General features: G+C 45.4%; 2 protein-coding genes across 5 annotated transcripts; one reads left to right on the top strand and one right to left on the bottom strand.

The window, feature by feature from the left end:
- The first annotated feature begins 20856 nt into the window (after window positions 1-20856).
- On the top strand, window positions 20857-86440 carry LOC141085543 (carnitine O-palmitoyltransferase 1, liver isoform-like). 4 transcript variants are annotated; one of them, XM_073570984.1, is made up of 19 exons: window positions 20857-21006; window positions 34061-34224; window positions 40358-40497; window positions 40697-40868; window positions 43352-43453; window positions 44169-44306; window positions 44792-44869; window positions 58838-58945; window positions 60499-60586; window positions 63316-63511; window positions 72696-72884; window positions 73143-73248; window positions 76114-76230; window positions 76500-76664; window positions 77154-77288; window positions 78553-78705; window positions 78796-78909; window positions 79203-79295; window positions 80788-86440. In XM_073570984.1, exons 2-19 carry the CDS (start codon window positions 34084-34086, stop codon window positions 80863-80865), a joined length of 2313 nt encoding a protein of 770 aa, XP_073427085.1. In that variant the 5' UTR covers window positions 20857-21006; window positions 34061-34083; the 3' UTR covers window positions 80866-86440. The 4 variants fall into 4 exon arrangements, with proteins under 4 accessions (XP_073427085.1, XP_073427087.1, XP_073427084.1 ...); XM_073570986.1 differs by lacking the exons at window positions 20857-21006; window positions 60499-60586 and adding exons at window positions 29391-29514; window positions 61322-61406; XM_073570983.1 differs by lacking the exon at window positions 20857-21006 and adding an exon at window positions 29391-29514.
- Window positions 86441-87737: 1297 nt separating this feature from the next.
- On the bottom strand, window positions 87738-92005 carry TSKS (testis specific serine kinase substrate). The gene is made up of 3 exons (XM_073570982.1): window positions 90916-92005; window positions 89530-89828; window positions 87738-87979 (listed from the first exon to the last, which is right to left on the bottom strand). Exons 1-3 carry the CDS (start codon window positions 90970-90972, stop codon window positions 87781-87783), a joined length of 555 nt encoding a protein of 184 aa, XP_073427083.1. The 5' UTR covers window positions 90973-92005; the 3' UTR covers window positions 87738-87780.
- Window positions 92006-124917: the final 32912 nt, after the last annotated feature.

The following is a 124917-nucleotide window of genomic DNA, read 5'->3' as shown; positions in this document are numbered from 1 at the left end:
ATTCCTCCTGTAAGGTCTTTTCAATACAAGACTGGCATAATCTCTTAGGGTGGCCATCTGGGAGGGACTGAGAACATAAAGCACACTCTCTATTTTTCGCCTTCTTCGTTCTCTTGGCCTAAAAGGTATGGATCAGAGAAACGTCATCAGCTATAAGCCTGACTAAAAAACACTCACCCATGAATCTCGTCAGCAAATTACCGGCTGCGGGGTTCGCGACTCAGGCTGAGGCGAGGCGTGGGATGGCTTTTTCTTCTTCCACTTTTTTTCTGTGGGCTCATTTTGCCTGGAATGTCCGCTAGACTCTCTTCTGGAGCTGCCACTTCTCCTGGTGCTGCAGCTCCTTCTTGTAGTACCACTCTTTCTGCTGCCCTGTGGGGACTCGCTTGACTGGCTCAACTGGAGCGAAACCGGGTTGTTTGTGGACGACATAGCTGCGCACCGCTGTAGTATTACCGATGTCTTTTATGCAGCTTCCCGGTTCCGCCTTTTTCCTTCTTTTTTTTTTTTTCTTTCGGACATTTTTTTTCTGTCTGCCCCCCATTGCGCATGCGTGGCTCCTGCTCCCGCGATACCGCTCTTACTTCCACCTCTGACCCGGGAAGCTGTTACTGCACTTCCGGGTCGCCTCAGCCTGGGAGCGCCAGCTACCTGCCCGACTTGCCGCTTGATCGCTGCCCCTTAGACCGCCGGACACATCCTGTAACCAGGTATTCCGCTTCTCCCCTTTTAGCGCTGCTGGCTCCTTCACATTCTGCAAGCTCAGGATCTACTGTTTTCCCCGGCCTCACCATATCGGGGGGGTTACCATCACCGGTGCCGCGCTCCTGTAATGCGTCTGTACCCTCCTGAGGGGATGGGGGGGACCCTGCCCCATAATAGTGAGCCTCGGCACTCCTCACCACGGCCTCACCAGCATTACCAGCCAGGGGGGGACCTTCTCTCCAGCCGACGCTGCTTCCAGTCCTGGGGCCCCAGCTGCTCATATCATGCACGCGGGCGGCTACCAAACCAGGTATCCTCTTCTGCGGGTTCCTGCTAGGAACAGGAAACCAAACTGAGGGAGCGAGGGGGACCGCCCCATTTATCTCTCTGTAGGTTTCCTGTTCCTAGGGGCGGATCCCCTCTCTCAGTGGGTGCTGTCGTGGCGAAGAGGAAAATAACTCTTATCATTCTTCCCTGCTTGTGCTGATCACCGGCAGAGCAGGGGAGAACAATAAGAGTGGTCTTCAGCACCCGTCATCTGGGAACAGCGCTAACTGTACCGCTGCTTCTAAGGTGCTGGTGCGTGTGGTACTGATGCGACACATGGTTTCCACATGAATGCCGCAAGTATTACACACATGGACACTGACATCTCCGGTACTGATTTTTCCGGTGCCGGAAAAAATGGACAGGTGAAACCAGGCTAAGGCCGGTTTCACACGTCCTGATATTTCTGGTACCAGAAAAACAGCTACCGGAGATATCAATGTCCGTGTGTGTACTAAGTGTGACACACGTGCAGCAACCGTGTGACACCCGTGTGCCGCATCAGTACCACATGGACGGCCGCCGGGGAAGAAGCGAGCTTTATTCTGCGAGCTATAAATTTTTTATTTTTTCGCTGATGACGCTGTATGGACGGACTCTGTGACCCCACAGGAGCCCAACCAGTCAGGGCTCCGAACCGGTCATCAGCTTTTCTGCAAAGGGGCCACTCCCAGCAAGGATGATAGCTCTTCTTTCCTTCAACTTGCTGGTAGACCCCTTCAGCCTCTTCACTCTGCCCTTTGAGCTGGATACCCTGTTCTTAGACTTTACTCTCACCAACCTCAAATCCCTGCAGCTGTTTTGCAGCGTCCTCATACTCGCAGAGGTGTGCATGTATGCGGGAGACATAGGTGGTAACTGACTCCCCAGCTCCCTTAGTGCCCCAGTCAAGGGGCACCTCTGCCACACCTCTGCTGGATGCCTTCCTACCTCCGGGTGGATGAACCGCCATGGCTGCAGCTTCAGGGGTCTTGCGGCCCCCCGAGGACCTTGTTTTCGGACCCTGGCCTACTCCATCCAGGGCCCAGCCTGATCTTAGAGTGCCTCCTGATGGCTCCTTAAGCCTCCCACCCCCTGCCGGCTTGGACCGGGAGGGTCTCAGCCCTGGGATCCAGTCCAACAACACCTCTCCTTGGCTGGAAAGTGGCAGACAAAATTTCAGATGGAAAAGAAAAAAATCTCCCTACCCAGCAGCAGCTCCACACAGCACTAGCAGCACATGAGCAGACCACACCTCTAGCCAAACTCCTCCCGTGGATGCTGGAATGGACCCTCCTGCTGTGTGCAATGAAGGATGCCACATACAATGCCTGCCTGCTACTGATATCTATATACCCACAGACACTACCTGCCTACCTAGCACTGCAATCTATATACCCCATAATTAGTCCTTAGAAGGACTGTTGATTAATCTGGATTTGAGTATTCTATTATGGTATACCCACACTAACTTATAAACCCAAAATCTGACCCTATCTCGGCAGCAACTCTCCCTACACTGTCTGATTCTGAAAGGGAGCAGGGCGACGGCAGGTCTCATATAGACCTGATGACGCTGTGCGGCCAGCCAATCGCTGTAATACCACAACCAAGATGTCTGTGGCATTACAGTGCATGGCAAACAATCCGTGCATGTTGATTGGTACTCTAAAGAGTCCCAAACGTGCAGGGCGGGGAGCCGAATTCCCGCCGAGCAAACATGGAAATGCTTGGCGCTCACCGAATACCGCGAGTACAGCGATGCTTGGGTGAGTAACGAGCATTACCGCGTATCCGCGCTCATCACTACATACAGTATAACCAAGACGAGAGAAAATTCAGAAGGAACTATGGATAATATGATTTGGTAATATTGATCATAAATAACAAGAGATAGTCAGACATAAGGCATAACCTTAGCAAAAATATACATCACCGCTAGTCACTAAAGCTGTTCTCGCAGCCGGGCTGAACTGCTGTGACCTCAGGATCATGGGAAATGCAGTGATGAGGTCAAGGCAGTTCTAGCTCAGTGTCTTCATAGCAAATCACCGTGAGAAATTCTCACGGTGTTCAGCTGTGAATACACTGATGCTAGCATGAACTGTGGTGATCTCTTTACTTGCATTTTCCCACGGTACAGAAATCATTGCAGTTCAGGCTGTGAGGGAGCGAAGTCTCAGTGACGTCACCGCTAGTCACTGAGCCTGCGCTGGCAGCATCTCCTCATTCACCAGTGTTTTTCAGTTGGGACGGTAACATCTTAGCACCATCCAGGTTGAAAAATGTATATCCCCCAGATATGGATTACGGCGTGGGACACAACGACGGACAGGTAAGGTATATTGTTGCTTTTTTATTTTATTTCTATTACAGGAGAACGAGGACTTTGCATGGATTAGGTGTGGTTGTAAGTATGGTTTAATTAAGAATAATAAAGGAGTCTGTGTCTTTATTTCAATTATAGGATTTTTTAATGTGTGTCTGTGTTTTCTTTACAATTTTACTATGGGGTTAGTAATAGGGGCATATTATTGACGCTTCTACATTACTAACCACGGGGCTTGATGACATCAACCCCCCCAACTATTACCCCATATGGTTCCACTACAGGGCAGTAGGAAGAGCAAGGCTATGTGCCAGAATTGATGCATCTTAGAGATGTGCCTTTTATGGGGCGGTTGAGAGCTGATGTTTTTAGGTGGGGGGGGCCAGGATCCATGGCCCCTTCTTAGGCTATTAACATCAGCCCTCAGCTGTCTGCATAGCCAATGCTGGCTATTAATTACAGTATATGGGGACCCCACGCCATTTTTTTCAAATAAAATAATCTTTTATTAATTAAATACACGTCCTGTATTTTGCACACACACTATACTAATTGTATTTGTCACTGACATGTATATATTTACCTATTCTATATGGATTTACTGTGTGTAATCCATCTCTCCTATCCTGTCTGCTCCTGCTGTGATTTTACAGAAGCCGGCAAAAGAATTACCGGCTATTCTTCTATATATCTCTCTCTGCAATATAAATACATAATGATGTATTCTATGTGTATATATATTTTCTTTTCTAACCTGTCACTGTGATTTTACTGTACACCGCATATTAATTACCTGCTTTTCTTCTATCTATATATCTATCTATGTAATATAAATACATACCGTATATCTACCCCGCTATTATATTTTCCACTGATGAAGCCTATGTAAAAAGGTTGACACGCGTAGGGAAAATTAGAGCTCACTACTACAGGGCCACACTTGTTAGGCTGGGGTCAGACCACCGTATGGCATCCAATGTGAGAGCATCGGATGTGATATGTTAATGACCCTCGGCTCCTGCTCTGCTGCGAGTGGGAGCCGAGTGTCATGCGGCTGTGCTCCGCACCTCTCGCACAGAGAGGATTGGAGCAAAACTGCAGAGGAGGCAGAGAAATTAATTTCTCCATGTCATTCATTGCCGGGGTCGGCGAATATTGCACAGCACTTGGATGATATCCGAGTCATGTGCGCTGGGTCACTCGCACATATAGGCTTATATGGGTGCGAGTGAGCAGAGACTCGGCCGAGTGTCGGTGCAAATCGCAGCATGCTGCCATTTCACTCGGTCGCTGAAAACGGCCGGGGAAAAAGACGTGATGGGAGTTTCCCCATAGATGAATATTGGTCCGAGTGCTATGCGATGTTTTATCACATAGCACTCGTCCGTATTCATCACTGGTGTGACTCCGGCCTCAGGATGGGAGTCCTGCATTTGGGGCACAACAGGGGATATTAGGGACTGAACTACTCCACCAATCACCGTCGTCCTATGCCGCCTTTTGAGGGTGATCTTCGGAGAAATTTGGAAGACCCCCTCAATTTTTTATTACCTGCACTGATTTTGTCGTGAGCACTTTGTAATAGTCTGTGTCACATATATATTCTATTGGTGTTTGAATTATTTTACCTATTATATATTAAAAATTAAGTTTTATGGTATCTCATGCTACAGAGTTATTGATCCTGGGCAATTGGTCCAAAGTGGCCACATTAGCTATATTTTGTGTCTATGGGAAAAATGTGCACAGAAAACTTAGCATATCTGCAAGAAAAATTGACAGGTTGTGAATTTGAAGCACGTACCGCAGGTCAGTATACACTGCATAAAAAAACCCAGCGGGCAGGAGATTTTTATAAATCCCATCCACATTACTGAACTGTAAGAAGCTGTGTTTTTGATGGAACAAAAATATGTAGCGTCAAAAAACGCACCAAAATCTCATTGTGGACACAAAGCCTAAGGCTGGAGTCACACTAGTGTGTCACATCGGATGCGATATGCTAATGACACTTGGTTCCAGCTCTGCTGCGAGTGTGATCTGAGTGTCAGTGCTCTGTGCTCCAATTCTCTCTCATGAGAGAACCACAGCACAGAAGCGAAGGAGACAGAGAAAGTAATTTCTCTGTCTCCTCCATGGCCTGACTCGGTGTATATCGGACTTCACTGGGGTGACATCCAAGTGCAGTGTGAAGTTTCACTATGGGTATGTGCACACGTTGTGGATACTCCGCACAAAAAACGCACCTCTTGGCAGAAAACGCAGGTACGTTTTTGATGCGGTTTTGATGCAGTTTTTCAGTGCGATTTTGGGGTGATATAAGGGGTTAATGTCACCTTGCTATTTGAAGGTGACAATAAGCCCGGTTAATAATGGAGCAGCGTCAGTAAGACGCCTATCCATTATTAATCTTTTGAAAGGTTTAAAAAAAGCACACACAAGAATAAAGTATTTTAATGAAATAAAACACAACCCGGTTTTTATCTTTTTATTTAACTCCCAGATCCAAGCGACGCCCTCGTCTCCTAGAAAAATAATAAACCAACTGTATACTCCCTGTCCGACGCAGTCCAATTAATGAGTGTCCCATGACGATCTCCCCTATAGAACAGTAACATCAGGTGATGTGACCGCTCTATCTGACCTCCCAGAGATGACCTGACAGGAGACAATGCCTCCTGCAGTCCATCACTGAGGTTACCTGAGTTCAGAGTCTCACTTTACAGCACTGCTGCGTGAGAATTAGGGTTCGGGTTAGGGTTAGGGTTACGGGACCTCTTTCCTGGCGGAGGGATACACAGCAGAAGATTACCTCCTCCTGTCATTTCAGTGCTGGAGCCCCTGGAGAGCGGTTGCATCAGCTGATGTGGCAGCTCTCCACGGGAGATTGTCATGGGACCCTCGTTAATAATTGGACTATGGCGGAGAGGTGAGTATAGGTTGGTTTATTTTATTTTTATTACAGGAGATCGATGGCTTTGGGAAATTAGTTGTGTGCGGTGAGTACGTACTCTATGTTATGTGTATGTTCTATATATGTTCTGTATCTTACATGTATGTTGTGTATGTTCTATGTTGTATGTTCTGTATGTTATGTTATATGTTCTGTATGTTATATGTTCTGTATCTTAGACAGTATGTATGTTCTGTATGTTATATGTTCTGCATACTTCCCAACTTTTGAACAAGGGAAAGAGGGACAAAGGCTGGGGCGTGTGCAGTGTGCCACAGCAAATTTTAAACCACGCCCCCCCAACCACACCCATTTTGCAACTAGTCACACCCATGTCCACGCCCCAATCGCACCCATTTAGCTCTGCTAATCACACTGACTGGTACTGAGGGCACAGTGGCTGGCATTACGGGCACAGTGGGCTCTCATTATGGGCACAGTGGCTGGTACTGTTGGCACATTGACTGGTACTTAGGAAAAGAAAGAACAGAGAGAGAAAGAACGAAGGAGGGGAAAGAGAGAACAGAGAAAGAGAAAGAAGGAAGAAAGAAAAACAGAGAAAGAAAGAACAGAGAGAGAAAGAAAGAGGGGACAGAAAAAAAGAACAGAGAGAAAGAAAGAACAGAGAGATAGAGACAGAGAAAGAACAGAGAGAAAGAAAGAACACGTTAATTCTTGCTCTGTCTCCTGCTCGTCACTGCATCCCACGTTTCTGTTAGAACCTTACAACTCTATTGCACAATATAAATTGCAAAAGAAAAATAAACAAATAAATTTTCAGACTGACAATAAGGCCTTATACTAGACTTATACTTCCTGTTCTGTATAGACCTCTATATAGAGCTGATACCACAGGATCTGCCATTTACAATAGACGATGCACAAACACAATAGGTGATGTCACAGTTCACCTTCTCCTCCTGTACAATGTCTGATAACACCTCAACATACAGTATATAATACAGGAACCATCACTCACAATAGGCGATGTCACAGCTCACTTCCTCCTCTCCTGTACAATGACTGATAACACCTCTATATACAGTAGATAACACAGGATCCACCATTCACAATAAGTGATGTCACAGCTCACCTCCACCTCCTTTTGTACAATGATTGATACACAGGAAGTGTGGGCGGCCTGTTGGAAGATTTCAAGATTTGACTTATATACATAAATAAATATATATATTAGCAAATATTTTATAGTTTTATATTTAGTGAGGCAAAATAGGGTGATTTTAACTTTATATTTTTTTGTATTTTTTCATATTTTAAATTTTTTTTTTACTATATGTTAGGGGACGTAAAGCTGCAATTATCCGATCAATTCTGCTCTACATAGCAGTGCATTAGCAATGCAATGTATAGTGGAAATCATGATCTATGAATGGTGGCCACGGGCTGGCTCTCACAGGAGGATCATAATGACAGACCCCCCCCCCCCATGGCAGTCATGACACTCGGCGCCCTGCGATCATGTCCGATGCACCGAAGGGAGCATGGAATGATGCACCCAACTGTTAAATCTCGCTGTCAGAGATTGACATCGGGATTTAACAAGTTAACAGCTGCGGGTTCAGTGCAAAACACATGGGTGTTGTGAATTCTCTTACTTCTGAGTCAGGGCTCTCTCTGGTGGTTACTGTGGGTAGTGGAGCTGGCTGGATTGATAGAGGTCTGCCACCTGATGATGATGATTGGAGATCTGGGGTTGCTGATTGGAGTATTTAAGTCAGCAGGCTTCCTTCAATCTCTGCTGGTGATTAGTTTTCCTGTGCATTCTGAGGTCTGATGTCGCCTGCCCTGATCCTGTATTTTTCAGTTAAGTTGTTCATTTGCTAATCCTTTGCATCTGATCTGGTTTTGCCTCTTTCTGCTTGTTGTGAGGGTTCAGCGTGGTCCCTGCTGAGGGCAGTGCTGGACCCCGTTCCATATGTTACAGCTTGTGTCAGTCTGTTCAGTCCCCTGTTATATTAGTCTATTTTGCTTTGCTGCCAGTTCATACCAGAATGCTGATATAGTGGGGGCAAGGTCATGAGACCTCAGTGTTTTTTGGTACATCAGTCGTGTTGGATTTTTTAGGATTTTTGCATGATTGCAGACAGTGTCTTTCCTTTCCTATCCTATCTAGTCAGTTCGGGCCCCATCAATTGCTCAGTCTATTTTCTGCCTGCGTTTGTGTTTCAACTTGTCTCACTGATAATATATGTTTGGGGGCTATTTGGGGTTCTAATCCAGGGCAGTTTAGATTTCACCTTTCTTGCTTTAGGCCTAGTTAGTTCTCCGGCTGTGTCGATGCATCTAGGGTATTGTAGGTACGCTCCACAGCTACTGTTAGTTGTGTTGTTAGGATTAGGGGACTGCAATGCGCTAAGTGACCAACCTTTCTGGTTTCCTGGTGGCCTAGCCTATTCCTGCCATCCTCCTCGGTGACCTGTTCATAACACATGGGCTTGACGTGCAAGCCCTCATCAAAGGCAGGGACTCGATATGATGTACATGCACGTTATATTTAATGAAGGAGTAAAATAGGAGTTGCTATTTATCTGCCTAGTCTCTCCAGCAATAATCTATTTTGGCTCAGAGAGGTCCTGGACCGCCCCTGCCAGCGATTCTTCTGTGGCAGCATGTTGTGTTGTGTCAGCATCTTCTTGTCTTCTGCTCTGCTCTCTGTAGACAGGGCATCACTGCTGATGTTATGTTTGACAGCCAACTCCCTGCTGCGTTAGGCTGAGCCAGATGTCAATCACCATGACGTCAGATGTCATGAGCAGAACAGGAGAGAAAGAGCTGCTCTGCTAACATGCTGCCAAAGGAAGCAGTAGAATGGCCGCTTGGGCTGGAACAGAATGTTGCGGAGCAGACAGACAATTAGCAACAACCTACCTGTAAATTCTTACCCCAATAGGAAAAAAAAACCTTTAACTAAGGACTGCACATGGATTGCACACATATGGCATCCATGAGCTGTCTATGATTTTCCATGGGTGACTTGGATCCAAGACTTGAGGGTTTTGTTGTGGACTTGGAACAGATTTCACTTTTTCCACAGCAACAGAAAAAATGAAGTCTGCGCCGAATGTGGATTTAAAAAAAGCAACAGAAGCCAATTTCTGCACACAAAAAAAAAAAAAAACCACACGTGGAGGAGATTAAAAAGATCGACCAATAGTGGACAACTCTTTCTTAATAGCTAAATTGCCCATCATAAAGTAATAAAAACATATCCGTCCTTATCTATCGGACAGGCACTGTTGCTGTGTATCCTGGCGGTCATGAAATATTATGCCATACGGTCAATATGGCTTTTTTTTTTAATTTATAACCAATTTTAGCAGTTGAGAAGGGGGTTGTGGTAGTGGATTACCCCATTAAATCTCATCCACTGGTACTTTAAAATGCTGTAGATTTTATCTATGGAAAATCTGAGCCAAGTGGGCGATTGGTGCGCCCAGCTTCAAAAGTTTTTGAAAAGTGCGATGTGAAGGCACCTGTGCAAATATCTGAGGTCTCACCTTCTTTTATAGCCACAATGTCCTCTCTGACCCTGCCCTGCAATAAATGACATGTTTAGCACTAGGAATGAACAGGAAAGCTTTGCTGGCCCTTCTCAAGTTCGTGTGTGTGCAGGCTGCTCTAAACTAGCAATTTTGGTGAAATTGCAATTGGAAATCTCAACAGTCCATAAAGGGATATATATGCACAGATATATAATGCTGACAGTCTCCCTTTAAACTAACAGATCAAACAAAGCATGAACGCTGGGTACACTCTTGGCACACTCTCGGCATGGCCACACCATGTAAAATTTCAGCTATAGCTAATTTTGTACTGTGGAAATTCATTTTTTGTCCTCTCTCTAGAAGCCCAGTGACTATTCTTAGTATAAGTCCCTTGTTCTAGACACTTCGTTGTTTTCTCTACACATTTCAGAGAATTTACCATTTGCATAGAAATAGAGAAAATGCAATTTGTGAATATTTTCAGCTAGAAAAACTACCTTCACGCTGCAAGGGATGTTACTCAGGCTTTCCTTAATTACCTTACATGACCTTGTCATAGATCCAGGGTGTGATGTCTAATCCCTTCTTACAAGGAACATGTAACACAAAGCATACAGCCAAGAAGTTGCAGAAAAAATTAGTAATAAAAAGATCAAGGTAAGGTAAAAAGTCTCAGAAAATTCTAACATTCATAATACTGTATGTGGGACACAAAGTAACAAAAATATCAGATGAGGCAAATAATCCTGGAACATATATATTTTTTTTCTTCTATTCTTCATAGTTGGCGGAAGGAATACAATTTAGATTGTAAGGGAGCAATCAGACGGCCGTATTACTCGCTAGAGGATCGCATCACAATTCTCGGACTGGTCATCAGCTCTCCTGACCGGAGCGTGACAGCATGTAATTCTATGTAGCTGTCACGATCATGTAAAGAAGAGGATCGGGTTGTGGGTAACTCTGTGACGCTGGGTCTGGAACTGCCGAGGCTGCGTCCATTGTTGCAGGGGAGGGGGAAGGAAAGAGGAGACGGAAAGAACCCATGACCTGAAAGGAGGGGACGTGGTAAGCGAGGGGAGACAGCAGGGTTTAGTGTGGGAAAAAGTGGAAAGTTCCTGCCGAAGGAGAGAGAGCAGGGATCGGCTGCGCGCTGTGGAGCAAGTTGAAGCGCAGAGCAGAGGCCCAGGACGGGGGTTAGTGAGTATTCCCGGGTACCGTTGGGCGCACAGAGAGACGGTCACCGGGTAATGCAGCGTGGTGCAGGTGTTCAGGTACCGGTGGGTGTACCGTGAGACGAGTGCCAAGTGAAACATCGTGGTGTGTGCATCCAGTTGTTGGTGGGTGCGCAGAGGAGCACACACTGAGGAGAGACTTGTGCGGTGCTTCACAATTCGGCTCTGCCGTTCAATCGACTAGGGGCTCAGTGGACAAAACTGGAGACCACCCGCTGCCGCCAGAGGCATGACCGTGTGTTAGGCAGGAAATCTTGAAGACACAGTGTCGCCCCCCCTGCCAGCATTACATCATCTATTGGACTACCAGCGACTAAAAGACAGCAGAGTCACGATAAGTTAAAGTTTATAGAGACTGTTGCGTTGAATCACAATTACACTGCTTAACTTGTCTTCCCCCTTCCTGTTATCTCCCTGCGAGGAGTTCATTATTGTTAATTAATCCGCACTCCTGTTAACCCTTGCTCTGCGCCTTTGCGTTACTGCATGCGTTTACTGCGAGTAATATGGCAGTCTGACTGCGCCCTTAGCGCTAGCTATTACCAACCTCCTCTCCCCATACAGTTTCAAAGCCCATTTACATGGTCCAATTATTACCCATAAATGAACAACGATGGACTATATACAAGTTGGCACAAACTAAGCACAGAACATCAATTCGATCTAGGGCAATGTGCTGCTGACAATATTGACATTCATGCCACCATAGATGATCCAATCAGCCAACGAACAAGCAAACAACCTGTTTGGCTAATTGATTCATGTTTATATGGGCTAATTGGCCAGTTCTTCAATTACTAGCCCATGTAAAGAAGCATTTAGCCGAGCTTATACGTACTCATAAGAGACAGGGAGTAGGCCGGTGTCAGACATCTTTTCCACAGGAAAGTTGGGACACCCCTTTAGACGGTTAATTGGTCCTGTCACATCTAATGTGTATGACCACTTTATTTTTAAGTTGTCTCATCTCTAGGGGCATCATATTGAAGTAATGTCACATCTGGTGAAGTGGATCCTCAAAGCTCTTGGTCCAGAAGAAGTTGCAATGCAGCACAGACTGTTAATGCCGGTGAAACAGGGCAGTCCATTTGGACCTATGAAGGCTATAGAGACAGAATGGCAACAGGAGAAGTAGATCAACAGTGGCAGAACAGAGTCGATCAGGTGGTCCAAAGAAGAGATGCAGCAGAATCCAGAGATATAGCAGAATCGAGTAGGTCAAAAAACTCACTTTAGCAATGTAAGATAGTCCAAAATAGTATCAAAGTTGAGCATGTCAGAAGAAACGCTGCAGAAATGTAGCAAAGCCCAGTGAACAAACAGAAGTTGGTTTGTTAGGAAGTAAATTGTGTCACTATAGTAGAGCCCAGCAATGTAGCAGAGCTAGGCATGTCAAGAGGAATTCTATGGTAATGCAGCACATCGGAGTATGGCAAGAAAGATAATGGAGCTGTGGATGTGCAAAATACAATGGCAGATGCCAACCATCTGAATTTTCAGGAGGGGTCTCTCCACACGAGCTGAGCTAAGTGGCCCCTGGAGAGTGACAGCATAGGAGTGCACTGGGTTTCCATGGTGGAGAAGCACAAAGGGCCAGTGGCTGCACAGTGAGGATGGGGCACTCAGCGCTGGATCCAAGAAATGTAAGTGCAAGTGTTATCAGCTTATTGCAATGTTGGTGTCTGCATGATCTTGCGGACCTGAATGCTCCATAGATCTTTACTCTGGCTTACCAACAGGAGGATCCTCACGTGGGAACAAGACCGGCAATGATAACAGACCCCAATCCACATTTTGCTCATTCGTTGTCATTTTTTATACCAATTATTACTGTTAAAAAACTGTTTACAACACAAAACCCATGTCCTCTTTCCCGATGTCAGTTTTAAGTAAATATTTATAATACTTACGAAACAGTTCTGGAGCTTCTTTTCTTAGAGCTTCTTGTTGTGTCCTTCCTTTGTTACTCCTCCTGGAAATGTATGACAACTGGGTGTTACTGTTCCCATTGTCAATGATTTTTATCACTAAATTTTGTGTTTTAAGAGAGAAAGTGTTGCAGAATTGAGAGCTGGAGTCTTTTGCTTAAGTATTAGAGTTGGTTCCTTTTCATCGGAGGCCTAACTTAAATCCCTTGTGTCCTACAGCAAACTCTCCTACCATAGGGACATTGATGAAACTGATGTCCTTTTCTATGGGTAAGGCGCCTTTGAACAACCAGGGCTCAGATGTGACATCTACCTTTGCGCAATAGTGCATTATTTTTTTTCATTGCATGGTATAAGCAATATGTGTCATGTTATTTTCTTGACTTGTTCATCGTCCTCTTCTGTCAACTTATTAAGTTCTGTTCCTGGGAAAGAGTTCTCAGAAATGGGGATGAGTAAGATACTAGTAAATAGAATTTTTGCATTTTACTTTTTTTTTTTGCTAAAGGGGACTTTAAAATACTGCAAAAGAGTAGATATTTTATTTAAATAATTGCAGCAAATATTACTTAAAGACAACCCATAAAATATTTATTCTTTATTTTACAAGCTGACGTAATAATAGTAATGAATTGGCAAAAAACTCATAAGCAAAGCATATACAAAAACTGAGAAAAACTCATGATCATGACACAAGCCTCCTACTAGACATATGACAGACATACGTCTAGGTCTTGTGCCACTTTGCTGTATACTATGGGGATTTATTTGTACTATGGTGTGTGATATTGCAACATCCTGTTGTTGCTGTCTGTTGATATGTTGGGGATCTCTTTACCTCTACTGTGATATGGCAATTAGAACAAAAGGTACATGTGATGATGAGATATATGTGTGTCAGAGAATTTCTGTAATTGGTGGCTTGTATAATAAAATATTGTAAAAATTATCAATACCCCTGGGACTTTGTACCCACCCAGAATATCTGTGGTATTTTGCCTTACCTTTTAGAACCTCTGTTATGAAGTTGTTTAATAAAATCTATTGTTTTAAACTGATACATGGCCGTATGTAAAGTTTCCTTTCTTTGGTATTATATTGAACTTTTCGCTTTATGGCTGACTTTATCTAGGATAAAAATTTGGTGTCTGAAATTGTCTGGCAGAGGTCTGGGAGACACAGCTCAGTTAAGTGGAATGGCAATCAACTGGGATAATGGACAGCTGGAGACAGCTAGCACCTCCCAATCTATGATTGGACAGCTGAGCTGTCAATCAACACCGTCAGCTACACCAGGCTGGATGACTGAACAATCAAGGCACCGAAAGCTTCAGCACTCCCCTGCACCAGATTGGACGCCTGACCTGTCAGTAACTGCATCCCAGACACACTGAGGGGGGGGGGGGGGTCGAGCCGTGACACTAACACCCCATCGAGTAGTCAAAAGGTTAATTTGAATATGAAAAACAAAGTTCAGAAATACTTTTTCTAAAGATCTGTTAATTGGTAGAGAACTTATAAAAGAATATATAAATGCTGGTCATTTGGTGGCATGGGGGACAGGTCGGGTTCTCTAGTCTAACTGAACACTAAGGGGCTTCAATGGAGGCACTAATTCTGTGTACTTACTGCAATACATGTCCCTCTCCTTGCCTTTAAAAGTTTACAGGTGGTCCTGCAACAATGAAGTCATATCACGACCAATCAGCGATCACATGTGATACATGCCAACGGAGGTCAGTCACTGACTGAAGCAGCGCCGTGACTGATGGATGTGATGTGATCACTGCAGAAGTATGGGACCGTGACCCCGATTCTTTTGTTTTTGTTTTTTTTATTTGTGGTGTGTATTGATGTATTTTGCCCCAAATTCTTCTGAAAGGTCGTATGTAGGTAAGTAATTTTGCTCACAATCAAAAACGCTCATTATTTTGTCCTTTTACTGCAATTTTTTTTAGCACAAAAAGTCACACAATCCGATAAACTGTTGCAAGTTAGTTAGTCTTCTACCAAAAACATAACTTGAACCAGGGAGTGGAATGAGATGCACCAAAAAAAGATAATAAATTTTATTTGTATAGCGCCGACATATTCTGCAATATGACATTCATTTCATAAAATTGGTCTAAAAACACCTAGAAAAGTTAAAAAAATGGCGCCAAGTTTTCCCATACTTAGCCACTTCAGAACAACGTTGCGGTCGCTGTTGTTGTTAAGGTGTTTCAGCTGACAGCGTTTTTTACGCTATACTTTCAAAAGTATAGAAAGCGGTGGCTTTCTAGGAAGTTGCCCAAAAAACGAGCATGTCTCTTATAAACAATTCAGGTTTCCGAAGCCTGAAGCAGATAAAAAAAATATCGGTTATCGTTGCTGCGCATTATGTTTGCAGCAATTTTAAAGGCTGATTCATGACAAAATCCATCTGAAAAAGACACCTAGATAACCTATATATGTAGAATAAATTGACATACTGTGGATTTTAAAATAATGCAGCACCAATCAATAGCGTTATACAGCGGGTCTGCAAATGTGATTTTATAAAATCCTATCCCCAGTGATGGTTGTGTAATATGCAGAGGATTTTCGGCCTGCAAAATGACCTGGATTGAAAATCCACTGCACAAACACTCAGATGCCTTTAAGTGGTTAACCCAAAGGCATTCTTAATTGTACATAACCAGTTTGGCTGGAAAGCTAGAACAGAGCATTTTCCTTCTAGTCCTACAACTACTTTCTGGAAAATTCGAGAGAATGTCCAGATACAACTATTCACATCCATCCCCCACCATCCCATATTTTCCACTTTTCTGCCTGACCTGCTAAATGCCTGTGGGGGAGGGAGCAGGGAATGCACCAAAAACCTTAACCTGAGATTCATGACTTAGGGTATGTGCACACGCTGCAGATTCTGCTGCGGATCCGCAGTGGTTTTGGCCCTGCAGATCCGCAGCAGAATTAGCTGCGTTGTACAGTACAATTATATCCAATGAAAAATGAAAACCGCAGTGCAGATGGTGCGGATTTTTCGGCGCGGTTTTTGCTGCGGTTTCCAACCTGTAGAAAGAATTGACATGTCATTCTTTTCTGCGGATTCCGCAGCGGTTTGCCATCTCCTCCATTGTAGAGATGATAAACCGCAGGGCAAAACCACAGGCCAATCCGCAGATAAACCGCAGGTCTTTTGACCTGCGGATTTAGCTGCAGATTTTGCAAAATCCGCGCGGAAAAATCCGCAGACCAATCCGCAGCGTGTGCACACAGCCTTAGTGTGATTGACATTAGGAATTTGAAATTCAAATAGTTTGGTACGCCACGTTTCTCTAATATATATAATATCTTATGTTACAGAGAGGGTTAAATAAAAAGATACAAAAAATATATTTTTCCAGAATTACAATGTTAAAAGGTAAACTATGATGTGGAAAAAACATAGTGACACCTTGTCACGATCCAACAAGGTAGTCGGTAGCGGACACACAACGGGATGGTAAAGGGGAGAGGAAAGCCCTACGGATAGGGAAATGAGGAATGGACACCTCCTGCTCAAACCTGAGCCTGACCCTGCACTCTCCTAACGCCCTAAGTGGGTCCTTCCCTCCCACCACCATCAGAAACCTAGTCTCTCGCTGTCACATCACACTGCCCTGGCTAGTGCAGTGGCCGGCAAGGGCGCTAGCATCACCACTGCAGATTGTTACTGTCCCCTGTGTTGTACTAACACGAGACTGAAGGGGTAATAACACAACTTCGCTTTACAACTTCCTCTGCTGCCAAGCACGGCACAGCAGAAGAAAGGCACCAGGAACACAAACTCACAAAACCAGCAGAAGCACCACTGCAACCAGCAAGCTCCTTACTCCAGGCTTGGTCAACATAGAATTGCTCCATCACCGACAGTCAGCTGATGCATCAGTTGGCCATTTAAAGGATGGTGGGAGTGGTCACCACCCACATCAGCTGACCTAGCAACTCTGCAGTTTCAGCAAGGCATACTGACATTAACCCCCCTCTAGTCTGAAAGGAAAAAAGCAACATTTAAATCATAGTGGAACCAGAGCTGCCACAAATCCAAAAAAGGATCATGACAGTACCCCCCTTTCAATAAGGGGCCTCTGAATCCTCAACACCGGACCTCACCGTAAACAACGTATGGTGAAGACGCCTCGATCCACAAAGATTCACCTCCGCAGTCACCTGATCCTCAGGTTTACAGCAAACGCAGTCCAATGGAGATAGAAATAATGTAGGCTCCGGAGGCGCAACAAATCTCCAGAGCGCCGACCTGTGGAATATGTTGTGTACGTGCATTACTTGCGGTAACTCAAGCTGGAAAGTCCCCGAGAATGGCAGACACCCGATATGGCCTGATCACCCTAGAACTCCAGGTCCCAGTTGCGTACTTCCACCTGATGTTTTTGGTGGACACCAACACGTACTTATTCACACACTGGTCCAGACCTGATTGGAAAACACCTGCGTGGAAATAAACAAAGGATGGTGAACTCTTTGAGGAACCAACAACAGAGGCGCCCCCCTGTGTCAACAAACTCATATCCACACTACATACAGAGGGAACCACCACCCTTCCCTGATCCCTCCTCCCAGGAGGACACCGAGACTCAGAGTTTACCTGTGGTGAGGGTTGAATCCTGCCCCTACTCCCAGGTAGCTCCTTAGCTGCCTCCAAAGAAGAAGGGGTAGGTTTAAGAAGGACTGCACAGACAGTAGCTCTCAGGCAGCAGGCCTTGCAAGACTGGTCTTAACTGACTACTTCCCTGGACGTCAATTTATGACCGGGTTGTGTTTCTTCAGCCAGGGAAGACCTAGGACAATGGGAGTTGGCATACCCTCCAAGACATAGCATGACAGGGACTCCTCATGAAGAGTTCCTATACGCAGGTTAATATCTACATCTTGGGTCACTCTCCCCTGGCTGAGAGGAACAGAGTCAATAGCCTGAACACTAATGGATCTCGCCAGCGTCCTACCCATCAGACCATTGGTCAGAACAAAGTGAGAATCTACCAAACTGACTCCTGCTCCACTATCCACGAGCACCGGTAGTCTCAGTAACCCCAACAACCACCACACTAGCAGGAATGGTACAATGAGATGAAAAGCTGGAAGAAATATACAAACCCTCCCTCCACACGAGCAGGGGGATGCGGCTTTTGAACTGGTTCACATACATTGGCGCGAGCTGGGCAGACATTGAGGTAATGACCCGTATGTTCACAGTAGAAACATGCCCCCATACCACGGCAAACCGCAGGTAACCCCGTTTGAGAAGAGACTCCTCCCATCTGCATAGGTTCGTCCGTCTGCACCGGTGTATCCTCCTCCCTAGAAAGAACAACAGGGCTCAGATTTGGTGTCTATCCACCTGAATAGCAAGGACCATGGCGGCTTCCAACGACCCAGGAGTAGCGTACTGCACCAGATTATCCTGTAGCCTAGCTGACAGACCCTGAAAGAAATGACTCCTAAGAGCAGGGTCATTCCACTGCGTGTCAGTGGCCCATCTCCTCAACTCTGAGCAGTATGCCTCATCCGGCCGGCCCCCTTGCTTGATCTTACAGAGTCTAGACTCAGCCAGGGAGACGCCATCAGAATCCCCATACACTAGTGCCAATGCCGCAAAAAACGTGTCCACTGACCACAATGATGGTGAATGTGCTGTCAGGAACCTCGTCCCTCGCTGTCACCTCACACTGCCCTGGCTAGTGCACTGGCCGTCAAGGGTGCTAACCTCACCACTGCAGATAGTACAACACAGGGGACAGTGACAAACACGAGACAGATGAGGTAATAACACAACTTAGCTTTACAACTTCCTCTGCTGCCAAGCACTGCACAGCAGAAGAAAGGCACCAGGATCACAAACTCTTAAAAAAAACAAAAAAAAACAGCAGAAGCACCACTGCAACCAGAGAGAGCTCCTTACTCCAGGCTTGGTCAACATAGAATGCTCTATCACCGACAGTCCCACATCAGGTGACCTAGAAACTCTGCAGTTTCAGCAAGCTGCTAGCAAGGGAAACTGACATTAACCCCTGCTGGTCTGAAAGGAAAAAATGGCAACATTTAAAGGGAATCTGTCACCCCTTTTTTGAGATATCATATAATGATATAATTCAATTGTGTCACATAAGGATTCTCTTCCCCCTGACCCCGCACCTTTCATGCATAAATACCTTTTTTATATTGGTTCAGATGTATGTAAATTGCCACGGTCTGGTCCGATTGGCGGTGCTTATTCGCCTGCTCCCCCCCTCCCTGTCTTGCTCTACGCATTTCTTCTCTCTTCTTCCTGCATTCACGTAGTGGACAGCGCTTGCGTATTGCAAAGGCCCCCGGCGCTTGTGCAGTATGCTTTGCCCAACTGTGGGCAAAGCATAAAATCGTTACTGAGCATGCGCCGGTATTTTTCAGCGCTGTCTATGCCTCGGAAGCCTTCACATGCAGGATTCACTTCCTGGACGTCAGCTGCCTAGTAAAGCCCTGCGTACCCAGGGAAGCTGAGAAAGCCGAACATAGACCACGCTGAAAAACACCGGCGCATGCGCAGTAACGATTATATGCTTTGCCCACAGTTTGGCAAAGCATACTGCGCAAGCGCTGGAGGCCTTTGCAATGCACAAGTGCTGTCCACTACGTGCACGCAGGAAGAAGAAAGAAGAAATGCGTAGAGCAAGACGGGGGGGGGCAGGCGAATAAGGGCCGCCCATCGGACCGGACCGCGGCAATTCACATACATCTAAACCGATTTAAAAAAGGTATTATGTGATATCTCAAAAAAAAAAAAAAAAAAAAAAAAAAAAGGGTGACAGATTCCCTTTAAATCATAGTGGCACCAGAGCTGCCACAAATCCAAAAATGGATCGTGACACATCTCAGAACTTTTTATCTGTTAGGGACCAAGTCCTGAGACACCCATGAATTACTGAAACGAAGGGACAATAGCGCTGACCTAAGTGTTGTGCAGCTTGACACCTTGTAGATGTAAGCAGAGTTGTGTACAGAGTCATATACACTGCTCACATACACACACTACTGCCTCCATTTCATTTTTTTCACTATAAGCCTAAAAACTAACAGGCAGGTAACTACCTTCCTGTTCAACCCAGCGCAAGCTCAGAACAGTCATGGACCGTTCCTGCCAGTGATACAGCTGCTCCATGTCAATAGAGCAGCATTTCTTCTTCTAGGCTGCTCTGTCGACAGGGCATGACTGCCAATGTCATGTATTGGACAACTGGCTCCCCACAGTTAGGCAGCAGGGAACCGGCTTTCAGTTAGCATGACGTCATCAGTCACGCAATGTCAACAGAGAAGCTGCTGAATTGCCGTCAGGAACAGTCTGTGATGGGAGAGATCAACGCCGGACACCACAGGAAGGTAATTAGTTTTTCGGCCCATAGTGAAAACATTTTATAGTCCTGGATAACTCCTTTACTATTGTTTACATCAGTACTCATTAGGCTGGAGCAAACAGGCCAGTAAATGAGCTTTAAAATGAATGCACCAGTACTCATTCAGGTCTTTGGGATCCTTCTTCTTGGGATCTTTGGTGGTCCCAGTAGTCAAACCCCTACAATCATGACATTTATCTCAATAGGTGATGTGCATATGTATGACAACCCCTTCCTATAAAAAGCTAATACTCATAAAAGTCACAAGGCCAAAGGTTATACCGTCCCAGTGACGGTTTTAGTATTTCCGGTTACACATTATAGAAGGGTAACCAAACACCTAGTTTCCATCAGCTGCTTTTACTAGGACACATGTCTAAAGGCAGTAGTACCTCCAGCCACTCCTACCTGACATACCCTTGTCTCGGCTTCAATCCCGGCTGGTTTTTCACCTTACCACAATTGTAGAGTTTAAGATCTGAGGCGTTGACTTGCATAATGCAAACACGTCTAACCTGTTTACAAGAGCTGACATAGTCCTATCAGAGAGGAAACTGAGTGAACCAGCGGATCTTCCAAAGGCTATCCACACTTTCTCTCATTTGCTTGGAAGAATTGTCAAAATACAAGAGGTAAGAAGGGAAAGGGGGAGAAGACGCAGATAAATGGGACCTGGATATGTGCCATGAGATAAATTTTGTAGATAGCAGGTAATTAGTGAAAGGCTTTCAAATCTCCTTATTAACTGCAGATACTATGTAACATTGCGACATGCTACTGTTTCTGATATCTTGTTGAGAATGCTTCTGCAAATAATCTTAATGTCTGCTATATTGGCGGTTATCAACAGACCTTTATGACATTTTATTTTGACCGTCCTGCAACAATGTATTGCTTCCTTAGAAAATATTTTATGTGCGGAAGAAAAAAGAAAAAAAAAAAAAGCATGCCGTACACATAAGGCTGGTTTCACATTTGCGTTTTTTAGCGCTGGAAAAAAACGCATACCTGCGCATGCGTTTTTTCCCCTATATTTAACATGGGTGCGCATACCTGCGCGCTTGTAAGCGCATGTATGCGATTTTCATGCGCTGCGTTTTTTTGGGGTGTGCGTTGGTATTTTCCAGACGCAGCATGTTGCATTTTTTGGCCCTGCAAAAAAGCGCATGCGCACATATGCGCACGTTTTGCGCTAAAAATGGCCATTATAGCCTATGGATGCGCATATGTGCGCACTGGCATGCTCATGTATGCGTTTTTTTGCATATGCGGTTTTTTTTTTAACCATGGAATTTAGGGGTTTGGGTTAGAGTTAGGGTTAGTTAAGGGGGTTTAGGGTTAGGGTTAGGGTCAGGGTCAGGGTTAGGGTTGGGGTTTGGGTCAGGGTTAGGGTTAAGTATGGTTTGGTTAAGGGTTAGGGTCAGGGTTAGGGTCAGGGTTAGGGTTAGGGTTAAGTATGGTTTTGTTAAGGGTTAGGGTCAGGGTTAGGGTCAGGATTAGGGTTAAGTATGGTTTTGTTAAGGGTTAGGGTCAGGGTTAGGGTTAGGGTCAGGGTTAGGGTTAAGTATGGTTTTGTTAAGGATTAGGGTCAGGGTTAGGGTCAGGATTAGGGTTAAGTATGGTTTTGTTAAGGGTTAGGGTCAGGGTTAGGGTTAGGGTCAGGGTTAGGGTCAGGGTTAGGGTTAGGGTCAGGGTTAGGGTTAAGTATGGTTTTGTTAAGGGTTAGGGTTAGGGTCAGGGTTAGGGTTAGTAAAGTCATGGTTTGGGTAGTGTGAGGGGCCACCTAAAAATGTTGGAAAAAAACGCAAACGCGGTAAAAACGCACTAAAAACGCATACAAACGCATAAAAACGCTGCGTTTTTTTCATGCATGCTCATAAAAATGCTTGAAAAAAACGCAGCAGTTGTATGCTTATGTATGCGTTTTTTCAATGCGTTTTTTTGCGGGAAAAACGCGCTGCAGAAAAAAGCAAGTGTGAAACTAGCCTTAGATAGTTGTCAGACAGATGAAAGTTGGACCAACAGCGATCTCTTCCAATTCCTCCATACACAGAAATTGTTTGCTTAGTCAGGGCTCCTGTTTTTAGAGGAGAGCCACTGCCAGGATCAACTTAACTCCCAGTCGAACAAATAGATTGGGCAATTGAGTTCCAACCTTCCGATCCATATGTCCCCCCTAAACACAATCTACATGTACAAAGAGAAAAAGACAAAATTGGGCTTTATACAGCAACACCTAGTGACAGTATCCCCGTGGGGCGCTCATGCTCACCTTGCAGGGTTGCGCTTGGAGCACAGAACCCAAGATGCCACACCAGTATGAGCAGCTGCCGGTATCGCTTCTCCCAAATGCTCGTCTGGCATGAGTCTTGCAATGATGACACTGTAAAGTATATAAAAAAAAAAACAAAAAAAAAACACAACATCAGGTTTTTGGTCGGTGTGTCGCTTCAAAGTAGAAGATATACAATGCGTTTCAGGGCCTCTCTATCTTCTACTTTGAAGCAATGCACCGACCAAAAATCACAGTTTTTTATACTTGCTGTGTCATATTACAACACCAATCCCAGGTGGGCATTTGGGAGAAATGGGACAGTTGTCGCTTCAAAGTAAAAAATAATTGGAAGGCCCCGAAACGCATTGGTTGATGTACAACCATATAATTAAACAATAAAAATAAGAATAAAAAAAATGGTTGTCTCCTGATTGTTTACTTTGGAGACACGGGCCAACCATAAACCTCTGATTTTTATACCCAGCATAATGTCAGTAGACAAATGGAAGGTCCCATATGCATTAAGATGGACGGCCGATCCTACCAAAATAGGTGGATTCGGATGACTTTTATATAATATGTATGGGGGCCTTAAGGAAAAGGAGTGTTCATAAGAATTCTCATTCCTCATTATCGGCCTGTTTGAAAAGACAGGCAATCGCTTAACAAACATGCAAAAAAAAAATAATGATTGAAAAAAAAAAAAATATATAAAAAAAAAAAAAAAAAAAAGCTGAATGTTTCTAGGCTTAGTCAGTGAATAACTTACATTTGTGTGCCCTTCTTTTTCACTGACCCTTTTAAGGTCGATTTTGATCTGAAAATCGGATAAAAACAGAAAAGATGTTATTAGCGGAGTCCGCAAGAAAAAAGCAATGCTGGTGAATCGGGACGCATTGCTACCCGCAAAGTACTGCGACCGTGACAAGCAAATCGCAAAAATATCCAAATGGTTCAGACATTTTGCTTATTGCGGTCGCAGTTCCTAGCGGGTCACATCGCTACTCCATTCCCCTCCATTACTTTGTGATGGATCAGTGACAAAGAGGGAATTTTGGCTGTGAGGGAGTTTTTTGGAGGAGGAAAAATCTTTAGATTGTTTTCCTGAATTTTTTTTTTTGCAACCATTCAATTTGTTTGGAATGGATTATAAATCGAATCCGCTTCAAATATAAGGGTATGTTCAGACGGCATCCATTTTTTGTAGCTTTTTTTTTTTCCTATTTCTTGAGGGGTTTTTTCTTCTGGTGATACTTCTTAGCACTGTTTTGAGCATTTTTGACCGTTTTTGATACTTTCAGAGTTTTTTTTTTTATAAAACTCCATCAAACAATGAAAAAAAAAAAACAACTCGTTTTCTACATAAAAAAAAACACCAGGCAGTGTCCCAGATGTTTAAAAGCCTGAACATATGAACTGCAAGTTGTTTTCCCATACAAGTTAGTGCGATTATTCTTTTGTTTTCTTAGCGCTTTTTATGCCTTTTTAGCTGACCCTCTAAAAAAAAAAAAAGCGTTAAAAGGCGCTGTGTTAACATATTGCAAAAATAACGATTGTAAATGTTATTCAAACCCTCGTCAACAGAAAAAATCTCTCAAAAACCTCCTCATGTGAACTTAATAGGTTTTTTGAGAAGGATTTTGGAGCAGGTATGCTTTGAAATCCTCCTAAAAAAACAGGGTTAATCTAGCCATAGGAAATCACGACGATAAACCTCTCCTTACACGCCATCTATGATTGCAATATGGCGTCCTCACTCCCAGACCTTGTAGTATCCGTGTCAATACATACGGGTGTCGGTGCCACCTGGTACCATGTGTGTACAGTGCTGACACATGACACCATTGCAGCGTACGTTTGGCCTCCAGACATGACAAGTCAATCATAAATAACCTTGATAATAGCAGATATGTGAGAGAAAAATGGAGGTTACCATGTGCGTTGCTAGGCAACAAGACCATGCACTAACAGAGCATGTGGGTATGAGGTAAAACCGGCAGCACCTACGTCCTGTCTCTTAGTAATAAAATGTACAAAATACTGAGACTTTCATTTAATTAACTTGATGATTTTTTTTTTTTTTTTTTTTAGATCTTTTTACTCTCCCTTCATAGCATTTTCTTGTTATTGTACCTTGGGTGTCATACTGAGAAATCCACCCTCCATTCTGAGTCATAATGTAAAAAAAAAAAAAATGTAATTGCCACCCATTAAGCAATGTCACACCCTGCAGCTAAATGGTTCCAGATTTTACTGCCATTAAGCAGAAATTCACTTTATAAAAATAGGAGCACAATATGTTGCAGGTTATATCCGACTATCACCTCGGGGTAAGGCCATAAAACACCACCACTCTCCCGATAACTTCCAAATCCTTTGGATGGTATTTAAAATAGAGAATTAAGCAACTTTGCTTAAAAATGTTTGCATATTTCTCGCCTTTTTTCTGGCTATTACTCCAATAAACACCCTTGTGTTTCCATGGTATCTGACTACATGCAGGCATGTAGTCAGATACCATAGTCAAGGAATGGACACAGATAGAAGAGACCCCCCCCCGTGCTAGAACAATATCCTTTGCTGTTCAATACATCTGCATAATGCACAATTCCACCTGTTTTGGAGTTAGAAATGGGCCCCATTAAACTGTCATAACTAAGGTCAGATGGGCCCCGATGCAAAATTTGGACCTGGACACCCTCTTCCTATGATGGTCAGATGTATGGGCCCTTGTAGCATTCGAAATCCTATAAGGGCATAAGTGTGGCCCACCCACCATCCATTATGTAGTAATGTCCCCCATCCTGGGTTCCTTCCTGGTATATATGCCACCCATCCTGGGTTCCTTCCTGGTATGTATGCCACCCCCCCCCCCCCATCTTTTGCCCATTCCAGGTATATATGTCTCCCATCCTGGGTCACTTCCTGGTGTATATGCCACCCATCCTTGGCCCCTTCCAGGTATATATGTCCCTCACACTGTGTTCCTTCCTGGTATGTATGTCCCCCCATACTTGGCCCCTTCCAGATGAATATATGTACTCCATCCTGGGTGCCTGCCTGGAATATATGCCACCCATCCTGGATTCCTTCCTGATATGTATGTCCCCCATCCTTGGCCCCTTCCTGGTATATATGTCCCCCATCCTGGGTTCCTTTCTGATATGTATGTCCCTATGTCCCCCCATCCTTGGCCCCTTCCTGGTATATATGTCCCCCATCCTGTGTTCCTTCCTGGTATATATGCCACCCATCCTGGGTTCCTTCCTGGTATATATGCCACCCATCCTGGGTTCCTTCCTGGTATATATGCTACCCATCCTGGGTTCCTGCCTGGAATATATGCCACCCATCCTGGATTCCTGCCTGGAATATATGCCACCCATCCTGGATTCCTTCCTGATCTGCATGTTCCCCATCCTTGGCCCCTTCCTGGTATACATGACCCCCATCCTGGGTTCCTTCCTGATATGCATGTCCCTATGTCCCCCCCATCCTTGGCCTCTTCCAATATATATATGCCACCCATCCTGGGTTCCTTCCTGGTATATATGCCGCCCATCCTGGGTTCCTTCCTGGTATATATGCCGCCCATCCTGGGTTCCTTCCTGGCATATATGCCACCCATCCTGGGTTCCTTCCTGGCATATATGTCGCCCATCCAGGTATATATGCCACCTATCCTGGGTTCCAGCCTGGTATATATGCCACCCATCCTGGGTTCCTTCCTGGTGTATATGCCAACCATCCTGGGTTCCTTCACCATATATACGTCCCCCATCCATGGCCCCTTCCCGGTATATATGTCCACCATCCTAGGCCCCTTCCCAGTATATAGGTACCCCATCCTAGGTTCCTTCCTGGTATATATATGCCCCCATCCTTGGCCCCTTCCAGGTATACAGTATATGTCCCTCATACTGGGCCCCTACTTGGTATATATGTCCCCCATCCTTAGTCCCATCTTGGTATATATGCCCCCATCCTGGGTTCCTTCCAGGTATATTTTCCTGTTCTGCCACTGCTCGAACACATAGAAAAAAAACCAAACATTCTACTCACGCTCCCACGTCATGCAGCGTCCTCGTATGCAGTAGGAGCAGAGACCAGCAACTGACATCAGTGTGACAGCTATGAGTGTTATATGCCATTGCTGCCCTGCGCCCCCGTCGGCCTCTAATTGGCTGGCGGTGTGTATTGCAGCGCAGGGACCTGGCAAGAAATAGTTACGCCCCTGCCCTTAACTCTAGGGCCCCTGTGCGGCTGCACAAATGAAATCTCTGCCCTCTGTTTTCAGGACTTAAAACTTTCTAGCAGAACAAAAACAAATGGCTGCCTTCTTTGAAAAATAGCGCCACACCTCTTTTCAGGTTATACATAGTATTACAGTTCAGCCTCATTCACTTCAATGAAGCTGAGCCAAAATACATCACAACTCATGGACAGGTGTGGCACTGCTTCTAAATGAAAACATGTTTTTATAATTCTGTACAACCCCTTTAAGGAGTTTCCAGCATTAGAAAAGCATGGCTGATTTCCTACAAAAACAGTGCCTCATCAATCCAGGTTGTGTGAGATATTGCAACTCATTCCCATTCACGTCAGTGGAGCTAAGCTGCAATACTAGACACCACCCAGGACATGTACTGCTGATTTTGGAAGGAAGGAGACATGTCTTTCAAATCCTGGACAAGCCCTTTAAAAATAGCACTGCATTATGTTTAAGGCTGTGTGATAAAATAATCTTTTGATAAAATAATTATTATAGGGGTTTCCCGGCCTTAGCATACAAGTCTGCAGTCCCAATGTGACAGCAGAATTGTGAATCCTTACATCACGCACACTTTGAGTACTTTGAGGATTCTCAGGTGCTGCTTGCGCCAGAAGCGTAGCGCCCGACCGAAAGTATACAGTTTGTATACATGTGGTCACATGCCGACTAGACGTCTTATTGGAATGTGACCGGAAGTATGCAAATCACATAGTTGCAGTCACATGACTGCCCGCCACCAGAGCATCCTTACACTGTGCACGTTGTGAGGATTCACATGTCTGCAGTCACATAGAGTAACTGCAAACTAGTACCTTAAAGGGAACCTGTCACCTGTTTTGGCCGTTATAAGATGCGGCCACTGCCTTTCAGGGCTTATCTACAGCATTCTATAATGCTGTAGATAAGCTCCGATCCGACCTGAAAGGGCAGAGAAGTACGCCTGTGCAGTAGCGTGGTGCCGAAGACCGTGAAGCAAGCAGGAGGGCAAGAAGATTGGAGGCACCGTACCTGCACCACCCATCGGACTGCATTCCCCCCCCTTCCCGGGTGAGTACAATAAAAGTTATTTTTCCTCTCTTTCAGTTCATATCGGGGGCTTATCTACAGCATTATAGAATGGGCCCCATATATTGCTCCATCTGTAATTGGCCCCATGTGTAGCTCCATAAGTAATTAGCCCCCATATACTGTTCCATATATAATTGGCCCCATACATTGCTCGAAACACTTAAAAAAAAAAAAAAAAATGAAATCCTTACCTCTTGTCGCTTGCTGCTGCTCTGCTCCAGACTCCTTGGCGTCTTCTGGCGGTCTGCACTGTACTGATATCATTGTGCCCTCTGACCTGAACGTCACAGTCAGAGGACAGAAGACGCCGCAGCGCAGGAACAGAGAGAGGCGAGTATTGCAAGTGCCGGGGCCAGGAGCAAGCGGCAGGCGGGCCACTCGCAGGTGACGGCACTGGCAAAGGGACCTCACAGCACGCTCACACCCCGACGGCGAGTGGGCCCCCACCCCTTGGTCAGGGCTCCGGTACTTGCCCAGGTACTGATGATGGCCCAACTTTGGAGTGTGGGAGGAAATTAGAGAGGAAACCCACACAAACACGGGGAGAACATACAACTCCTTGCAGATGTTGTCCTTGGTGGGAGTTGAACTCAGCGCTGCAACTATCCAAGCGAGGTCCAATTTTTTTCACGGACCCATAGACTAGCATTGCTGATTTTCATCCGATCCTCGTATCACAATCAGACATGTCTACACTCAGTCCAAGGAGGGGGGGGATCAGACATGCGACCAGCCCCACAGAATATCATAGAGACGAATGCTAGCAATGAAGGTCACAGATAATGTTGTTACACAAAAATCAGATGTGTGAACGAGGCTTTAAATAAAACGATTCGATTATGCTCTTATGCGGACTTTTCCTTTCCAGTCACAAAGCAAATGTCACTTTTTTTTTTGGGGGGTATCATTTCCTGGAGTAAGGTCCAGGCTGAGTTTTCAGTTTGGTGCATCTTTACGTCTTTTCAAAAGGATTTGCAAAATGTTGCTGCTGACAAGTCACTAAAAGGCGATTTAAGAATTTGGCGCAATGACAACAAAATTTACAAGACCCCTCCCCCCAAAAAAAAACCAAAAACATTTCCTAATGTTGGAAAAAAAGGATTAAAAAAAAAAGAAAAAAAAAAAAAAGGTGAAACTGGCAGCAAAAGTAAAAAGAAAAAGAAATGCATGAACCGATGTAATCACTTTTTCCAAACTTCCAGAGCCTTTTTTACCAGTCTCCCATCCCCTTCCTTATCACCAGTGGGCAGGGCAACCGCTTGTGCAAAGGCATTCCAACTAATTGCAACCACAAGTAACCAGCTCCTGCATTGCCTTCCTCCCATCATCCTCACTGCTTCCTCCTCCTGCTAACATTACTAGCCTTTAGCTCTCTCGTTAACAGCGCCAAGCGCAGGTGACGTCACGCTGTCCTATGCGCAGGCGCGCTACCTTCCTGTTCTCGCTTCCACCTACGTGTGTCTGCGCATGCGCGATCTCATCCCAGGCAACCAAGACCTCCCGGCTCATGCGCTGTCCTGTACGGTGAGTTCTGCTATGATGCCCGTGCTCGGTTACCGTTCATTACCGGCCACAGAAAGCAAACTAACCGCACAGCTCGTTACTGTACACTCTGACGGACACGAAATGGAGCTGTTGAAGGTTTAGTGACGTAAATGAATAATTGACAGGCAAAGGTGACGTCACCTGATGTGTTATCATAGAAGGGGGGGTGGTGTGATGAGTGAATAGTTTGTGACCAAATTTGCAGATGAGGTGGCTGATAACTGCCACTTTGTGGGTCGGTCATCGTTGGCAGGCTGCAGCTTTGACGTCATCACTACAACGCATCCGAGTCCGACCGCTGCAGCCAATCACTGGGCTGCCTCAGTGACGGGCTTGTGTGTCGTAGTCGTGATGTCATCGCTGCCACCACAGAAGTAGAGAAATCGCCCCATCAACAGAGCAGAGAGGAAGAGCTGCTCTGTAGATGTGTCGTCAGCGGTGGCCGCAGGAGAGGTCGGTGACCGATCTATGCTGGCACAATTTGGTGCCCGGGCACAACTTGCCTGTTACTTCTCAGCCCCATTGTAAAAAATAAAAAATAGCCTCTTTAACCCCTCTTGTACGGCAGTCCATCAACTTTGTATGTAAGCCCCCTGCAATACGCTGATGGTGTTGGTGGTCTGTGACTGACATCAGTGATATGTGACCTGCGCCACCTGTATCAACAGAATTGCTGCACTCCTGCCTTGATTAAGGCCGGTTTCACACGTCCTGATATTTCCGGTATCAGAAAAACGGTACCGGAGATATGTGTGTCCGCGTTTCAATTTGTCACATTCGTGTACCATCTGTGTGTGATCCGTATGCTGTCCGTGTATTGAAACAATTTGTTTCCATCTTAACCCTATAACTTTTAAAACGCACACGGACGGCACACAGACGCCATCCGTGCGCGGTACGTGATCCGTGCTCTTGCTCAAAAACGGACATGTCAGCGTGTTTTGCATACGGACACACGGTCTGTGAAAACATGCATAGACCCATTCATTTGAATAAGTCTACGTGTGTCAGTGACTCCGGTACGTGAGAAAACTGTCACCACACGTACCGGAGACACTGACTTGTGAAACCGGCCTAATGTGGATGATGCGTCCTATGTCACCCACAGATCCCTGCACAGAGATAAGTCCAGCATCAAGTGCAATGACACCCAACGGCTAGACTGGAGGCCCGCAAGTCTCTTTACATTCGGCGTTCCCGGAATAGTTTTGGATTAGCAAGTGCTGGCACAACATCATCTTGTGTGACGTGACGTAAAGATGTCGTCACGCCATCTCTGACAATTCGAAAGCCACAGCGGAAACTCACGGGACTTTCCATCTAGCCGTTGGGTGTCGTTACACTGGATGCAAATCGATCCGCTCATCTCTACCTGTAAAGCACATGCGCCAAATTCACTTCCGGTTAATAGGCCCCGGGGAAGCGTCAGGTAGAGTAAAATTCACCTTTATCTAGAGTCACAGCAGTGCAACATTTAAAAAAAAAGTAAAGTGACTTTAATTTGTATTTATTTCACTTTTAGTTGTTTACTTATTGTTTTGCACAAATGTATCTGCTCGCCCAGTAGCATTTTCTTCTTTTTTTTTATGTGTAGTTTTAAAATGCATTTTTTGCTGCAGAAATTCTGGGATTCTTTGGTTTTGAATCCATTTTTTTTTTCGCATAGAAGCCTATAAAGAAAAATCTCCCCAGAAAAGGCGAAGTTGAACAGTATCTATAAATGTATGGGGGGCAGGAGTGTTCATGAAACCGCGTCTACTTTCTATCAGCTGTTAAGAGCAGCTTATTCTAAAAATGCTGTGTGAACACGACCTTAGCTATCCTATTGATCAGCGTTGGGGCACAACGGGACAGACGTGCTCGGAGTTCCTCTTTAATTTGAAATCCAGGAAATTTGGTGACGTAACGTACCGGTCACGAGGCTTTTTCTGTCTAGCGTTCAGTCAGTTTGTGTCTCTGCTCTTGCAGATTGTGGTTTGTGGGTGTGTGCAGTGCGATGAGCGGGACCTCTGCCCTATATACATGCGGCATCACGTGGCCAAGTTTACATACAGGCTGGGTGTAGTAGTAGTCAGCACTTCTGCTTTTCCGTCTCTCTGATCCTCAGGCTTGTCAGACACATTACGATGAATTATCTACGGGTTATTAAGATCCATCACCCAGAGCCAGCTTGTTTGTGGTTCCCACTCTAGATTAGTTGTCTGTGGGTGGAACGAGTTTTTCTTCTCTGCCGGATCATGTGAGTTGTAGTGCTTTTATTCCAGATGCCGTCGTTCTCCTGGGGATCGGAGTCTGGGAGTCGCTGTAAATTCACTGCGTTATTGCGACCACTAGGAAACCCAGTGATGCTGGATTACTGGAATTTTATTGTATTGCTAGAAAATAATCTACTAAAGCGGATGTCATAAGGCTACCGTTCCATAGTATGGAGGACATGGAAAAATCCTCAAATTGACAGGTTGCTGTATACCCAGCCGCACAAGAGGCCCAATGAAAGGCATGAATACAATGCCTGCATGTATGTATGCCTGTGTCACCTCTACGCAAGACCTCTTTAGGCTGGTTACTAAAGTTACCCATGTACAATAAAGCGCTACCGGAAGGACTATGATTCCACCGATCGTTTTGGCAGGCAGCCATCTCTGCAGATATGTCTGTGTCACCTTACAAGACCTCTTTAGACTGGTTACTAAAGCTACCCGTGTACAATAAAGCGCCAACGGAAGGACTATGATTCTCCCGATCGTTTTGGCCTTTCAGCCGTCTCTGCAGTGCGCTCCTGTGTTACCTTTGCTGCTACTAGACATCCCATACGGTGATAAGGATCCCACAGTCCAAAATACAACATGCCAGATCCTTAGCATCCCCATCGGGAGCACCCACACAGATTTGATTGTCTGCCGAACCTGTCGATTTCGAAGGGGTCTGTAGTTGGGACACACACATCCGCAAATTTCAAGTGTGAACGAATACATGTTCTCGTCGGCATAGCACCCGGGAGCTGTTATTACTTAAAGGGGTTGTCCACTACTTGGACAACAACTTCTTCATCAAAATGTTTGGTCCCCTTAAAGTAATATATTCTTTTCCTGTGCTGGCGCCATTCCCACGGTGTCAGCACTCGTTCTCCCCGGGGCTCTCATGCCATGTTGTGTCACGCGCCCAATCCGTGCTGGCGTCACTGTCTCCGCCTTCGGACAAATCGAACGTGAAGAGGAAGTCCAGATCTCGAACTTCCTGCTCAATTTGACAGGAGGCGGGGACAGTGATGAAACCGCTGATTGGGCGCCTGCATCACATGTCACAACAATGCCGCAACCGTGGGAATGGTGCCAGCTTGGCAGGTGAGTATAAGCTTTATTATTTTATGAGGGACAAGCGAGGGTTATGAGAAGGTGTCCAAGTAGTGGACAGCTTCTTTAATCCATAAAACAACCCAGACTGACACATGCTGAGATTTGACTTTTTTTTTTTTTTCCACTCAGCTGAACGTGCCCTTATGGAGAGCAGGGGTCACCCAACCTGCTTGGTTAGACAGCCGCATTCCTTAATGGCTTATGGTACATAGAGACAGGTCAATCTCTTCCCCCCCCTAATGAGCACCTGTCGACAGTATAATGTACAGTGCTATTGTTCTGTCCCCATACATCATTGTGTTATCGGCAGCACATCCTCTGTGTACATGGGGTGACGTGCTGCCTATGATGTTTTTTCTGGCATAGCGATCCAATCTGATCCATCTTGTGATCACTGGCAAGTTCGCACGGGCCGATACCTAGGGACGATTATCAGCCCGTCCGAATGAATAGCGGGAGCCACGGACGCTTGGATGTGATGGCCCTGTTTATTAGACTTGTAGTTCCACTATAAATAAATGTCATAGATGAAATTACCGTACTCCTTTTAAATCCAAATTGGCTAGACTAGATACACTGTAGCCAACCCTCAGCTGGAAGAAGAATAAGGTCTGTACATATTTTTCAGAATAGCACCAGAGAGACTCCCACTGATCAGATATAGATGGGGGTGTTGTATAGGACATGTGTGATGAACTTGATCTCCCATATGTGATTTGTATACTTGCGATCATGTGCCGACCGCTTTCTCTTCCCCTACTCCTAGGAGTCTCAAGTAGAAGAAGTGGTCAGCAAGTGTTCCTATGTGTGCTAATCCCATATTTACTTTCTGATGTTGACCCCCGTGAGCGTGATCCTAACAGTGAGTGTATTACACGTTGTCAGCACGTTACGCTCCCAGCCTAGTGGCCCGGGCCACCCCTTTAAGGATGGACGGTCAATTATATAGTCTTTAAACTTTTTTTCAATTAAACCAATTTTTTTTTTAACTTAGGGAAAGCTGAACTAACTTTTATCCTTTGAGAAAGTATTGTGGTTGTACCTGGCACACTGGGGGGATTGATGAGGATCCAGGGACTATAAGAGTCTGTGTAGATGACTTTTTTCAGAACTTGCAGACTACTTTTCTCCTTGTATTACTGGTCATTTTTTCATATCCAATTTTGTAGCTTGGGGCTGAAGTGTCACCAACATGGCTGAAGCCCACCAGGCTGTGGCGTTCCAGTTTACAGTTACCCCAGAAGGGATCGACCTTCACCTGAGCCATGAGGCTCTTAAACAAATCTACCTCTCAGGTCTGCGGTCGTGGAAGAAGAAACTCGCTCGGCTCAAGGTGAGTGGGGCTCGTTGACTTCGGGGATTAATTCAAGGCTTATTCACATTGTGCATTTTAGAGTTCCAGTGAAGTGAATGGGATTTCTGAGATCTCCTGCAAAACGCTGCTTATTTTTTCCTTTCGGATTTGAATCATCACAGCATTTTTCACCTATTCAAAACAAATGAGGAAAAAAATTGCGTGTAAAAACGCATCAGCACGACTCGTATTTTATTCAGCGTTTTTCCTGCCAAACCTAGTTTTTGCGGTAGAAAAATCTGCGGCATATAATCAACATGTGCACAACCCTTTGAGTTTTTCCATTTTGCTGCAGTAAAGATGTATATCTTTGTACCGTGTTAGCCAGTAGATAGAAAAATATTCAGGATTGAGAGTCCTCAGTAGTTGATACCTTTTAATGGCTAACTGAAAAGATGGTAATACATTGCAAGCTTTCGAGACTACTCAGGTCTCTTCATCAGGCTAGACTAATACAAAATCTGAAGTCACATATTTATGCACAATACAGCTAGCCATTAAAAGGTATCAACTACTGAGGACTCTCAATCCTGAATATTTTTCCATTTTGCTGGTGATTCGAGGGCTGTTCATCCACAGTGAGACAGAGATTAGTTAAAGTCGGGTGGACATGATGATTTTGGTGGAACTGGTCATCAATCTAAGGCAAGGTTCACATCGCATTTGCAATTGGAAGCTTCTATATAAAGAAAAGAAGCTGATCTGCAGGACTCTGCAGTGGCTGCTACACGTTGAATAGAGCTACACTTTGCATCTCCGTACAGTCACCAATTGGAGATTGATGACCTGTTCTACAAATATGTTGTGCCCGAACAACCCATTTCATGAACATGTCCCTGCATATATAGTAAACGGAGGTCATGATGTGAGTAGAGCCTAATGGAGGAGAAGGGTCCGGTACCCTATTGAGAACACATGCATGTTTTGTATGGGGGTGGGGGGTCAGTGAAGAGCATCAGGACCCCAAACTCAAAAAAGATGTAGGACCTATTGAAATTTATGGCATCTTCAGTGGATATGCCGTAAATGTGCAACGTCGGAATGCTCTTTTTAAATGTATTGGTTGCCACTTCTGGTCTGTAAATGTTTGTGTAGTCCTTGGATACAGTCATAGCCAAAAGTGTTGGCACCCTTGAAATTTCTCCAGAAAATGATTGTAATTACACATGTTTTGTTATGTACAGAGGGGAAAAAAAGTATTTAGTCAGTCAGCAATAGTGCAAGTTCCACCACTTAAAAAGATGAGAGGCGTCTGTAATTTACATCATAGGTAGACCTCAACTATGGGAGACAAACTGAGAAAAAAAAATCCAGAAAATCACATTGTCTGTTTTTTTTTTCATTTTATTTGCATATTATGGTGGAAAATAAGTATTTGGTCAGAAACAAGCAATCAAGATTTCTGGCTCTCACAGACCTGTAACTTCTTCTTTAAGAGTCTCCTCTTTCCTCCACTCATTACCTGTAGTAATGGCACCTGTTTAAACTTGTTATCAGTATAAAAAGACACCTGTGCACACCCTCAAACAGTCTGACTCCAAACTCCACTATGGTGAAGACCAAAGAGCTGTCAAAGGACACCAGAAACAAAATTGTAGCCCTGCACCAGGCTGGGAAGACTGAATCTGCAATAGCCAACCAGCTTGGAGTGAAGAAATCAACTGTGGGAGCAATAATTAGAAAATGGAAGACATACAAGACCACTGATAATCTCCCTCGATCTGGTGCTCCACGCAAAATCCCACCCCGTGGGGTCAGAATGATCACAAGAACGGTGAGCAAAAATCCCAGAACCACGCGGGAGGACCTAGTGAATGAACTGCAGAGAGCTGGGACCAATGTAACAAGGCCTACCATAAGTAACACACTATGCCACCATGGACTCAGATCCTGCAGTGCCAGACGTGTCCCACTGCTTAATCCTGTACATGTCCGGGCCCGTCTGAAGTATGCTAGAGAGCATTTGGATGATCCAGAGGAGTTTTGGGAGAATGTCCTATGGTCTGATGAAACCAAACTGGAACTGTTTGGTAGAAACACAACTTGTCGTGTTTGGAGGAAAAAGAATACTGAGTTGCATCCATCAAACACCATACCTACTGTAAAGCATGGTGGTGGAAACATCATGCTTTGGGGCTGTTTCTCTGCAAAGGGGCCAGGACGACTGATCCGGGTACATGAAAGAATGAATGGGGCCATGTATCGTGAGATTTTGAGTGCAAACCTCCTTCCATCAGCAAGGGCATTGAAGATGAAATGTGGCTGGGTCTTTCAACATGACAATGATCCAAAGCACACCGCCAGGGCAATGAAGGAGTGGCTTCGTAAGAAGCATTTCAAGGTCCTGGAGTGGCCTAGCCAGTCTCCAGATCTCAACCCTATAGAAAACCTTTGGAGGGAGTTGAAAGTCCGTGTTGCCAAGCGAAAAGCCAAAAACATCACTGCTCTAGAGGAGATCTGCATGGAGGAATGGGCCAACATACCAACAACAGTGTGTGGCAACCTTGTGAAGACTTACAGAAAACATTTGACCTCTGTCATTGCCAACAAAGGATACAGTGGGGCAAAAAAGTATTTAGTCAGTCAGCAATAGTGCAAGTTCCACCACTTAAAAAGATGAGAGGCGTCTGTAATTTACATCATAGGTAGACCTCAACTATGGGAGACAAACTGAGAAAAAAAAATCCAGAAAATCACATTGTCTGTTTTTTTTTCATTTTATTTGCATATTATGGTGGAAAATAAGTATTTGGTCAGAAACAAAATTTCATCTCAATACTTTGTGATATATCCTTTGTTGGCAATGACAGAGGTCAAACGTTTTCTGTAAGTCTTCACAAGGTTGCCACACACTGTTGTTGGTATGTTGGCCCATTCCTCCATGCAGATCTCCTCTAGAGCAGTGATGTTTTTGGCTTTTCGCTTGGCAACACGGACTTTCAACTCCCTCCAAAGGTTTTCTATAGGGTTGAGATCTGGAGACTGGCTAGGCCACTCCAGGAGCTTGAAATGCTTCTTACGAAGCCACTCCTTCGTTACCCTGGCGGTGTGCTTTGGATCATTGTCATGTTGAAAGACCCAGCCACGTTTCATCATCAATGCCCTTGCTGATGGAAGGAGGTTTGCACTCAAAATCTCACGATACATGGCCCCATTCATTCTTTCATGTACCCGGATCAGTCGTCCTGACCCCTTTGCAGAGAAACAGCCCCAAAGCATGATGTTTCCACCACCATGCTTTACAGTAGGTATGGTGTTTGATGGATGCAACTCAGTATTCTTTTTCCTCCAAACACGACAAGTTGTGTTTCTACCAAACAGTTCCAGTTTGGTTTCATCAGACCATAGGACATTCTCCCAAAACTCCTCTGGATCATCCAAATGCTCTCTAGCAAACTTCAGACGGGCACGGACATGTACAGGCTTAAGCAGTGGGACACGTCTGGCACTGCAGGATCTGAGTCCATGGTGGCGTAGTGTGTTACTTATGGTAGGCCTTGTTACATTGGTCCCAGCTCTCTGCAGTTCATTCACTAGGTCCCCCCGCGTGGTTCTGGGATTTTTGCTCACCGTTCTTGTGATCATTCTGACCCCACGGGGTGGGATTTTGCGTGGAGCACCAGATCGAGGGAGATTATCAGTGGTCTTGTATGTCTTCCATTTTCTAATTATTGCTCCCACAGTTGATTTCTTCACTCCAAGCTGGTTGGCTATTGCAGATTCAGTCTTCCCAGCCTGGTGCAGAGCTACAATTTTGTTTCTGGTGTCCTTTGACAGCTCTTTGATCTTCACCATAGTGGAGTTTGGAGTCAGACTGTTTGAGGGTGTGCACAGGTGTCTTTTTATACTGATAACAAGTTTAAACAGGTGCTATTACTACAGGTAATGAGTGGAGGAAAGAGGAGACTCTTAAAGAAGAAGTTACAGGTCTGTGAGAGCCAGAAATCTTGATTGCTTGTTTCTGACCAAATACTTATTTTCCACCATAATATGCAAATAAAATGAAAGAAAAACAGACAATGTGATTTTCTGGATTTTTTTTTCTAAGTTTGTCTCCCATAGTTGAGGTCTACCTATGATGTAAATTACAGACGCCTCTCATCTTTTTAAGTGGTGGAACTTGCACTATTGCTGACTGACTAAATACTTTTTTGCCCCACTGTATATCACAAAGTATTGAGATGAAATTTTGTTTCTGACCAAATACTTATTTTCCACCATAATATGCAAATAAAATGAAAAAAAAACAGACAATGTGATTTTCTGGATTTTTTTTTCTCAGTTTGTCTCCCATAGTTGAGGTCTACCTATGATGTAAATTACAGACGCCTCTCATCTTTTTAAGTGGTGGAACTTGCACTATTGCTGACTGACTAAATACTTTTTTTCCCCACTGTACATTTTTATTTCCTTTGTGTGTATTGGATCAACACACAAAAAAAAGCAAATTGGACATAATTTCACGCAAAACCTCAAAAACGTCCCAGACAAAATTGTTGGCACCCTCAACTTAATATTTGGTTGCACACACTTTAGAATGAATAACTCCAGTCAATCGCTTCTTATAACCATCAACAAGCTTCTTGCACCTCTCAGATGGAATTTTGGTGCACTCTTTTTATGCACTCTTCTTATGCTCTAGGTCTCTCATATTTGAAGGCACCTTTTCCCAACAGCAAGTTTAAGATCTCGCCGCACGTGTTCAATGGGATTTAGATCTGGACTCATTGCTGCCACTTCAGGACTCTCCAGCGTTTTTTTTCCATCCATTTCTGGGGGCTTCTTGAAGTATGTTTGGGTCATTGTCGTGCTGGATGATCCGTGAGCTTGGACCAAACCCAGCTTTCTGACACTGAGCACTACATTGCGACCCAAAATCCTCTGGTTATCTTCAGTTTACATGATGACTTTGACATAGTTAAGGCACCAATTATCAGAGGCATCAAAACAACCCCAAAACATCTTTGAACCTCCACCACATTTGTCTTTAGGTACTGTGTTCTTTTCTTTCTAGGCCTCATTCCGTTTTCGGTAAACAGTAAAATGGTGTGCTTTACCAAAAAGCTCTGTCTTGGTCCCATCTGTCCACAAGACGCTTTCCCTAAAGGATTTTGGCTTGCTCACATGCTTTTTGGCAAACTACAGTCTAGCTTTTTATGTCTGTGTCAGCAGTGAGGTCTTCCTGGGTCTCCTGCCATAGCGTTTCATTATATTCAAATGTGGACGGATAGTTAGCACTGACACTAATACACCCTGAGCCTTCAGCAGGGCTGTGGAGTCAATAAGCCAAACCTCCGACTCCATCAATATGGGCTCCGACTCTTAGTCTACGACTCCAACTCCACAGCCTTACCAGGCTGTGGAGTCGGTCAGCCAAACCTCCAACTCCTCAATTTCCATGACACCGACTCCACAGCCCTGGCCTGCAGGACAGCTTGAATTTCTTTGGAAATTGATTGGGGCTAATTATCCACAATCCGAACTATCCTATGTTCCAACCTTTCATCAATTTTTCTCTGCCGTCCACATCCAGGGAGATTACCTACAGTGCCATGAGTTGTAAATTTCTTGATTATGTTGCGCACTGTGGACAAAGGAACAGCAACATCTCTGGAGATGGACTTGTAACCTTGAGATTGTTGATTTTTTTTTTTTTTAGCAATTTTGGTTCTCAAGTCCTCAGACAGTTCTCTTTTCCTCTTTCTGTTCTCCATGCTTAGTGTGGGACCCACAGACACACAATGCAATGATTTTCATATTGCCCACACCTGTTACTTGCCACAGGTGATTTAGAATGAACATCACATGCTTGAAACAAGGATGTCTACCCACAATTTTGGAAAGGTGCCAACTATTTTGACCAGCTCATTTTTGTTTTTGTAAAATGATGTTCAATTTGCCTTGTTTTCTCGGGGTTTTTTTTTTGTGTTGTTCCAGTACACACAAAGGAAATAAGCATGTGTATAACAAAACATGTGTAATTGCAATAATTTTCAGGGAGAAATACTTCATTTTCTGGAACAATTTCAAGGGTGCCAACATTTTCGACCATGCCTGTATGTAGATCGACACCTTTAAAATGCTCTAATCCGTCCACCTTTCCTCTCTATAGAATAACTTCATCACTGGAGTGTATCCCGCCAGCCCTTCCAGCTGGCTCTTTGTGGTGATTGCCATTATGGGGACCATGTATGCCCGTGTGGACCCATCCATGGGCATGATTGGCAAAATCAAAGAGCATCTGCCTGTAAGGTATGTATTCATTGTCACAGTGTTTCTTATCTTTTGGCCTCTCTGCCTGGCATATACAGTACAGGGAGTCAGCGTTGGCCTTGCCTGATATGTTCAACTTTAAAGGCTCGAGATAAGATGCAGATTTGCTTATTGCGTTGTCTCATAGTGACGTTGGAGTTTGTGAATTTTTCATATCTTTTCCTTTCTTATCTCACAGTGGCTACTTATCCCACCAAGGACAGAGTATTGTCAGCGCCTTGCTCTTCTCTACCGGCTTGTGGTTCGCACTCATCATGACCATGCGATACATCCTAAAGCAACTCCTATCATACCACGGCTGGATGTATGAGCAACACGGCAAGATGTCGGCCACCACCAAATTATGGCTGGTAAGAAGCAGTTAATAAATTTATTTTATGACGTCCATTGTTAGATTGAAACCATGACCATACCAAGGCTCTGTGCTAAAATGGTGCAAAAAGATTTGCACGACCCCGGTAAAGCGACCACGTCAGTAGTCCATGGCTACAGGACCAGAACACTGCGAACCTCCTCCCGGCGGCAGTCCCAGCCACTCTTCTGATTAGCAGGCCGCTGCAACATTTTGCCATTGTGTTGCGAAGCACAAATGACATGCAAGTGCATACTACTCAGAAGGACGCCACACTAGGTGGTACGTAGGTCTGGAGGCCATGGACTACCAACATGACTGCTGGACTAAGGTTGTGAAAATGTTTTTGCTCAACTCTGGTTTGCAAACATTCTTGTTTGTAATATCTGACACATCAGACACGTGGCACTTTGCGGACGTTATTGACTGTAATGATTTTTACTGTGGTGTCTATCACTTTCCTGGAAAAAAAATGCAGCAAAAAAGAAGAATATCTTTATTTTTCACCATATTTTTTTTCTCCTCGTTGAGGACTTGAACCTGCGGTCATTTGATTGCTGGTTCTTTATACTTAGTATTGCAGTCTATAGTGAAAAACCTGTGGCTGCCATGACTCCTACGGGAAGGGGCGGGCGTTGGGCGTTAGAACAGGTGTCCCACCATGCCACTTAAATGCCAATGTCAGAGATAGACAGCGGCATTTAGCAAGTTATCAGCAGGTGTAATCTCCACTTGTTGCTGCTAGAGGCAAATGTTGGTATCACACAGCCAGCAACTGCTCTGTGTGGATGGTCTGCAGTTCCATTTTTGACAGTTGAACAGCGGAAATCCCACCCCCCAAGGGAACAAGTATAGTAGGTCTTTTGATTTGCTGCAGACAGGGCACAAGTGGGAGGCTTCTGCTGGAGCCAGTTATCTTACAGCCACACACCAGAGGTGTAGGGGCACTAGGGTGAGAAAGCGCTGGGAAATTTTTTGAATATTGTGCATTTTTTGTGGTTAGTATTCCTTTAAGCACGCTGCTACACTATCCACTATGTTTGCTTGAACTTTGAAGTCTTGGAGGAACGTTGTTGGGTGTGACGTATGACGAATTGTTGGCTAAATCATAATTAATCAACAGATTATTGTCCTTAAGAAGGATGGCTCTGCCAGGAAGAACAAGAGGAAATGGGTTATAGGAAAACCAGTGATCACTAATCAGATGTAGATCAGTGGAATCTCAAAGTGTAATCTTGATTGGAAACGTTATTCGGTCAATTATAAGAATCGTTCTAGGACTGTTTTTTGCTTGGAAACCCTTAAAGGGAATCTGTCACCAGGTTTTTGCCACTTAATCTGAGAGCAAATTATTGTAGGGATAAGAGGCCCCGATTCCGCTAATATGTATCATTTACTGTGCTGCTTCCTGTAGTTTTTATAAAATCAGTTTTAACAGCAGGAAATAATCCATAGAGGATTATTTAACCTGCTGCCAGGTAGTCCAACCACACCCCCACCACTGATTGGCTGCTTTCTTTGTATGGACAAAAAGCTCCCAATAAGTGGTATGGGCAGGGTTAAAGAGAACCTGTCACCCTTTTTTCGAATATGAGCTGCCGGCACCGCCATCAGGGGCTTATCTACAGCATTCTGTAATGCTGTAGATAAGCCCCAGATGTAACCTGAAAGATAAGAAAAAAATAGTTAAGGGGGTTTTACACATAGCGATATCGCTATAACATCACCGATTTTGTGACGTTATAGCGATATCGCTAGCGATATCGTTATGTGTGATACTTACCTCCGACCGGCTCCCCCGCTGTCCATCGCTGATCGCGCGAGAATGTCCGGCTCTTCCTGCTGGGCTTCCTGCTGTGACGACGAGAGACGTGTGGAGGCGGGCGGGAGGACGTCAGGATCGCTGTATGTGAAAGGTGAGTATCGTGCGCTGCGTCGCTGCTGCATCGCTGTGAGGTCTGCCTGTGTGACAGCTCACTAGCGATCATTTAGCGATGCACCAGCGATCCTGACCGGGTCGGATCGCTGGTGCATCGCTAAATGTAAACGGCCCTTAAGATTATACTCACCGGGGAGGGCGGTCCGGTCCGATGGGTGTCGTGGTCTGGTGCCTCCCATCCTCATACGATGCCGTCCTCTTCTTTCCTTCCTGTCGTGGCTCCTGCGCAGGCGCACTGCTCTGCCCTGTTGAGGGCAGAACAGAATACTGTAGTACGCAGGCGCCGGACCTCTCCCGATAGATTCCCTTTAAACAGAGCTATGCAGATCAGAGAAATGGTAGACCTGCAGCAGAGAAATCTGTGAGCAATAAGCAGAGAAGTAAGTGACACATCACTGGAATAGGGGTTTCTACACGATCTTTATCGAGTGTACCATATGTCAGAAGTAGGCCCGTAAACTAATGTTTATAAGCAATTTAAGAGGATATAGCAGTAGGACCTTTGTCTCCTGACCCCAACTGATAGTTTTTTTTATTTGCAGACTTTAGTGAAGATCTTCTCTGGCCGTAAGCCCATGCTGTACAGTTACCAGGCGTCGCTTCCTCGCCTTCCTGTTCCAAAAATTAAAGACACAATGCAAAAGGTAAAATTAGACCAACTTAGACGTGTTTGTTCAGTTTTATCAGATAATAGGATTTCAAGCTCTCATAATGGCCAAAGTATGTGAGCACCGATGCTGATAGCTAAGTAAATGCATATGGTCCCGTCCTCATCCTAAACAGTAGGGTTGGGTCTTAAATGGAATCTTTCAATAGGATCAGCCCTCCTATCCATCTATATGGGCATACAGGGCATAAGAAACTGAATAAAATGGTTCCTTGATATTTGTGATCCAGTGTCTTATTCAAGAGAAATCCACATTTTTCTTAATATGTAAATGAACTGTTAAGATCTATGGGCCGGACATAGATCTCTCCGAGATTCTGCCTCTTGAGCTTCATTTAAATAAAAGGTGCTCTTACTAGTGTGAGACATGTAGATCAAGAGTGCAGACTGTCAGTCACTACATCTCAACTGGTAACACCCGCTTTCATTTACAATAAGCTGTGGAGGCAGATTCTCAGGGAGATCTATGTCCGGCCCATAGATCAAAATAGCTCATTTACTTATTAAGAAAAATGTGGATTTCTCTGGAATAAGACAATGGATTGCAGATATCAAGGTTTCATTTTATTCAGCTCCCTATGCCCTACATGCCCATATAGACGGCTTAGGGTGTACGACCCTACTGACAGATTCCCTTTAATTGCACAATGATGCGATGCGATGTAACCTCCGTGTTAACGTTTTATCCTCAGTACCTTGAATCGGTGAGGCCTCTAATGAACGATGAAGAATTCAAGCGCATGAGTGGACTTGCCAAAGACTTTGAAGCTAAACTGGCACCCAAGCTGCAGTGGTACCTGAAGCTAAAGTCCTGGTGGGCTTCTAACTATGTAAGAACCCTTTTTTCATTGTCAAGTCAATTGTGATATTTTCTGCTGAAAAATGTTTGGGTCAGTTCTCTTTAATCAATGTATTCTGGTCTGTTCATCGCTGGGGTGGTGTTGGGAGTGGGACCCCCACTGATCTGATATTGATGACCTAAAAGGGAGAAAACCCCTGTAAGGTTGCCATACCTCTAAGGTGGCTGTTAGACAAATGTTTGATTACCTAGAGGCTGCCTTACTGATTACTCCATAAACGTGCACCTTCCCTTCAACTGAGCATGCATGTGTTCTCAGTAGGGAGAAGGTAAGAGGGCTCCCCCAGACACCTTTATTTCCCTCACAAACAATGGATCAGGCATGTTAAAATCATTCTTTCACCAACATTTGTCAAAGGGGAGAAGCGGGGACTCTGGAAAAATTATTGGGTTCTGGCTGCAACTTTTGAAATGTATTCAGATCATTGAATGAATCTGTTTTTCCTTGTCTGGTAGGTGAGTGACTGGTGGGAAGAATACATCTACCTGCGAGGAAGGAGCCCTATTATGGTAAACAGCAACTATTACGCAATGGTAAGCAAGACCTTACAAAAGAACCCCTTACTAATTTATTTATCATATACCTGTCATATAGCTGTCAGCAGCAGATAACAAACACAACTCTGCACTGCCTTTGTCGAGAAGTGCAGGAGAGTTGAGCTCTGCTAGAAACTGGCTAACAGTCATGTAAAACCACACAGGCAGCTATGCTGATGTAGGTAGCAGAAGATTGGAGCAGAGTGTGCACAGGAGCAGAAGGGGAACACTACATTTAGATAAGCTGGGTGATAACTTGGTGAGAGATGAGACCAGTAAAGGGTACACAGTAGATGAGGAAGAGGTCTGCAGCACTGAGGAGAGGCAAGTGCTGCTGGAAATAGGACAACCCATTCGGCTATGTGAAAGCGGGATGTATCAGTGGGCATCAAGAGGGAAAAATACACAAAGGTACAATAAAAAAATGTTCTGTTGGACCTATTTTATATGCTAACAATAAGTATGTACTGTATGTACTGTGCTTTGTGAAAAATAATGAGATTCTGGGAATAACCTTTTAAAGGGTTAAGGTATTTTTTATCCGTAGAATAACTAAGGACAGGGTCTTACATAGACCCATCTAAATGGAGCTGAAGTTGAGGATGAGCTTTTCTACTGCATTCATTCTCTACGGGAATGCTGGTGACAGCTGATTACAGCGCTCAGCAGTTTCTAGCTCTCCCATAGAGAATGAATAAAGTGGAGATGCACATGCATAATCTCATCAGAACCTCATTGATCGGTGGAGTTCCCAGTGATCAATAAGTTTCCCTTATCCGGTTGATATAGGAAAACTGATTTTCTTGGTACAAACACTTTAAATGGTTTGCAATCAGATATGATTTTCCAGGGACACACAGCAAAATCAGATATGGATAGTCAAGGCATTTGAAACCTGAGAGTAAGGGCCCTTTTTCACAGGCCAATAATTGGGAACAAGCATTCTAAGGGTATGTTTCCACGATCAGTAAACGCTGCGGGTTGGACGCTCATACATACGTAAAACCCGCAGCCAGATGTTACAGCATAGTGGATCGGATTTCATGAAATTCCATCTCCACTATGCGTGCATGGACGCCTCCGGCTTCCCTGCGGAGACGCACATGCGGCGCTTCTTTCCAGACCGCAGCATGTCTATTTATGTAGTGGTTATGCTCCGTCACCGCTGCATAAATTACCCATAGACTATCATTACATGCGGTAAAACTGCATTATCTTCTTAATCACATGCGTATTAAGTGCGTGAACGATGCTTACTATCCATGTGAACTAATTTAAATAAAGGTGTACTGTGTGCCACAGCCGGAAGTTCGCATTCACTGCAGTTCTCGCGATGAGCTGAACAGATCGCGAGAACTGCCGTGCACGTGACTGCGGGGATGGGGTTATCTCCAGTCACTAGCCAAGTTCTCACGGTCAGCTGACCAGGAGAACTGCAGTGCATGTGACCGCCGGTGACCGAGTTATCTCCTCTCATCAGCTGTCACGTGACCGCTGTGTCTGGATGTCAGGCTGGATGGTGGCATAATGCCACTGTTCAGCTAAAGGCATCCAGATGTAGCAGAGCTGCACTCATCGTGGGACAGTATGTATGGTATATCTTCTCAGCGAAAAGGTATGGTATACTGTTGCTTTTTTATTTTATTTCTGTTACAGGAGATGAGGGCATCAGGGGAATAGGCGATACAGTAAGTATGGTTTAATTAAGAGCTATTATAGGAGTCTGTGTCATTATTTCTGTGACATCGGCGGCCGTGCCCGCCGTTGCCTCATCTGCGGCGGCACCCGCCGCTGCCTCTCCTTACCGGCACTCCTTCCTCAGCGCGCACTCTCACCCAGCCTCCAGCTCTGCTGCTTCCCTGTCACCGTCCTTAGGCCGCGGGCGCGCGCCAGTCCTCTCTCTTCTGCTGGCGGTGGGCGTCGCTAGGGGCAGTGCTTGCAAACCCACTTCCTGACCATAAGGTATTTCAAGCGTCCTCTCTGTGGAGAGGACGCCTGATGATTGTGTGGTATTCACGTGTTGTTCTGGCCGCTATAGCTACACTATAGTTTCTCTGTTTTGAGTTCCTCTCTGTTTCTCCCTGTCTGCCTCCGCCTCATCCTGCCCTTTTACCCCACTCCTTGCTCTCCTTGCCTATCATCGGGTATTTGTACCACCGGTTCCGTCTCCTGCCTCCCTGGGTCTCCTGGCTTCTGCCAATCCGTTCCTATATCTCCTCCTGGGGCCTTCACGTCTGCACTCCTTCTTCTTCTTCTTCTTCTGTGGCTACTCCTGCTGCCCCTTCTAGTAGTTGCTGCCTGGTCCCCTCCTCATCCGATACCCCCGTTCAGGTACTCTAAACTCTGTCCGGTATCCCTGTCCCTCATCTGGCCTTCCTAGTCCTTTGAGCCGTCCCTCTTGGTACCGGCTGTCGCGGTTCTGTCCTCTGCGGTTCTGCCCCTAACGATCCCTGTATAGGGGTCGGTCATCACCTGGCTCGCTCGACCCAGGGGCTCCAGATCTGCGACCCAGAGGGTCCACTCTCGGACGTTGTCCATTCCTGAACGTCACGATTTCAATTAAAGGTCTTTATTCTGGCTGTAACTATAGGATTAGTAATGGATAACTAAGCCGTGGCTTGATGTCACCGGACAATACAAAGGTGACCTCAACCCTACAAATATTACCCCACTTGCCACCGTTACAGGGCAAGTGGGCAGAGCCGGGTAAAGTGCCTCAATTGGCGCATCTTTGGATGCGCCAATTGTGGGGCAGCTGCAGGCTGCTATTTTTAGGCTGGTGAGGGCCAAAATCCATGGGCCTCGCCAGCCTGAGTATACCAGGCCGCTTTTTTCTTGGCTGGTTAACAAAAATAGAGGGACCCCATGCTATTTTTTTTTTGGAGGGTATCCCACTATTTTTGCTAACCATCCAAGGTAAGCAGACTGCTGCAGCCTGGTATTATCAGGCTGGTAAGGTTCATTAATATTTGATTCTTACCAGCCTGAAATACCAGTCCCAGTAGTCTGCTTTACTCTGGCTGGTTAACAAATATAGGGGAACCCCACACTTTTTTTTTGTTTTTTAAATTATTATTTATTAAAAAAAAAGAGGGGACCTCTCTCTGTGCTTTCCTCCAGTTCCTATGTCATGTACTTCTGGCTGTGTCACAAGATTCGCCATTATGTAAATTAGTACACTTGCTTAGTAAGCTGCGTTCCCACACTTAATACGCATGTAACTAGGAAGATAATACGGTTTTACCGCATGTAATGATAGTGAATGGGTAATTTACGCAGCTACTTATATAAACATGCTGCGGTCTGGAAAGACTCGCTGCATGTTCGTCCGTCTCTGCAGGGAAGCCGCGGGCATTGGTGCATACATAGTGGGCATGAGATTTCTTGAAATCCCATCCACTATGCTGTAACATCTGGACGTTGCAGGTTGGATGCTGTGGATATACGCAGCATCCAACCCGCAGCGTTTACTGACCGTGTGCACATACCACAATATATCTACAAACAGGAAATCACTTTTTCTCTATCGCTTCATTGGGGGACACAGGTAACCATGGGTGTATGCTGCTGTCGCTAGGAGGCTGACACTATGCAAATAAAGTAAAAACTGGCTCCTCCTCCGTAGCATACACCCACTGACAGGCAGGAAGTACCTCAGTTTAAGCTTAGTGTCTGTAGGAGGCGGACCTGGATCTAACACCAGATCCGCAATGTTTTTTCTTTCACAGGTTTCTGTGTGAACTTATTAATCCTTTTCCCTTTGTTTTTCAGATACAGCTCAACGGTTAACAGGGTGCAGATTGCTCACCCTGTTTTCCCACTTTTAAGCGACCGAGAGAGCAGTGTGGTGTCATCCGCATCGCCCACTCTCGGACTCGCTGGCAGGACTTCTCCCCGTCCCCCTTATGGGGTGGTTCAGGGTGACTCTCGGTGGCCAGTCCTTGCCTTATCCTCTCCTCACCCCTCCTCGGAGAAGGGCTGAGAGGAAGACAGTGGTCACTGGTGGTGGCCTTCCACCTTTTTAATTAGGGGTCGATACCGTCCGGAGACGGTACGGGAAGGAGGATCTTCCAGGACCCCCTCACTTCCGGGGGCTCCTGATGCAATCCTCATCTATCAAGAGGAGCCGGATTCAAGCAGGTGGTAAGCCAGCGAGCCCCACCCCCCCCACAGCAGCTTCCTCCGGCAGCAGCTCCCCCGTTTACTGGTGTATAGGTCTCCTGTAGCCTCTTCCCTCCCTGGTCCACAGGTTCAATTTTCGCGCCTTTTTTCTCATAGCGCACAGCCACGGCATTTTGCAGGCTTTCTTCATCCCTTCGGCCATTTTAAGTCAGGAGCACCCCCCCCCTCTCCGGCATGTCTTCTATCGGCCGCCTTTATTGACCAGACACGCCCCCCGCTTGGCGTGTTTAGTTTCCCTAGCCATCTTCTATGCTGGACACTCCCCTTGGCGTGCCATCCTATTATCTCGCTCTTTTCCACCGCCGGGCACCCCCCCCTTCTGCGTGTCATCCCCAGCGCCGGTGATTGGGCCGTTTGCAGGTCGCACACGCCTCCTCCGCTTGTCAGCCTATCAGGCCGCGGCTTCATCTTTCGCGCTCTTTCGTGCCCAAGGGGAGGCGGCACTGGGTCTGATAATCCTGGCTACGTCCAGGACACCCCTCCCAGCGCAGCTCCGGCCGGATCACGCCCACCGCTCCGCAGCATGGCGCTGTACCTGTCTCTCCCTGGCAGGTCCGGTCACTTCTGGCGCCCCCGCTGTGTCAGCCATTAGTAGGGGCTCTTTTCTTTGGTTTTTCGCCGGCCGGCACATTAGCCTGAAATGGCGCGGCCTATCTGGTTCCTTCTGCTAATTCAGCCCCCGGCTTTGGGCCTTCTCTCCTGGCCACGTAACCATTCTCTCTTGCTAGCCTCAAGCCAGTCAGTGTCCCTCGGCCAATCAGTGTGCGCCCTGAGCATTACCAGGCAATCGGCGTGCGCCTTGGGCTTAGACACGCCCCCTCCTGATGGCCTCGTTGTTTTTTTTAAGTCAGTGAGTGGGCCTCTCTATAGCCCTCTCTCCCTGTCACCCGAGACTCGACCCCAGTATAGCGTCTCAAGGCCTGCTAGTTTGGCATCATGCACTATCTGTGGATTTGTGCACTGTCTGTCACCATCTGCCGCAGGACCCAGAAGGCACAGCAGGCAGTGTGTCTATGTCTGTAGCAGCGGACGAAGATTTGTGCATCTCCAGCGAGCTCAGCAGACATCCATCTCTATCCGGCACCGGATCTCGGAAACTCTGCAGCCTGAGCAGCGACAGCACCATCTCGGGTTCAGGTAGGACCAGCCCAGGCTGGTTGCCCTTTTTTCTACCTTATAGGGACTTATCTATCCCCGGCAGCAGTCTTCGTCTCTCCCTTTGGCCACCATCTGTATAACAGCAGTAGCCTTCTGACCAGTCTGCATTGTTTTTGCACGTTCTGCATCTTTTTCCGTGTCTACCCTATAGCAGTCCCCTAACGTCCAGGTCGAGAGCACACGCCCCCCTCCGGAGTGGGCTGCTGCCATGTCTCAGTCATTATCCGTCCTGAAAGAGGTTTCATAGTCCACGACCCAGGTCCTGGAGTGCCTTTTGCATCAGTCTGCTGCCACCAGTGCTCCGAACACCTTTTATGGTGTTTCGCACGCACCTGTCTGAGATGTCCACAAGGACATATCTGGTATGGAACTAGGGAAGCGAGACCAGGTCCCTCGGCATCTGCCTGGAGGACGGCACTCCCCTCCCTCCAGAGTGGGCTGTTGCCATGTCCCAGCCGGTCTCCAGCCGGACAGTAGATTCAATTTTCGGGATGAAAGCACTCCCCTCCCTCCGGAGTGGGCTGTTGCCAGGTCTCAGTCAGTATCGGACCTGACTAGAAAATTCACAGTCCCTGGTATAGGTCCTGGAATAATATAATAATAATAATAAATTTTATTTTTATAGCGCCGACATATTCCGCAGCACTTTACATTTCAGAGGGGATTTGTACAGACAATAGACATTACAGCATAACAATAATCACATACAGTAGATTATAACAAATACCAAGAGGAGTGAGGGCCCTGCTCGCAAGCTTACAGTCTATGAGGAAAGAGGTAGACACGAAAGGTGGGTGGGAACAGTTGCCCTGATTGTATGGACCAGCCATAATGTTAAGTGTGTGACAGTACAGACACAGAGGGCTAATGGATGCATAAAGCATGTGGGAACATGATGCTGGGAACCTGGTTATGGTAAAACTTTTGGCTCTGCCACACAGGGATAGGTTAGGTTAATGTGTTGAGGCGATAGGCCAGTCTGAATAAATGTGTTTTCAGGACACGCTTAAAATTGTGGGGATTGGGGACTAATCGTATTGACCTGGGAAGTGCATTCCAAAGAATTGGCGCGGCACGTGTAAAGTCTTGGAGACGGGAGTGGGAGGTTGAGGATACTAACCTCAGGTCATCAGCAGAACGGAGGGCGCGGGTAGGGTGGTATACTGAAACAAGGGAGGAGATGTAGGGTGGTGCTGAGCCATTGAGGGCTTTGTGGGTGAGGGTAATAAGTTTATACTGAATTCTGGAGTGGATGGGTAGCCAGTGTAATGACTGGCACAAGGTAGAGGCATCGGTGTAACGATTGGTGAGGAATATGATCCTGGCTGCAGCATTCAAGACAGATTGGAGAGGGGAGAGTTTGGTAAGAGGGAGACCGATTAGAAGAGAGTTACAATAGTCGAGACGAGAATGAATAAGAGAAACAGTAAGAGTTTTTGCAGAGTCAAAAGTAAGAAAAGGTCGAATTCTAGAAATGTTTTTGAGGTGCAGATGACAAGAGCGAGCCAGTGATCGAATGTGGGGGGCAAAGGAAAGCTCGGAATCAAGTATGACCCCAAGACAGCGGGCATGTTGCTGGGGAGTAATAGTGGAACCACACACGGAAATGGCAATGTCGGGTGTAGGTACATTAGTAGCGGGAGGAAACACAAGGAGTTCAGTCTTTGACAGGTTCAGTTTCAGATATAGTGAGGACATGATATTAGACACAGCGTTTAGACAATCGCCAGTGTTTTCTAGAAAGGCTGTCGTGATGTCAGGAGAAGAAGCGTATAATTGGGTGTCATCAGCATAGAGATGGTACTGGAAACCAAATCTACTGATTGTTTGACCAATAGGGGCAGTGTACAAGGAGAAGAGGAGGGGGCCTAGAACCGATCCTTGAGGAACCCCAACAGTAAGGGGAAGGTGAGAGGAGGAGGAACCGGCAAAAGAAACAGTAAAGGAGCGGTCGGAGAGATAGGAGGAGAACCAGGAGAGAACGGTGTCCTTGAGGCCAATGGAATGGAGCATAGTGAGGAGGAGCTGATGATCCACAGTGTCGAATGCTGCAGAGAGATCCAAGAGAATTAGCATGGAGTAATGACCATTTGATTTAGCTGTTAGCAGATCATTAGAGACTTTAGTGAGGGCAGTTTCAGTGGAGTGTAAAGAGCGGAAACCGGATTGGAGAGGGTCGAGAACAGAGTTTTCTGAGAGATAGCGGATAAGACGGGAGTGGACCAGGCGTTCCAGGAGTTTAGAGATGAAGGGAAGATTAGAGACAGGTCTATAGTTAGCGGCACAGTTTTGGTCGAGGGATGGTTTTTTAAGTAGTGGATGTATGATGGCATGCTTAAATGAGGAGGGAAAAATACCAGAAGAGAGAGAGAGGTTAAATATTTTAGTTAGGTGAGGGGTGACAGCAGGGGAAAGGGACTGTAGGAGATGTGACGGAAATGGGTCACTGGTGCAAGTAGTTGGGCGAGAAGATGCAAGGAGCCTGCTTACTTCTTCTTCTGTGACTGGTTCAAAATCAGAGAGTGAGTTAGATGCAGTGGGGGAGGGAGGACTGTATCTGGAATGTATGCCGCATCTGTCTGCCGCCACCAGTGCCCCGAACACCTCCCATGGTGATTCGCATGCACCCGACCACGACCTTCACAGGGACAGATCAGAAGGAATTAGGAAGCGGACTCTGTCTAGCTCTTTATCCAGTTCACCGGACCCCTCTGTGGCATCCAAAATGCCCCTCTCTACCCGTTCCCCCTCCTCGGAGGCGGACGTCAGGTCGGATGTAGCTTTTCAGTCAGAGTCTGACTCGGAGGTGGATCAGACTACTAGGACACGGGACTTTGTAGATAGCCTTATTTCGGCTATCGTTCAAACTCTCGAAGTAAAAGTGGAGCATGCGGCTGCTCAGGACATCTCCATTTCATTCAGGCGGTGAGACGTCCCGCCAGCATTTTTTCCCAAAGAGTTTGAGGCTACCTCCTCTAGACACTGGGAACTTCTCGGCAAACGCTTCCCGGGACGAAAACGTCTCAACGTTTTAGACCTTTTTAGTTTAGACCGTGTCGGCATTTGGTCCGATCCCCCTAAGGTGGATCTGCCTTTTTTCACGCTTAAGGCCCCATCACATATAGCGATTTCGCTAGCAAGATCGCTGCTGAGTCACAATTCTTGTGACACAACAGCGATCTCACCAGCGAGATCGCTGTGTGTGACAGCGATCAGCGACCGGCCCCCCTGCCGGGATCGCTGCAGGAAAGGCCAGGACTTTTTTTTGGTCGCTGGTCTCCCGCTGTCCAGCACGCATCGCTGACCAGTGATCTGCTGGTAACTAATGTACACATCGGGTATCCAAGGGACGGGCGTCCCTTAAATACCCGATGTGTACGTTAGTTAGCAGCGCGCTGATGCAGGGAGCTGGTATCGGGTATCTAGGGACGCACGTCCCTTAGATACCTGATGTGTACATTAGTTACCAGCTCCCTGCATCAGCGCGCTGGTTACTAACGTGCACAGCGACGCCGGGCACTCGGCGTCGCTGGTGCTGATCGCTGTTGAAGCTGTCTGTTTGACAGCTCACCAGCGATCACATAGCGACTCACCAGCGATCCTGACACATTGATATCGTTGTCAGGATCGCTGGTGAGTCGCTATGTGTGACTCCAGCCTTAGCCTCTCAAACTGTTCTGTCCAGCCCTGATGCGGAGTCTCTCAAGGATGCTATGGACAGACAGATTGTGGCCTTAGCTGTATCTGTCTTAGAGGCATCATATGAACAAATAATGGTAAACATAACACATGTCGATAGGGAATAATCACGATGATAACACGGCAAATTGCCACCTATCACTCAATCATGTACAGGGCAAACTGCAGAAAGCATGCTAAGAAGAAAACTGCAAGCAGTCATGAAATCCCATTAGAAATAATCACTTTATTAAATACAAATAGTTTTAAAATGGATCAATTGCAATGATGGGGGCAGAAAAAATTGTATACATCAGGTGGTTACACAGTATTAAGGGCATACAGACCAACCCCTCTGCAAGTACGTATTTTACAAGTAACCACAAAAATTAGTGTAGGCAAAAATAGATTAAGGGCAAATATAAATATACATCTAGCACATCAATAATTGAATATAAACATACTGCCAGCAATGTAAGAATATAGTGCCAGTACTCATGTGGCGCAAAGATAACTAAGTATGGGTATAATACAAGTAGTAGTAAATTAAGGGCCAGTGCTACATGTAACACGTGGGGCCCTGCGTGTTTCCTTTGTCAGCGTCTGGGGAGGTGCCTGTGCACTTTCACTCAGTGCGGACGGTGCGGCGGTGTATGGGCATTTCCGGCAGGCACTGTATTTAGACATGGCGACTCCACTCTCTCTCCACGCCCCCTGAGGAAGGAGCTTCGCGCTCCGAAACGCGCGTCAGGGAGGGCTGACGGTCCGGTTCCTCTGCATTAATCTCCTGCCACTTTGGTAATGTTGGTTGTGTGTATGGCTGCCTGTTATATATAATTGTGTTCTCTTTGGCGCTATATTGAGCATGTGCCCTGGGTATTGCACAGGGCCTTTACTCTATGTAAAGTAACCCCCTTTTGGGCTATATGAGCACTGGCTCCTAATTTACGATTGCTTGCAGCATACCCACACTTAACAAAAAATTTTTGGTATCATATTGAGCATTCTGCTCTGGGTATTGCCTGGGCGGTTCATGGGGGTTTTAGCTTTATGTAGAGTAACCCTTCTCTTGTGTTACATGTAGCACTGGCTACATTGTATTTGAGAGGATTCTTTTTATTATTCAATAACAACTATGTTCTCAATCAACCCAAAAGACTCAGATATCAAAGCTTAATATTTTTGGAAGTTAGAGTGGTTTTTTTTTAGATTTGACTATCTTAGGAGGATATCTGTTTGTGCAGGTAACTATTACAGTGCAGAATTATTAGGCAACTTAATAAAAACCAAATATATACCCATCTCACTTGGTTATTTTCACCAGGTAAACCAATAGAGCAACACAAAATTTAGAAATAAACATTTCTGACATTCAAAAACAAAACAAAAAAAATCAGTGATCAATATAGCCACCTTTCTTTACGATGACACTCAAAAGCCTTCCATCCATAGATTGTGTCAGTTGCTTGATCTGTTTACGATCAGCCACCACAGACTCCCAGACACTGTTCGGAGAGTTGTAATGTTTTCACTCCCTGTAGATCTCACATTTTATGAGGGACCACAGGTTCTCTATGGGGTTCAGATCAGGTGAACAAGGGGGCCATGTCATTATTTTTTCTTCTTTTAGACCTTTACTGGCCAGCCACGCTGTGGAGTATTTGGATGCATGTGATGGAGCATTGTCCTGCATGAAAATCATGTTTTTCTTGAACGATACCGACTTCTTCCTGTACCACTGCTTGAAGAAGGTGTCTTTCAGAAACTGCCAGTAGGTCTGGGAGTTGAGCTTCACTCCATCATCAACCCGAAAAGGTCCCTCAAGTTCATCTTTGATGATACCAGCCCATACCAGTACCCCACCTCCACCTTGCTGGTGTCTGAGTTGGAGTGGAGCTCTCTGCCCTTTACTGATCCAGCCTTGGGCCCATCCATCTGGCCAATCAAGAGTTGCTCTCATTTCATCAGTCCATAAAACCTTAGAAAAATCAGTCTTAAGATATTTCTTGGCCCAATCTTGACATTTTATCTTCTGTTTCTTGTTGAAAGGTGGTCGTTTTCAGCCTCCCTTAGCTTGGCCATGTCCCTGAGTATGGCACACCTTGAGCTTTTTATACTCCAGTAACGTTGCAGCTCTGAAATATGGCAAAACTGGTGGCAAATGGCATCTTGGCAGCTTCACGCTTGATTTTCCTCAATTCATGGGCAGTTATTTTGTGCCTTTTTTATTAACACGCTTCTTGCGACCCTGTTGGATATTTGCCATGAAGCGCTTGATTGTTCGGTGATCACACTTCAAAAGTTTGGCAATTTCAAGACTGCTGCATCCCTCTGCAAGACATCTCACAATTTTTGACTTTTCAGAGTCTGTCAAATCTTTCTTTGGACCCATTTTGCCAAAGGAAAGGAAGTTGCCTAATAATTAAGCACACCTTTTATAGGGTTTTGATGTCATTAGACCACACCCCTCCTCATTACAGAGATGCAAATCTCCTGATTTACATAATTGGCAGTTGGCTTTCAAGCCTATACAGCTTGGAGTAGGACAACATGTATAAAAAGGATGATGTGATTAAAATACTCATTTGCCTAATAATTCTGCACCCAGTGTGTGTCTTTGGTACATAAGCCACCAAGGTGGGACTCACAACTCATGGATCAGGGTAGAGATAGCAATGATCCTACGTTGGGCAAACGACAATGTCACCGCCATATCAGCCGTCCACATTCCAGAGGTAGACTACTAGGAAGCCGATTTTTTTTGTATCATCAGGGGTTAGCGTCAGGCGAGTAGTCTCTCAACACCGTCTTCGGCTAAATTTGTCGGAGGTAGGGCAATCCTGGATGCCCACCTAATGACTTCTCGAACGAACCAAAAGGTTCCCCGGTACGTTACCAGGTTCCAGGATCCGATGGCTGTCGGCTGCGACGCACTTGTGATTCCGTGGTCCCAGTTTCAGATGCCTCTTCTGTCCCTCCTCTTCCCTTAATCACAAGAGTCAAAAAAAAAAATCAGTCAGAAGGGTTTCCAGTAGTCGTGACAACTACAGGCTGTTAATTCAGACCTGGAGCTGGAGTACATGCCCATGGACGCCTCCTGGGGCTTTCCAGACTGTCTGGATATTCTTCCGCAAGGCCTCTCTTCCGCCACAGTTTTCACAGTCGTTTAAGTTTAACGCCATGGCCTTGAAGCCTACTTCTGAAAGGGACTGGAGTTTTTCCCATCAGGTCATTCTGGCCATGCTTTGGGCAAGAAAACCTGCATCCTCAAGTTTCTACGACAGTTTCTGAAGATCTGATTCAGGTGGCGTAAGTACTACTATTTGGTTGCATTAGCCTTATTGGCTACAAGAGGAGATATCAGGGGAGTTCTGAGTTGGCAGCATTATCTTGCCGTCCTCCTTTTCTTTTTCATTCCACATTAGTGCAGACATTGTCCTTTCTTCTCTGGATAAATTCAGGGGCAGTTTCTTGCTAGGCCTCGGCTTTAGAGGTTGCAGGGCCGCGACCTAGTCATATTTGCATGTTATGGCAAAGTCTTACAAAGTTCATACTTATGTCTAGTCCGATGAAGGCTTGGAAGGAAAGAAGGTGCTACAGGCGGCGGTTACGCACCGGCCAGCCTCAGTTCTTTTTTTCTCTGCATTCCTTCCGTTCCCACCCTTGGGGACTGCTTTAGGATGTCCCATGGTTACCTGTGTCCCCCAATGAAGCGATAGAGAAAGAAGGATTTTTGGTACTCACCGTAAAATCTCTTTCTTGGAGCCTTCATTGGGGGACACAGCACCCTCCCTATTTGTTGTACTGGCTTTGGGCCTACGTGCCTTGTTTGTTGAGCCGGTACATAGGTGGAGTTTCTTGGTTTCTTCTCCTACTGCTTTAACACTTAATTGAGGTACTTCCTGCCTGTCAGTGGGTGTATGCTATAGAGGAGGAGCCAGTTTTTACTTTATTTGCGTAGTGTCAGCCTCCTAGTGACAGCAGCATACACCCATTGTTACCTGTGTCCCCCAATGAAGGCTCCAAGAAAGAGATTTTACGGTGAGTACCAAAAATCCTTCTTTTTCCTTCCCAGAAGCCAACTTTCAATTAGCTTTATTTCAAGTGCTGAAAAAACATCAAAAAAGCAGGTGACCTGCCAGTGACCTCAGATGCAGATTTGGTGCAGATTTTACCTGCGTCAAATATTGAGCAAATACTGAGCCGTTCCTGATCGTGTGCACATACCCTCAGAAACTCTTGTTTCCTTATTATTTAGCCTATCCAGACAGACAGGCAGTGATCCAACTGACAAGCAAAACACTTGTTCATCAGGTGAGATGATTTTTGCGCCAGCTTTCGAAAGTACGTGGCCATGTGTAAACAGGATACGCTCTGCCGATAACATGGATGATCGTATTATTGAGCATTCTAGATTTGTGGTCGGCCTCTCTAAACAGGTCATTACACAACCACTGATCAGCTTACATGTGGCCATCAAAGGTCTTTTATGGCTGTGGCTGGATGGTGAAAATTAGGTGAACTGTTCTAAGAACCATTAGTCATAACGCTGTCGGTCAGGGAACAAGTGCACAATAAAGAGCAGGAAGTCCAAAGAAGATAGCGGGAACCTTTCTCACCAAGTCTGGCGGGAGCTGCAGTTCATTGATTGCAGGCTGGCAGGTGTTATCTGTCCTCCGCCCCAGGGTGTGGCGTAGGAATGTGTACAAGGCTCGCAGAGGAGGGCGCTGTCACTTTAAATTTGGAGTTAGCAGGTAAGTAGGAGTTTTGTTTGTTTTTTTTTTTCTTTTTAATGTTGCTTATTTTAAAAGGATCTCATACATTGATGGCATTCCTCGTTATAAGATGTGAACAGACCTTTTAACGGGATAGTCCAGCGCCCCTTACCAACTATGCATAAATTAATGGTGTTGATGTTTGTTATTTTCCTTTCTGCCTCAACATTAGGACTTTCTATATGTTACACCAACCCCGATCCAGGCAGCTCGTGCAGGTAACACGGTCCATGCCTTGCTTTTGTATCGACGCAAGCTCAGTCGCGAGGAGTTAAAACCGGTAAGAAATCGGATATTTTTATTATAATGATTACAGCACGTCTATTAGGGCTATTAATATATGACATTGTCTGATGTCTTGCCAGTGTCACCTCTAGGGTCATGTTCACACATTATTCATAGCCGGCTAGTCTAGCTCCAAAATAATGCACGGGACGGCTGTCATTTTGAGCCACTACCAAAGATAAGTGAGGGTTATTTTAACATCCTGACTAATAATCTACTTTTAAAAGGACGTTAGTATTGATGGTCTATTCTTCTATGTCAGCTCCCAAGGACCACCAGCGATCGGCTGATTCAAAGCACCAGTGATACAGGGGAATTGGCACAGCGCCATACTGTGTAGTGGCTGAGAATGGTACTGCAGTTCTCTCCCATTCAAGTAAAGGGGAGTGGCTGCCATACAAGGATTGGCCGAGCGTGCATCATGTGTTCTTGATTAGAAGAAGCAAGTGAGCCGCTGTTGAAACCTTTAATCACTCTTTAGAATAAAGGATCAGGCATGTTAAATTTCAACATGCCCAGTCTGTGTTATTAGGCTTAAAGGGGTTCTCTGGGGAAAGCAAGTAATTACCTATTGGGATGATAGATGATGATGTATTGGTGGGGGGTCCGAATGCTGTTACTCAGCAGAATGGGACAGTGAGAATGGATCAGCAGTGCCTATGCCAAACGCTGTGCTCAGCTTTTTGTGGCAGCCCCTTAGAGAATGAATGGAGCGGCGTTCAGGTGTCGAAACTGGCGTTCCATTTTGAAACGGGGATAAAAGATGATTTCCAGTGTTCGACCTCCCATGATCAGCAATACCGTGGATAAGTGATAACTTGTTTTCACCGGAGAACCCTTTTAACAATAGTTTGCCATATATCAGATATACTGTACATTAGTCAGCCAGGTTCAGTTGACCAAAGTCTAATGTGTATGGCCGCCTAATACAATTTGGACAAAGTGTGAATTTAACCCTTTGATTGGATGGAAATTTCCCTTGTGCTCCTGGTGTGACAGATTCCCTTTAAAGTGTACCTATTGCTAAAAAATTAAATATAATTCAGATATGTATTTAGCACACTGCACAATGTCGTGTGTAAGTGTATTACTGCACACTTTCTGGTGTTTATGCCCTTACTTTAATAGCTTCTTGCCCACATATCCCATGATGCTGTGGATCACTCACTGAGCCAATCAGATGTCTCCTCACTCTCAGCATGCAGAGGTAGAAGCTGCAGCTGCATCCCCCTCCTATCCCTTTAGTTTATTTCTACAGACATATTCAGAGAATTGAGAAAGTTTACAGGCAAATGGGGGCTACTACCATGTAGAAGCCTCCCAAGAAGTATAATGCTTTATATATTTATATATTCTTGTACTGGCGATAGGTACACTTTAAGGATTATCGGACTAAGTCACCAATGTTATTTTTTTAACATCTTCATGAAAGTCTTGATTGGGTTCAGTGGGCTGGGGTCTGGGCCAGTTATTGATATCAACTCTGTGTTATCTCCCCTCCCGGTATCTCTACGATGCTCCTGTCCCCATTGTAATTACTGGGTACAGAGCAGGGTCCCAGGATCCATTATCCCGCTGTGCTCGTCCCAGTGGGAGCGCACCTTTAACACCACCCGCATCCCCGGAGAGGAGACAGGTAAGCGAGCGGGTGAACCAAAATCAACGTCCTTATCTGACCCTCATGGTGAGCGGGACCTAACAAAGACCAGAGTTGTCCTCCTACCTTTCCTTCTAATGAGATCTGTGTGTGAAACCCTGCTACGTATAGGTTTTTGTGGGGATCCGCATTTGGAGCTTGGATAGGACACAAACAAAGGCAAATTACAGAAGAGATCTCAGCGCTCTACCGATCAGATAAAGACGGATTTATGAAAGTTGTAGTTTGCAACAAAAAAAAAACTACAAGCTCCAAACGTCTCCCGCAAAACCTAATGAGCAGTAAAGCAGCAACCTGAGCTTTGCATGTGAGCTGAGATTAACACGGACGTGTTATGTTTCAGTTAATAAATAATAATCTTTCTTTGGTAGTGGATTGTCTATTGATTACGATCTTCTCTCTGCCTTCTTCTCCCCTCTCTTACCCTTTTACCGTCCCCTTCCCTACCCTTTTAACGTCCGCTTTTTATGTCATTTCCTTCCTCTTCCACAACCTTTTTTTTTTTATATTGTCATTTTTCTATCATATTTTTATCCAATATGTTTTATATATATATATATATATATATATATATATATATATATATATATAATTTTTTTCCATTTTTGGCCATTTTCCACTTTCCCTATACTTTGTGAACCCCCAACCCCTCCACCATGATCCGTCATGCAATCCTCCTGTGTGTGGCTCCTTCCGTTTCCCCCTCTTATACAGCTGATGATCCAAGATTGTTTGCCCATGTGCTCTGCTCAGTACGAGCGCATATTTAACACCGCACGTATCCCTGGAGTAGAGACAGGTAGGAACAATCTTGTGCATTTCTATAACCTTTGACTAAAGCTACGTTGGGCTTTTTCACTACTCAGATCATTGCCTTGATTTGTAGAACATGATTGAATAAGATTGTCCCAATAGGGGACATAGATATCGAAGGGGATTGTTGTCCACTTGAGGATCTCCTCCAAAGAACTGCAATGTAGATAATGGCTGATTGCTGGGGGTCTAAGGGGTTGCATAGCACGTAAATATTTTGTTTTGCAAGAAGCTTGGACTGTAGTAATACAATAAAATGATATATACTCCCCATTAAGTATTTGAGGACCATCCATAGACCTCAAACATCTGGATGGTTTGCTCTTCAATGACGTTCTAAAATGTCAACACCATTAGGTTTTGTAGGAGCAGCTGTCAGATACAGCCAGACTACGCAAAAAGAAAGCTGAGATGGTTTATTACCCACTCTGCTTTCCCAATCGCTGTGTATGTAGTATAGGAAGCATTGGTTTTCTTCTCCCATCCCACTTTATCACTGGATGATGGGAGGGAAAAGGAGCTGCTGGCTCCTAGTGGAGGCACAAGACTGAATTTGCTCTGTAACCGGGGCTAATATACCAACCTCAGTTACAGAGGAAATCGGCAATGTAAAAATGTTCTTAAATGTTGCAATGCTCCCAAAGGTCTTTTATGATCTGTTGAGGGGGAAAACAATGTGTTAAATGAAATAATGAATATATAAAAAGCATGAAAAAATAGGTAACTAAAAAAAAACTCTCAATCACTGTTGCTAGCCCCACTACATGCAAAAACAAGACCGAAACATGTCCGATACGTAAAAATTATTGTTCCAGAAAGCAGTGCTGTGGTAAGGCAAACATCCAACTCCGACTCCATCAAAATGGACTCCGAGTCAACAGCCCTGCCAGAAAGAAGACAAAATTAAAAATGTATTTTAGCGGTTCTTTCAGTCATCGGGGTGTGCATATAGCGGCTACCGTCACTGCTCAGTGTATATTGAGTGGCAGCGTCCCTGCACTTTGACTGAAAAGCTCCCGATGGATTGCATCTGTGCAGAGTGAGCTGGCAGTCAAAGGGCCAAGGCGCGCTTACAGCTTCCGCTCTGACTGTAGCTGCACCAAAACGCCTTTATGAATAAAAGCCGGCGACTCCTGGGAGAACTGAAGCTGATTTTCTCCTCGCAGTTGCACTTTCAGTAAGGTGACCGGAGAGCATTGTAACGCTATTTCCCTACAGAGTAACCCCACATCTGCGGGTTAATAGCTTTTAAGGACATGACAGATTCCCTTTAAGTAGCTTAATTTTGCATTTTGGGGTTGACAGACTCCCTTTAACGTCACTGCCCTGCATAGCGCTCTCTATCCGCACTAATTGGGTGACCCTCAGCAATCATCTAAGGCTAGGTTCACATTGCGTTAAAGCAGTCCGTTCAACGCATAGCGTTGACGAACTGCGTTAACGCTATTAGCATAACGCCATCGCATTATGCTATACCGCTAGCGTAGATACTTTATCTGCGCTAGCGGTGACGGACGCCGAACGTTGCAGCCCGCGTCCGAGGATCCGTCACAGAATGACGGGACATCGCTAGCGCTTGCCGATTTATGGCATGCGCTAGCAATGCGCTCCTAATAAAAGTGAATGGCAGTGTTAACGGATTGCGTTAAACCACGTTATGCCGCTGTGTAGCGCAATCTATTAAACGGACTGCCTGAACGTAATGTGAACCCAGCCTAACCTGAAGACAGATAACTTACTAAAGTGGGACCACCCCGGTAGTGACAAGAATCCATATTTGATATTAGTGGACCCCATCCATTAGTGATGTCAGGATCATACTGTGGAGCTATTGGTACAGATAGATTCAGGATACTGTTTGTGTAAGTTTGATCATTTCTGTATTCTACGGCCAGATACCATCCAGCACTTCTCCGACAGTAAGCACATTGTGGTGTATCACAAGGGGCGCTTCTTCAGGGTCTGGGTTTACTATAGTGGACGTCTGCTGAACCCCAAGGAACTGGAGATCCAATTCCAACATATCTTAGATGACACGAGCCCTCCACATCCGGGAGAAGAGAAACTGGCTGCTCTGACAGCCGGAGAGAGGTGAGAGGTCCTTATTGTTGATGAACGTACCATAGAGTAAAGGATAAGGTAGGGGTGCCTATAGTGGCCATCTGTGGATTGAACCTACTCAGCAGTCCCCTATGGGGCCATAACTACAGGAACCAGTTTACCGGAGGAGAGCAAAGTTCAGCCAAGGCATTTTTACCATTTCAGCAGGTGGCTGAGTTTTCGCCACCGGACTCTGTGTTATTGCCGATCTTCCTTTTTAACTCCTTCATCCCATGCAATTTTCCAATTTTTGGTTTTCATTTATTCCTCTAAATTCTTTCCAGTGCCATAACTTTTTTATTTTTCCGTTAATATGGCGATGTGAGGGCTTGTTTTTTGTGGGACGAGATGTCCTTTTGAAGGACATCATTGATTTTGCCATATAGTGTACTGGAAAGCGGGAAAAATTGAAATTGCAAAGCTTTTTTTTTTTTGGGGGGGGGGTGTTATTTACCATGATCAGTATATGGTAAAAGTGACCTTGAAATATGATTCCCCAGGTTAGTACGTGTATGCAGACACCAAACATGTATAGGTTGTTTGTTTTTAAAACCTTAGTGACAGAGACAATTTGCTACTCAATGACCAGGCCAATTTTTACAACTCTGACCACTGTCACTTCATGAGGTTATGACTCTGGAACGCTTTAACGGATTCTGCTGGTTCTGAGAATGTTTTTTCATGACATATTGTATTTCATGTTATTGGTAAAATTTCTTCGATATGACTTGCGCTTATTTATGAAAAAAAAGGAAATATGGCGAAAATTTTTAAAATTTTGCAATTTTCAAACTTTTACTTTTTATGCCCTTAAATCAGATAAATATGTCACACAAAATACTTAATAAATAAGATTTCCCCCATGTCTACTTTACCTCAGCACAATTTTGGAAACAATTTTTTTTTTTGTTAGGAAGTTATAAGGGTTAAAAGTTGACCAGCGATTTTTTATTTCTACAAGAAAATTTACAAAACCATTTTTTTATGGACCACATCACATTTGAAGTCACTTTGAGGGGCATATATGACAGAAAATACCCAAAAGTGACACCATTCTAAAAACTGCACCCTTCAAGGTGCTCAAAATCACATTCAAGAAGTTTATTAACCCTTTACGTGCTTCTCATGAACTGAAGCAATGTGGAAGGAAAAAATTAAATTTAACTTTTTTCACTAACATTTTATTTCAGAACCATTTTTTTTATTTTCACAAGTGTAAAAAGAGAAAATGAACCACAAACTTTGTTGTGCAATTTCTACTGAATTTGCCGATACCCCACATGTGCGGGTAAACCACTGTTTGGGCGCACAGCAGAGCTTGAAGGAGCGCTGTTTGACTTTTTCAACGCAGAATTGGCTGGAATTAAGATCGGATGCTATGCCGCATTTGGAGAGCCCCTGATGTGCCTAAACAGTGGAAACCCACCAATTCTAACTCCAACCCTATCCCCAACACACCCCTAACCCTAACCACAAACCTAGCCCTAATCCCAACCTTAACCTTAGTTCCAACCCTAACCTTAAATTTAGCCCCAACCTTAACCCTAATTTTAGCCCCATCCCTAACCCTAACTTTAGCCCAACTCTAACCCTAATGGGAAAATGGAAATAAATACATTTTTTTATTTTTACCTAACTAAGGGAGTGATAAAAAGGGGTTTGATTTAGTATTTTTTTATTTTGATCACAGTGATCAAAATGAATCAGTGGGAAAAATCTCCTATTGTTGCCGGGTGCCAGCCGGCAGATCTCGGTGGGCGCAGTGTGCAAGCACCTGCCATTTTCTCCCAGAAGAAGACGCCGGCTGCCCGGGGGTCTTCAGGGGGGCATGCACGGACAACAGAGGTACCAGGGAGGTGAAGGGGGACCCTATTTCTCTCTCTCTCTCCTCTGACGTGCAATCACATCAGAGGAGAGAGAAATTAAATGGAAAATCTGACTCATTTTGGCGGTCACCCTTATACAGTTAATAACGGCGATCACAACACCGGGGTCGGTAAAAACTGACCTGAATCATGTTCTCTGGGGTCTCAGCTACTTCCGGTAGCCGAGACCCCGGAGAAATTCCAACGCTGGGGGGAGCTATAACCTTAAACCTCAGCGCCGTTAAAAAGTGGCACTGTGGTTTAAGTACCCTTAACTGCCATCATTAAAAGGCGTATTGGCGGTCGTTAAGGGGTTAAGTGGTGAAAAAAATTCCGAAATCTTTATGAAAAAAAGTTTTTGCGTTTGTTGCCATTTTCCGAGATTCGTAGCGTCTCCATTTTTTGGGATCTGGGGCTGGGTGAGGGCTTATTTTTTGCACCCTGAGATGACGTTTTTATTTATACCATTTTGGGGTAGATATGTTTTTATCGCCTCTTATTGCATTTTATTGCAATGTTGCGGCGGCCAAAAAAAATGTAATTCTGGCGTATCTTTTTTTTTACTCTGTCGCCTCATTGGGGGACACAAGACCTTGGGTGTTATGCTTTCTGTCCACTAGGAGGCGACACTATGCTTAATCTGAAAAAGATTTGGCTCTGGCTCCTCCTCCACAGTATACACCCCTGGGCGGCATCCGCCTTACCTCAGTTTTTGCTTAATGTCGCAAGGAGGCACACCATAAGAAGATTCTTCTTGACACAGATGAAGAAAAGAGGGTCTCTCTGAGACTCCCGACATGGCTCCCTCCTCGGTCCTCTTTTTAGCGGTACCCGGTTGAGGTAGAGATGGCTCTTCCCCATGTTGCTCCCTCCCCAGCCCTTCGGGTGCATGGTTCGAGGTCGAGAACCCCCCTCCTTCCCCAGGCCCTGGGCTTTTTGGGTTGAGGCTGAGGTGAGGAAGAATTCCTCCTGATGGCGGTGAAGCCCCCTCCCTAACCCCCTCTAGGGATGTTAGGTTGAGACGCCACAGGTAGGAGCTGCGTTCGCAGCGCTAACTTTATTGTAGCCCCAGCACTGCTGTGGTCTGCTATGGGGCCAGGGGCTGTCATATTTGGGCCACAGTATGCAGGGATTCCTGTCCCTGCGGCAGCGTCAGCCCTCTAAAGGGGTCAAAAAGACCCTTCACAGGGCTGCGCTGCGTATATAGGGGCGTCCGGGCGATATGGCACTCATCCGGGGGGGTTTTGGTTCGTTTTCCGCCCCCCTCCGGACTACCGCGCCGCTCTGGAGCCCTTCCCGGGCAGGATTTTGTACTTTAGTCCGCGGCTTCGGCCTAAGCCGAAGCCGCCGCCCTTGTTACCGCCCCCGGCCTGCCCCCCTGGATGATGATAATGACGCTGCACAGCGTCATACAGGGGCCGGATCGAGCCAGGAAGGCGCGGTTTTGCCTGGCTGCGCGCCCTTTTTCTGCTCTCCGCCCCTCCTCCCTCCCACCTCTTTACCTCAGGGAAGACAGCAGCGCTGCTATATTACTCAAGAACGCTGCACAGTCTCCAGGGGGCGCAGAACCGAAGTTTTTCTGCTGGCGCCGGATCTAGGAGCACACCGGTGGGGTAAGGCACAGCAGGATAATATCCTGCTGTGGACGCAGACTCCCTATAGGTTCCCTATAGCGCTCCTCTGCATAGCCCCCCCTGTAAGGTTTTTGGTCAGAATAACCTGCCGGCACTCAGTGCACTATGTCGGTCTCCAGGTCCGAAAGAAGAAGAGAGAAAAAACAAACAAAAAAAAACAGGTTTATCTGCTGTTACGCAGTCTGTTCAGCCTGCAAAGCCAATCTTCCCAGTGGCAACATGCACCGTACTGCTAGAGTTGTTCCCAAAATGCTGGGTCAGTGCCCCAAGAGGCTCCTGTCACTGTTTCAACTCCACTGACATGCCGGTATGGGCTGCATCTATGTCACAGTCCATAGATACGCTGACTTCCACATTGCTTCAGGCTATGCAGGGTCATATCCCAGCTATAAGCGGACAGGCAGTCCCTGGCAATGCTAGTAGTGAACGGCCCCATAGGTCACGTTCAGCTACGTCCTCCCATGGCTCACGGTCGTCCCGCTCTAGGCAGAGACACCGTAATTCTAGGTCTCCTAGACCGTCTCGTTCCAGAGACAGGCGCAGCAGATCTCCACAGAGATCTTCGGGCATGGAAAAGCGGCGGTCCAGATCTCCCTCCAGGCAACGCCTCAGCGATGCGCAGGATTCAGAGGGCATCTGTGACTCCGAATCAGAAAAGGAAACATAGGATTCTCAGGCTCCTTGTCCTCCTAGCAATACAGCGCTAGTTGAGGACATTATCACTTCTATTCATCGGGTGCTGGTTTTATCCGATGCTCCCCAAGAACCCCCAAAACATAAGATCTGTTTTGAGGGGCCCCTGAAGTCCCTATAGTTTTTTTCTGATCACCCAAGCTTTCAGGACATCCTTGATAAGCATTTTTCGCAGCCTGCCAAAAAATTTGCCAACCGTAAATAAAACCGTAAAAAAGGGCTAGATACTCTTTTTTTCTCAAAAAGACCAAGAAGTGGACAGATCCACCGGAAATCGATCCCTCTATCTCTAAGCTTGCAGCACAGTCTCTCCTCTCACTGCCAGATAGCTCAACCCTGAAGGATACAGCAGATCGGCAGGTTGAGCGCATGGCTCGTTCAATTTTTGAGGCTGCAGGAGCCTCCCTGGCTCCCGCGTTCACCTCAACGTGGGCAGCCACGGCCATTCTGTTATGGGCCAAAAGATTGCAGGAGAACCTCCAAAAGTCTGCTCCTCAGATCTTTGATCAACTAGTTCAGATAGCGGTGGTGGCAGATTACATACGCCTTGCAGCTTTTGATTCTGCAAGAGGCGTAGCAGGTATAGCAGCGAATGTAATTACAATCAGACGTATCCTCTGGCTGTGAGAATGGGAAGCGGACGCGTCTTCAAACAAGCCTCTTACTGATCTCCCGTACGTCAGTGGGAGATTTTTTTCGGGGAAAAATTAGACAAGATGATTTCCAATGCCACGGGGGGTAAGAGTACCTTTCTTCCCCAACCGCAACCTAAACGTACGTTTAAGCGACGTAACCAGGCTAGGTTCCGGTCTTTTCGGAACTCCTCAGGCTAGGCCGCTTCACGTCCTTCACAGAATTACAACCGTTCCCCCTCACAGGGACAACCAAAGGACAGCACAGAGGACGGACAAGAATTGGCGGTCAACATCAGGCCAGGCAAAGCCCAAAGGAGGGAAACTCCAGAATTTCTCCTCGTCATGACTCACGAAATACGGAAGACACCCCACCTGTAGGCGGTCGACTTTTAATCTTTCAGCAAGTCTGGCTGCCTATTACAGAGGACAGGTGGGTCAAGGAAATAGTGTCTCTCTCTCCTTCAAGCAGGAGTCATAATACGGGTTCCTGAAAACGAGAGATTCCGAGGACTCTACTACAACCTATTCGTGGTTCCCAAAAAGGGAGGCAGCGTTCGGCCAATACCTGGACCTAACGCAACTCAAAAAGTTTGTAAGAGTTCGGCAGTTTCGCATGGAGTCCCTTCGATCCATCATTGCTGCTATGGAACAGGGAGAATATCTCGCCTCCATAGACATACAAGAGGCATACCTGCACATCCCTATTGCGCCTGCTCATCAAAGATCTCTCAGGTTCACAATAGGGCAGAATCAGTACCAGTTCGTGGCTTTGCCTTTCGGATTAGCCACGGCTTCCAGAACATTCACCAAGGTTATGGCAGCCACCATGGATGTCCTACACTCCAGAGGCATAGTGGTCGTCCCATGTCTGGATGATCTACTCATCAAGGCACTTACTGTCAAAGACTGCGAAGACAGCGTCTCGATCACGATCAACACACTAACTCGTCTAGGCTGGCTAGTCAACTTTAAGAAGTCGTCAACTACTCCCGAGTCAGTCACTGATCTTCCTAGGGATCCTGTTCGATACCTCCAGGGGTCTGGTACACCTTCCCAAGGACAAGGTACAAGCTATCCGCTGTGCAGTTCGCAGGTTAATCCACATACCTTGCCGATCTCTTCGGTTTGCCAGGAGACTCCTTAGCAGGATGGCAGCAGCAATGGAGGTGGTACCATTTGCCCAGTTCCACCTCAGACCTCTTCAACTAGCCATTCTCAGATCCTGGGACAGGAACCCTTTCTCCCTCGAAAGGGAGTTCCGACTGACGGAGTCAACCAGGAAATCACTGTACTGGTGGCTCAAACCACCCGTATTGGCCAAAGGAAAATTCTTTCTTCCCAGTCGATGGAAAGTCCTGACCACCGATGCGAGTCTAACAAGATGGGGTGCAGTGCACCTACTTCACAGGGCACGTGGTCTCCAATAGAAGCGACCATGCCCATCAACATTCTGGAGATACGAGCTATCTTCCTGGCGCTAAAAGTTTTTTGCCATCTGCTGAAGGCCTCTCACATCAGAGTGCAGTCGGACAATGCCACGGCAGTGGCATATGTGAACCACCAAGGTGGGACTCGCAGTGCCCAGGCAATGAGAGAAGTGGCGCGTCTCCTTCGCTGGGCAGAAAACAAGAAATCAGTACTCTCAGTGGTCCACAGTCCGGGTGTGGACAACTGGGAAGCCGATTACCTCATCAGACAGGAAATGGACTCGGGGGAGTGGTCTCCATCCCAAAATCTTTCGTCGGATCTGTTATCGCTGGGGGACTCCGGACGTGGACCTAATCGCATCTCATCTCAATGCCAAGGTCTCCATTTTCATGGCAAGGACACGCGGTCTGAGGTTGCTCGGGGCGGATGCCCTGGTTCAGGACTGGACTCAGGTCCAGCTTCTGTACATTTTCCCACCTCTTCCCCTGATGGCCAGAGTCATGAGGAAGATCAAGCAGGAAGGAGTTCCGACCATCCTAATTGCGCCGGACTGGCCCAGACGTACATGGTACGCCGACATCCTTCAGCTTACAGCAGACACCCCTTGGCGTCTTCCAGACCGTCCCGATCCCCTGTCTCACGGCCTGTTCTACCACCAGAATTTAGGGACTCTCAATTTGACGCCGTGGTCCTTGAAACCTGGGTTTTAACCCAGGCAGGGTTTGCTCCAGACGTCATTAGAACCATGATCAGGGCACGGAAACCAGCTTCCGCCAAAGTTTATTATCGTACCTGGAAAACGTATTTTACTTGGTGCGACTCTCGCGGGCGAATTCCGTTCCCTTACTCTCTTCCGAAAGTTCGTGGTTTCCTTCAATCAGGTCTGGACGCCGGCCTATCCTTAGGATCGCTTAAGGGTCAGGTGTCAGCGCTTTCAGTGCTCTTTCAGAAGCGCATTGCTAACAAACCACAAGTCAGGACGTTTCTTCAGGGAGTCTCCAGATTGGTCCCTCCTTACAGACGTCCACTGGATACGTGGGACCTTAATTTGGTCCTAACTGCTCTACAGGCACCTCCTTTTCAACCTCTTAAGGAAGCTCCACTTCGAGTTTTATCACAAAAGGTGGTCTTCCTCGTGGCAATCACCTCGCTACGCAGGGTGTCTGAGCTGTCAGCGCTCTCCTGCGAACAGCTTTTCCTATTCTTCCACCAGGACAAGGTGGTTCTCCGTACAGTTCCATCCTTCCTTCCAAAGGTTGTGTCTGATTTCCACCTCAATGAGGGCATCTCATTACCGACCCTTTGCCCGGCTCCGGTTCATAGAGTGGAGAGGGCCCTGCATACTCTTGACCTTGCCAGGGCATTGCGTATGTGTGTGTCTAGGACTCCACCCTTCCGGAAGTCTGATTCCTTTTTTTCCTTATTCCAGAAGGCATTCGCAGGGGTTTACTGGCTTCAAAAGCTACCCTTGCCAGGTGGATCAGGTCCACCATCCATGACGCCTACCGCCTAAACAATTCTCCTATTCCGGCCGGTATCACGGCACATTCCACACGGGCGGTAGGAGCCTCCTGGGCCATTCGATGCCAGGCTTCAGCACAACACGTGTGTAAAGCGGTCACTTGGACTAGCTTACACACGTTTACAAAACAATACAGTGTGCATACTCAGTCCTCAGTGGAAGCGAGTCTGGGTAGACGGGTACTGTAGGCGGCAGTGTCCCAAGTCTAGGGACCTGTCAGCACAATATTCGTCCATTGCTTCCCACCCAGGGACTGCTTTGGGACATCCCAAGGTCTTGTGTCCCCCAATGAGGCGACAGAGTAAAGGAGATTTTTGTGTACTCACCGTAAAATCTCTTTCTCTTAGCCTCTAATTGGGGGACACAGCTCCCACCCTGTTGCCCTTGCGGGCTGTTATTATGTTGGGTACTCATATTGTTCCTTGAGCTGTACATAGTAGCCTTTGTTTATAGGCTTGGTTATGTTGGATTTGTTATCTCCTCCTACTGCTTGGGTACAAAAACTGAGGTAAGGCGGATGCCGCCCAGGGGTGTATACTGTGGAGGAGGAGCCAGAGCCAAATCTTTTTCAGATTAAGCATAGTGTCGCCTCCTAGTGGACAGAAAGCATAACACCCAAGGTCTTGTGTCCCCCAATTAGAGGCTAAGAGAAAGAGATTTTACGGTGAGTACACAAAAATCTCCTTTTTCTCAATACTCCATTTACCGATCGGATTAATTTACTTTATAGCTTGATAGATCAGATATTCATGAACGCAATGATACCAAATAAGTATAAGTGCATTTTTTATTGTTTTTTTATGGGCTAAAAGGGGGTGATTTGAACTTTTGTGTGGGGGGTTATTTTTATTTTATTTTTTTTAGATTCTTTTAAAACTTTTTTTTTTTTTTTTTTACTTTTTACTGTTGTTCAGTAATCTACTTAGGACAGTTGAAGCTGCGATTGTCTGATCACCTGTGCTATACGTAGCAGCGCTTAATAACTGCCATATGTAGCAGAAATCATGATCTGCTATGGACATCGGCCACAGGCTAGCATTCACAGGAGGATCGTCATGACAGGCCGGGGGTCTTCTCCTTACCCCTGGCTGTCTTGACAAACCATTGGCACCTCATGATCACATGACCGGGGCACCGATGGGTGGGACATGTGATGCACTTCTAGCCTGCACGTGATAAATACCGCTGTTAGTGATTGACAGCGGCATTTAACAGCCACTGGTGGATTGCGATTCCACTTGTGGCTGTTAGAGGCACTTGATGGCCGATCAAACAGCCATGGAGTGCAGACTCTGCGCGGGCGGGAACACAGCCAATGACGTAAACATGCGTATTACTCTTCTTACCATTTTTATCGTCCTGTCTTCATTTCTTTCATTTTGTTTCTCTCTCTTCAAGGACGACTTGGGCCAAAGCACGCAAGTCTTATTTCCGCAGCGGGAAGAACTTGCATGCCCTGGATCTGGTGGAGAAAGCAGCTTTTTTCCTGACTTTAGATGACAGCGAGCAGGGTCTCCGTACAGATGACCCAGTAAACTCTCTGGACGCCTACGCCAAATCTTTACTACACGGGAAATGTTACGACAGGTCGGACTTCAACTTCTAAATCTAATCCTTGGAGGGAGGGACAGATTTCTCCCGGATTCTCTAGACTCTGCCTGACCTGGCATATATGAAGCTGTTAGCTCGGGTCAGGAGACCCGGCGGTCAGATGGAGTCTTTAGATCCCAACACGGGTCAATTGTTTTGACCTCATTATAATCTTCTCCATAATTCTGCGTTATTGTGTCATGTTTCCTGTAAGTGGCTTACACACAATCTGTTCTCCTCTTGAACCCCCGTTAGATGGTTTGACAAGTCGTTTTCCTTTATCATATTCCAAAATGGAAAAGTGGGATTAAACGCTGAGCATTCATGGGCAGATGCTCCCATCATTGGACACATGTGGGAGGTAAGGTTAAAAATGAACACCTAATTATTAATCCTGTTTCCCTGTTCTCCAGTTAGTGTCACTAGACATCACAAAGCAAAGTGTGTACATTTTTAAATAGGCCTTAGACCATATGAGGCTGGTGTAGTTACTATAAAAATCCTTATCCCAATGGCTGTATAATACTTTATTGAAACTTTTAAGCTCCACTCCGGTATTTTTATTTTATTTCACCCCCAGAATGATATTAATAATTTCTGATTTCTGCCTCTGCCGCCATCTTTCACTGTTCCCGGGGTCGCTCTGGTCCCGTTCCACCTTCTTATGAAGTCGGATGTAACAGTTACAAGTTCTCAATATAAGACTATGGCGTGCCTTGTTCTCGTTCTCATAGACTTACATTAGAAAATGTCCTCTGGCTCGCCCTGGAGCAATCCGGCGGGTCACAACCAGCAGAACAAGACAAGAGTGGTGCCAATGACCGTGAGTATGAGACTACAACCCCTGGCAAAAATTATGGAATCACCGGCCTTGGAGGATGTTCATTCAATTGTTTAATTTTGTAGAAAAAAAACAGATCACAGACATGGCACAAAACTAAAGTCATTTCAAATGGCAACTTTCTGGCTTTAAGAAACACTAACAGAAATCAAGAACAAAATATGTGGTAGTCAGTAATGGTTACTTTTTAAAACCAAGCATAGAGGAAAAATTATGGAGTCACTCAATTCTGAGGAAAAAATTACGAAATGACCCTCTAAATTTTCTTTCCCAAAACTAACACCTGCATCAAATTAGATATGCTCGTTAGTCTGCATCTAAAAAGGAGTGATCACACCTTGGTGAGCTGTTGCACCAAGTGGACTGACATGAATCATGGCTCCAACACGAGAGATGTCAATTGAAACAAAGGAGAGGATTATCAAACTCTTAAAAGAGGGTAAATAATCACACAATGTTGCAAAAGATGTTGGTTGTTCACAGTCAGCTGTGCCTAAAATCTGGACCAAATGCAAACAACATGGGAAGGTTGTTAAAGGGAATCTGTCACCTTTTTTGGACTATGAGCCGCCGGCAATGACATCAGGGGCTTATCTACAGCATTCTGTAATGCTGTAGATAAGCCCCCGATGTAACCTGAAAGATAAGAAAAACACGTTAGATTATACTCACCTGAGGGGGCGGTTCGGTCCGATGGGTGTCGCGGTCTCGTCCGATGCCTCCCATCTTCATAGGATGCCGTCCTCTTCTTCCCTTTCTGTAGTAGCTCCGGCGCAGGCCCACTGCTCTGCCCTGTTGAGGGCAGATCAGAGTCCTCCAGTGCGCAGGCGTCGGGAGGAGTCTGGCGCCTGCGCACTGCAGTATTCTGCTCTGCCCTCAACAGGGCAGAGCAGTGCACCTGCGCCGGAGCCACTACAGGAAGTGAAGAAGAGGACGGCATCGTATGAAGATGGGAGGCGTCGGACTGGACCGCTCCCTCTGGTGAGTATAATCTAACGTGTTTATCTTATCTTTCAGGTTACATTGGGGGCTTATCTACAGCTTTACAGAATGCTGTAGATAAGCCCCTAATGTCAATGCCGGCAGCTCATAGTCCAAAAAAAGGGTGACAGATTCCCTTAAAAGGCAAACATACTGGTAGACCAAGGAAGACATCAAAGCGTCAAGACCAAAAACTTAAAGCAATATGTCTCCAAAGCCGGAAATGCACAACAAAACAAATGAGGAACGAATGGGAGGAAACTGGAGTAAACGTCTGTGACCAAACTGTAAGAAACCGCCTAAAGAAATTGGGATTTACATACAGAAAAGGTAAACGAAAGCCATCATTAAGACCTAAACAGAAAAAAACAAGGTTACAATGGGCTAAGGATAAGCAATCGTGGACTGTGGATGTGATGTAGGCAGCAGAGTTGTAAACGCATGTCCTGTGTACATACATATCTAACAGATCTGTGTTTGCAGTGTGTATGTGTAATATATAGAAAATTCTACCGCAAGGCAACCTTTGTTATTGTATTGAACATCTTTAAAGACGTTTGTTTCAGGTTCTTTAAAGAGGTATTCCCATCTCCAAGATCCTATCCCAATATGTAGTAGGTCTAATAATAATATGATATTAGCAAATACATATAATTAGAAATATAGTATAGTTTTTCTGATTCGCTGTGTCTCTTTCCTCATGTGCAGGCATTGCAGGACCTTAGGTATCCATGGTTACGTCCACTGATAAAGTGACAGCTAGTTACTAGTGGTCGTAACCATGGATACCTAATGTCATGCATTGCCTGCACATGAGGAAAGAGACACAGCGAATCAGAAAAACTATACTACATTTCTAATTGCAGATATTATTATTATTATTATTACACCTACTACATATTGGGATAGCATCTTGGAGATGGGAATACCCCTTTAAAGGGACTGTAGCATCAAAAATTTTCTTTTTCAACAACCGAAAAAAATGCAAAGTGTTCATGTTTTCATTTAAATAAAATATTTAGTAGTTGAAATTTGATGTAAAAGAAAATGTTTTGCTATTATCAAGTACCAGATATTGAGATGGGATCTTGGAGGTGGGAATACCCTTTAATCGTTATAATTTCAAAGTGCTTGTAAAAGTAAGCAACTTTGCAATTTTGCTTCTTATTAAAAATCTTCCCTGTTCTCAAGAATGATGGGAGTCTTAATTTTCTGACTCAAAGCAGCCAGTTAAAAGAAAAAAAGTTAGACCCAAAGTGATTGAACTGCTTTGTTGAAAGAGCAGCACCACATTGTGGTCAGATGATGATATAACCCAAGAAGAAATACATAAAACATTTTGGATTGTATGTATAATAAACTTATCACTTTTTTTTTCCCCCTCTTCATGTTTTTGCCTCCTAGTCAATGTTGGCCACAGACTGTTTCCAGCTCGGGTACAACGATGAAGGTCACTGCAAGGGGCAAGTACATACCACCGTGCCATTACCAAAGAGGATGGAGTGGGAAATCTCTGACGAGGTGAGCGAACCCACCCAACTCTCCCCAAAAACAACTTTTCGCCTTTGAGAAATCTCTCCCAATAGGTTAGATCATAATTTTTTTTTAAAAAATTCTGCCCTCATATTGGATAGGTTCAGGGTTCCTGCTTTTATGTAGGAGTTTACAAGTTGATTGGTTCAGAATTTCTATATTACTGCCATAACTACACTAAATTACTGCTTTTTTATGATATTTGATACATTTTATTCTTCTGGTTTTTTTTCCTTTTTTTTTTTTTTCCTGAACAGTGCCAAGAAATCATCCACGATTCCCTAAAAGTTGCCCAAACCATAGCAGATGACGTAGATTTCCACACTTTCCCCTTCAAAGACTTTGGCAAAGGTTTAATAAAGAAGTGTAAGACTAGCCCTGACGCTTTCATCCAGATCGCTCTGCAGCTCGCGCACTACAGGGTGAGCCTCGACTCGACAGGATGTCCATTTGTGTCTTCTTAGTATCATGCAATTTCTGATTTCACCTGCATAGGAAAACTTCAGTCTTCAGGTGGATGAATGGTGTTCAGGAGCTTTGCCAACTCCATACCCTGCAGGTGCCAACTATCTTATACAGCCAGCACCGAGCAGTAACAGTAGCAACCGGGACTAGCTCCAATCGCTGCTTTTTAATCTAAAAGTCTCTTATTTCATGGCACAATCATTCCGGCCATCTGTATGCCTCCACAACAAGATTTTGAGGGGCCGAAGCATAGCAATGAGTAGAGACATGGTGGCGTTATGGGGGCTACAGGTTCCCTTTAAGGAGCTAGTAAAGTCCCATTCACAAGTGCTAATGGCAGCTATCTCCTATAGATTTTTGTCAGTGTCTTCCATGATTTGAGAAGTGTCAGGATTCCTATGTATACAATGCCTTACTTATACAAGAAACTTTACTTTTTTTTAAAGGATAAAGGAAAATTCTGTCTGACTTATGAAGCTTCCATGACAAGACTTTTCAGAGAAGGAAGAACAGAAACTGTGCGTTCATGTACTATAGAGTCCTCAAACTTTGTCAAGGCCATGATAGAGCCATCTAAAACGGTGAGCATCCAAAAAAGCATTTGAAGTGTTAATTTGATGCAAGCACTGGAGACCTCCTTGTGTGTAAGACAAAAGTATTCTCATGTCTCCTTTTATCCTTTGGAGGACAGAAAACCTTCCCTTTTTTCCTCCTTTGGGGTGGTATAGGTTTGGCAGCATGATAAATGACTGATAGTTACCTCGCTGACAATGCCTCCCTGGGTTGTCGTACAGGAGAACCAGGACTTTATATTCACGAGCAGCAAAAGGACTTGAAGCGTCTGACCACCACAATTGATACGTCCACAATGATGTTGTGCCCGACGCTCAACAATATCAATACTTGCCTCCCGCAAGCACTTCCATTCCTGCGATGTCTGCACTGCTATTCCCAATAAATATTGATGAGCTGAAGCCAAACAGAGGGTGTTTATTGGCTGCAATGGTCACCAATGTAACTTGCTGGGAAGAGCTGCACTGACATTGTAGTGGTGGCTAAACTTTTGTTTTTAATTCTAATGGGGTCCTGAATTGTTAAAGCAGGGAATGTCCAGTATTGGACAATGCCTTTTAAAGTATACACCAGGAAGAGCTCCTGATGAACACTGAGTGCTCTTAGCTTATGACTAGTACATAATACCCTACCAGCAGAACTTGTACACTGTTTAGATTCGGCTGCCACTGGAGGTCACAGCAGGTGATCTGTGGATGTGCCAGGTGTCAAACTCCTACTAATCTTATATTGATGACTATTCCTAATGAATAGTGCACAACCCTTGTATTCCCCTCTTTATTAGATCCCCTTGTTCTTAGTATATGTTGCTACAGTTAGCCATCAACTGACTGTAAAAGGGGCTAAATATTAATCCTCTAGTGTTAGAGCAAATTGACTCGCCCATCCTAGTTCATAGCTCACAACAGAGGACAGCGGCTATGGGACGATACCTTATGGCATCCGCGGCTCTTCTTTCCATTAACTGGCCACAATGATGACATCAGGATAGCTAATAAAAGAAGAGCTGATGATGCTGGGAGGTATCAAGCTGTTCTTTCATTCCCATCCAGCAGCACTTGACCTCTGCCGTTGCCGATGGACTTCAAATTGCAAATCAATTCTCACCGATTAAATGGACTTGACCATGAGAAATCCGTCCATGTGGGTCAGAGTTTCAGATACCATGATCAGTGGGACATTTGGTCGTATTTGAGAACATGGCACGGACATCTTGAGCTGCTTTTATGGATCTCGCAGCCATTCTCTATTTTAAATTCATCCCCCTGATAGAACGAAGAAAGACTGAAACTTTTCAGATCGGCCGCAGAGAAGCACCAGTTGCTCTACAGGAACGCAATGACCGGGGCTGGGATTGATCGCCACCTCTTCTGTCTCTATGTAGTTTCTAAGTACCTTGGCGTGGATTCCCCTTTCCTGAAGGAGGTATGTAATCCTGAAGGCTGGAGACAAACCTCTCACTCACTAGACTGACTGTCTAATTAAGTGATTTGTAATGTCCATGACTCCTCCTAGGTTCTCTCTGAGCCCTGGCGCCTCTCCACCAGCCAGACGCCTATTCAGCAAGTGGAGCTGTTTGATTTAGTCAACCACCCAGAGTACGTCTCGTGTGGCGGCGGCTTTGGACCTGTAAGTAAATTTATATTATACATATCTATAGATTTTTGGGGGTGCTTCCCCACCTGGGTGCGACTGCAACCCTTGCACCCACTATGGTACAGAGCTGCCGTCTATCACTGTAATCCACCTCCAGTGAGAAGACGGTGATTCTAGTAACCCTTCCCCCATCTACGCAGCACTGCCCTAGTGGTCAAACTGGAAACTGCAATATGGCCATTTTCCAGGCTCATGTGTATCTGATAGTAGCAGGAAATAATGTCTCTAGTGTTTTCTGTCTCTAAGTCTGTCTCCTGTTTTTACAGGTGGCCGATGATGGATACGGGGTCTCCTACATCATTGTTGGTGAAAATCTTATCAACTTCCATTTGTCCTGCAAATTCTCCAGCCACGAGACAGTGAGTTACTTGGCTTGTCCGCCATAGAGAGTCCTCCTTCTGAACCATCCCACATGGTCCAGCTTCAGCCATCCAGGCTGGACATCCATTTTTACTCTGAGATTTCATTCCTTCATCTCCATATGTCTCCATTCTGATTTCTATTCTTATCACAAAATCAATTGGTCTATGTAAAATAATTAAAATGAGGGAAATAAAAAAATAGAATAGTGCTCCCCTTTTGTATAGAAATCCCCTACGGACCCCTTTAGTAAAACAGATTGTATCCCCACTATTCTGTGTCAATGGTCACAGCAGGGTACGACACGTCCCCCGTAGTCAGAACAGGTCTTTCCCATGACTCCCCAATAGTCGGACCAACCTTCTCCAAATTTTAGCAACTGCAGCTTCAACCCATGTCCTCTACAGTCAGAGTACAGTGTCTCACCTGCTGAATAATAACAGCACCCCTCGGCTTTTGTCAATGACATAAGGAGCGCATGACATAAGAAAAGAAGGCCAAATCTTATATTCACCCCTAAATTTAGGCAGACATAGAGTATGTATTAATGGTTAAAGGGTCTTTTGGATGAGCCCAAAATCCAGATCCCTTTAAAGGGAGCTAGTCCACTAATGCATGCTGCCCGAACCGGGGCAGCACGAATCACAGACCCGCTCTGTAGTGTGGCCATGTGTGTTTATCAAGAAAAAATAGCTTGGTATGGCATCTGGAGATGATGCAACTAGGACTAGTCCAAGAGGCAAGTCCCTGTTTGGCTTCTCTCCACTGCGCTCCCTTTAACTGACAGGTCTATCCTTTATGTACACACACAGGGACATGGCGATCAGTCTAGGGGAGCACGGCGGGGAGAAGACACTAAAGATTTGCCTCTTGGACTAGTCATCCTACTTGCATAGTCCCCGGCCGCCATTTCAAAGTATGTTCTCTCTGAAACAACGTAGCGTTTCGGAGTGAAAATAAACTGCTGCCATAATGGAGCCAGTCTCTGATTCATGCTGACTGTGGGTCAGACAGCATGACTCAACTGATAGGTTCCCTTTAAAGGGGTTTGCTAGTAAAACAAGTTGTGACCCACTGATCGTGGGAGCAGGGAGTTTTTATCCCCAACGTTGAACTTTTATCAACACCTTGACCACCGCTTCGTTCATTTTCTATGGGGTTGCTGGAAAAAGCTGAGCGCAGCGCTGCAGTCATTACATAGGGAATGAATGGAGTGGCGGTTCCCTCTATCGAGGATAAATGTTCCCCATTCTGCCTTTTGCGGCGTGTCCCAGTGGTTGGACTCCGACCGATCAAAAAGCTATCACCTATCAATGTCATCCTAGTGATTCCTCCAATTTTTTTTGCATTGAGTCTTGTAATAGTGCGACGCTCGGTCACCTTCTCCCTTCTGAGTCTGCATTAATACCTGGCTACAGACCTTTAGGTCCTGCACTTGGTGCCAGTTTGGACGGCATATTAATCAGTCTTGGGTTTTTTTTCTTTCCGTAGGATTCCCACCGTTTTGGCAGACACATTCGACAATCTCTGCTCGATATTCTCAGCCTGTTCAAGCTGGATAAGATGTAGGACTTCTCCTATCCTATCGTGCCAGGCTTAAAAACCATCTGTGTCAAGTTACCCCCAAAGGAGCAAGAAAAATAAAACCTAGCAATCAATTGCTGTCGAATACAGGGACTATTGGGTTATGTTACAGTAACTCCGCAGACTGCATGAACTGCCTTACTAGCAGTACAATCATGGCAGCTGTTGGGTGGAGAGCTTTCTGGGGTCCTGTGTACACGGCTATGGCTGATGACTTATTGTATGAGGTGCAATGTGACGAAGCATCTTGTGTGGGGTGCTAGAGGTTGGACAAGTCCCATGTGTGAGCTGGTGCCTTATGTGTTCTGTCTTATTGCTCATAGTGATTGTTTTATACCTACTATTTTCAACCATTCCTCATCTGTTGCATTTTCTAGGTTTCACCTCACCTCTGGGGTTTTGTCCATTATTTTCAATATGCTTTGTATTTTTGGCTTGTAACGTTACAGGAGTGTTTGATTGGCTGCGTTTTGTTTTATAACCTTTTTTTCTACCTTTATTCCATTAACTTAACCAAACTATTTTCTAATCTACCAATACAGAATTTTTCTGTTTATCTTAAATGAAACTTCATTTTTACCTATCTTTTTGAAGTTCATAAGGGTTTTGGTTCACGAGGGCAACATGAAGGTGCCGCACCATTTGGAAGGAACGTGATGTTTCGCACAGTACTCCACACCTCTGGGGTGATTTGGTAATTTTAATAATTTTTTAAACCGACCTGCTCCAAGACTGCATTTACTTCAATGGCTTCTAATAGCACATACACAATACAGGGCTATTAAGTGAATGGTGATCCTGAAGGAGCGCTGTATGACATATTGAGGTAGGCCACTCTCAGACTTTGCAATATACTCCATATAATAGCTGTGTTGACCTCTCAGACCATGGTAAATCCATATATTGTAGCCAAAATACAGGCATGGCAAGAATGTTTCATCAGAGAAGGACCTACTGTTTAAATCAGGTTTTTATCAAATGTAGTATTTTTTAACTTGTTTTTTTTTGGTTAATTTATTTTTTATAGCACAATCTGTATTTTTTAAAAATTAGAAATCTTTTAATTTTCACACTGGCCACAGGGGCCGTGCTACACTCCTATTTTCAGTTCTTTCAAGAAATTTACATGTACATTAGCGTCAGTGAGCAGACCCCGCCCCTTTCTTTTTTGCATTTAAGCATCTAATCAACATGCACAAAGGTCACTGTGAAGGGACAAGGTGATTTGGGACATCACTTTCTGTGATCAGTGGATCCTGTGTTATCAGCTGTATATAGAGATGTCATCACTCATTGTCCAGGAAGGGGAGGTGGTGAGCTGTGACACCACCTATTGTGAGTGGTGGATCCTGTACCATCTACTGTATAAAGAGATGTTATCATTCCTTGTATAGGAGGGAAGGAGGTGAGCTGTGATATCCTCTATTGTGACTAGTCTGGTGGTTCCTGTGTTATTTGCTGTGTATACAGCGGTGTTATCAGTCATTGTACAGGAGGAGGTGAGCTGTGACATCACCTATTGTGAGTGGTGGATCCTGTATTATTAGCTGTGTATACAGGTGTTACCAGTCAATTTATTCCTGTCCTTGATGATAATGAGTTTTCTGAAAGTCTTCAGTAAAGATTAGGAATATGAGTCTACAAGAGCCCTGGTGGTCAATATGAAAATTGCAAGGTTTCTATTTTTTTAATACTGATTTTAAATAGTAAAAAATGCATTTAACACAATAATCTGATATAAATAAATAGGTCATTTTCTGATGATACATTTCCTTTTGCAGCCACTGTCACTGATACTATTTGACTTATTAAAATACAGACAGTTGTTTCCGAACATCGCCAGCATTGGCTATAGGACCGGAAACTGTGATTGCCGTTTTTCTAAATACACCAAATCCTCTAGCTTGGGCTGTTCTCACACCCCGACATTTACTGTCCAAATTCGGACTGCGGTGTTGCGGGTCAGTAGACTCACAGCCGGTCTGATCATCGCGGTCCGTACTTGCACCGTGAATGTTAGAAAAGTTTAAGCGGCCTTTTGATGCCATTTCAGAACTTTTCTAGGCAAAGTAACTAACAGCGGAGAAAAACAATCATAAAAGCTTTACCTGTAATGTAAAATGTATGGTAATTCATTTTCTCTGTGTTTTGATATGTATTTTAGACTCTTTTAAAATTAATTTCCTTTGTTTAAGCGGTGTCTGATGGCTGCCTATTAGTGATGAGAGAGCGTGCCCGGTAAAGGTGTTATCTCAGCGTACTCACGTCCTAATAGAGTATTTTCGGCGTGCTCGAAAAAAATGCTTGAGTCCCCGCAGTTGGATTTCTCATGCGGGAATTGTATGTTTGTTTAGCAATCACTGCATGTGTTGAGGCTGTCGAACAGCTGCAAGACTTGCAGACGCGGTGACTGGAGCATTTTTTTCAAGCACGCCAAAAATATTCAATTGCAACACGAGCATGCTCATATAACAACTTATCTGAGCATGCATGCTCATCACTACCGCCTATCCTTAACCGCCAGAGATGAAGTTAATAGCTGACATGCAGACAATCTCTTTACTGACAGTTGTTGCATAGTTAAAGTAGGATTGGTCAGAAAAAGGAAAAAATGTGACGGACTATATTTATTGGAAGACTCTGCCTTTGTCTTTTTGACAAATTTTCCAAAATTGGGGCCAATTGCAATTTCCACACCGGAACCAGGGCGCCTAATCGGGATAAAAAAACTAGAGGCATCGTAGGGTTAATGTAGTAGTTTTACTAATCATAAAGATTTTTCTTTGCTGCAAAATATTAAGAAATGATTTATACTTGATCCAAAGCCAAAAAAACGGGTAAAAGAAGAAAGTAACAGTGTGGTTTTTGCTGTTTTATTTTTTGTGCACATTGCCTAGTTTCTAGCTATGATTTGTACTGCTAATATTTTAGGTTTCTCTTAATTTTTCTCTTATTTTATTACCTCTCTTACTTGAGCGTTGAACCTTTCATTTCCGTCTTCCTGAGCTGAGGTACTGTATTTGCTGTTCGTAATTTCTCTTTCACATCATATGACGTTAGATTATACCCTGCACAGAATGCACACTTATATTCTATACCCCACAACAGGACAGTGTGACACCAGTGACGGTGCACATAGTTCTTTCACTAGTGACACCAGCAAGGGGCACCCTACCATGCTATTAGTGACCAGTGAGGCGGCAGCCCATCATTTCATTAGTGACATCAAGTCAGTGGGCAACCAATAATTTCACTATTGACACGTTCGGGGACAGCCTATTATTTCATTAGTGACATCAGTCAGTGGGCACTCAATAATTTCACTCATCACAACGATGAAGGGACAGCCTATTATTTCACTAGTGACACCGGTGAAGGACAGCCTATTATTTCACTATTGACACCGGTGAGGGGACAGCCTATTATTTCACTCGTGACACCGTTGAGGGGACAGCCTATTATTTCACTTGTGACATCGGTGAGGGGACAGCCTATTATTTCACTATTGACACCGGTGAGGGGACAGCCTATTATTTCACTCGTGACACCGTTGAGGGGACAGCCTATTATTTCACTCGTGACACCGGTGAGGGGACAGCCTATTATTTCACTCGTGACACCGTTGAGGGGACAGCCTATTATTTCACTTGTGACATCGGTGAGGGGACAGCCTATTATTTCACTAGTGACACCGGTGAAGGACAGCCTATTATTTCACTATTGACACCGGTGAGGAGACAGCCTATTATTTCACTCGTGACACCGTTGAGGGGACAGCCTATTATTTCACTTGTGACATTGGTGAGGGGACAGCCTATTATTTCACTTGTGACATTGGTGAGGGGACAGCCTATTATTTCATTCGTGCCACCGGTGAGGGGACAGTCTATTATTTCACTAGTGACACCAACAAGGGGCACCCTATCATGTCATTAGTGACTAGTGAGGCGGCAGCCCATCATTTCATCAGTCAGTGGGCGCCCAGTTATTTCACTAGTGACACATTTGAGGGGACAGCCTATTATTTCACTAGTGACACCCGTGAGAGGACAGCCTATTATTTCATTAGTGACATCAGTCAGTGGGCACTCAATAATTTCACTCGTCACAACAATGAGGGGACAGCCTATTATTTCACTAGTGATACCGGTGAGGGAACAGTCTATTATTTCACTAGTGACACCTGTGGAGAGGCAATCTTTTTTCACTAGTGACACTGATGAGGAGGCAGCCTATTATTTTACTAGTGACACCGGTGAGGTAACAGCCTATTATTTCACTCGTGACAGCTGTGAAGAGGCAGTCTATTTTTTCACTAGTGACACCTGTGAGGAGACACCCTATCCTTTTGCTAGTGACACCGATGAGGAGGCAATCTATCCTTTTATTATTGACACAGATGACTGGACACATCCTATCCTTTCGCTAGTGAAACCAGTGAGGAGGCGGCCTAACCTTTCACTAGTAACACCAGTGAGGAAGCAGGATATCATGTCTCTAGTCACACTGGTGTCGAGGCAGGCTATTCTTTCTCTAGTCGCACCGGTGAGGAAGCAGGCTATTCTTTCTGTAGTCACACCAGTGAGGAGGCAGGCTATTCTTTCTCTAGTCGCACCGGTGAGGAAGCAGGCTATTCTTTCTGTAGTCACACCAGTGAGGAGGCAGGCTATCCTTTCTCTAGTCACACCGGTGTGGAGGTAGGCTATTGTTTCTGTAGTCACACTGGTGAGGAGGCAGGCTATCCTTTCACTAGTGACAACAGTCAAGAGGCAACTATCATTTTTCTAGTGACACCAATAAATGGACAGGTTCTCATTTCACTAGTGACAGCAGGAAGAAGGCAGCTATTATTTCACTAATGAAGGGACGACCTAGAATTCCACCGGTGATGCTAATGAGGAAATGTATTTGGATATGCCATAAATTTGACTGGTGTGGGTGATGGCTGCCCAATCCACATTTCCAGCAGAGCAGTGTCCGCATATCTGGTTATTCTCCATTCTATTCTATGGGAGGTAGAGAGCGGTTGTACAGCCGGCAGCGCTCTCTCCCACATTTGGCGGGGCGTTCATGTGCATTTCACATCAGTGGTTTCGGACAACTTTCCTCTAATGTGTATTGGGTCCTGTACATCGTGTTCAGAGGTCGGAGGCTTTATTACAATGCTTGCTTGTATATAATCCAGACCTGTATAGGATTTTGCAATACATCCAGTTATTTAGTACTGCCATTGACAATGTGCGGCATTACTAATGTCACTCCACTCATCTACTTCTCATTTGCTGCCATATTATATAGGATGACTTTATGGTTAAATATATTTTATGTCATTGTGCTATATTTGATTGCACTCCGGAGAAACTTATGAAAAGGTTTTCGCATGAGTTTGAGTATGCTTCTTTATATATTTTACGCTGTTTTTTTATTACATTCAATTTGCTTTTCTGTATTCTTTGCATTTCTTCTTGTTGAGAAAACATTTGTATATTTTTGTTTTTGCCATTATCAATGCAATTTTAATTTGGGAAGGACTTGAGGGCAATAAAAAGCCACTGTTTCATGTGTTGTGTCATATAAGTGTATAAAAGAGTGTAATGTACCCTCTACTGTGAATAATACGGAGGTTACAAGTCCCTTAACCATAAAATAACGCCAAGTCCTGGAACTATATGATGAACAGATTTTTTTTTTACATTTTTCATAGAGAAACAGTTTTTCTTATACATTTCAGCTGCTGCAGAGCCTCATTTTTAGAGTGTAAAAAGAGCGTTTCCTGTCATTATGAGCTATGCCATAAATGGCTGGTAGATGCGGGTCCCAATTCTGCTATCCCTATCTGTCTCCAGAACAAGGATCCTTTGATGCCTTTAATGGACTCCCAACCTGAACCCAACATTCTTCTAGACATATGTAAGGCTGTTTAGTTATTGCCATGGTTCACATGACTCAGATTCAACACCGATTTTTGTGGATATGGCACAGAAAATCAGACATGACAATGGGGCTATATAAGGTAGCCATATATTAAGCTGTCTGTATCCACCACCCATCTAATGTACTGTATATGCTCACGATTCTCCCCTTATAGATGATGTTGGTGGAGAAAAATATCCAGCGTGTTGACTATCAACAGATGATCCCTTTTGATTAGCGCTGAGGTAAATCATGGACGAACATTTCTGTGTATGAGTGAGATAGCAAGAAAGACCAAAGCTATCTAATGTGTATGTGGGGGGCTATAAATTGCACATCTGCAGAAGACATCCAAGGGTCGGCTTGGATTTCTTCAACCCATGTGTACAAAAGCCTAAATGTGCGTATCCAGTCTAGGGCTACACTCTTTTTGTAGCGAGGTTTTCCAATTTAATCTACGATGATAGTACAGAGGAGAACACTGAGCTGCATGCAGCAGTGGACTGATATTTCATATACCCTCATCAATCAGAAATTAAAGGGGGTTACCACTACTATGATAACAATTACCTATCCTGGGAATAGATCATCAATATATCGGAAGACGTCCGGCACCAGTTGGCGGTTATCAGCTCCGACAGCAGCTGTACCTTAACAGTGGACAGAGCAGCACGGCTCCATCATGCTGTTTAGTGGCCGCATCAGAGCTGGTAACAACTGATTGGTGGGGACCCCACTAATCTGATATCCTGAGAATAAGTCATCAATATTGTGGTCTAAACCCTTTAAGCAATGGTTACACCTTCTATCTCTATTAAAATTAGGCTGCGTTCAATTTGGACGATCGTCTCATACGTATCCCCAGCCCATGCCTTTATTGGTTTAACATGTGACATGACAGAGTGTGGGTGTACGTTAACATATGGTGAAAAGACCACCCATACTATGTTACTGAACGTTTATTGGACAGGGATGAGATAGCAGAAGTTATGGTTTTGGGGAGGGCTGCATGATGGCTCTCTGCTCCTGGATGTTATCAGATAGATCTTCTTGCTGCTCCTTAGCACAACTCCTCTGAGATAGAAAGGATTCAATCCGCGTGTCGATGTGGAAGACCGTTTTCTGCACGCTCGTCAGTAAACTGCTCATGGCCTCGAAGTTCACACATATTTGGGCTGTGCTTCTCCTGTAAAAAGTACAAGTTATGATAAGGTGGATAGGACCAGAAGGTCTCAGCACAAGAGGATGCAAAATAAAACGTGGAAATGTTGAAAAGACTTCTGCAAAGTTATCAAACCCAAACCAGTGGTGCACGGTCGGTATCATCACGACAACACTTCTTGTCTTTTATTTAGTCGGCCTTATAATAAGGTCATTATTATATGTGTTTATGATGACTAGATCTAGAGGCCAGGTCAATATCCATGGCAGCTAGATAGGTGTCATATGTCATGTGGATCGCCTCATACCCGACTGCATTCATGGCTTCTCTTTTGATTAGATGGTCTGGTGTAACATTGTCTTTAGAGTGTGGTGTCGCGCCAGGCCAGCTAATCAAGAAAAGAGCAACAGATGCCTACAGGTAGGAGGCGGTCACAGAATACTGACCTGACCACTGGACCAGGATCCTGCAAATTTATTTGCTCTTCACTAGTCCCTATGGTTGAAAAAAAAAAGCACCAGGGCGCCAGACAAGAAGTGCTGCTTTGAGGACATTGGAGTAGAAGTTTCATGAGGCTCCAAGTTCCTCCAATATACGTTAGATGAAGATCAGAGGGGCTCACCAATCTTGGAGGAACTGAACGACCTGATGGGTGATGTTGGGAAAGAGAAGGATAGGGCAGCTGGAACGCCAACCGCCAATGTTGTCATTTTCACTGGCAATAAGCGGCTTCCAGAAGTATCTTGCAGCTTTTTTCTCCTCTCGAGCTCTCACAAATGTGGGGGAGTCACAATAGATGTTGACCAAGCTAACGTTAGTCCAAAGTTATTTCATGTGTACAGCCAGATTTAGTCTTGTAAAGAGATTGTCTCATTGGGTAGGTGATAAATATAGGATCACTGGGGGTCCCAGAGCAAGAACATAGGTCTCAAAGTCTACTGTGTGAATGGAGCACTAGTGCACGTTGATGTCCACTGCTCTATTCACTGGTAATGGGAGTGGTGATCGTGCATACTTTCTACTGACCTCAATGACCCATGCAAGTGAATAGAAAGTGGTAGTCACACAATGGATTTTGGGAGTTGCATTCTCCTAATCACTGAGTGATCCCAGAGGTTGAACCCACAGCAGTTATATAATTTATCACTTTTTTTTGTACAGAGGTGATAAATGTTTTGGGACAATTCTAGTTAGGATTGCCTACCAATGCTTGATTGGTGGAGGTCTAACTTCTGAGACCCTTGCTAATCAGCACGATAAAAGGTGCAGTGGCGCCTAAATACTTCAGCCTTAGGCTGGGATCACACATGCGAGGAATACAGCCGAGTCTCGCATTTTAATATCCGGCGCTGCCGCCCGCACTCGGATCGAAGCGTGCGGCCGCATAGCAATACATGGAGCCGCACGCTCCACTCCTGAGTGCCGGGTATTAACGTGAGACTCGGCCGTATTCCTCACATGAAGGTAAAATCAAATTTTAAGACCTAATTGAACAGGATTCTGGCTGTTACCCAGCCCTAGATGATGGGCCTTATGTGACCTATCCACTGAGATCACCATGAGTGGTCACATACCTTATCTCCTCTATTGCAGCTATCAGTTTGGTCATGTCCTGCTTCTCCACCTCTCTACTGGGCTCTGCTGTTTGCTCGGTGGTTTCCAGGCTACGCTGCTGGTCTTTTAAACTGCGGCACAGGGAGATCATATTTTGGTCCATATCTCTCAAAAGAGCGGTCTTGTTTTTGGATTCTACAGTCTGCAGCAAGCCTTGCAGAGAAGACATATCCTTCAGGATTTCATATTTCATGTTGTTCAGGTTATTTCTTTTCCCATCAACGTCTCTTAGCTTTTTAGTGATGCAACTTAGTTTATCCTTTAAGAAAATGTATGAAATACCCATTAATATTGCAAATAAAAGTAAGATCATTCCCCCCTTATAGGGAACCTGTTAATAGAGTCACGATGCCTGAACCACAGGCAGCATGAATCAGAGTTTGGCTGGGTGATTGCAGCCATGTACGTTTACGGGGTTTTTTAAAAAAAAAAAAAAACATACTATGAGAAGCTGGCCAAGGACTATAGGGGCGATTCATCAAAGTGTTTTCTGTAGAATACTTACGTAAAACACATTGAAAAATTTGCGACCTTTGGCATTTTCACACCAGTTTTGAAGTAGTTCCAACATTGGCAAAGTTGGGAAGGTGGCTGGGTGGCACAGGGCTAAACCAGATGCTGCTCATCCAAATTTACCAGTGTCATAAAATATTTACTAAACCTAATTCATCTTTAAGTACCATACTACCAACTAGCGACGTGACTCCAAATTTAATGCCACCTCCCTACTGGAGTGAGATTGCAGTTTGCTACATTTTAAAAAGCAGCATTTTATAAATCTGGCATACAGCTATTCTCCTTGCTAACCATTTCAGAGGCATAAAAATCACAAAAAATAAGATGGGGGCAAATTATGCAACTTTTTAGCACAAAACTCATCATATGTTCCACCCACTTTATTTTCTTGTAATATTAGAGAGACAAAGTGTCATAAAATGTCTTCTTTTTGCCTCCTTTCCATCTGCTATTTGTTTTTAGCTGGATAAAAAAAGCAGTCTTCACAACTTTTTTGTCCATCCAAAATAAAGAAAAAAAGTATAGTAACTTTAGCCATATTTTTTAACATTGATGTCAGTGGGAGATAGATCATAATAGATGATCATCTATTAACGGATCCAGTTTCTAGCACTACTTATATTCAGAGACAACACTAGTAAAAACAGATGCAAAACAGAAACCATAGTGTGAATACGTTTTTAAATTGATCTGTTTTTGTTTTAAAAATTGCTCCATTTGTAACATCCAATTTTTTAATACTTGGATCTGTCACAAATGGATGACAACTGGACATGTGAGAAGAGCCTAAAACTGTTCATCTTGCCTCCCCCGACAAGAACAGACTTTACCTCCAATTGATTGCAGATGGTATCCAGATCCTCCACCTCCTGTTGTTCTTGCTCCATGTTCTTGTATAGTGCTACACTTTCAGTCTGTAACCACAAAGCAGGAAAATAAGATTTGTGGGAACCATAAAACTTTACAAGAATGCGGAAGAATAGGTCCTGAGTTTAGGGAACCATATGAGAACCAATGAAGGGAAGGTCTCTTCTGTTGGAATGCAAAAAGGAGGTGACCAAATGGCTCTGTTCCAGGTATCAGAGGACAATGGTCACCACCTCGATAGAGGATGGAGCAGTGTGACATTGGTTGGGCAGTGAGATTTGGGGACTATTTAAGAAGCAGGTGAACCCACATGAGCTAGTTCACTTGGAAAGAGGGTTAACTTGACGTTGAGGATAAAGCAGACAGGCTAGGTTCACATTGCGTTATGGCAGTCTGTTTAACGGACTGCGCTAACGCTACTCTTTTGATCGCGTTTGTGCGATCGCTTTAGCACAGGTGCTCCTTCTGCGCTAGCCGTGACGGACTTTCTAACGCTGTAGACCACGTCCGAGGTCCGTCACAGCATAACGGCACTTCGCTAGCGCATGCCGATTTGACATGCGTTACCGATGCGCTAGGTTATGACAGTCTATGGGTGCATTAACAGATGCGTTACATCGTGTTAATGCCGCTTTGTAACGCATCCGTTAAACGGACTGCCATAAAGCAATGTGAACCTGCCCTTACTGTAGAAATGGAGGGGCCTTCTGAAGATCCACCTCCAAAGGTGAAGAAACAAATTGATATTCGATGGCACAAGAAAGATGTGCATAAGGCAAAAACAATGGCCAGACCTGGTAAGTTTGGTAAGTTGAAGGCTTTTGGACAAGTTTTCATGCCGCGCAAACCAATTTGTCTGTACTTGGCCCAAGCTTTTAGGGTCAGACTGTTTCACAATGACCACATCCATGTTGGGCCAAACCTGTAGCATGTCCCTTGGTGCTCCATCTAGTGACCCGGTGCACTTGTCCGAAGCAGCATTATGGAACGCACTGAGGATGAAATTATCTCTATGACACAGAAGGAGATGCTTTTTTGGTCCCCTCCATGTGTCTGAAGTACATGGTGGGCTCGAGGGGTATGTCTGCCTTGCCTAATGTCTCCAAGATGTTCACTAATATTGTTCGGAGTTGTCTCTTAGTTTTATGTGAATCTTTTTCTGAGCTGTACTTGTAAATGGTGCAACAGCGCAGAAGGTGAGGACACAGCGGTAATTTAACCAAGGCGTATTTATTACTCTAACACAATAATTTGAATGATTTGGATACAAAATTAAACAAGGTTGGTAGATTATCAGAGTGCAACAGAATATTTTCCAATTTAAATGTAAGTGTCTTCTTTAGATTGAGGCAGCGTTAGCGAATATAACAATTAAACCTCACTACACAAGGCACTAAACATTTACAATAGATATAAACGTTTCTATTCTCTTATTCTGTCCTACAGTGTGTCACAGTTAGTCGCGTACCCATCACCGTCGTTATCCTGTCACTCTGATGGAAATGACGCACGCTGTCCAGGCCCTAAAGGGAGTCCATGCTACTACACCGTTAGGCCGCAAGTCCCTTCTTGGTGAGTCGCTTCTAGCATACGTTGCGCTGGCCGCCTCCGTTCCCTGAAGTGTGGCCTCAGTTCCCTGTGTACTTTACTTCTAGCCCTCATGACTCGGATCTCATGATTGTCCCTACAACACAGTCCACTTGATTCTCGTGCCTCTGGTCCTACTCGTTCGGTTCCGGCTCCATTCACATAATCCGGTCTCGGTCCCTTGGTCCTTCTCTGGGCACTGGTCATTCGATCCTTCACTCAGGTCTGGGCTCTCTGTTCTTCTCTTGGGTCTGGTCTCTCAGTTCTCCTCTCAGCACTGATCACTTGATCCTTCTGTCAGGAACACCGCACTGTACTTGCTCACTGAGCCAGTGCGCGTGCCCTGAGTGTCAGGATCCTGTCAGCGCCGACGTGCAGCCTCCGCTGAGCAGGGACTCACCCGCACTGTAGGGGTACCGGGGTCAGGTACAGCCAGAAAGTACCGATGCACAGGACCAGTGGATGCTGAAGTTTAGCAAGCAGACACGGAACCTACTGTCATGTGACTGCAAGGGGGCGGGGCTTAGCGTCCTGCTTAGTGAGATGGAAAGACTATACAGAATTACTCAGAGTCAGGTAAAACAGGGTTCATACACAGAGATAGCCGTAACGTACCAAGGATGAGACAGAGCGGATAGTCAGGGCCAAGCAGCAGTCAAAACCAAACAGACATAGAAGGTACCAAGCAGAATCCAAAGCAATATCCAGAGAACAGACTGAGTCATACACAGATTATCAAGCAACCAGAACACTGCAAAAACACACTCAGGGGTCACCACACTATGCCAAGGGCAAGAGTATAACTGACAGGGATGGGAGCGTCCTGAGGCTATAAGAAGCCTCTCCCAGAACCAGGGAGAGGCCACAATCATAGCCCCAAGTGTGCAGGTAAGCCTGCACCGGGATCACAACCTTTAACCCCAGAAATGCCAGTCATCAGCACTGGTTCCAAACCCCACGTGTGTGAGTCAAACCCGCACTGAGATCATGACACCTTCAATCAGGTCTGGTCTCTCGGTTCTTCTCTCGGGTCTGGTCTTTCAGTTCTCTCGGATCTGGTCACTCATTTCTTCTCTCAGGCCTGGTCTCTCGATTCTTCACTTGGGTCAGGTCACTTGTAATGGCATCTATAAGCCAACCTCGCTGCACCGCATGTCCATCCTGTTACAGGTTCAGGTGCCGACTTCACCCTTTTCACTGCCCTCTTGGGCCTTTTATAATTACTAAGTAAGCCAAAGCTATCACCTGACCTGGTGTCTCCTCAGAATCTCTTCCCCCAGGGAAAATGCATTTCACTCTTCAGTTCCTGTTAATGTAATTCTCTCGGCATTCTCTTTTCCTATCATCGTTGACCAGCAGATGACAGTGTTCACTTGCAGACGCTCAGTTAGGCATTAACTGTGTGAGTCTTCCCACTTGCACATCTTACATACTGTGTGTACGTTATGTAAGGCAATGAGAAAAAACTTTGTCCAGCTCCACGATGTAGTGAAAAATATTCTTTATTCACTCAATAGAAATGAGGTTTAAAAGCCAGCATGAGTTACAAGGCATGCGATCGATCTACGCGTTTCGAGTGGCTAAGCACTCTTAATCATGATTAAGAGTGCTTAGCCACTCGAAACGCGTAGATCGATCGCATGCCTTGTAACTCATGCTGGCTTTTAACCTCATTTCTATTGAGTGAATAAAGAATATTTTTCACTACATCGTGGAGCTGGACAAAGTTTTTTCTCATTGCCTTGGATTGTGCGCTTTGACACAGCGGTCTCGTGCTCCGATGTTGGAATGCTATGTCTGGTGAGCTGAATTTGTATCCTGATTTATTGCTTCAATGTGTACGTTATGTCCATGATCAGATTATAGCAGTGCATCGTACTTCTCACCAGAGAAGTGACAACTACCAGGGAACGATGCGTTGCTAGATATTCGTTCCTAAGGAAGTGACAGCATCCTCAGATTCCGCTTAAAGACGCGCGTGATGAAGTTGGAATGGGTAGTTCTAGGAGTAGTTATACACACAGCCATAAGTCTATTCTACCAGCAATTGTGCACACAGCGATATGTGTATTCTATGGGTAGTTGTACACAACCGTATATGTTTTTTATAGGTAGTTGTGTACACAGCTATATGTGTATGCTATGAGTAGTTGTACACAGCCGTATCTGTATTCTACGGGTAGTTGTACCCAACCATTCTACGGGTAGTTGTTTAGACAATAACAGAAAGAACTATCAAATTACAGACCTTTACACTGTAAACATTGTCAAGTTTACCAATTTTTTCCGTCAGGTGGATGACAGAGTCTTTAACAATCATCAGGGCAGGAATCATCATACATCATATCCTGAGGGGGAGAAGGCAGATACATTCCATTAAGCCGCATTCAGCTGCCCATCATGCAGTCTTACGACCTGGACGTGACTAGAACCAAGTGGACTGCAGCTTACCCTACCACTATCTGAATGAAGGCTTATAATAGCTCCCAGGGGCGCCTCTACTTCTCATCCCCCTCCATATAAAGCTGTGTACCAACTAAGCAGTAGCAGGAGAAAACTACACGGGCTGCCCATATTGAGCTGTGGAAGATGGTTTCTGATATAGCAAATGACCCACCCTACCTCAAAAGTTTTATGTCTTTGTTTTGCTAAGAGAGTATAAATTATTGCACACTATCCAGCTTGTGGGACCCCCATCATGTGGGGGAGCCCCACAGGACAAAATAAGCATTTCATAGAAATCAATAGGTTGTCTCTGTTTTTTTTTTGCAGCTATACTAAGCCCCCCAGAGTGATAAATGCTCCTAATTTGCCTTTACCATAGCCATAGGATCCCCTGAAATTTTAATAAGAATTAGTGAATCCTGCATTGAGCAGGGGCTTGGACACGATGATCCTGGAGGTCCCCTCCAACTCTACATTCTATAATTCTATGATATCCAGAGATCTTGATGTTCCTTTGTCCACGATACCCAACATTATCAAGAAGTTTACAACCCATGGAACTGCAGCTAACTTCCCTGGACGTGGATGGCAATGAAAAATTGATGAAAGGTTGGAAAGCAAAATAGTCTGGATTGTAGATATGCAGCCCCAATCAAGTTCCAAAGAAATTCAAGCTGTCCTGCAGGCTCAGGGTGCACCAGAGTCAGCCTGAACTATCCGTCCACATTTGAATGAAATGAAACACTATGGCTGAAGACCCAGGAGGACCCCACTGCTGACAAAGTGACATAAAAAAGCTAGATAGCAGTTTGCCAAAATGTATGTGAGTAAGCCAAAATCCTTCTGGGAAAGCGTCTTTTGGACAGATGAGAACAAGAGAGAGCTTTTTGGTAAAGCACATCATTCTACAGTTTACCAAAAATTGAATGAGGCCTACAAAGGAAAGAACACGGTACCTACTGTCAAATATGGTGGAGGGGGTGTTTTAGGGTTAGTTTGCTGCCTCTGAATCTGGGTGGCTTGACTGTGTGCAAACCATCATGAAATCTGAAGATTATCAACAGATTTTGGGTCGCAATGTAGTGCCCAGTGTAAAAAATCTGGGTTTGAATCCTAGGTTATGGGTCTTCCAGCAGGATAATGACCTTAAATATACTTCAAGAAGCACCCAGAAATGGATGGAATCAAAGCGCTGGAGAGTCCTGAAATGGCGAGCAATAAGTCCGGCTTTAAATTCCATTGATCACCTTTGGAGAGATCTTAAAATTGCTGTTGGGAGAAGGCTCTTTCAAATATGAGAGACTTGGAGCAGTTTGTAAAAGAAAAGTGCTCCAAAATTATATTGGAGAGGTATAAGAAGCTTGTTGGTGGTTATAGGAAGCGATTGATTGAAGCTATTTATTCCAAAGGTTGTACAACCAAATATTAAGTTATTATTATGCATTTATATAGCGCCATTTATTCCATGGCGCTTTACATTTGAAAAGGGGGAAAATATAGACAAGTACAATAAACATTTGTAAGACAAGGGATACACAAGTACAGGAGAGAGGACTCTGCCCGCGAGGGCTCACAGTCTACAGGGATGGGTGAGGATACACTAGGAGAGGGTAGAGCGGGTCGTGCGGTGGTTGAGGGTACCAACAATTTTGTCCAAACAAAAGTGCAAACAATTTTGGGGTTTTGTGTGAAATTATGACCAGTTTCCCTTTTTTTCTCTGTTTTTATTGTGATGTTCCAATACACAAAGGAAATAAACATGTCTATAACAAAACGTATAATTGCAATAATTTTCTGGGAGGAATATTTTATTTTCTGGAAGAATTTTAAGGATAACAACACTTTCAACTTGAAAAAGGCTGGTCGTAGCCAAAACATTACCACACCAGGTAGACTAATAAAGTCCCTGTTTTTCAATTCTACATGACGGCACCACGAGAGAGGGGATCCCCCAGCGAGGACAGGAAGCCTTCAAGCTAAAAGGGGCGGCTCCTCCGCATCAGTTGGTTTCCTGTCCTCGATGGGGAACCCTCAAGATGAAAACCTCTTGAAGAAAGAAGAGGATGACAGTGCCTGGCTCGGGTGATTAATGGCAGGCACCGGTCTGCTACGCCCGTCGCCAGGTAGCGGTAGTCTCCTCGGGGGCCATTTATTCCTATGCCCCCCCTGAGCGAGTGCATGGCCACAGCCTGTGAGGCAGATTGCCCGGGTGAAGTTGGATGCCTTGGAGACCACATGCGGTGTACCCTCCCAGATGTTGAAATACCCAGGAAAAAGTCCACGGAGGCAACTTTCTGTGTTCCCTCCCTGTCAACGTACAGTGGCCATGCAGCCTATGTGGCACATCGGTGCCTGGGCAGAAGTAATGCTCCTTGGAGGCCACATATGTGTACCCTCCCTGTTGAGGCCAGACACCAGACCCCGCGGATGTGAACCCTGGAAGCAAGTACCTTTGATCAGTGGTGGCCAGGGTGACGTCCATATTTCTTCAAGTGACAGCCAGTCGGCAGGGGTCGTGAGGAAGCAGGTATGAGGGTGCAGTTGTCATGGCAGCCGATGGCGTGGGAACGCCGCAAGAATCCCGGACGCACACCGGAAGGGAAGCCGAGGATGCGCTGCTGAGGGAGACGCTCGTGCATAGGGGTCGGCAAGGACGCGCGCACTGTGAGCACGCTTGACGGGGCCAGAGCTGTGAGGAGGCTGGGTACGCCCACCTAGCGGCTGGAAGTAGTTGTTGGCGACCCGGAAGTACAGCGCGACACCCGGCAGGCAGAAGGGAGAGCGCGCACAGCAAGTGGCCACATGACGGGGCGCGCACCGGATGTGATACCAGGTGCGCGCATAGGCAAGCTGTAGTGCGCAGGCGTGGGGGCATAAAGCGCAAGCGGCTGGCAGGTGCAAGATCAACCAGGTGTGCCAATTAATTAGTGAAAAAAAAAAAGAATGCTGCTATTTAAAGCAACAGGAAGTGCTGGCAGGCGTCACCACACCATTATTGGGTTGGATGTGACTGCTCTCAGCACAAAGCAGCAGCAGCTAAACAGTTTATAGAATGGAGAGCCCTTCGCCAGAGCACTTACAACCGCGCCAGGAAGCGAAGGAGAGGCGGTCGCGCTCAGAGGAGAAGAGCCAGACGCTGCAGCAGCAGCGGGAGCCGCTCGGGCAGCGCACGGGCAGATCGTCGCCACAAGAAGGAGGGGTCCCTAGTCTCTTTGGGAGACATTGAGAAGACCAGTCAGCCTCCAGATCCGGTACCCGGTCTGTGAAGCGTCCGAGTGGTGAGTGAGCTTCGAGAAAGTCCAGCACTGTAATGTCTGTTCTCTTTCTCTCTCTCTTGTCTCCTCTCTCCCCTCTTTTACATACATTGGCGGGGTGGAGTATAGAAGGTCCCTAAGAAGAGTAGGGAAAAAACTAAAAATAAAGAATGTCCTTTATGCATTAGTCCCCTAGGAGCATCCTGGAATAAAAGATTGTGCCAGGATTGTATTAACAAGACAGTAGCGGAAGAGACACCCTCATTCTCTGACAGTCTGAGATCCCTAATTCAAACAGAGGTTTGGAAATCAGTAAGGGCATTACAATCAGCGGATACGGATAGCAAAACTAGAGATAGATCCAGCCCCTCAGTGGTCTCTCAGGAGGACTCCACAGGGTCAGAGGAGGACTCAGATAAAACTCGCTATTCGGATAGTAGTTCTGACGAGGAAGACGCATTCCCAGTAGAAGCTACAGATAAGCTTATAAGAGCAATCCGGTCCACCATGGGGCTAGTAGATGACTGAGCAAAAAAGACCGCTCAAGAACTCATGTTTAGTGGACTGCAAAAGAAAAAACATAGAGCCTTCCCTATTAATGAACAGCTGGAAGGACTCATAAAACGGGAATGGGAAAAACCAGAGAAGAAGTCCCAGATAATCAATTCCCTAAAAAGGAGGTACCCCTTTGAGGAAGAGGCATCCTCATCCTGGGATAGAGCTCCAAAAATTGATGTAGCGATATCAAAAGTCACCAGGAAATCCTCCCTACCCTTTGAGGATCTAGGTTCTCTAAAAGAACCTCTGGACCGAAAGACAGACAATTGTCTTAAAACAGCCTGGGAGGCCTCGGCTGGGGCACTAAGGCCCGCCATCTCGGCCACTTGTATGGCTAGGTCCCTAAAGATATGGGTGGACAACCTGGAGGATCAGCTAGAGCAAGGAGTCCCCAGGGAGTCTATTCTGGAAGCATTGCCGGCAATCAGAGCAGCGGCAGTCTTGCTCGCTGAGGCTTCAGCAGATTCAGCCAGGCTAGCAGCAAAGTCAGCAGCCTTAACCAATGTAGGACGCCGTGCAGTATGGCTCAAATGCTGGCCGGGGGACACTCAGGCAAAGATGAAACTTTGCTCTCTGCCATGTGAGGGAAATTTCCTGTTTGGACCGGCATTGGATGACGTATTGGAGAAAGCCAGTGACAAAAAGAAGAATTTCCCAAAACAGCCATTTCAGGCCTTTCGGCGCTCCTTTCAGAAGGGCCGAAAATTCAGAAGGCAGCAGTTCAGGGATCGAGACAGAAACAACACTGACAAGCGATCCAGAGGTGGGAGAGGCTTCTATTTTGGCAAGCCCTCCAAAGATGCCAAAAAACCCTCCCAGTGATGGTCCTTCTCAGGTGGGAAGGCTCTCTCACTTCCTCCCAGCCTGGGAGATGATCTCATCCAGCACCTGGAACCAACAAATTGTAGGGTCGGGTCTGGAGTTAAGATTCCACCACTGGCCGCCACGAAGATACATGCAGACTCCAGTACAGTCATCTCAAGAAAAACAAGAAAGTCTAGAAGGGGAATTATTATCACTTCTAGAAAAACATGTCCTGGAAGAAATTCCTGAAAAAGAAAAGAAGGAAGGTTTTTACTCCCCCCTATTTCTTATAAAAAAGCCAGACAATTCCTGGAGTACGATTATAAATTTGAAAGGCATCAAAAAATATCTGATAGTCCCATCATTCAAGATGGAAACGATAAGGTCAGCGGTGAAGCTCCTCTTTCCTCGGTGCTACATGGCAGTCTTGGATCTCAAGGATGCCTGCTATCATGTCTCGATCCAGCAACAAGACCGCAAATATCTGAGTGGTGGTCCAGATAAGGTCTCAGTGGCGTCACTTTCAATACAGGGCTCTGCCCTTTGGGGTAGCAATAGCCTCCTGAGTCTTCACAAAATTAATTGCAGAGGTCACAGCGTATCTCAGGGAAAAGACACTCTGGTGATACCATATCTGGACGACTTCTTGATAGTGGGAAGAAATTTCTCTCACTGTCAAGAACAAGTTAAAATAGTGATGGAGACACTACAGACCCCTGGGTTGGCAACTGAACCTCAAAAAATCCAAACTGGAACCAGCAATGATCCAGAATTTTTTGAGCTTAACAATGGACTCGGTGATACAGGAGTGTCGCCTCCCAGAGGAGAAAGAAGAGAAGATAAAAAATCTAATGGCAACATTAAAAAAAAACAGAAATGACTATGAGAAGGGCCATGTCAGTGTTGGGGTCCCTAACCTCCTGCACACCAGCAGTAAAATGGGCCCAGTTCCACACAAGAGAACTTCAGTGGTGTGTACTACAAAACGACCTGAGGCTTCGGGGACAGTTAGAGCAGAAGCTCACCCTCCCGCACCCTGTACTCCAGTCACTCAGGTGGTGGTTACAGATAGAGTCCTCTCTAAGAGGAGTACCCTGGACATACACAGCCTCCAAAGTAGTCACAACGGACGCCAGTCCTTAGGGCTGGGGAGCCCACCTAGACACACTATGGCTCCAGGATCCCTGGGCCCAGGAGGAAAGAAATCTATCCTCAAACGAGTGGGAACTACTAGCCATCGAAAGGGCGCTGGAAGGATTGTTGACACAACAGCAGTTGCATATGTGAACCACCAGGGTGGCACCCATTCTCAGTCCGTGATGCGAATAGCAAAAAGGATCATGACGCTAGCAGAACACCAGTTCCTTTCATTATCGGCCCTGCATATTCGAGGCGTAGACAACCTGAAGGCAGACTTTCTGAGCAGGAACCACTTGAGGCAAGGAGAATTGTGCCTAAAAGAGTCAATTTTTCAACGGATTGTGCATATGTGGGGGAAACCCATCATAGATCTCTTTGCCTCAAAAACCAACAGGAAGGTTCAAAAATTCTGCTCCCTAAGTCCAGCAGACAGGCCATTGGCAGTAGACGCCTTCAGGATAAAGTGGACACCAGGTCTCCTGTACGCCTTCCCTCCAATATGCCTCATTCCAGCAGTTCTGAGGAAAATCAGGGAGGACCAAGCCAGAGTAATTATGATAGCTCAATTTTGGCCGAAAAGACTGTGGTTCTACTGGCTGAGAGTGATGTCGGTGATGGACCCATGGGTGCTCCCAGAGGACTACGACCTTCTAACACAGGGTCCCTTCAATCACTCTCCGAAGTCCAGGCTGCATTTGACAGCCTGGAATTTGAAAGGTCACTGTTAGAGAAAAAAGGTTTCTCAGCGGGGTTAATATCCACCTTACTCAGTAGCAGAAAACCAGTGACTACAAAAATTTATGGAATGATATGGAGGAAATTTTTTATCTACCTCAGGCCCAATACGGGAGGGAGAAGTACCGATAGGGGCAGTACTGGAGTTTCTGCAGAAAGGTTTAGAGTTGTGGTTAGCTGTTAGCACCCTCAAAGTACATGTCTCAGCCCTGGCAGCCTTATTCAACTGCGACCTGGCAAATAATAGATGGGTGGCCAGGTTTATCCGGGCCTGTACTAGAGCTGACTCTGTCCCGTCCCCTACTCCTCCTCCCAGGGATCTAAATTTAGTCCTATCATCTCTGACAGAAAGTCCATTTGAACCGCTAAACACAGTGTCAGATAAAGTGTTAACTTTAAAGACAGCCTTATTAGTGGCACTCACATCGGCCCGTAGGGTCAGGGACTTACACGCAGACCCGCCATACACTCAGGTCATGGACGATAGGGTTGTGTTAAAATTAGACCCAGCATACCTCCCTAAGGTAGTGTCGAAATTCCACAGGGCTCAGGAGATAGTCTTACCATCCTTTTGTCCTATCCCCGGTAACCAGAAGGAGGAGAGACTTCATTGCTTAGACGTTAGGAGATGTATCCTACAGTATTTAGAGATGACAAGACCCTGGAGAAAACAGAGGGCCTTATTTGTCTCATACCAGGGGGCAAGAAAAGGCCTTAAAGACTCTAAGCAGACTATAGCTAGATGGGTGAGAGAGGTCATCATGCTAGCGTATAGTAGTGCAGGCAGGGCTGTTCCAGAGGGCCTAAAAGCCCACTCCACGAGGGCCATGGCGTCGTCCTGGGCGGAGAGAGCTGACGCCTCCATCGACCAAATCTGTAAGGTGGCCACTTGGTCCTCTCAATCTACCTTTTTCAAACATTACAGATTAGACCTATCTGCTACCTCTGATCTCACATTCGGGAGAAGAGTGTTACAAGCTGTGATCCCTCCCTAAGAGAATACAAATCTCTGTAACTCTCTTGTGGTGCCATCATGTAGAATGGAAAAACACAGGTATTACATACCTGGTAATGTGTTTTTTCATGAGACATGACGGCACCCTTATATTCCCTCCCTATTGATCACGTCATTAGTTGGGTGCATTATTAGCATTATACACTCCCTTCGGTGTTGGAAATTTAGTAGTGTAAAGGATGTATTATTTATGTGTACACTAACCTGTGAAGTTCCTCTCGTGCTCTGTAAAACAACTGATGCGGAGAGAGGAGCTGCCATTTTTATCTTGAAGGTTTCCTGTCCTCGCTGGGCGGATCCCATCTCTCGTGGTGCCGTCATGTCTCATGAAAAAAACACATTACCAGGTATGTAATACCCGTGTTTTTTCACTATTTTTGGAGCGCTGCCAGCTTTTCTTACTACCGTATATATTTGCGTATAAGCCGAGTTTTTCAGCACAAGTCATTTTCCCAGAGGGGGAGCGGCAGAGCAGCGGGTCACAGAGGCAGGAGCCAGCGGCTGTGGCTAAAGCCTGTGCTGCTGCTGTAATAGCGCAAAGTGCCAACTGCAGCCGCCGGCTTCCAGCGAACATCCTACTCACCTTCCTGCTCGCCCTCGCTGTCTCTGCATCTCCTTCGTTCCAGCGCCAGCAGCTCTTTCGGCCTAGCTATCACGTGGCACCACTCATTAAAGTAATGAATATGCACGCCTCTCCACCCTCATAGGCCAGGAATGCATATTCATTACCTTAATGAGCAGGGCCACGTGATTGCTCGGTTGGAAGAGATGCTAGCGCTGGAACGAGATGCAATGCCAGCGAGGGCGCACAGGCAGGTAAATAGGATATTTTTTTCTTTAACAGGAATCATGCATAGGGAATAAATAGCCACACATAAAAGGATAGGGGATAAGGGGACAATGCATACCCAGCTTATACTCGAGTCAATAAGCTTACTCAGTTTTTGGTGGCAAAATTAGGTGCCTCGGCTTATAATCGAGTCGGCTTATACTCGAGTATATACGGTACATATCTATATGACAAAAAAAAAAAATTAAAAAAAATTTGTGTTTTTTGTTTTTATATCTACAGTTAGGTCCATATAAATTTGGACAGAGACAACATTTTTCTAATTTTGGTTCTAGACATTACCACAATGAATTTTAAATAAAACAATTCAGATGCAGTTGAAGTTCAGACTTTCAGCTTTCATTTGAGGGTATCGACATTAAAATTGGATGAAGGGTTTAGGAGTTTCAGCTCCTTCACATGTGCCAACCTGTGTTTAAAGGGACCAAAAGTAATTGGACAGATTAGATAATTGTAAATAAAATGTTCATTTCTAGTACTTGGTTGAAAACCCTTTGTTGGCAATGACTGCCTGAAGTCTTGAACTCATGGACATCACCAGACGCTGTGTTTCCTCCTTTTTGATGCTCTGCCAGGCCTTCACTGCGGTGGTTTTCAGTTGCTGTTTGTTTATGGGCCTTTCTGTCTGAAGTTTAGTCTTTAACAAGTGAAATGCATGCTCAATTGAGTTGAGATCAGGTGACTGACTTGGCCATTCAAGAATATTCCACTTCTTTGCTTTAATAAACTCCTGGGTTGCTTTGGCTTTATGTTTTGGGTCATTGTCCATCTGTAGTATGAAACGATGACCAATCAGTTTGGCTGCATTTGGCTGGATCTGAGCACGCAGTATGGCTCTGAATACCTCAGAATTCATTCAGCTGCTTCTGTCCTGTGTCACATCATCAATAAACACTAGTGACCCAGTGCCACTGGCAGCCATGCATGCCCAATCCATCACACTGCCTCCACCGTGTTTTACAGATGATGTGGTATGCTTTGGATCATGAGCTGTACCATGCCTTCGCCATACTTTTCTCTTTCCATCATTCTGGTAGAGGTTGATCTTGGTTTCATCTGTCCAAAGAATGTTATTCCAGAACTGTGCTGGCTTTTTTAGATTTTTAGCAAAGTCCAGTCTAGCCTTTTTATTCTTGATGCTTATGAGTGGCTTGCACCGTGCAGTGAACCCTCTGTATTTACTTTCATGCAGTCTTCTCTTTATGGTAGATTTGGATATTGATACGCCTACCTCCTGGAGAGTGTTGTTCACTTGGTTGGCTGTTGTGAAGGGGTTTCTCTTCACCATGGAGATTATTCTGCGATCATCCACCACTGTTGTCTTCCGTGGGCGCCCAGGTCTTTTTGCATTGATGAGTTCACCAGTGCTTTCTTTCTTTCTCAGGATGTACCAAACTGTAGATTTTGCCACTCCTAATGTTGTAGCAATTTCTCAGATGGGTTTTTTCTGTTTTTGCAGCTTAAGGATGGCTTGTTTCACTTGCATGGTGAGCTCCTTTGACAGCATGTCAGAGACACCGCACTGAACTTGCTCACTGAGCCAGTGCGCGTGTCCTGAGTAAAGCGAAAGCGTGCTCAAAGCTACCTGTGGAGCGGGCAACAACCGAATAGATGCGTACTTCAGAGCCGCAGGACCTGAAGCATGTGACTGCTAGAGGCGTGTCCTAAACTCCACAGAGCTAGGAGCTGCAAGATAACTCCTAGCAGGGTAACTGCGAGACAAAGTTACCAAGGGACATAGACAGGGAGAATAGTCAGGACGTAGTCAATGAGTCACACACACAGATAGCTGCAAGGTACCAAAGGGGGCGAGCAGAGAGTAGTCAGGTCACAGGCAATGAGTCATACACAGATAATAACGCAGTACAAAATCAACAGGCAAACTCACAACGGGAAACAGAGCCTGGTCAGAACCATATAAACAAGCTATAGCAACAAACAGGCACACGGGGGTCAGCACACTAGGCCAAAGGCAAAAGTATAACTGGCAGGGATTGAAGCTACCCAGGGGTTTATGAAGCTCTCCCAGAACCAGAAAGAGGCCACAATCATTAACCCCAAGTGTGCAGGTCAAAACCTGCACAGAGCTCCAGACATTAACCCCCGGTGTGGAGCTCAAAAACCTGCACTGGGATCATGACAGTACCCCCCTCTCAACGGGGGGCCTCTGGACCCCCAGGCTTCACCGGGTACTTGGCATGGAACGCCCGAACCAGGCGATCTGCATGTACCGAGCGAGCAGGGACCCATGAGCGCTCTTCTGGTCCATATCCCTTCCAGTGGACCAGGTACTGCAAAGAGCAGCGCACCCGCCGAGAGTCCACAATATGTCCGACCTCATACTCCAATTGACCCTCCACCAGCACTGGAGGAACAACAGTCTCAGAGTTCTCTTTGACAGATCCTGCTGGTTTCAACAGAGACTTATGGAACACATTAGATATTTTTAAGGAGGCGGGGAGACGCAACCTATATGCCACAGGGTTGACTATCTCCATAATCTCGTACGGACCAATGAACTTTGGTCCCAACTTAACTGATGGTACCTTTAAGTTGATGTTACGCGTGGAGAGCCAAACCTTCTCTCCCACCTGAAACTTGTCTCCCGAGGCTCTCTTTTTGTCCGCAAAATATTTGTATCTCCCCTGGGCCCGAGAGATATTACGCCGGACTTCAGCCCAGAGGTTTTTTAACCGTTGAACGGACCCCTCTGCTCCTGGACAACCGGAATCCACCCGAGAAAACTCCCCAAAATGCGGATTAAAGTCATAGTTAATCAGGAATGGGGACATGTTGGTGGACTGACTCACCCGGTTGTTAAAAGCGAATTCAGCCAACGGTAACGCATCACACCAATCCTCCTGTCTGGCGGAGGTCAGACACCTGAGAATTTGTTCCAGGGATTGATTGGTGCGTTCTGTCTGACCATTGCTCTCCGGATGATATGCCGACGAGAAGGAGAGTGAGATGCCCAATTTCATACAGAACGCCCTCCAAAATTTGGCCACAAACTGCACACCTCTGTCAGACACAACATTCAGGGGTACCCAATGCAATCAGACCACATGCTGCACAAACAACCTTGACAATGTTTCTGCTGAAGGTAATGCTGCCAAGGGAATGAAATGGGCCTGTTTAGAAAACCTATCCACCACCACCCAGATCACGGTATTGCCCCTGGAAGGTGGAAGGCCGGTAATAAAATCCATGGAAAGATGAGTCCATGGCCTATCAGGCACCGGTAAAGGTATGAGTTCCCCAGCCGGTCGGTTATGCGAGCTTTTGGAACGGGCACACATGCCACAAGCAGAAACAAATTCCTTGACATCGGACCTTAATGAAGGCCACCAAAAACCCCTGGCTACTGCCTCTCTAGTGGCCGTGATACCTGGATGAGCACTCAGCCTAGAATCATGAAACTCCTGCAGAAGTCTAGGCCGCAATGAATCTGGAACAAACAGTTTATCGCTTGGCCTGGTTGCCGGAGCTAGGGCCTGAGCCCTTAGGATTTCTTGTTCCAACTCAGTTGAGACCCCCGCCACTACCACCCCTGGGGGAAGAATGGAGGACGGCGGCTCAGGGGGAGACACTGGATCAAAACTTCTGGACAGGGCATCCGCTTTAACATTTTTGGACCACGGTCGAAAAGTAATTGAGAACTGAAATCGTGAAAAAAAAAGTGACCAACGGGCCTGTCTAGGAGTAAGCCTCTTAGCAGATTCAAGGTATGCCAAATTTTTGTGATCCGTGACAACCATGATAGGGTGAGCCGCCCCTTCCAAAAAGTGCCTCCATTCCTCAAACGCCAGCTTGACCGCAAGAAGTTCTCTATTGCCTACATCATAGTTTTTCTCAGCTGAAGAGAACTTCTTGGAGAAGAAGGCAGAAGGTTTGAGATTGGTAAGGGTGGCCGGACCCTGGGACAGCACAGCCCCCACCCCCACTTCAGAGGCATCCACCTCTACAATGAATGGTTTGGACGGGTCAGGTTGCACCAACACCGGGGCAGACATGAAACATTTCTTAATCGCTGAGAAGGATTCCTTAGCGAGTACAGACCAATTTTTTACATCAGCTCCCTTCTGGGTAAGATCCGTGAGTGGTTTAACCACTTGTGAGAAACCTTTAATGAATCTCCGGTAATAGTTCGCAAATCCTAAGAAGCGCTGGAGCCCCTTGAGATCTCGAGGCTGAACCCAGTCAGCGATCGCCAGCACCTTCTTAGGATCCATACGAAACCCCTCACAAGACACAATCAACCCCAAAAAAGACAGCTCCTGTACAAAAAACGAACATTTTTCCAATTTGGCGAACAATTGGTTCTCCCTGAGTCTCTGGAGAACTGTCTTTAGATGTTGCAAGTGAGATTGACTGTCCGGGGAATACAACAAAATATCATCGAAATAAATAATAACAAAACGGCCTATCAGATCAGAAAACACAACATTGATGAAATTTTGGAAAATAGCGGGTGCATTAGTTAACCCGAATGGCATTACCAGGTTCTCAAAGAGTCCTTCTGATGTGAGGAATGCCGTTTTCCACTCGTCCCCTTCCCGAACCCTTATCAGATTGTAGGCCCCCCGCAGATCTAACTTGGAGAACCGTTGGGCCCCAGCTAACTGGTTGCATAAGTCTGGGATGAGGGGAAGCGGGTAAGAGTTCCTAACCGTTATCTTGTTCAGTTCCCGAAAGTCGAGGCACGGCCGCAAACCACCATCTTTTTTCTTCACAAAGAAGAACCCTGCTGCCACAGGTGACACAGAAGGCCTGATATGCCCTTTGCGGAGACTCTCAGCTATGTACTCCTTCATGGCTTGGCGCTCAGGCCCAGACAAATTGAACAATTGAGCCTTAGGTAACTTGGCTCCGGGTACTAAATCAATGGCACAATCATAGGGTCTATGTAGTGGCAGCACCTCAGCCTCACTTTCGGAAAAAACGTCTTCGAAATCCTTCAAGTACTCCGGAATACCTTCCAGATCGACAGACGACACAGACACGGATTTAACAGCATTAACAAGATGTCCCCGGTTACCACATTTATTATTGCATCCCCATTGAGTGATTTCCCCTGTAACCCAATCAATGGTAGGATTATGGCGTTGAAGCCAAGGCATCCCCAGTACCAGTCCTGCAGGCAAGTTATCTAGCACCAGACAACTTAGTTTCTCCACATGAGTGGAACCCACTTTTAGAGAAAAAAGTTCAGACCTGCAACAGATACCGTCTTGGGTAAGAGGAGATGAGTCAATTGCCACAAGTTTAACAGGATCGCGAAGCCTGACTGCCCCTATCTTATTAAGAGTCATAACCTTGGTATCAATCAGGTTCACAGCAGAACCGCAGTCAATAAAAGCAGTAGTCTGAACAGGACCATAACCATGTTCCAGTTCCACCTGCAGCACCATTTTTGCACATGAGGAAAATTGTACCTGAAGGTCTGGGTAGCCTCCTCGATTACTACCCAGACCTAGTCGTTTCCCGCCATCTTGGAGGATGACGGACAGGAGGGGCAGTCCTTCTTCCAATGTCCAGATTTCCCACAATAGAAGCACAACTGCTTTTCCCGGCGGCGTCTTCTTTCCTTTCCCTCACAGGTGACAGCGCTCACCTCCATAGCCATAGCAAGAGTCCGGGTCTCATCTCCACTGAAGAATAAAGGTGTTTCCCATTGCATAATGCCTCTAGCCCGCAGCCTGCGATCCATGCGAACCGCTTGGACCATGGCATCTTCCAGGGAGTCAGGTGGAGGATGAAGTGCCAGAGCATCCTTCAGACGTTCACACAGGCCTCTGTGGAACAGCCCCCGAAGGGCGGCATCACTCCAGGAAATCTCCGCTGCCCAACGTCTGAATTCAGTACAGAACCATTCAGCCGAGTGCTCCCCCTGACAGACACTCATCACTTTGTCCTCAGCCAACCGCACTCTATCAGGCTCATCATAAATAAGCCCTAAGGCTTCAAAAAATGCATCCACAGACATTCTCTCAGGGGCAGAAGAGGAAAGCGAGAATGCCCAGGCTTGTGGGGACCCCCTAAGCAGAGACAATACCACCCCCACCCTCTGTTTCTCATCCCCAGAGGAGCGGGGTCTCAAAGAAAAAAAAAGCTTATAGCCCTCTTTAAATGCCCTGAAATCATCCTTGTTACCAGAAAATATATCTGGCAATTTAACCGGGGATTCAGGTGGGACTAAAATGACATCTCTATTCCCCACCTGCTGGAAGCCTGCAGAAAGCACCCCCTGAACTGAGTCCTCAACCCGCCGTTGGGACTGGGCCAGAGCTTGGTGTTCCAAACTAAGCTTCTGCAGTGACTGAGTCAAGCTTTTCACCTGCTCAGATAAAGCACACATTGGGTCCATGCTGCAGAAGTGAGGAGAAAAAAAAAATTGTAGGCCAGTTATAATGTCAGAGACACCGCACTGAACTTGCTCACTGAGCCAGTGCGCATGTCCTGAGTAAAGCGAAAGCGTGCTCAAAGCTACCTGTGGAGCGGGCAGCAACCGAATAGATGCGTACTTCAGAGCCGCAGGACCTGAAGCACGTGACTGCTAGAGGCGTGGCCTAAACTCCACAGAGCTAGGAGCTGCAAGATAACTCCTAGCAGGGTAACTGCGAGACAAAGTTACCAAGGGACATAGACAGGGAGAATAGTCAGGACGTAGCCAATGAGTCACACACAGAGATAGCTGCAAGGTACCAAAGGGGACGAGCAGAGAGTAGTCAGGTCACAGGCAATGGGTCATACACAGATAATAACGCAGTACAAAATCAACAGGCAAACTCACAACGGGAAACAGAGCTGGGTCAGAACCATATAAACAAGCTATAGCAACAAACAGGCACACGGGGGTCAGCACACTAGGCCAAAGGCAAAAGTATAACTGGCAGGGATTGAAGCTACCCAGGGGTTTATGAAGCTCTCCCAGAACCAGAAAGAGGCCACAATCATTAACCCCAAGTGTGCAGGTCAAAACCTGCACAGAGCTCCAGACATTAACCCCCGGTGTGCAGCTCAAAAAGCTGCACTGGGATCATGACACCGCATGTTTCCTTCACAGCATAACCTTCCAAATGCAAGCACCACACCTCAAATCAACTCCAGGCCTTTTATCCACTTAATTGAGAATGACATAACGAAGGGATTGCCCACACCTGTCCGTGAAATAGCCTTGGATTCAATTGTCCAATTACTTTTGGTCCCTTTAAAAACAGGGTGTCACATGTTAAGGAGCTGAAATTCCTAAACCCTTCATCCAATTTTAATGTGGATACCCTCAAATGAAAGCTGAAAGTTTGAACTTCAACTGCATCTGAATTGTTTTGTTTAAAATTCATTGTGGTAATGTCTAGAACCAAAATTAGAAAAATGTTGTCTCTGTCCAAATATATATGGACCTAAATGTATATGACAACAGAATAGTTGTCGAGAGGCCTTGCACCCAACTTGTGTTATTTTGATGCTGTTCCAATATTTTTTCAAATTGATAGATAGATACATAGTTAATAGATATGAGATTGTTAGACAGATAGATATGAGATAGATCTATAGATAGATAGATTAGAATAAAAGCCGGCAATTCAGCAGCCGCGTACAGTAAACTCACAGCAGGACCCGACATGATAAAAGAGATGGATTACATACAGTAAATGCAGATAGTATACAAAGATATATATATGTCAGTGACACACACATATACTGTATTTGTATATATCTATTTATATAATTGCCTTGAAATGTTTTCATTTCCTGTTCTGTCCAGATGTCACCATATGCCAGAATTCCAAGCGGAGGAAGTTCACCTACCGCCATATTGGGACACTCACACACACACACACACACACTCTATATACGCCGTATGCACCACACACACACACTCACAAACTCACACTATCACACTCACACTTTTTCACACTCACACTCACACACTCACTCATGCAGCCTCTTGCATGGTACCACCAGCGGAACGCCGTTGCACTGCGCCTGCGCGAATTCCGCACAGGCGCAGTGAATCATTCGGCTGATCCCGGCGGCAGATGCGCGTTGTGTCTACAGGCAGAGGAAGCCGGTCACATTAAAGGGGTTTTCCCATGAACGAAAGTTAATTTTAAAAATTGTCTGTGTCTGACCGTGTACAGAACATACCACATCTCCTGGGCAGGGGAGGAAGCAAAAGATGATACTGACATTACAGCACGGGATCACAGAGGATTCATTTTGTGAGGTAAAATATTTCACTGACTGTTTTTAAACAATATTTTACCTCACAAAATGTATCCTCTGCGATCTCCTGCTGTAATGTCAGTATTGTCTTTTGCTTCCTCCCCTGTCCAGGAGCTTTGGTATGTTCTGTCCATGGTCAGACACAGGGGTGAGAGAGACAGAGCACCAGGGGGACACAGCTCATATATGACAGCATATGAAGGGAGAACACAGCACAGGAAGGAGAGACAGCAGACAAGGGGGATAGCACATGGGGTAGACAGGTCAAAGAAGAGAGCACAGATGGGAGAAGTAAGCACATGGGGAAAGAGAGAGTGGATAGGTGGGTGAGCACATGGGGGGGGGGAGATTCTCAATGCTGCAAAGCCTGCCCCCATCGTGACATTACCGCCCTCCCGATGCGATAGCATCGGGCCTCTATCTAGTGTGAGTATATATATATTAGATAGAAGCAAAGCAGCAATTCATCTGCCGTGTACTTTAAAATCACTGCAGGATCCAACAATAAAAGAGATGGATTACATACAGTATATACAAATAGAATAGGTAGATATATAGACAGATAGATAGATAGATAGATAGATGATAGATAATATCTATCTATTATCTAAAATCTATTAACAGAGTTATTGGATACCTCTGATTTTGGAAAATCTTCTGATTCTGATTCGGGAGATGATTGCTTATCGGCTAAATTCAAGATGGACACGTTGGTGGAGGCTGAAGATCTTTTCAGCTGAAGGCTCCAGGCCATGCTGTCAGTGGGTCTTGGAGCTCCCGCTCTGAAGGAGAAGAGAACCTTTCACATGATGCTTCTGAACTAATTCGACAAATTTCTGATATCATGATTAAAGTGATGTCCGCCTGGGATGAATACTTAGCAGATTTGCCACCACAAATTTACTGGTGGAAAATGCATTGTGCATTGTGCGGATTCACATGAGCGTACTTCAGAGTCTGCAGTATATGGACTGACCATCGGTCTACTGGCCCGAACCTACAGTGTCAAGTCATGTCAAATGTCAAGGATGACAGCCGGTGGGTGTCATGCAGATTATCCCACTTGACACCAGTTTGTCACGGATAACCCTGGGGAGGTCACCCAGATCCCACTGCTGCCACCACTTTGTCACCGGAATAAATTCCACTGCCTCCAATCGTCAGGACAATTGCATAATATTAGAAATATTGTAATTTTCACACTGGCCACTAGGATTAAAGGGTAACTAAACTTTTTTTACATGTATGTGTTTACACTGTGTTTACTGTGTTTATGTGTTTATGTGTTTACACTCAGAAAAATAAAGAGAACACTTAAACAACAGAATATAACTCCAAGTAAATCAAACTTCTGTGAAATCAAACTGTCCACTTAGGAAGCAACACTGATTGACAATCAATTTCACATGCTGTTGTGCAAATGGAATAGACAACAGATGGAAATTATTGGCAATTATCAAGACACACTCAATAAAGGAGTGGCTCTGCAGGTGGGGACCACAGACCACATCTCAGTACCAATGCTTTCTGATGTTTTGGTCACTTTTGAATGTTGGTTGTGCTTTCACACTCGTGGTAGCATGAGACGGACTCTACAACTCACACAAGTGGCTCAGGTAGTGCAGCTCATCCAGGATAGCACATCAATGCGAGCTGTGGCAAGAAGGTTTGCTGTGTCTGTCAGCGTAGTGTCCAGAGGCGCTACCAGGAGACAGGCCAGTACACCAGGAAACGTGGAGGGGGCCGTAGGAGGGCAACAACCCAGCAGCAGGACCGCTACCTCCGCCTTTGTGCAAGGAGGAACAGGAGGAGCACTGCCAGAGCCCTGCAAAATGACCTCTAGCAGGCCACAAATGTGCATGTGTCTGCACAAACGGTTAGAAACCGACTCCATGAGGATGGACTGAATGCCGGACATCCACAGATGGGGGTTGTGCTCACAGCCTAGCACCGTGCAGGACACTTGGCATTTGCCACAGAACATCAGAATTGGCAAATTCGCCACTGGTGCCCTTTGCTCTTCACAGATGAAAGCAGGTTCACACTGAGCACATGTGACAGAGTCTGGAGATGCCGTGGAGAGTGAGCTGCTGCCTGCAACATCCTTCAGCATGACCGGTTTGGCAGTGGGTCAGTAATGGTGTGGGGTGGCATTTCTTTGGAGGGCCGCACACTTCCATGTGCTCGCCAGAGGTAGCCTGACTGCCATTAGGTACCGAGATGAGATCCTCAGACCCCTTGTGAGACCAAATGCTAGTGTGTTTGGCTGTTATGAATGAGTCACCGGAGGAGGAAAAAACAAAAATGCGAGCTAAGTCCAGAAAACCGGAGAGGTTGGTAGCTAGCGGATTGCAGACCCCTGATCCTATCCACAACAACTAACAGTAGCCGTGGAGCATTCCTACGGTGGTCCTAGACGCCTCTTCACAGCCGGAGAACTAAATAAGCCTAAAGAAAGAAAGGGGAAATCTAAACTGCCCCAGAGCAGACCCCAAAGCAATAGACAGCCCCCAACATGTATTGTCAGTGAAAACAGATGAAAACACAGACAGAAAGACAGGCAGAGCAAACGATGGGGCCCAACTAACTAGATAGAAAAGGACAGAAAAGATGCTGTCAGCAATCCGCAAAAACCCTACCAAAAATGTCCCAACACGTCTGATAGGAAAAACAGCCCTGAAGTCACTAGACTTCAAAATCCCTATATCAGCACTCCGATATATTCTGAAGACAGAGCAAAAGAGATTTAACCGATCAGGGACAAAAAATGGAAATTCAGCAGAGCCCCAGCCGGGGCTGGCAGAACACAAAACTAAGCAAATCAGACAAAATCTCATGGAACAATAACAGAGCAAAACTTAGCTTTAGAAGACAGGAACTGAACTGGAGGCCAGAGCTCAGAGCAGAGAAATCACCAGCAACCCTACAGGGCGTCGGCTGCCTTATATCCACTCAGAGATTCCGGATGTCCAATCGCAATCCTCCTGTTCAGGTGACAGGTTTCTCCCATCCAAATCAGTTTCACCACCTCCTTTCACCAGCAGAGGGAGTTCATCGAACATCAAAGGTGAACGAGAAAATGAGCTCACAACAGTACCTCCCCCTTGAGGAGGGGTCACCGAACCCTCATCCACGCCACCAGGCCGATCAGGATGGGCCTGATGAAAAGCACGAACCAATCTTTCGGCATGAATATCAGATGCAGAGACCCAAGAATTATCCTCCTGGCCATAACCCTTCCACTTAACCAAATACTGGAGTCTCCGTCTAGCCAGACGAGAATCCAGTATCTTCTCAACCTCATATTCCACATTACCTTCAACCAATACAGGGTCAGGAGGTGCCACCACAGGAACTACTGGCTCAACAAACCTCTTCAACAGAGACTTATGAAACACGTTATGGATCTTAAATGTAACAGGAAGAGCCAATCGAAAAGAGACCGGATTAAGAATCTCCAAAATCTTGTAAGGTCCAATAAATCTAGGTTTAAACTTTGGAGAAGCCACCTTCATAGAGATATTCTTTGATGACAACCAAACCATATCACCCACCTTAAACCGGGGACCAATGGTCCTATGCCGGTTGGAAAACCGCTGGGCCTTTTCCTGGGAGAGAGACAACTTATCCACCACTTGGTCCCAAATCTGGTGCATTCTCTCCACCACAGTGTCAACACTTGGGCAGGCAGAAGACTCCACCTGCCCTGAAGAGAATCGAGGATGAAACCCAAAGTTACAAAAAAAGATGACATCAAAGTGGCAGAACTAGCTCTATTATTTAAAACAAATTCGGCCAAGGGCAAAAATGAGACCCAATCATCCTGATCAGCAGAGATAAAACATCTCAAATAAGACTCCAAAGTCTGGTTTGTTCTCTCCGTCTGCCCATTGGTCTGAGGGTGAAACGCAGAGAAGGACAACTGAATTCCCAGCTTGGAACAAAAAGTCCTCCAAAATCTAGAGACAAACTGAACTCCTCTGTCAGATACAATGTTCTCAGGAATCCCATGCAAGCGAACCACCTGTTGCAAAAACAAGGGCACCAACTCTGAGGAAGATGGCAACTTAGGGAGTGGTACAAGATGGACCATCTTAGAGAATCTATCACAAATCACCCAGATAACAGTCATTCTCTGAGAGACAGGCAGATCAGAAATAAAATCCATTGAAATATGGGTCCATGGCTTCCTTGGCACCGGCAAAGGCATCAACAACGCACTAGAGCGAGAACAAGGTTTAGATCGGGAGCAAGTCCCACAGGACTGCACAAAATTCCTGACATCACGAGATAAGGCGGGCCACCAAAAAGACCGACTCACCAAATCTCTGGTACCAAAAATACCTGGATGACCAGCCAATGCGGAGCAATGAGCTTCAGACATTACTCTCTTCCTCCACTGGTCAGGAACATACAATTTTCCAATGGGACAACGCTTAGGTTTGTCCTCCTGAAACTCTTCCAGAGCACGTCTCAAATCGGGCGAGATGGCAGAAAGAACTACCCCCTCACCTAAGATGGTAGCAGGCTTGGTCACAATAGGAGAATCAGCAAAGAAACTCCTAGAGAGGGCGTCTGCCTTGACATTCTTAGTGCCCGGAAGAAAAGATACCACAAAATCAAAACGTGTGAAAAACAAGGCCCACCTAGCCTGTCTAGGCTTCAAGCGTTTGGCTGACTCAAGGTAAATCAAATTCTTGTGGTCAGTGAGGACCATGACTTGATGTCTAGCTCCCTCCAACCAATGTCTCCACTCCTCAAATGCCCATTTCATGGCTAACAGTTCCCGATTCCCCACATCATAGTTGCGTTCAGATGGGGAGAACTTTCGGGAAAAGAAAGCACAGGGATTCATTTTAGATGTTACTGGATCTTTTTGGGACAAAACAGCTCCTGCACCAATCTCAGAAGCGTCCACCTCTACCTGAAACGGGAGTGAGACATCAGGTTGCCGCAAAACCGGAGCAGAAGTGAACCTCCGCTTCAGCTCCTGAAAGGAAGAAACAGCCTCTGGAGACCAATTCAGCACATCAGCACCCTTCTTAGTCAAATCAGTCAATGGTTTGGCAATACCAGAAAAATTATCTGTAAATTTACGATAAAAATTAGCAAAACCCAAAAACTTCTGGAGGGCCTTCAAAGAAGTGGGCTGAACCCAATCATAAATGGCCTGTACCTTGGCCGGGTCCATTTCAATAGTTGACGGAGACAAAATAAGTCCCAAAAATGAAATCCTCTGTACACCAAAAAGGCATTTCGACCCCTTAACATACAGGGAATTCTCCCTCAAAATCCGGAACACAGTCCGAACATGTTCCACATGAGAGTCCCAATCCCTGGAAAAGATCAAAATATCATCCAGATAGATGATCCAAAATTTATCCACAAAGTCCTGGAAAATATCATTCATGAAGCACTGGAAGACAGAAGGGGCATTAGTGAGCCCAAAAGGCATCACCAGGTACTCAAAATGTCCCTCCGGAGTATTAAACGCCGTCTTCCATTCATCCCCATGCTTAATGCGAATAAGATTATACGCCCCCCTGAGGTCAAGCTTGGTAAACCACCAAGCACCTTTAACTCTGGAGAATAGATCAGAAATCAGGGGTAACGGATACTGATATTTAACAGTAATTTTGTTGAGGGAACGATAGTCAATACAAGGCCTTAATAAACCATCTTTCTTGGCCACGAAAAAAAAACAGCACCCAAGGGTGAAGAGGATGGTCTAATATGACCCTTCTCCAACGACTCCTTAATATAAGATCGCATAGCCTCATGCTCGGGTACAGATAAATTGAAAAGTCGACCCTTGGGAAATTTACACCCAGGGCTCAGCTCAATTGCACAGTCATAACTCCTATGAGGAGGCAAAGACGCAGACTTATTCTCACTAAATACATCATAAAAATCAGCCAAATAGTCAGGAACATCATGCGACTGGGGAGAGGTGGAGAAAACAGCAGTGTCACTAAGAGCACACTGACAACCCCAACTCACCACAGACACAGATTTCCAATCCATAACTGGATTATGGATTTGCAACCAGGGAAACCCCAGAACAATGGTATCATGCAAATTATGCAACACCAAAAATCTGCTATTTTCTTGATGGTCTGGGGCGACCCGCATTACCAACTGGGTCCAAAACGGAGGTTTATTCTTCGCCAAAGGAGTAGCATCAATACCCCTCAAAGGGATAGGCGTCCGCAGAGGTGTCATAGGAAACCCACAACGTTTAGCAAAATCCAAGTCCATCAGGTTCAGAGCCGCTCCTGAATCCACAAAAGCCTTAGCGGAAAATGTGGACAGGGAGCAGATCAGAGTAATTGTCAGAAGAAACTTAGGTTGTACACCACCCACAGCAAATGTGTGTGCAAAACATTTCGTTTAGGGCAGACAGAAATATTATGAGAGGCATCTCCACAGAAAAAACACAGCTTATTACGCCTTCTGAACTCCTGATGTTGCGCCCTAGACAAAACTCTATCACATTGCATAGGTTCAGACATTTGTTCAACAGGTGGCAACATTTCTCGTGTAATTTTACGTTCACGTAAACGCCGTTCAACCTGAATGGCTAATGACATAGAATCGTCAAGACCAGAGGGAACAGGAAATCCCACCATAGTATCTTTTACGGTTTCTGACAAACCCTTCCAAAAGAGAGCTGCCAAGGCACCATCATTCTAGGTAGTAAGGACTGCCCACTTTCGGAATTTTTTGACAGTACAACTCTGCAGAATCCTGACCCTGGCTCAATGCCAACAGGGCTTTTTCAGCTTGATCAATAGCATTAGGTTCATCATACAACAACCCCAAGGCTTGAAAAAATGCATCCACATTAGTTAGAATAGGATCATCAGGTGTCAAAGAAAACGCCCAATTCTGGGGATCGCCGCGCGACAAAGAGATGACAATTTTAACCTGCTGCCCAGAGCTCCCCGATGAGCTAGGCTTCAAGGCAAGAAATATTTTACAATTATTCTTAAAATTCAAAAATTTAGACCGATCCCCAAAAAACACATCAGGAGTAGGGCTCTTTGGTTCAGCAGCATGTGAATGAGTAAGATAGGCGGAAATTCCCCGCACTTCAGCAGCGAGCTGCTCCACACGATCAAACAATTGCTTAATCTCCATTAAGAAAAAATTCCTCCTACGGCCCCAGAGAAAAAGAGGAAAAAATATACATTAAAAAAAAAAATTCTGACACTTTTTTTTTTTTTACAATTCTTTCCTGCTATTGAGTACCCTAGAATCTGCGGTATGGCTGGTGATTCTGTTATGAATGAGTCACCGGAGGAGGAAAAAACAAAAATGCAAGCTAAGTCCAGAAAACCGGAGAGGTTGGTAGCTAGCGGATTGCAGACCCCTGATCCTATTCTCAACAACTAACAGTAGCCATGGAGCGTTCCTACGGTGGTCCTAGACGCCTCTTCACAACCGGAGAACTAAATAAGCCTAAAGAAAGAAAGGGGAAATCTAAACTGTCCCAGAGCAGACCCCAAAGCAATAGACAGCCCCCAACATGTATTGTCGGTGAAAACAGATGAGAACACAAACACAGACAGAAAGACAGGCAGAGCAAACGATGGGGCCCAACTAACTAGATAGGAAAGGACAGAAAAGATGCTGTCTGCAATCCGCAAAAACCCTACCAAAAATGTCCCAACACGTCTGATAGGAAAAACAGCCCTGAAGTCACTAGACTTCAAAATCCCTATATCAGCACTCCGATATATTCTGAAGACAGAGCAAAAGAGATTTAAGCGATCAGGGACAAAAAATGGAAATTCAGCAGAGCCCCAGCCGGGGCTGGCAGAACACAAAACTAAGCAAATCAGACAAAATCTCATGGAACAATAACAGAGCAAAACATAGCTTTAGAAGACAGGAACTGAACTGGAGGCCAGAGCTCAGAGCAGAGAAATCACCAGCAACCCTACAGGGCGTCGGCTGCCTTATATCCACTCAAAGATTCCGGATGTCCAATCGCAATCCACCTGTTCAGGTGACAGGTTTCTCCCATCCAAATCAGTTTCACCACCTCCTTTCACCAGCAGAGGGAGTTCATCGGACATCAAAGGTGAACGAGAAAATGAGCTCACAACAGTTGGCCACGGGTTCCTCCTAATGCAGAACAATGCCAGGCCTCATGTGGCTGAAGTGTGTTAGCAGTTCCTGCAAGATGAAGGCATTGAAGCTATGGACTGGCCCGCCCGTTCCCCAGACCTGAATCTGATTTAGCACATCTGGGACATCATGTCTCGCTCCATCCACCAACGTCACGTTGCATCACAGACTGTCCAGGAGTTGGCAAATTCTTTAGTCCCGGTCTGGGAGGAGATCCCACAGGAGACCATATGCCGCCTCATCAGGAGCATGCCCAGGTGTTGTAGGGAGGTCATACTGGCACTTGGAGGTCACACACACTACTGAGCATCTTTTCCTTTTCATGAGGCATTTCCACTGAAGTTGGATCATCCTGTAATTTGATTTTCCACTTTGATTTTCAGTATCATTCCAAATCCAGACCTCCATGGGATATTCATTTTGATTTCCATTGATAATTGTTATGTTTTATTGTTCTGAACACATTCCACTATGCAATGAATAAAAACATGCAACTGGAATATTTCATTCAGAGATATCTAGGATGTGGTATTTTAGGCTGAGTTCACACGTGGCGTTTTTTTCGCGTTTCCGCGGCGGTTTTAACTGCGCGATTTTGCCGCGAAAACGTGAAAAATAAGCATCCCATGCATTCCTATGGGATTCCGCAATGCTGTGCTAATGCTGCGGTTTTTACCGCGGCGGAATCGCTTCTCGGTAAAAACCGCAGCATGCTCATTAATTTGCGGAATCGCAGCGATCCCGCACCCATAGGAATGCATTGTTCCGCTTACTTCCCGCATGTGGCTGTGCACACCATGCGGAAAGTAAGCAGAACATTTGCGGATGGTACCCACGGTCTGGAGGAGAGGAGACTGTCCTCCGGGCTTTGGGTACCATATCCCTGTAAAAAATAGAATTTAAAAATAAAAAATATTGTTATTCTCACCCTCCGACGTCCCGCGCAGCCTTCCCGCCTCTCTCCACGCTCTCGTTCCCAGTAGTCCTTTGCGAAAATGCCCGCGATGGCGTCCGTTCTCGCGGGATCGCGAAGTCTCGCGGTCATTCGCGCGACGCCATCGCGATTACCGCGAGACATCGCGATCCCGCGAGAACAGACGTCATCGCGGGCATTTTCGCAAAGGATTACTGGGAACGGCTGCGCGGGATGTCGGAAGGTAAGAATAACACCATTTTTTATTTTTTTTTACATTTTATCTTTTACTACTGATGCTGCATAGGCGGCCTCAGTAGTAAAAAGTTGGTCACACTCGTCAAACACTATGTTTGACGAGTGTGACCAATCTGTCAATCAGTTCTCCAAGCGATGCTACAGATCGCTTGGAAAACGCTAGCATTCTGCATGCTAAATACGCTTGCAAAATGCTAGTTTTTCCGCGGGAAAATCGCGGGAATTTAAAATGCGATTTTCCCGCGGACTGGAATTCCGGAATTCTCGCGGTAATTTCCGCGAGAGTTCCGGTACGTGTGCACTTAGCCTTAGTGTTCCCTTTATTTTTTTTTTGAGCAGTGTTTATATGTATGTATGTATATATATATATACACAGCACACACACAGCAGTTTATCCCCAGAGTTAGTGACAAACAGGAGTTGGGCTGACCCATCACTGCCTATCGATAGATAGATAGATAACTGCTGACCTCTTATTCTTACTAGCTTTGCACTTTATCATTTACACCTCTGACCTTTTCTCACATTGGTCCGGCACATCAGGTCCCAATTGGCCCCGACACCTAAGGGCCCCGTCGCACATAGCGACGCACCAGCGATCCCGACAACGATATGACCTTGTCAGGATCGCTGGTGTGTCGCTACATGATCGCTGGTGAGCTGTCAAACAGGTAGATCTCAGCAGCGATCAGGGCAGCAATGACGCGGGTAACAAGCGCGCACGTCGCTTAGTTACCCGCTGTATACCTTAGATACCAACGCGCTGGTGAAGGGAGCTGGTAACCAAGGTAAATAGCGGGTTTCTAAGTGCCCCGCGGCACTTAGATTCCCGCTTTTTACCTTCGATACCAGCTCTCAGCACCCGCGCGCTGGTATCTAAGGTACACAGCGGGTAACTAAGTGATGCGCTCCCTTAGTTACCCGCGTTTATATTGGAAACCAGCATCCAGATCGCTGGTCTCCCGCCTGCCACACGCAGCGATGCGTGCTGGCCAGCGGGAGACCAACGATCAAAAAAATGTTCCAGGGCATTCGAGCACGATCAGCGATACCCGGCGGGGGGGGGCGGTCGCTGATACAGGTCACACACAGCCATGTCGCTAGTGAGATCGCTGTTGTGTCACAAAACTTGTGACTCAGCAGTGATCTCGCTAGCGATCTCGCTGTGCGTGATGGGGGCTTTAGGCTGGTGTCCCTCATTCCACACTTGGTGGTCAAAACTATGGGAATCCCAGTAACCAATGGGCGCATCAATGGATGTAATGAGCAGGACATCATTTAACCCAAGGGTGATCCTGCAGGGGGTTCCCAAATAACGCCACCTTTTATGCACATATACGTATTTTCCAATGCTCCAAATCATTTCAGATGTTAGTTTGGCTAGACAGACAGATTCCATCCTACATTTCAGAGGCGAGCAATATACATTTACCTATAAATCGAAACAGATTTTGATCTTCTTTGCTTGCTGGGAAATATGAACGGCGCCTTTATTTCTGTGGTCTCTTTTTTTCCCCCCATTAATATTTCCTGGGACTGAAAGATGGTCTTTAGTGTTAGCTCCATGAAGATCCTAAGAGGAGATACCTACAGTGAGTTATCATGTCTTATGGAATATGTGGTACCTATCTACATAAAAAGTCATGCATGAGGTCATGGAGGCGGAGGAGTCTAGGTGACCATCGCATTCTGAAGACCACAAAGAAAATAAATGTATTGATTTTTGATACCTTAAAGGGGTTGTCTACTTTTAAAACTTTTTATTTACTAGATATAAGGCTGAACAAAAAATTGTTCAAATTTTGTACCATTTAACTTTTACAGGTTCTTTATTTCCCTGAACATTAAACTTTGATGTGGTCTGTGATCATAAATCACTTTAAAGTAGGTCAGAAAAAGACATATTAGAGTTACAAACTCTGGCATTCAATATGAACAAGCTCACTGACAAATTATTAGTTAACTCAATCTTCAAACAAGATTAGACAGTGCAACACAGAGACTGTAGTAGGCAAATGGTGAAACATTTTTAATGAAATCTAATTGCAAAAAATGATTTTTAGACTCAAATACATGCACCTCAGTAAAAGAGAAAATGTCCCTAAAGGTGGACAACCCCTTTAAGCTTAAATAATTTGTCCAGGATTAAAAAAACATGTCTTCGTTCTTTCAGAGACAGCCCCACAGCTGTTCCATATTATTTCAGCCCCATTGAAGTGAATGGAGCTGAGATATAATACCCTCCCCTCAATCCATGATCAAGGGTGGTGCTGTATCTAAAAGAAAGCAGTTATATTTTTCTGAACCTCAACAATCCCTTTAAACATTTACTGACAAAATTGTCAGTTATCACTTATTCACAGTGTAAGTGTTAAGTGTCAGATCAAAGAAGGTCCCCACGCTGCAACAGCCACCAATCACAAGAATAGGGTTCCTGAGACATCCATTTGATAGGAACACCTCTTAAAAGGACTTAGAGGGCTTGTCCAGCATCTTTCCCCAGGATATGTGATAACTTGCTGATCGGTGGTGGTCCCACCTCTGGGACCCACACCGAGTTACAGAATGGGACAAGTGTATCCCTGTTAGAATGGAGCAACAGGTCGGATGCAGGAATGCCACTTTATTAATTCCCTATGGAGCTGCCGAAAAAACCAAGTGCACATTAACCCCATTCTAGCAGTGATAAAGTGCCCTGTCCAAACAGTGACGTAACTAGAGTCCAATGAGCTTCTGTGCAAAATTTGACCCTGGGCCCCCTCGCATGTTGGTCAGATATTTGGGGCCCTGTAGCATTCTAAATCCTATAAAGAAATACGTATTCACCCCCCTTCTATTATATAGTAATGTCTCCCATCCTGTACAAATGTCTAACATCCTGGTATATAGCGGTCTCCCCATCCTAGGCCCCTTCCTAGTATATATTTCACCCTATACTGGACCCCATCCTGGTATATATGTCCCCAGTCCTCATATATATGTCCCCTTCTTGGTATATATGTCCCCCATCGTGGTATCTATGCCCCCTTCTTGGTATATACAATATGTACCCCATTCTGGGCCCTTTCCTACTATATATATCCCCCTTCTTAGTATATATGTCCCCCATCCTGGTATATATGTCCCCCTTCTCGGTATATTTGTCCATGGTATTTATGTCACCTATCCAGGTATATATGTCTACCTTAAGAGTATGTGCACACGTTGCGGATTCGTCTGTGGATCCGCAGCAAATTTGGCCCTGCGGATCCACAGCAGTTTTCCATGGGATATACTGTACCATATTATCCTATGGAAAACAAAAACCGCTGTGCACATGCTGCGGAAAATTCCGCACGGAAACGCAGCAGTTTATTTTCCGCAGCATGTCAATTCTTTGTGCGGATTCCGCAGCGTTTTTACACCTATTCCATTATAGTAATCTGCAGGTGTAAAAACGCAGGCGAAATCCGCACAAAATCCGCACTAAATCCCTTAGAAATCCACAGGAAATCCACTGGTAAAACGCAGGCATTTTGACCTGCGGATTCTGCAGATTCCGCGTGGAAAAATCCGCACACGAATCCGCAACATGTGCACATACCCTAATGGTGCATAGGTCCCCCTTCTTAGTATATATGTTCCCTATCCAGGTATATATTTCCTTCTTCTTGGTATATATGTCCTCCATCCTGGTACAGTTGTGGCCAAAAGTATTGACACCCCTGCAATTCTGTCAGATAATATTCAGTTTCTTCCTGAAAATGATTGCAAACACAAATTCTTTGGTATTATTACCTTCATTTAATTTGTCTTAAATTAAAAAACACAAAAAGAATTGTCCTAAAGCCAAATTGTATATAATTCCACACCAAACATAAAAAAGAGGGTGGACAAAAGTATTGGCACTGTTCGAAAAATCATGTGATGCTTCTCTAATTTGTGTAATTAACAGCACCTGTAACTTAGGCCTCTTTCACACTTCAGTTTTTTGCATCAGTCAAAATCCGCCAAAAGGACGGATGCTGGATCCGTTTTAGTACTGATGACAACGGATGCCACCTG

Source organism: Dendrobates tinctorius, unplaced genomic scaffold, assembly GCF_039654945.1.
Source record: "Dendrobates tinctorius isolate UK_male_01 unplaced genomic scaffold, ASM3965494v1 ptg000028l, whole genome shotgun sequence".
In the NCBI taxonomy this organism is placed as follows: Eukaryota; Metazoa; Chordata; class Amphibia; order Anura; family Dendrobatidae; genus Dendrobates; species Dendrobates tinctorius.
The sequence above is the reverse complement of the archived record's forward strand: the minus strand, read 5'-3'. Positions and strand labels throughout refer to the sequence as shown.

Excerpts from the sequence above, each read along its gene's own strand:
- LOC141085543 (XM_073570984.1), top strand. The coding sequence starts at position 34,084 with ATGGCTGAAGCCCACCAGGCTGTGGCGTTCCAGTTTACAGTTACCCCA. Across the intron at positions 40,498-40,696 it reads AAAGAGCATCTGCCTGTAAG|TGGCTACTTATCCCACCAAG; the intron begins GTATGTATTCAT and ends CTTATCTCACAG. Across the intron at positions 76,231-76,499 it reads AGTGGGAAATCTCTGACGAG|TGCCAAGAAATCATCCACGA; the intron begins GTGAGCGAACCC and ends TTTCCTGAACAG.
- TSKS (XM_073570982.1), bottom strand. The coding sequence starts at position 90,972 with ATGGAGCAAGAACAACAGGAGGTGGAGGATCTGGATACCATCTGCAAT. Across the intron at positions 89,829-90,915 it reads CCATCTGCAATCAATTGGAG|GATAAACTAAGTTGCATCAC; the intron begins GTAAAGTCTGTT and ends ATTTTCTTAAAG. Across the intron at positions 87,980-89,529 it reads GCTGCAATAGAGGAGATAAG|GAGAAGCACAGCCCAAATAT; the intron begins GTATGTGACCAC and ends TACTTTTTACAG.